General features: G+C 35.0%; 1 long non-coding RNA gene across 2 annotated transcripts; it reads left to right on the top strand.

Moving 5' to 3' along the window:
* The first annotated feature begins 60949 nt into the window (after positions 1-60949).
* Positions 60950-119054, top strand: LOC123579723. 2 transcript variants are annotated; one of them, XR_006702918.1, is made up of 3 exons: positions 60950-61037; positions 69386-69527; positions 119004-119054. It is a non-coding gene; the product is annotated as an uncharacterized LOC123579723 (long non-coding RNA). The 2 variants fall into 2 exon arrangements; XR_006702917.1 differs by lacking the exon at positions 119004-119054 and adding an exon at positions 72886-73160.
* The last annotated feature ends 25125 nt before the right edge of the window (positions 119055-144179 follow it).

The following is a 144179-nucleotide window of genomic DNA, read 5'->3' as shown; positions in this document are numbered from 1 at the left end:
GTCTTGTGTCTTCTGCTGGCATTCATAAGGCTGTGGTGGCTAATTTTTTTTTTTTTTTTGAGAGAGAGAGAGAGAGCAGGCAAGCACGGGAGGAGTAGAGAGAGAGACAGAGAGAATCCCATGCAGGTTCTGCACTGTCAGCCTGGACCCCAAGGTGCAGCTTGAACTCACAAACCATGAGTTCATGACTGGAGCTAAAATCTAGAGTCACATGCTTAACTGACTGAGCCACCCAGGTGTCCCTGTGGTGGCTAATTTATTAGCTTGTAAACAGGGTAAAATCCTTTCATAGTCCCTGACAGGGGAAGAAAGACTCAATGAGTAAATAGATTCAGGGATGGTGACATCCAAGGTCATAGATTTGGAATAACTGAAATTGTAAAAAGAAACAGGGTAGGCAAAACACACCTGTGCAAAGTCTTACAAGAGGATATCAATGAATGATCTAAAGAGGACCTAAGGTGATTATAATAAGATTATAGTATACTGCCCTACCAGGCACACCTAACTCAAATGCGATTCTGATTTTGCAAGTGGGAATGGAGCCATGGCGAGGGTGGGGGGACAAAAACAAAAAAAAAAACCCAAAAACCAGTAAATTTGTCATTAAAGAGTTGGTTCTAGAAAGTTAGTTCCCTTGGCAGCTGACAATAGACTACTGTCAGGGAAAGCATGTTCAGGGTAGATTGTGCAGAACTGGCACCACACATGTGGGGAGACGCATGAATGGCAAGAGAATGAAGGAAGACGTCTTTTAATAGAAGATTCAACAGTAGAATTTCAGCATTGAGAAGTGTATTGGACTGGATGAACTACAAGGTAGCACCAATTTGGAATGTAATGGTTTTTGAAGTATTGCCAGTTGCTGAAAACACATTTAATGCATTTTCCCTAAGGAAAAGCCATTCCATTTGCAACCTGATAGTCTGCAATGATGTGGGAGAAACATCCACACCCACACCCACACCCACACAATCTCCAAATGTAGTACAATAAACTTTTCAGTTGCAGTATCTTTTATTCCACAGGTGGTGAAGTGGGGCTGAAAGCGGGGAGGCTTGCTATCAGACTCACCAAAGGAGAAGTGGGTTATGCCATTCATTTCCTGAGAGCAGCATTGGAGGAAATGAGGGCTGGGTGATGAGCGAAGTACTGTCCGGATCAAGGACAGATGGAGGTTGAGAACCTCTGAGAAATGTGGACTCCACAAGGGGATACTCTTCGTAAAACTAATTTATGTCCTCAAGGAGTTGTGGAATGGGAGTGTTTCCCTAGATGAAGGTGGTAGTGATCACATGGGAAGGGGGTAGAGTTTTCCAAACCAGAAGATAAATTAATTGCTTTTGGTTTAAAGTATTCATAAGTATGTTGGTATGTTCAAGGAAAATTGTGTACAAATATTTAAGTGAATTAATCATACAAAATACAGAGTGAGCACTGAAACTCATAACTAAAAGGGATTGACAAATGTTAAATTCCGTATTCAGTTACAACCTCTATTCATTTAGAATCAACTTAAATGCTTCAGTGTACAAAGACATGCTAATATTTTGTGAGTTATACTTAATTACCCTAAAAATGAGAGCAAAAGAAACCAGATAAATAAAATCAGTAGTTAACTCTATTTAATAATTACTTTAAATCAGGTCTTTGAAAAAAATGCTTAAGAAACACCAAGTAGAAATAATAAACCATAGCTTCTTTTTAATCCCGCAGTCTTCTAGACTGCATTAGTTAATGGAATGGAGACATTTTAAGGATAACAAACAAATATGGGAGACCCATTCACATAATTAAACTGAAAAAGTGACAATAGTGACCATTTTGCTTTTCAATCAATGTATCTATATCTATCATATATATATATATATATATATATATTTCTAAAAAGTACCGTTCCATTCAATATTTTTGCCACCACCCTGTCAAATCATCTGAAAAGATTTTTTCCCATACTTTAGAAATAAGGAAACTAAGAAATACAGTTTATTTGAATTGATCAAGATCACAAAATTAATAATGTCAAAACTTGTACTAAAAATTTGCTATACTGATTCCTTTGCATTTTATTTTCATTAAAATATAAGTAAATACATGTGATCATTTAGCATCAGTCTCAGTTTGGAGGTATGAGAATTAAGCATACTAAATTGTTAGAGCCAATATTCAAAAACTGAATCTCTTCAACAGCTCTCAAGATTCAACAAAACATATCAAACTGATATTTCCATTCCCAATCATATTCTCCATGGGAATTTATAAAAATAATTGCTTGAATGATTGATTTTGGTTAATGTTGGCAACACCAGCCAATATTGAATAATAGGGTGGCTAATTGTTCTTTTGCTATAGAATAAACTAAGATAGTCTTGGGGAAAAATTTGCTATTTATTTCTACTTTTTTCTTTTATTTTTCACTTGACCTTTCCTGATTCTCATTACTACCTATTTTCAATCTCTACCTCTGCTGAACATTGCTCAAATGCCAATCGATAAAGTTAATTTGTTGAAGATGAAAACTTTATCATTCTCACTGAAATTTAAGATTTCCTATGGATTTCCTAAAAACCAAAAGGTGGTAAAATGGTAAGCTCATTATTTGAAACATTTTGTTTCTTTTTTCTACGTTTTTTTACTTTAAAGCATATAGCGACATCACATTTATTCACCATGTTATTTCAACCTGGGAAACCATTTTAAGAACTGGAAATAGGTATATAAATGACACGTTAAATTTTCATCAGCAAGTCCATGAGGTGTTTTCATATTTGACACACCATGGTGTGTAATGAAACATAATGGTAAGAAACTACTAAGACGAAGGGAACTGTATGTGGCCTGCTCACAATATGAAAAAAACAAAACAAAACAAAAACTTGCTTTACAATATATGAATCATAGCTACAAAAGAACTGATATGTTTGGGGGTTGTTTTAAATAGAATGATTCACATGGACTTTTATACCTTTGATATTCTTAATTTTTAAGTATGTTTTCTTACATATTCTAGATTAAAGTCCCATTTTCAACATTTCTTCATGAAACAAAAAATAGGTAGCTTCCTGATAAGAAGTTGAATTCCATTTAAATAATGATTTTGATCACTTGTTACTGAAAATGACAACAACAACAAATCTCTATTGTATCATAAACTCTATTACCTGGTTTTTAACATATGGTATCACTTAGTTTCCAAAGTCTATGGCCTCAGTACTATTGTTATCCTTATTTTCCAAATGAAGAAACTGAGGCTTTAAAGAAATTACATGATTTGCTGTTGATAAACATGAGTAAGTTACTGAGCTGGGGTTCAGCATGCCTCTGTCTGCCTCCAGAAACCAACACTCCTACCCCAAATAATTAACTGTGTGAGTTTCTTAAAATTTATTGCAAACAGTGGGAAGTCAATTTGCCACAAGATACAACATGTGTTTTGAAGGGTCAGCAGAGAAATATTTTGTATCTTATCGAGGTTGAGGCACTTCAGGTGTGGGTTGAAGGACACTGGTGATGTAGATTTGGAATGGTGGGTGAAAAAAGAAATGGATAAGCATCCTAGAATAGTGAGCATGGGGCATGGCTTCAATCAGGGGAATTCTGCAATGATCTAAGTCAGCACAAACTGAATCTTGTTTCATATTTGTAGACTGATACAGTCAATGGAGTTTACACAGCATGAATTATAAATTGTCAGTTTCATAATCCCGAATACTAAGTAGGAGTTTCTTTCAGCACTAAATGCAGATTTTACAATGTTCTTCCATCAGTATTTTGCCTGAGCACCAACAGTGTCTCTCCTCCATGGAGTCAAGAGAAGCAGGCTCTTGAGTATTGGGTGCTCAGTAGACATTGCCACTTGACTCTGTATTCAGAGCAGTGGTACAGATTCTTTGTATCATGGTATTAGGTCAAACCAAGAGCTCTGTTGACCACTCCTAATTTTGAGCTCAGCTTTTGAATATCAGACTATAATTGATTCTGGAAAATATTAGAATATATAGACAAAAATCATATTGTGTTAAACAGGAATCTCTGAGGCTCTTTGAAAAGAGATTGCCCATAGCAGCCTTATTCTAGCCAAGCCTAGAGCCTAAAAGCAGTTTTCTACCATTTTATCTTTTATATTTAAATACTGAAGCTTTGCTTCATGCACTGCTCTCATTGTTTTTCTAATTCTAATCAGTTTTCTCTTTTTATTTGTGTTATGTATGTGAGTTAGTTTTCTAAAATTTAACATCAGGCATTGAACAAATAATAAATAACTAAATTTTTCATTTTCTTTTTTCTCTGCTGTTGCTTTTATTAATTTAGTTATTTTATCTTCACCAAATAATGTTTTTGAAACAGGAAGTTAGATTGAGCAGATTACATAAGGTTGTTGTATGTATTAAGTAGGCCTCCTTATAAATAACATTTGCGTGTAAGCTGGAAATTTCCACTAGAAACTCTGAGTGCCAGAATAATAAAAATATTTATAATATTAATAATAATAACAATCATAATTTATCAGGTATTTATTAAATTCCAAGGCTAATGGTACATCAATTTTATAATTTCGTTTAATTCTATCAAAAATCCATTGAACTATGTATTGCCATTACTTTCATTTTTATAGTACTGACCAATTGGCTTTAACATTCCCTTCAGATTGATTAAGATTTAGGTGGACTTCTAACTGACCCTAGGCCTCTGATCTCCCTTTTCTTAGAGCATTTACTTTAGAAAGTTTATAATTACACACTCTCTCTCTGCCCCTTTGAGTTATAAATCTTTTTTAAAAATCTCTCCACAGTTTAAAACCCAAGAATGTCTCTTTCAAGGATCTGGGAGCCATCCATTTGAAATGTGACCGCCCAGGAAGATGATGTCATGATCTCCCAGTCTCTGAGGTACAGTAGGAAACTATGGGTACTGATTAGCAAACATAGGTGGCTTAACCACAGAGAAAAACATTTAGATTTAGATATAGCTCAATCCCACTGTTTTTGCTATGAAAGAATTAGAATAATACTGAGAAAAATCGACTAACTTGTACAAAGCAACACAAGTAAAAAGTGAAGGAGTCCAGGTTCATACATGGTCTTTCTGTGTAATAAAAATTCTGCCATTTCAGCTTTTTTTAAAAATAGAAGTCAATTATGTATTTTTAGAAGTCTGTGACTTTTCCATTAGTAATAACAGCAACAATAACAGTAACAACAATAATGATGATTCATTAATAGCAAGCGTAATGCTATTAAAAATAAAACTCTCAGGGTGCCTGGGTGGCTCAGTCTGTTGAGCCTCCGACTTCACCTCAGGTCACAATCTGATGGTTCATGGGTTAGAGCCCTGCATCAGGCTCTGTGCTGACAGTTCAGAGCCTAGAGCCTGCTTCAGATTCTGTCTCCCTCTCTGCCCCTCCCCTGCTCACACTGTCTCTCTCTTTCTGTCTCAAAAATAAATAAACATTTAAAAAATGAAACTAAAAAAATAAAACTCTAGGGGCACCTGGGTGGTTCAGTCGTTTAAGCGTCTAACTTCGGCTCTGGTCATGATCTCACTGCTCGTGGGTTCAAGCCTGGGTCAGGCTCTGTGCTGACAGCTCGGAACCTGAAGCCTGCTTCAGATTCTGTCTCTGTCTCTTTGCACCTCCCCTGCTCACTCTCTGTTTCTGTCTGTCTCTGTCTCAAAAAAAATTTTTTTTAATTAAAAAAAACTGTCAATATTTTCAGAATATTCTTCTGGGTGACCAACCACTTGATTTGAGATATCTATGGTTCTAGCGCTTTTCTTTTCTTTTTTTTTTTTTTAGGTTTATTATCAAGTTGAGGGAGTAAGCAGGAAAGAAAAGAGACAGAATTGGCATGTAATTAACATGTAATTGATGCATTCGCATCAAAGAAGATGAAAGGATAACTGGGTGTGCGGTATGAACTGCAGTTTTCTGGTAGCCTGCAGAAGAAAACCGTAGAAGAAGCAGCGCACCACACAGCGCAACCTTAGGGCTTGTCAAAGTAAAAAGAAAAAAAAAATCAATGCAATCGAAGTGATATTAACACGCTGGAATAAGAAAATTAATGTTGCTGATGTGAAATTATCGGTTCCATAATAGTTTGAGTATAATTTAAATGAGAATATTTATAAATAAGAGGTAAAATAATAAAGTACTTAAATTTGAATTTGTGTGCATTTAATCAAGGTGTGATTGAAATGAAGTTTAGGTCAAATGGGCCATTTTCAGTTTTAAGGGAAAATAGTGCATTTTACTCAAGCCTGAAAAATATTATATTAAGGAACACAGGAAGAGGCGATTCCCATCCTGGAAGAAGGTCAAACATAGGAAGATTAGCATGGTGGCGATCTCAGCTGTATGGACCTGTAAAGAAAATACTGCAATAATAAAGACTGCAAGGTTTATAAAATATTACTAAAGATTAATTTGATGTGAAGAAAGAAAAATGAAAGAAGAAAGGAATGAAGGAATGAACAAACAGATGAATCAAGGAAGGAAACAGCAGTGTGATATTTCACTAGTCCTGCCATATTGAATTATTCGTTTACCAAATTTCTATGTTTTCATTTGCATACTGTAACTGTTTTATGAAGAACTAACTCAAACTGATGTTAATGAATGAGATATGAAAATAACATGAGATTTTTTTTCTATCCACTGGAATGAATATGGGAACGAAAGGAAGGAAACATAATAGGAACAATCCTAATACAGCTGCACAAAAAAACAAACAAAAAAACAAAAAACCCACCCAAAAACCAAAAACCAAAAATACCCAACCACAACCTAATTTCTATTCTTTACACAATGGTATACCAGACTTAAATCCAGTCCCCTTAAACACAGTTTATGCTGGATGATTACTTGGCCTGAGTATTTACACATGAGTAATTGTCACATTATATAAATTTATTTCCTTATTCATTTGATTGTCTTCCAAATATAGATTATTAGATCAAATGTAGACATTTCTAGAAGTTTATGTATAGGCTATAAAGTACCATAAGCATATACATACACGTACATATACAAATATATACACACATATAGCTATATATATCACTATATATAATCTAAATGTACCCTCCCATTGAATTTATAGGGTGAATATCTGGTTTTATACCTTAATAATTGCACCTAAAGTCATTATTTAGAACATAAAATCATTATTCACAAATATTAGCAAAGACGAGGAGCAGTCTATCTCTAATGACTGCTCCCAAGACAAGCTCTGAGCTCAAAGGAGGTAAAGCACAGCAAAATCACAGACTATTTTCAACTGAACACCTTACCTTACTCTCACCACAAATTGCACTGGGTGGAGAATAACAGTATATAAAATATCATTCGTTCAGATCGATGGTAGGATATGTAATGATCTCACAATTCCTATTTTTAATATTGATCCTACTTGTTTCTTAAATCATTTAAATATTTTCAGTGTATTATGTTAAAAATTAAAATAAGCCATAAAAACACGGAGTACTGCCATTTTGTTTTCATGAGCAGATCACTGTCAGCAGTTGCTTGTGCTTCCTTTACAGTTACAGCCATTTACATATAAATATGTACATTTACACATTTTGACTATGTTGGTTTTTATTTTGTACATTGGCAGTATCATGACTGCAATCACTGGTCTGTGGCTTGTTCTTTGTGTAGAGTATTATACCTGTGAGATCTTCCTCAACACGTTCTTTTTTAAAGGCTTCAAATTTTAAAATATAGTTCTGAAACAGCCTTCTTTATTTTATTCTACTGTGGATATATTTCTAGTAATGCAGCCTTTAAAATATGACAACATTGATGGTTTTTAAACCAACTTTGAGCGTTTCTTTCTAAACTAAAACTATAATTTTCTTTTTAAGTACAGTTGATCCTTGAAAAACATGGAGTTTTTTCAATACTCATGAAGTCAAAACTCCCATGTATAGCATTTGATTCCCCAGAAGGTTAACTACTAAGAAATAGCTTACTGTTAACTGGAAGCCTTACAGACATCATAAACCGTTGATTAACACATATTTTATCTGTTATGTATTATATACTGTATTCTTACAAAAAAGTAATCTAGAGAAACAAAAATGTTATTAAGAAAACCGTAAGGGGAAATACAGTACTCTACTATAAAATAATTCATGTACAAGGGGATCTGAGCAGTTCAAACCCATGCTGTTCAAGGGTCCACTGTATGAAAGTAGCTGTGGCACAGTTTTAATGATATAGTCTTTTTGTTATTATTATAAGTTTTAATGATATTGTTATTATTATGTTATGATTGTGTTATGTTATATTATATTATGTTATGATTATGTTATGTTATGTTATGTTATGATTATGTTATTATTATGTTTAATGTTATTATAAGTTTTAATGATATAGTCTTTTTGTTATTATTATAAGTTTAATTGTTAAATATATTAATACTTACAACATTGATAGTGCAGTAATTTACTAACTACTGTGAAAAACACATTCCACAAAATTGTCACCTTTGTCAAAATTGTCACAAAATTGTCAAACTTCACTTGTACCTTATTATTTCTCAAAAATAATACAGAACTTTAGTTACCAATATTTTACTAAGACTTTTTCAATGATGTTCACTTTTTTTAGTTTTATAGATTGTTTCAACATAATTATTTCCTTTCAAAAGAGTATTTAAAAGTTTGTCATCTTTTATAATGCTTTGACACAGGTAAAATAGAATTTTCTTCCTTGAATAATTAAGGAATAGAACCATAATAATATTCTGATCTCAGTCTGGCACACTTTGTGACAACTTTCTCATTTGAGGCCCTTACTATCGGTCCTCTAGGTATTTGCTCTTTAAGCTGTTCTTATGAGTCAACTGTATAATAGGGAATTATAAGTCTGGCTTTACCCTTCTTTGCATTATCTAATACCCACAGATTTTTGTCATGTTTTTCACAGTTCTAAGAAAAACAATGTGTTGACCAAGAATTTCATGCTTACTTTTCTTTAAATTCATGTCTAAAGGTTAAAGACTGAGAGCTTCAACTGAAATGGGTGAGGATTCTTAATTGTAATATACACGAGGCCTTTTGGGACAAAATAAAATAAAGCAAACTTAATGTTTGAACTCTGATGGTGATGATTGAGAAATGGATAAAGAAATCCAGTGAAAAGGACTTGTCGTAAGCATTTAATCCATTTCGAAATAGAGCTAAGATTCTGAAAAATGGTGGAATGTAAACATAGAAGTTAAATGTCATAGATTTTGACAGTGAACGGAGCATTTGAAGAAGAAACATGAGGGGTACTGAGGAGGGCACCTGGTGGAAGGAGCACTGGGTGTTGTATGGAAACCAATTGGACAATAAATTTCGTATTAAAAAAATAAAAAGAAGAAGAAGAAATGTGAATTTGTTAAGTTTCTTATTTTTCTAGTGATTCTTATATCTATTTTATATTGGTTAACTGATTTTAAATATATTATTCGAAGTTACAAATGGAAGAAACTAAAATATATATATATATATATATATATTAGATATATAGATGTAAATATCTATTTACATCTATCTATCTATCTATCTATAAATGAACTAATTGAGTGTTAGAAAAATGAAGGAGAAGTGGTAAAATAATAATTGTTTTCCTTTCTCATAGTGGACACATCCCAGCTTCTCCTTACTCCCAGATTCAGGTAAGGAAATCAAAGCTAAAGAGGTTTTGTAGCCTTGTTAATATCCACACAAATAGCTAGTGCAATTTTACTATTAAAACTCAAGTGTTCCCTGGGGCGCCTGAGTGGCTCTGTGGTTAAGCTTCTGACTTCAGCTCCGGGTCATGATCTCATGGTTAGTGACTTCCAGCCGCCCCTGCCCCTCCCCCAAGTCAGGGGAGCCTGACAGCTCAGAGACTGGAGCTTGCTTTGGATTCTGTCTCCCTCTCTCTCTGCCCCTCCCCCACTCACCCTTTGCCTCTCTCTCAAAGATGAATAAACATTAAAAAATAATTAAAAAATAAAAATAAATAAAACTCAAGTGTTCCCTAATTTCCTGTTCATGCTCTAAAACTCTATAATACTCTGGTTTTACGGGGTTCCACATTAAATAATTTATCCAATAAATCAATGTTTTCCATTTTCTATAGCACATTTATGAGATTTCAAACACTTATTCATAATTATAACCAAGGTAAATTATGTCAAGCTTACTTGAATCATATGGCATTTAATATACTTGAAAAATTTAAATAATTAAAATTAAAATAATCAATGACATTGCAGCAATAATAATATAGCAGCATAGAAAACATCTGACTACATTTCTTCTTACTGAAATATTCAAAGTAAATGGGTTGAACAATACATTATCACTACTTGAGGTGAAAGGTTCTGAATTTATGTGGTGTATTTTCCATGTTTTCAAAAAACTTTCATACTCATAATCTCAGAAGAAGCTAGCATCTTACTCAGAGTCAGATAGCAATTATAGACAGAAAAAAACCTAGACCCTTCAGCTTCCTCACTCTGGTTTTAGACGCTTTACAATTTTTTTTTAATGCGGAAGCTGATGATTATCCCCGTGTTAATAGGTCTGATTTACACTGTGCTGAAAAAGAGTTATTAGTTGTTTTTGACAAAGGGGCCCTTCTCAGGAGTCTAAATTACCTTCCACTATGGAAGAGAAAGAAACAAAAAGCAATGATAATAATCCATTCATCTTTTGCAACAATCAGTCATACATTCTGCCATCACACAGAGTCAACCTTACCCTGATGTTAGGATCATTCTAACTTGATATGTATACTACTACCCTTAGTATCATTCTTCCCTGACTCTTGCTAATCTGATCGCAATCTGCCAACATTCATGGTGACTCTTTGCTGCTAGTATTCTACTTTAAACTGCAAAGCAAAAATTAAAATACTTTAAAAAATGTTTAAAGGAGGAATTAAACTCATTCCCCCCAAATATTAGCTAATATGCCAAAAGAATCCTAATGCAAAAAAATGCTTCAGAGTAAATCAGAAAACCACATAGAACTGGTATAAGACTTCTTAAATATATATATATATATATATATATATATATATATATATGTATGTATATATATATATGTTATTAAACTGTACTTAATATAAATAAGTGAAAAAGGTCAAAGAATATTGTTTGTTTCTTCTCATTCAGGTAATAGTTCTTCACACATGTTAGACTCAAGTCACTCAATTCAGAAATGAACTAGTACACTATAATCTCAGCTTCTTAACATTTATTCTTGCCCATTTCTTAGACTCTCCATGGCATTTCCAAAGAATGTCTCCCTAGCTCAGAAAACTAGAATTTTAAAACAGCATGTCATTCTGGTCTATCTTTTCAACAAAGTGGTGGGATTGATTCCCCCTTTCCCTCTGTCCCCTTTTTTAACACTCCTTTTCCCTTAAACACAGGTTAAAACAGTTAAGTAAAGTAAGAGCCACTAGCTCCCCGATTTCCAATGAAAACAACACTACAAACTAAAACAACAACATAAATATCTGAAAGGGATTCAGACAAGTGTGAGAGAACGGCTTCCTCAGACACTGAATGTGTGGCTGGTGTCTGAATGGCCAGCCCTTGCATGGATGAGCAGTTCACAGGAGGTGGACATCCAGAGAGAAGAAAATAAAAGTTGTTTTTTATCATCAGGAGAGGGGGCATTCTGAAAGGTTAATAATTACTAGTGGCCAGAGCACTAGGCATAGAATTTGTGCAATCGAGTGCAAAATAAAAATGCCACGACCCTTTTCTAAATGGAAGAAAAAAGCACTTTCTTTCTTGACCTTTCCTGATGTTTTGTATTTGGCATTTAATTCTTGCACACCCTCAGGCATGGGAAAATTCGTGGGCCAAGTGTAGACCCTCGTGGGCACCCCAAGTCCTACCTTGCAGATGAGTGGGTACTCAGAACCTGCACCTGACCCTACCTGTACTATGCCCAAGACCCCACCGGTGAAGGGAGATGCACTCAAAGCAAGGAAGCGGGCAGCTGAGAACATATTATGCCATTGGACTTCATTAAGTTAAAAGAAAATTATGAATAATTTCAAACTGACAGCCACAAAGCATCAAACTCCAAGCATGGCCCTTCCTCTGTGACACTGGTCTTATTTCATGAAGCTGATCCTGTTGAGGACATTTATTAGTAAATATGTAATTCCCAGTTTATACTTGTTTTCTATTTCTGTTCTCACAAAATGCCCCATTTATCCATACTTTGATCATGGCTTATCCTACACTTAATTTGTCACAATTAAGTTCTGGAAATAATCTGGAAATAATCTACTTATAGACTCTATAGTTGAGTATATATAGATCCAATATATGTGTATAATGCCATTTGAATATTCTTATACAAACATATGCATGAATATACATATATGTTATATATTTTAATGTGTATATTTATATCAATTGCCTATACCCCTATAAAATATAGATGCACACACACACAAATCCACATAATATGTAACTTTATCACTTGTGCTCTGTATGTTTATTTCTACTATGATACTTCCTTCAAATATTTTGTTATATTTTAAAATATTATCTCTTTCTAGATGCCATCTTTAAGGAAATAACGTTTTGCAGTGAAAATACTGCCTCGGAAACTTTTCTATATAAATCAATCACTTTTCTTCTATGTTTCCCTTACTATCTTATTTAAACGTCAATTCTCTCCCTGCTTCAATTATGTCTCCCCCCACTCCTTCCTCCCTACCCCTTCCTCCTTTATGGTGAAGTTAAGATTTTTCCTTGCACTATACGCCTCTCCCAACACCCAAAAGATGCTGAGTGAATCTTGAATAATTAAAGATTTCTTGAGCACTCTGAATGGGTTTTGGAGGCATGATAAAATAATTTCCCTCTATATCCAAATAGTAATAAAACAGTTTTAGCACTGAGGTGGAGCTCAAGAACAACTTGTAAAAGTGAATAAATCATTTCAGTATTCACTGTGCTTAACCAGGCATCCTATGTCCTCTCCTTCTTTTCATTTCTGGAGTTAGTTCATTAAATAGAGCTATAAAATCTATTGATCTAATTCTTGTGAGTTACTTATATTAGTCAATCAATTCAGAACGGACAGCCATTTATTAATTGATTCATTCATTTTTATTTTATTCTTTATTTAACTCCACTGTGTGTCACTGGAACATCTTATGGAAAGACATACTTTTTCTCATATTACTTTATTCTTCTCCTTTTATGAAGACACATGGAGACATCTGCTCCAAACCTTCTTTTAGCCAAAATATCTATTTCATTTCTGCCTTGATTTCCTTATCTCCTCCCAGCAACTTGCTTCTTGTTGCAAAGCTGCCAGACATAAATTTTCAGCTTCCTATTTGTTTATTTTAAATATGTAAAATTAATTAAAATATCATTCTTATTACATTAATCGCCTACTAATTTAATTTAACCCATGTGTAAAATGGCAATAACACTTAAATGTGTAACCTGGCAGTTAAACAAGTCTTGGAGAGACTGGTTATATATAGTTCTTCCAACTGGCATAGGCTACCACACTTTATTTATTTATTTTTTTCATGGGACTTGGACTGAGCCACAACTTATTTTAAGAGTATTATCTCTCTGCTTATGAAATTTCTTAAATCTATAAGCCAAATGTATAAATAAGATCTCTCATTATAGTAATAATTTCTCTCCCCTGCCATGCCCCATATTTCTTTCAATTCCTTACCAGAGAATTTTAAAATATTTGATATACTTGTCTCCCCTATTCGTAACAGGATAACATGTACTTACCCTATATTCATCAAACCTTGTTCTGAACTGTCACCAGATTTAGTAAAAATTATAAGCAAAATGAGTTTTAGGGTTCCTCGGTGGCTCAGTTGGTTAAGCATCCGACCCTTGGTTTCGGCTCAGGTCATGATCTCCCAGTTCATAGATTCTAGCCCTGTATCTGGCTCTGTGCTGACAGTGCAGAGCCTGCTTGGGATTCTGTCTCCCTCTCTCTGCCCCTCTCCTGATCACACTCTCTTTCTCAAAATAAATAAATAAACTTAAAAAAAAATTAAACAAAATGAGTTTCAGATTTGCCCCTTCATTGTATTCCCACTATACTTAGAGTAGGTCGGACCCTCTTTATTCATCAGTTAGAATATTTTCCTAGACTTCTAAACTGTGATTGACTTTCTCCTTTACCTTTCATAGGGCAATAGTCACTCAGGGCTGGGCAGTCAAGTACCCCTTATAAGTCACTGTCCTGGAGGAATTTAAAGACTGCTCTTACTACTGCTTTCAGAATCTCCAGAGTTTTTTACACAGATATTCTATCATACCTGTCCCTCTGCCCCCACAATATTTTCCATGATTTTTTGTTTTTTTTTTTTTTTTGTTTGTTTTTATTCCTTATCGATTGATCTTGACTGTTTGCCAGGGGATGCTTTCCAGCATTCAAGTAAGGAGGTAATGCTACCCATTAAGGAATATGCTAATGATTGCATTTTACTAACCTTAGCAAACACCAGGTACCACCAGATGTTTCATATCAAACACGTCTCTTCTTTGAAGTAATTCCGTTCAGTGTTAGTTTTCTCATTTTCCTAATGATCCACTGACATATAATGAAGATGGGATTTGTACTCTGTACTTTGGACTCAGAAGTCTACGCTTCTAAAGCTAATGGTTCCATTTGGATATGCCAGAAAAAAAACCAAAACAAAACAAAACAAAAAAAACATTTATCTTTCTCTCTTTTAAAGGCAGTTGCATTGCTTTTATGTTAGGTATATTTACTCTCAAATTTGTTCATCAGTGGCTTATTTGTTGGTTTTGGATGATGGTTGTGTAGTCCTTATGATGTGGGAAACAAAGGCAGAAGGAAATGGCAGATAATCTGCAGCCCATTGACAAATACTTGAGGCAGACACTGAAAAATCTTTCTCCCTACTATCTTAATGCTGATGCTTTGCTAGAGGGAAGCAACCTTAGCTTGACAATAGCTAGGCCTCCACAACCCTGGGAGTCTTCTTTAGCACGTGGAAATCTCATTGGAAACTTCCCCTGGACTTTACCTTTCCCAACTCCATAGTATATAACCAGTCTCTCCTCATGGTCCCTGGGCAGCTCTTCCTGTGCACAGGTCCTGCCCCCGTGCTTTAAAAAAAATGACTTTTTTGCACCGAAGACATCTTGAATAATTATTTCTTGGCCGCTGGCTCCAGACCCCTCAAGCCCTACTATCACCTCAAAAACCTCATCACTTATATATACGCTTTTCCTTCCAAACTTTTGGAAGATTTCCTGAATAATATCTCCCATGGGGCTTGTATTCTGCTTTTAACCCTCACTTTCAACCAGAGCATAATCTCCACTTAGACACCTTTAATTCTTAACCTAAAAATAAGTGGTATTTCTATGAACACGAATATGTTGTCCACAACCCTAAAGATTTTAAGGTTTTTTTGTTTGTTTGTTTGTTTTGTTTTTTACTAGAAACAAATTCTCCAACATTGTCACATTCTACCATGATGACTTTGCCTTTATTAGAGAGCAGATGATAAGCATACTGCATAATGAATTAGCTATTCCAGCATACAATGGTGGGTGAGGGTGGGGAAAAGGATAATCCATCCCATCAGAGGAGTTTTAAACAACAAAATAACAACACCAACAACAATAACAAGCCAGGTTTTAGTCAGTTTTATTATTGTTTTCAAATTCTTTACAAACAATGTACCCATTCCTTGCCTCTTACCCAAGGTGGAGTGTCACCTACTTCTTCCTCAGTTAAGTCACAGATTGACTATAATATTTGTCAGTAAATATTGTGAAGGAAGGACAGCCCAACATAGGGCATCTGACACTGGACAAATTAAATTGACAATAGTTTTTTCATCATATTCAGAGCCTGGGGGAGAAGGACACTGGATGCTACCCAGGGATGCATCAGGTTGCACTTAGAAACAGTGGACAACCAACTGGCACCTGGGTGGCTTAGTTGGTTAAGTGTCCGACTTCGGTTCAGGTCATGATCTCACAGTTTGTGAGTTTGAGCCCCGTGTCGGGCTCTGTGCCAATGGCTCGGGGCCTGGAGCCTGCTTCAGATTCTGTGTCTCCCTCTCTCTCTGCTTCTCCCCCTCTCGTACTCTGTCTCTCTCTCAAAAATAATAAATAAATATTTCAAAATTAAAAAAAAAAGAAAAGAAACAGTGAACAACCCTGTTTCCCATGAGAGGATGTAATTGGCGAAACATCCCCTGTTTCCCATGAGAGGATGTAATTGGCGAGTCTGGATAGTTCCACAGGCTGACAGGGAACTGGAGCCTGCTACTTAGGAATAATCAAGGACTGTGCCTGGTCCCTTTGATAAAGAGCTTACTTGGCTGCAGATCTTATCTGTGAGAGCAGAGTGGAGATAGGAACTTGGGGCTAGAACATTCGAAGCCGTATGTCAAGGCAGCACATAACATTGAACTTTAGTTTTAGGACTTATATCACAATGAGTTATCAAATGTTTTCTGAAGCTTAAATTCTGTGGAACTTGAGTTCCATTTAAGCAACAGGTTGTGCAACAAGTGAAAATTATATCTTCCATTAATATTAATGATATTGTAAGTTTATTAATTTATAGGAAGTAACCAATTCTTGTCAAAAAACGAATATCACCATCATGGTTTAATTGGTTACCTAAAAAATAAGTGTCATCTACTTATAAATTTTAAGATTTAAAAATATTAACAGGAAGGAAATGCCCAACTGACCAGTGTGACTAATGTTCAAGTAAAGAGTGTGGTAATCACTACTGCGTTAAACAAGATTCCATTTCTTCTATGCGTTTACAGACAACTAGACAAGGACAATAAAATAAAACACTACACAAAATATGATGGCTATATAAGAGCTTTAAAAAAATTACTATGGGATGCTAAATAGAAGTGACTAATTCTGCCTCGTATGAGAACCCAAATTCTTCAAACTGTTTACGTTTCTCTCCCCCCAATATTGGGTAATATCAGAACATTATATTAACTTTCTTTGCACCTGTGATTAAAGGCCAATGAAGACTAAGGTTCTTCTTTTGCATGTATCATTTCTATCATATTGCCTTATTTCTACTGTGATGTCAACGTTTCTTAAATGCAAGGAGTGCATGTTTCACTTTTGGACTTCCAGTTCCTAACACAGTGTCTGCCATTCCCTCCATAAACTTTAAAAGCTATTTTTTTTAATGATGAGTATTTATTAAAGAAAAAAAGTGAATGAATGAATTCATGGTCAACCCCAGATGTTGTGCTGTTCCATTATTTCTTAAAGATGTATTTTAGAAAATGTCATCTTCATTTCAATATTCAGCAAGCCATATTTTATCATAACACAATATAAAGTATATAACACTATAATAACACAATAACACAAAGATAAAGGACAGTTTAAGTCTAAAGATCGTGCTATAAATCTCACTGCTTTTCCAATTCAGTCCATAGACTCTCAAGGAGGAATGCCAGAGTGGGTTGGCTCAGTTATAATCTGAATACATTAGTTTTAATTGGGACATAAATTTATATAGAGACATAATGTCTTCTCTTTGTGAAAAACTACGTATCAGAGGGTATTTGGGGAGCTCTCATGAAATGAGTACCAAGGCAATTAAATATGTCTAAAGCATTTTCCTCTTGTCTTCCCATTCTTTTTTCTTGAAAACTTGATTCTTACAGTCTGGTCTCATTATCTTAATGAATTTCAACTACTGTCATTAAATAGTATGCATGAATAAATACAAGTTACGGTTTGATTTCCTGTACATTTGCGTTTGTTTTCAGCTTTCACTGAATTTATGTAATTTTCCAATTTTATTTTGTTTTCAATCTATATAATGCAAAAGTAATTCATGCACATCCAGACAAAAATCAAAATATTGTAAAATGTATAAAGTAAACATAACTCCTGAACTGATTCTCTTTTGCCATCCCCAGTGGCAAATACTGGTAATAGTTTCTCATTTTCCTCCTATAAAATCCCTACGTGTACTTTAACATATATCTTCTCTCCACTTATTTCACAATAATGAATCATTTTTAAATAGTGAAGAGTATCTTATTTTAATATTGTTAGGATTTATTAGTAAATTTCTCTTTTATTTCCTTGTCAAAACAAGCCTGCTTTTTAAAAAAGTGGGTTACTTTCTAAAAAAAAAGTTACAGAGTTGTTTTGTGATATTATACAGTGTGTGAAAGCACTGTTAAATGTAAACATCTTTAGAAAAAATAATCCAGGATTACCACCCTCATTGTTTTGGGGTTAAGATAATATTCTTTTGTTTGAGACATTTTACCTTGTACGTAATATTTACTGCAGTTTTCAGCTTGTGACCTGGTGTATGTGTAAAAGAATTCACATTGTTCAGCTAACATGATGTCAAGAAATTAAGTAAGCAATATAATCCAACATTAAAGAATATTACTCACAGGAAAATGTTTGCAAATTAGGGCTGAATGTATATACATACATATATATGTCATATATATATGTCATATATATGTATATATGTGTGTATGTGTATATGTGTATGTGTGTGTGTATATGTATATACATATATATATATATATGTATACATATATATATATATGTATACATATATATATATATATATACACACACACACAGCCAGATGCTGTGTGTTATGCATTTAATGGTGTCTTTTCAGAAAGATATGTCCAAGTCCTATTGTCAGTGTCTCAGATTGTGATCTTATTTGGAAATAAGGTCATTACAGACAAAATTATCTGAGTTAAGAGTAGGTCATACAGGAATGGAATGGGCTCCTAATCCAACATGACTAGTGTTCTTGAAAGAAGATAATCATGTGAAAACACAGAGACAGTGGGGAATACAAGGTGACCATGGAGGCAGAAACTGGGGTTATGAAGCTGCAAGACAAGGAACACGAAAGACTGCTAGTGACACCAGAGCTAAGAGAAAGCCATGGGCCAGATTCTCCCCTTGCAGCCTTGGAGAGACCAAGGCCCTGTAGACACTTTGATTGCAGACTTGTAGCTTCCAGAGAAGCCACCCAGATTATGGTACTCTGTTATAGCAGAAACTAATACGGATTTTGTTACTGGGAAATAGGGTGCTTTTACAACAAATACATCAAATAGTATAAATGGTTTGAAATTGAGTAATCAAAAGAGAGAGTGAGAATTTTGAAGTGCATGGTAGAAAGAGCCTAGATTGAATTGAAGGGACTGTTGATAGAAATAGGGACATTAAACGTGATATTAGTGAAGGAAGAGATGAAAATTGGGAGCATGTATTAGAAAAGGGAGGGATTCTGGTCATGATGTGGCAAAGAACTTGGCTGAATGGTGTTCTGTTAGATGGCTGGTAGAACTTGTAAGCAATGGGTAAGAGACTACAGGACAGGATCACCCAGAGTTGGCAAAATTCAGAAAATGATAGCAGGTGAAGAATATACCCAGAGGTGCAGAATCCATTCTCCTTGTTAACATTAATTCTATCTGGGGTGATCTCTCAGGAAACACAGCCACCTTCTTCCTCTCCAGATGAATTTGCCCAACAAAGAAAATTAGGGGAAACTAAATTAAACATCCCGGTGACAGCATAAAGTAAAACAATCTGTTTCTGTGGAGGCAGGAAAAAAAAAAGAAAGGGCTAGACATTTTTATTTTCTTTTTCCATCACATGAACCCAGTGAGAACACCAATAGCTATGGGACAGAAGTGGTATTGGAAAGAAATATTTGAATGATGAATAATAATAAAAAATAGAAGACCTGCCATAACACATACATAAATAAAAGTAAAAGATGGCTAAAGGAGGAAATAAAAAATATACCACTTCTTCACAGGAAAGAAAACTCACAGTAATATTATTGCCATGGAACAATATTAAAATTGTGGTCAAATATTTCTGCATGAATTATAAACAAAAATGCAGGTTAAAAATAATGCAGTGTATGAAATATTGAAGTTCCCCAAAGAGTAAAACAAAATAATGGAAGAGGACAAACTATTAAAAATATTGGTACTTTAGGGCTCAGCTAAATTTTGCTTCCTAGGGAATGGTATTTATGGTTCCCTTGCTCCTGGGTTTTTAAAGGTGCTTTCTCATCATTCTATGTGCATTTTCTTATTCCAATATGTAACTGTTTCATTTCCTATATATCTCTTTCATTAAGCTGCAAATGATTCAGGGTAGAGGACTGTTTTTATTACTATTTTTTTTAAATTTTATGTTATCACTACTGTTGTTACTCCCATTTTTGCATTCTTAGTTCCCAGGCACATATAAGAATTTGGTAAAACATCTGCTAAATAAATAATAGGTTGGACATATGAAGTAATTAAACTAAAATCTCAGAACAGTAATAAACTAGCTTAATATCCTAGAGTGATTGTGAACATCTGAAATAATGTATGTAAAAGGAAATAATAAAAGTGCCATAGAGTGGAAAATTAATATTCCTCTCCACTTCTGAGGTTCAGTTATCTCTACAAACGTAAGTATTTCCCTGCTATGCTGATAGCTTAGAAAAAACATTCTGGCCATGTTTGTGTAAAACTCCCAAAATCATATCTAAACAGCAATAACCAGCATACTATAGTGTTGTTTACTGAAGTTGATGGAACTTATAAAACTTCTAGGCCAAATCAGCAGCTTGGCAAACAATTAGCTCTGGCTTGTTTGGAAGATATGTGTTCTAAGTTCACAAAAATGCAAATCAGCTACACAACAGTATTCAATTTTGTGTTTAAAAAATATATATGTACATACACACACACACACACACACACACACACACATATATATATATACACACATACATACATGTGTGTGTGTGTGTGTATCTCAGGAATCAGGTTGTAGACCAGTAATATGTGCAGTTATGAAAGATTTCTTAGATTTCATTTTAAAATGTGGTTTTATGCTGCTCATTGAGTTTGAGTAACTAAAAATTAGAAAAACATCAAGCAACTAGTTTAAATTAACAAACAAATTATTAAAAATTAAACATGAAAAATGTAGAAGTGGTCTTTTATTTTATTTTTTTTTAATTGTTTTTTCAACGTTTATTTATTTTTTGGGGGGACAGAGAGAGACAGAGAATGAACTGGGGAGGGGCAGAGAGAGAGAGGGAGACACAGAATCGGAAACAGGCTCCAGGCTCTGAGCCATCAGCCCAGAGCCTGACGCGGGGCTCGAACTCAAGGACCGCGAGATCGTGACCTGGCTGAAGTCGGAGACTTAACCGACTGCGCCACCCAGGCGCCCTAGAAGTGGTCTTTTAAAATGAGGTAGCTGAAGTATTGGAGGAGATATTAAAATAAAATATTAAAGGCAATTTGAGGGCTGCCTGGGTGGTTCAGTAGATTAGGCAACTGACTCCTGATTTTGACTCAGGTCATGATCCCAGGGTGGGGAGATCAAGTCCTGCGTCAAGCTCTGCGCTGACAGCCTGCTTGGGATTCTCTTTCTCTCTCAAAATAAACACTTTTTTAAAATAAAGGTAATTTGGAATTCCTAATAATTAGAGCTTATCATACAATGTCATTACTACCACTTAACTTTCTTTTTTAAAATAAAATTTTAATGTTTATTTATTCTTGAGAGAGAATGAGAGAGCACAAGTGGGGTAGGGGCAGAGAGGGAGAATCCCAAGCAGGTTCCATGCTGTCAGCACAGAGTCCCATATAGGGCTCAAACCCACAAACTGTGAGATCGTGACCTCAGCTGAAACCAATAATCTGTCACACCCAGAGACCCCATAACTTTCTAATTTCCACCCCAGAACTGAGTTATGGTGGAAGAGATGTATTACATCTCCTTAAAATGTGTCTGCATCTGTCATATTCCTGAAATATCTAAGTCATACAATTTAACCATGCTTTTCTGTGGCTTTCTGCAAGCAATCATTTGTATATTTAAAAATAACAGCCAGCATGGTTGGGATTTTCATGTTCTCACCATTTTTATCACCCTGTCATACAATGGGAGATTTTCCAGGACTATGGACAAAATGACTCATCAGTGCACAAACATGTGGTAAGACGCAAAGTATTTTTCACCTTATTAAACGAGAAAGATAAATCAACTTTTCAATGGCATATGCCATCACTGAAAGGTGGGTGAATGCACACCACCAACTTCATGTTATATATGTTCACCATGAGTCAGCTGTCCCTGAATAACCATTTGAAGTGAATTACCTAGTTTCTAAAAGGTCAACAATCAGTTCCAAATAACCTAGAAATCCATTAATAGTTGACTTAGAATGCTATTTTTAATGAATGTTATAATATGGCCAAATTGTTCAAAACTGAGATAGAGACAGAGAGAGAACATGGACTGAGAGGGGAATGGGGGTTGTCAAAATTCTGGCAGTACTTTCCCAGGACTTATACCCCAATCAGAAAGTAGTATCCAACTTCAACATTTTCATTTCTTGATAAAATCAATTACACTTAATTTTGTTTTGAACATCTTCTTTATCTTAATTATGTGAGCTCCTCTGAGACACCCCGCAGTGTGAAAAAATCACTCTATAAATTTTAGTTTGTATTCAGATTACAATATCTCTTCATCTATCATTTGTTAATTTTATGTCCATGGATTAGATCCTAAACTTAATGCCATATCAAACCCAGAACTTGAAAACTCTTAGGTCTTACTAAATATTCTGAGCTCCTTCCTTTTTATTCCTTTCTTAAAAATACATATATAGAGGTAAGCAGGTAGATAGATAGATAGATAGAGAGAGAGAGAGGAGTGCCTGGGTGGTTCAGTCAATAAAGCATCAGGCTTTTGATTTTGGCTCAGGTCATGATCTCATCATTCATAAGATTGAGCCCCACATCATGCTCTGCGCTGACAGCATGAGGCCTGCTTGGGATTCTCTGTCTCCCCTCTCTCTGCTCCTCTTCTGTTCTCTCTCAAAAATAAATAAATAGACATGAAAAATAATTACTTAAAAAAGATATAGATAGATATTAATCAGTTTTCCCCAAAATTCTATTCTTATCATCTCAGTTCACATTTGGTCATTTCACTATATCTCCATATAAATCTACCCTTTGATATAATTAACCATTCTCACTATTTTATCTTTTCTGAATTCATGTGGTTCACTAGCCCCTGCTAGTTGCTAAATGAGCAAACAGCATATACTGAAAAGCACAGGTGTTTTCTCTGTCCTCAAAGAATTCATTGTGGACTAGAGGAAGCAATCACAGTCCAGGTATAGTGCTTTTCATCTTTCTTCATTTTGAAATGTCATTCTTGTTTTTCTTAGCCATAATCTCTCTGTCTACCTTTGATTTCCTACATCCACATTTAGTAAATTTTCTCACTCCCGAACCTTTACTCCACAGATAGTCTGTACCACTGAATAGCCAATGATATGCTGCTGTTTGCTGATTGTTTTACAATAACATAACTGAGCTATTTCACCTTCTTATATTCATTGCCCTAGTCAGTCATGTGACACCAAGTTCACATTTAGTTTCCTTCTCCAACTTGATTGTAATTTGTCCTTAAGAGCAGAGGCCATGCCTTATTATATCTCATTAATTCTAACTGATGACAGTACATGAAACATATGATAGCTTTTCAAAAATGACCTTCCATGGAATACAAAAAATTTAACCTAGTAGGAAAATAAAGGAGTAGGCAGACCATAGATGGGTACTCCAGGTCTCAGCTATTCAAATAATGGTTCATGGACTAGCAGTGTCTGCATCACCTGAGAGCTTTTAGAAAAGCAGAATCCCAGGCCCTACTTCAGACTTACTCTTCCTAATCTGCATTTGAACAAAATCCTCAGGTGGCCTTTCTATATACCAAAGTTTGAGAAATACTTTAAGGAGACATGCTGTAATCAGTGGACTCATTTAATTCATTGCCAACAAGTTATACAGGTGTTCCAGATAAGTAATGATTTCCTTAAGATGGGATATAGTTGGTTAGAGAGGGGGAGGATGAGGAAGAGGAGAAAAGGAGGAAGAGGAGGAGGAAGAGGAGGTGGTGGTGGTGGAGGAGGAGGAATAGGAGAAAAAGGAGGTTCAGCTGCCCTAAGAGTTCTTCTTTTTATTAGGCTGAGTTGGGCTCATCTCCAGTTAGCTGAGTCAGGTTAGGAAAATCAGAATCAGGAAGCTTCTCAGTCTACTTAGTCTTAGAATGACTATTGATTGTATCCTTGATCCCTTAATTATCGACATGAAACGTGGGGAATGTCATATGTTCTGCTGTTTGATTTACCTGACATAAGGTATAAATCCTATCATTTTGAAATAAGGAATGTACATTATAATCAGCCATGGAGCTTTTGAAAAATAATCACGACTTAGCCTCCACCCTAAGTATTTTACCTCTAAAGATCTGGCATGAGACTAAAGTTTATATATTTTTAAGTGTAAAGAGGTTTGTGTTGAGAACCAATGGCCTATTGAATCAACTACATTAATTAGATTTACTGGTTATTTCAGTAAAGTTACCAAGTCAGCAATGTTACTTGCTGTTTAATGGTCTGTAGTTCTCACTTTCCCTTAAAAACAGAATGTTTTGTTTTGTTTTGTTTGCTTTAAACTTAACTTTCTAAACTTCAAGGAATGTTGATCTAAAAGATAATATCCATTCTCAAATCCTAGACTGCTGGTCTGGAAAAGATTTCTTAATAATACAGAGTGAAGAAGGAGGCAGAGAAAAAGAAAAAGGAAGGGAGGGAGGGAGGGAACAGGAGGGAAGAAAAATGCAAGCAAGAGGAAGAACAGAAGTGATATAAATATCAAAAGGAGAAAAAGAGAAACCAGATGAAGAAAGAATTGGGCCAGAAGAAGAAAAGTGAAAGAGAAGAAAAAAGAAATATCCAGAAAAGAACAAAGAGAAAGATAAACAAGAGGAATGAGGAAGAAAGGAGGAAAAGGAAGGAAAGAAGAAAACTACAACTTCTGTTTAATGGTTTGTTGATTACTCTTTTATGCCGCAGTTAACACCCAAGAGGAAAATTTTCTATGCCAACCACCTAAGATCTGTATCTATTAGTCTGCCAGGTAGAAATGATGAATTCTCTCCCTCTTACTGTTTTTGCATTATTATTATTTTCAGAGTTCAGTAATGTTGGAAATGTGACATTTGCGAATTGACAGTCCAAAGTATAAAGTAAAAATATTTAGCTGGTGAAATCATATATGTCCCAGCTGAAATGTTCTGAAGGAAAGCATTTCACAAGAATAAGGTTTTTAGGTGCAATCTGCCTGGAGATTTTGCCGGAAGTTAGTTGTCAGCACTCTGGAGTTGTTCTGTTCTAGCTCTCAGCTTTATGGCATTTTGTGACTTTGTAGCTTCTTACAGCCTGATGATGGCCAAAAATAATAGAAATAGAGCAATATAATATTTATGGCAATGAATTTAGACTCATTAAATTACCAATAATCTTCAATATTTAAAAATTGATGTTAGCACAATTATATATACACACAATAGCGCGCGCACACACACACACACACACACACACACCCCTCTCAAAATATATAGTAAATGAACTGTCCTATATCTACTGCCAACTTTGGCAAATGAAAAACAATACCTACATACCATTCTAGAGCCATGATAAGATTTTCAGCCATTAAAGAATGACTGTCAACCTTCCTGATTTCAATTTGTTGATTTACAGCAACTGTCGGAAACTTTTAAAAAGTTATTTTATTCATTTATATATTTTTGATAATAACTAAATGATGTGGCGTATGAAATCAGCCTATGAGTAAGCTGAGAAGGTGGTTTCTGACATCTCAGGATAAAACCTATCATGAAGATTCTCCCTTAATAGGCAATATCAACAGTCAGTATGAACAGTGACAACAACATTCTGGCAATTTGTAAAGCCCATAAATTCTTCAACTCAGTCATTGAGTTTCTTTCTTTTTACACTGTAATAACTTCTTCTTTCTTACACAGTAACTATTAACTCGAGAAAAAATATTATATAAAGTTGAACTATAAGTCATAAATGCCTTCCCATTATTTCATTTTATTTTTAAATAAATGCATGGAATTAATGGAAAATTATATAATATATAATTTATGTATGTATTTGTATACACATATAAATGGCTTTGCAACTCTCTGGAAATATATTTATATATTAAATAGCCTTTCATATTAATAAATACGGATTACTAAATTATTTTGAGTTGAAAAGTATTAATTGTATACCTACTATATGTTAAGCATTGTACTAGGCACTAGGGTGTGATAAATATAAAAATCTCTGCACTTAGATTCACACAGTTGAGAAAGAGATCAGCACTGAAGGGGGAATTTCCTTTCAAGTGCATTCAATGCTATGAAAATGAAAGCACAGAGGCTGTGGTATCTAAAAGTGAGATGCTGAATCCATGTTGGAAGCTATGGGAAACACCCTTTGGGTGAAGATAATTCCTACCTTGGATCTGAAATGTGTCTAAGAGAAGATAAGCAGGAAGAACAATTCAGGATATCGCCTACAGAAGAAAGAGTATGTGAAGAAGTCTGGCACTTATAAGGATATATGATAAAAAAAAGTTAATAGTAAATTGCTCTACATATTTTTGAAACTTCAAATCTTCAAAGCCCACATTCCTGGAAGGTCAATGTTTTGGGTAGGCTTCTGTCAGACACAGACTCCAAGACGTGGGTTGATGTGCAAGGAATTTAAGGAAGAGCTCATCGAACCACATGAATGTTTGGTCCAGGAAGCAGGAAAGGAAAGAGAAGTATGCTAAGAAGGGTTCATGTCCTGACAAAGAACTTGGAAAGGTGGCTTCAGCCTTATTGGAACATAAGTTACAGCCCAGAGTATGTCCCCAGTGGAGGGAAGGAAGCTCTGTTTCCATCCTCAAGCACCAGTCAGTAATCGGCTGTGGTACACCCTGGGAACTGTAAAACCTCCGGCACTCTGAGCTCTTTTCACCAGGTGGACAGAGTGGTTCCAGTAGCCTGTAGTCTTCCAGAGAAAGTCTCAGATACAAGCTGCTAAGGCAAAGGCCCAGGGAAGGTATAAAGAGGCACACAAAAACAAAAAGATCTAAGAGAATCACAAAGTATACTGACATATTTCTTACAGGTGGACATGAACTAAACTTTTCTAAAATGGGATTACATCGTGGCTAACAGGAAAGCCAGACCATACTGCACATTAAAAAAAAAAAAAATCTTTATTGAGGTACAATTCATATACCATAAAATTCACTTGTTTCAAATGTAGAAATCAATGATTTATAGCAAATTTACTGCGTTATGAAACCTTCACCATAATACTGGATTAGAATATTACCCATTTTTCAGGAAAATCCTCATTCCATTTTGCAGGTAATCCCCATTCCCACTGTCAGCCCTAGGCAACCATTAATCTACTTTCTTTATAGATGGTGCCTTTTCCACACATTCTCATAAATAAAATTATAAAATATGTGGTCTTTGGGGCATGTATTTTTTCTATATGATACTTAATATAATGTGTTCAACTAATTTCACTGAGCACCCACTTTATGCCAGGTGCTACAAACTAGGCTACTGGTGACCAAAAGGAGGCATGAATCTTATGGTCTAGTAAGGAAAATGGACAGTAACAAAATAATCATACAAAACTGTAAAATTTCAAAAAAGTTTCGTGATTCTCTGGAAACATGAATGGAGGTGAGGTCAGGCTTCCCTGTGGACTAACACTTGCCTGAGACCAAAGAATAGGAGTTAATTAGGCAACGAGCAAAGCAGTCCAGATAGAAGGAATAGGACACAGCTACCAATGAGACAGAACACATTATTACAAGCAATTGAGAGAACGTTATTTGGTTGGAGTTTTGAGCGGAAAGGAAGGATGGTGAGAGATAAGGCTGGAGAGAAAGGTACAGGCCAGGTTAGATTGAGATTTATTAAACCATATTAAAGATTTTAGTCTATTTTAAGACCAATAGAAAGACATTGAAGTGTTTTTAGTTGGGTTGTGGGGGAAGGTAAGTGATAGTAAGATTTTGTTTTAGAAAGACCCACTCTAAGTGAAGGGAACATTTTTTTCAATGTTCTCAAAATACATTCTCTAAGCAGAGGAAGGAGCACATCTTATTTTACCTGCTTCAGCCTTCTACTTCATGACAAATGAAGGCTATTTTAAATGTTAGTGCATGTACCAACTACATGATAAAACAATCCATTTGTGGATGTTTCTGGACAATTTATAGTTCATTCTAGCATTTTCATTCTGATTCCTTAGTGGGATAGGGACACATCATGTGCATCTGGGCATTGTTCAACAACCATCTATTCTGATGAAATGGTGAGTTTTGATCTCATTTCTCAGTTATTCCATTATGTTGTATGAACTATGTGGAGAAATACCCCATAGACCTTTCCATATATTTATAATTTTCTGTTTTTAGCACTAAAATTGGGAACTCACAAAGACTTTATTCCTCTAAGTAACACAAAATCTACTTACATGGAAAGAATAAAATAGCTAAGGCAATTATCCAGATCATTTGAGCAAAAAGCTCACTTTGTTGGGCCTGAATGATTGTGGTATATTGTTTACAGGGATCCAATTTACTAGATAATGGCTTACCAACACCTTACAATATTCCTGAGTAGATAGATGACTGAATGATTTACCTAAGACATGCAGTAAGATGGGGTGAAAAATGTTACATTAAAAATGGAAAGCTCATGTTCAATAAATAAGAGATAATACCTCTGGTGAATATCAAAGGGATCATTATGCTGTCAGGTTTCCAATAATCTTTATAATTAATTTGAGAAAAATAGCACAAATGAAGAAAATGAAATGAAAATTTTCACAAATGAAAATAATACTGGAACTTAAACAGAGATGTTAGAACTTTAGGGCGTAAAAAATTATGTACATGCTTAGACACACACACACACACACACACACACACACACACACACAACAGGTTTTAAAAGCACTACATGAATGGCCGTTTGGAAGATGTGGAATTAATTCTTTCTATAAACATGCTAGACATGTTTAATTCATTGGGACTCTTCTAACATTGTGATCAGAATCAACAATAATTATGTGCATTTTGCTTAAATATCATTTACCCTGGATAATGAAATACTAAAATATATATATGAAATACTAAAATATGAAAATACTAAATAATGAAATACTAAAATATATATATACACATATATGTGTATATATATGTATATATATGTTCAGTTACATAGATTATAACTCTTTTTGTTCTTGGACCCCTATGATATAGTTACTTTATTGCTGCCTTTTTACAGAAGAGGAAACTGAGAATGAGGGAAAGGCATTTGCCTAAAGTTACATAATCATTAAAGATCTAGAAATTAAATCCCAGTTCTGTCTGATTCCATAGTTCCTGTAACTTATTTCTTCTGTCTATAAAGTATTTATAGTTTACAGTTCCGTAGTAATTTTACTTTAAGTGTATTTTTCTGCTTTAATCATCATATTAACTTATGCATTGGACAATGCTTCCATTTTATGACATAAAAACTGGTGTGAAGAAGATTCAGTAGTTTAGAGGAATCTTTTTATTTAATTTTTAAAAGTAATACAAACTTGGGGAAATTATTGTAATATAGACAGATTTAGGCATTAAACAAAACATTTCACTTGCAATGACTGGAAACCTACAAGTAAAGGAGACTGACACATTTTACCATGTTCCTAGCTACAAGTTAGTTTGGAGATAACTGAGGGGTCTGGACATTTGGCCTATTTGTATTAGTCATTCTTCATAAGGGAGGATTGAGACTGCTTTACCAACTACTGAGATTATACCCTAAACCTGGGTCTGCGTAATGACCAAATACTTGGCCAAATCATTTGAATGACAACTGGCTCTGTAAAATAGGAAATAAAATCAGATTAAGTGAATGGCTGAAATCAATAGCCTGGAAAGTTGTTTAGGGGGCTCTTTATTACATTGTACCAGAGGTTCAATTAATTTTCCATAATATTTTGTAGCTGATTAAATGTTAATTCTTCAAGAGAGTGAAGGTTAACAAAGGGCCTATATAATCAGTGTATTATGTAAATATGCATTGAATTCTAGAAAGTAATTCCCAATGTGGGTAAAAGGCACTTAGTGGGGGTGTGGCAGGAGAGGAAGTAAGGGAGGCTTATCTGCAGGAATATCAAAGTTTCTCTAGATACTTTTAAAGTACATATCACCTCTCCCCTCTTTCACACTGCTCTATCCTTGCCCATGATAGACACACATGCACACACATATCAAGTTACTGTTAGTATTTTTAGTGCAGCATATTCCATGCCATCCAGGTTTTGGGAGTGTGAGGAGGGATGAGAATCAATGATGCAGAGACAATGGCAGGGTGCTAGTGGGGTGGGCAGAGATTACCAGGTCATTTGCATTTCTGCCTCTATGTGAACTTGAACAAATTCGTTGCACATCTTGCCTTCATTTTTCTCAAGTAAAGAATGATGAGTTGGAACCCCAATGGATTGTAAGGGTCATTCCACTTCCACTGTCTTCCATTATTATATCCTTTATAATTGATCTGAAACTTGGAGGTCTGCAATTTTAGTACAATTCAACAGGCTCAGGTTAGACATTGACGTGTTCAAACTAGCCTTTTGTTTTATATTTGAGCATTTTTGGAAGAAATGTCATTTGTTCTGCTACTTTCTTAATTCTACCTTATCCTGTTCTCTATCCTAAACCCTTTAATTAGAAAACACTTTAAATAGCATACTTTATACTTTATTCTTCATTATCACATCAGTCATATTTCAGGTGCCATTGCCAGATGCTTTTATTTTTAAATGCATGCTTTTGAAGGTTTTAATCTCTTTACTTTGCCACCTAAAATTATTGCTTATTAATTAATCCCCCTATAGAAATTAACCGTATTTCTTGTTTATTTATAGTAAGTGATTTTTTTCTTTTTTTCTCTAAGCAACATTCATTCTTTTTTTTTTTTTTTTTTTTTTCAACGTTTATTTATTTTTGGGACAGAGAGAGACAGAGCATGAACGGGGGAGGGGCAGAGAGAGAGGGAGACACAGAATCGGAAACAGGCTCCAGGCTCTGAGCCATCAGCCCAGAGCCTGACGCGGGGCTCGAACTCATGGACTGCGAGATCGTGACCTGGCTGAAGTCGGACGCTTAACCGACTGCGCCACCCAGGCGCCCCTCATTCTTTTTTTAATATACGAAATTTATTGTCAAATTGGTTTCCATACAACACCCAGTGCTCATCCCAAAAGATGCCCTCTTCAATACCCATCACCTACCTTCCCCTCCCTCCCTCAGTTCAGATCAACCCTCAGTTTGTTCTCAGTTTTTAAGAGTCTCTTATGCTTTGGCTCTCTCCCACTCTAACCTCTTTTTTTTTCCCCTTCCCCTCCCGCATGGGTTTCTGTTAAGTTTCTCAGGATCACATAAGAGTGAAACCATATGGTATCTGTCTTTCTCTGTATGGCTTATTTCACTGAGCATCACACTCTCCAGTTCCATCCACGTTGCTACAAAGGGCCATATTTCATTCTTTCTCATTGCCACGTAGTACTCCATTGTGTATATAAACCACAATTTCTTTATCCATTCATAATTTGATGGACATTTAGGCTCTTTCCACAATTTGGCTATTGTTGAAAGTGCTGCTATAAACATTGGGGTACAAGTGCCCCTATGCATCAGCACTCCTGTATCCCTTGGGTAAATTCCTAGCAGTGGTACTGCTGGGTCATAGGGTAGGTCTATTTTTAATTTTGTGAGGAACCTCCACACTGTTTTCCAGAGTGGCTGCACCAGTTGCAACATTCATTCTTAAACACTACAGTGCTGGAGATGGTTAATATATATTCTGGGCAGAGATCCAGCTTTGAAGAAAATAATAGAGTATTTCCAGCTAGTTCAACCAATGTTAGGAAGAGTACATTTTATGGTGTAAGCAGTGGTCAGCCCATTAAGAGAATTGTTTTATTCTGGAAGTGTCAAAACTTTCACAACCTTGGGGATAGTTTTATTATTTGATTCAAATTATTGTTCCATTCACACATCCAAAGTAATGAGTGATAAATTTAAAATCATGATCAAATAAAATTCTTTCCTTAAGACTCATTGTCACCATGTAGAAATGCTGCAAAAGCTCCTGGATTAAGACTTCAAATGGATGTGTCAGCGAGGCTTATTGTCCAATAAACTACAATGTGCAAGCCGTGCACCATGCAAATGAACTTTTATTCTTGACGGCGGCTGCCGCTTTAAAAGAAAAGAACAATTTGCCGGGAAGTAAGCACATGCTGAGCAAAATAGCTTGCCTACGGACAGTGCACCAGGCTCACAAATGTAGCTAGGATTTGAGCATACAAAACGGGCTTAAACTGATTTTGGTCATTTCACATTCAGGGCATGTCCGACCTTCAGACTTTTCCTGAAACACACTGTGTTTCAGACCCTGCGGATTCCACTCACGTCTCCTTCCGCTATTCTCCCAGCCCCCAGAGCCTCTGGAGGACCCAAGGTCCCAGCCTTGTAATGGTAGCTCACTCTTGGAGCACTGTGGGTGCAGTGAGATAATAAAATCATGGAATCTTAGTGTTTGCGGAAGCCTCAGAGCCTCTATTCTACTTGTCCACCCAAAGGCGGAATCCAAACTCCAATATCTGTAACAAATGACCCTGGGCTCAACTGGATACTTTGCCGCAGAGGAATAACTTTGATTTTTGGAAGTCTCTTCCTGTTAGTCAGTTCCTCCTAATTTTTACACCAAATAGATCTGCCCAGTCAACCTGTTGGTTGTGTTTCTACTGTCTAGGCAAACCACAATCTTTTCAGGACTATATTTAAACAGTTGAAGAAAAGAGACATAACTTTATTTGCTTGCTTAAGTTCTATGTTTAAAAGCCAATTTTATTTTTACTGTTTCTCATAAAACCTCATATTCAGATCCCTTGGCAGGATAATCAATTTACATGTGATGTTGTGAGAAGCTAGCTCCCAGATAGATATGGAGTCTATAATAATCAAAAAAGAAAGAACAAAATCCTCACTGATCTCTCTAATGTTTTAACTACAGGTAGTCTGTTATGTGGTTATTACTTTTAACTATACACTGCCATCTTTTCAACTTACCTTTGCCCACTGCAAGAATAGACTGGTGATTAGGTGCTTTCATTGACTATGTCGTTTCAGGTGCCTTCATATGTATACCATGAGAACTATAACATAAATAAATGTATCCATAAAGCCAAACAGAACTAATTTGGGAAGCTTACCTTCAAGCTCATCCTAATTTAAAATCGATTTTAAAGTAACGCTTATGTAAGATTAATGAATATATGTGGTAGTCTTGAGCCAAGTGGAACTCCTATACCACTTCTCTTTTATGAAGGAAATTCTGATTTCCATAGATGCAAAATCTCTAAAGAATTAAATTGATGTATTTTATTCCTATCAGAAGTAATTGATGTATTTTATTCCCGTCAAAACACCTTATTCTTATTGCAATAACAAAATATATTTTAAGAACAGAATATAATGTGATTGTGATAATCATGATATTGGTATGTCTAATTAACACAAGATCAGGAATAACAACTAAAAAAAATCTGGAATCTGATAACATTCTTTAGACTGGGGGTAGTGATGGGGAGAGAGAGAGAGAGACTGGAGAGAGGGGAAGAGAGAGAGAGATCATCAGGAGAATGACCAACTGCATGAATATATTTCTTTTCTGTGCCAGAAAGAGTGCAAGAGTATGAGATCACTGCCTTATGCATAAGGTCAGGGTGAAGCTTGACAATGACAAACTTAAACACAGTGAAATAACTACATGCATTCACCCTACTATGACATCAGGGAAAACTAAATGGAACAAAATAATCCTACTCATACAAAACAAACAACAACTATGAAACCAAAACAAACAAAAATGAGATCCAGCGATGGACAACAGATTAAACATTTTTGTAGAAATAGTGGAATAGTAACAGCTTTTTCAAGTGGAAAACTCATTCCAGGTGCCTATAGAACTAGCTGCAGGTTCAGTGGGGTCTTGGGCACCAGGTAGCACAGAAGATAATGTGGAAACAGTAAGAGAAGAGTTGTTTAAAAGTCAATGTATAAGTGTGATAGATTCCGGTTTCCTCCATGATCCTATAAATAGCAGGTTGTTGTTACAGAGAAGAGAGTTTTCATCTCTTGTGAAAATTAAATTTCCTGACTCCAAAATGGAGTTGTGGCTTTGATACTTGGGTGGGGACAGGAGGATGGAGTTAAATACTTGTGCATAATAAATATCTTGAAACTCTGGGCACCTGGGTGGCTCAGTTGGTTAAGTGTCCAGCTTCAGCTCACATCATGATCTCAGGGTTCATGGGTTCAAGCCCCACATAGGGCTCTGTGCTGACAGCTTAGAGCCTGCTTCAGATTCTGTGCCTCCCTCTCTCACTGCCCCTCCTCCACTCATGCTCTGTCTCTCTCTCTCTCTATCTCTCAAAAACAAATAATCATTTTAAAAATATTTTAAAAAAGTAAATAAATAAGGGACGCCTGGGTGGCTCAGTCAGGTAAGCATCCAACTTCAGCTCAGGTCATGATCTCACATGGGTTCAAGCCCCGTGTAGGGCTCTGTGCTGACAGCTCAGAGCCTGGAGCCTGCTTCAGATTCTGTGTTTCCCTCTCTCTCTGCTCCTCCCCCACTCACACTCTGTCTCTGTCTCTGTCTCTGTCTCTCTCTCTCTCTCAAAAATAAAAGGTTAAAAATTTTTTTTAAAGTAAATAAAAAATATATTGAAACTTAAAACTACAGCAAAGTTTAGTAAAGGTATAGAAACCAAGCAAGTCAAGAGTAAGGATTAATTAACTAGAGGTCAACCCTAGAAAGAGGATGGTTGATAATGAGAATAGGGCAGATTTTAACACCTAATCTACTTGTGGATCCTTTTTGCCTGATTGTTAGATAAAAGGTTAACTTTTCCAGGTCTGGATCTCTTTCCTCCCCACTGGATTTATATGATCCAAAGGGCACAGATATTATCTTCCAAACATGGACCATGCTGGGGCAAGTAACTAAATGCTTTTGCATCATTATTCATTCTGCTAGTTGGATTGATGTTTAAAAAACTGTCAATTGGAGTTAATCTTCCTTAATAAAGTGATGTTTTCAAGAAAAAATATCCCAACACTTTTTAAGAACAAATGCTAAGCTTATGTTGGGAAACTGCTAGTATAATTTTTTATTCATTCCCAGTCATTTTGTAGGTTTCTTAATGTAATGATGGGAATTGTACACCTAGTTTATTTTCTTATTAATACATAAGAGCCATTTTTGTGTACTTTTCTAATGGCATTTCATTGAAATTCCAAAATTCTGGTTTTCTTTCATAATTCATGGTTCTTACAGAATATATGGAAGCAGAAAAGGTCCTTGGTAATTTAATAGTAAATATTAGTTCTAGTAGTTTAAGGCTTGTACACTAATGGGTAATTTTAGGAAAATTTCCTTCCTTTTATTGAGCATTGTTCACAAAATTTGTGGACAGGTTTAGTAAAATGTTTTGTTGTTGTTGTGCATTAAAGGTGATCATACTTGCCATTATAATTGTTGATTAGACTAAAAATTAACTTTTTCTAAAAATGAACATTCTTGTACTCACTGAATTCTGTGTGTATATGTATGCATGGGCATGTGTGCATGTGTACATTCATTTATATTTCCCTATTATACTTGTTACAATTTTACTTATAGTTTCCGAAAATATAACCCTAAATAAGTAAACAACAAAAAGAACTAATGCTAAGCAATTTCTGAGTTAATATATGGTATTTTATGAGAATTAGAAAGAGCAACTTTGTCCCTTGGGACATCACTTGGTTTGCAAAATAAGAAAGAATGCACAAGGGCCAAAATTCAGTTTCTCCCTGTGGCTCCTTGGCTGTGATTAAATTGTCAGTAACCTTGGTGGTGTTCCTTTTAAATCACACAAACTGTTCAAGTACAATTACCTTGAAATGAAGTTTTAAAAAATAATAAAACAACAACAAACGTTTTGTTTTTGTTTTTTAATAATCTCTTATTATTGTCTCTACTCCTCAAAAACTATGCTGGGTATGTGGGTTTCCATTATAAGCTAGCATGTTACTAAATTCTATGAGCAAACAGACACACATCCTTATTCCTGATGCCAGAACTGGCTACATAGTTTGTAGGACTCAGTGAAAAAATGAAACCAAGAGTCTCCTGGTTCAAAAAGACATTGCAAATCTTTAAGCAAGCAGACATCCCTCCCTCCCTGCTTGCCCCTCCCCCTTCCCCTCTCCCCCTGCTGTCCCCCGATCCCCCCTCCAGCACAGGGCTTTGTGGAACTACAGAGGCCACACGTCCATTAAGCCAGCATGTTTTTTTTTGTTTGTTTGTTTGTTTGTTTTTTTTTTTTAATGTTTGCTTGTTTTAGAGACAGAACACAAGGTAGGGAGGGGCAGAGACAGCAGGAGATAGAATCTGAAGCAGGCTGCAGGCTCTGAGCAGTCAGCACAGAGCCCAATGCAGGGCTCAAACCCAAGAACTATGAAATCATGACCTGAGCCAAAGTAGGACACTTAACCCACTGAGCCATCCAGGCACCCCACCAGCATGTTTTATGAAACTATTTCTCCTGTTCTCTGCAAATCCCATCCTTCCTTTCCCTTTCCCAGTATTTCAACAGGAAAATATTTTAGATTTTTCTCCTAAAGGCAAATTTCTTCTAGCTGGTAAACTGATAAGAACCTTGGGAGATGGGGTGATGCTATTTTTTAAGGTCATTCCAAAGACCTAAAATTTCAAATCTCAAAGATAATTTCTTACTGCCTCCAGTAGCTTGTAGGCAAAGCTTTCATTACAGCTTCACAAAAGTAAAAATAGAATACCTCATTTACTAAATAAAAATTAGAATGCTAAAATGTGTCAAATATATAATATAAACCAAACTTACATGCCCAAAGAAAACTTGAGAGTAAAAGAGAAAAGAGAGGAAGAGAGTTTTCTGATTAGTCTATGCTTTCTATTCTGGAATTTTTGTTTTATCCAGACTTCCATTAATAAGTTGAATTAGTGTAGGTGCTACATGTATTTTAGTTTTAATGTATTATTCAAAGTAATTACATGTCAAATGAATATGGAGTTCATATATTAGATTTTTTTTTGATATGGGGAGGCTTTATTATTTTAAAATTAAAAACAGATTGATCATTAGATTAAAATGTTATTAAGAAACAATTTTTTGAGAAATCTTAAATGTTTTGTAATTCCAAAAATCATTTGATAGTCAACAAGTTGCTTATTATTGGATTTACTTAAGCTTTTGTAAGTTTGTTGATAACCAATTTGCGTTTAGATGGGGGTAATTCTATTATGCCTCAATCTGTCATGCATTTTATTTAATATTTTAAAATATACTGCTGATTTATGGCTCTAGGATGAAACTGACCTAGATTTATGTCACAATATATTTATAAGAAGGGGAAAATAGTTGCATCAATGCAAAGGGTATTGTAATGGGACTAATAATAATAAAATGCCCAGTAAGTAGCATAATAAAATACCCAGTAAGTAGCATAATAAAAATAATATCACAGTTTATTTCTTCTCATATATTTTAAGTAAAGTAGTAAGGCATTTAGATTTCCGATAGCAGTGGTATACCACAAAGCTGTTGGAGAACAAAGTTTTTGTCAGATCGTTGTTCTATTAACTCCGTCCTGTTGTCTTCAACTTTATATGCCAAGATGGCAGCAGCTTCATTTCAGGTAACAGGGTCAAGATAATGATGAAATAAACAGCAGATGTGGCAGCTCTCTTTTAAAGAAGATTTCTGAGAGCTGCCACGGGATCCTTCCATGTCCATTTGATGGGTCAGAAGCTATTCACAAGGGTACATCAAACTCAAGGGAGGCTTGAAGATGGTGTCTTTATTTCGGTGGGCTAGGCACTAGCTAACACATCTCATTATTAGGGAAGAAAGTTTGGATGGACATTGGGAACAACTTATATTTTTCTGTCACAGAAAATCTCTAGGAGCTCAATTGTTTTCTAGATGGAGGGATTCTAAGTTGTAGGCTATGACAATCTAGAGGAGAATTGGGGAAAGATTTAAGCAAAAGGGTTTCTGGAGGAATCCAAAGGTTGAAAGAATTGCTACTGGACAGAATTGTGTGCTTTTAAGAAAATGGGCTCAAAATTTATACTGATAATGATAACCTAGGCTTAGTACAGGTATTAGTAAAAGCTTGGTAAAGAGCAATATATCTCCCTGAGGAGTTCAGTCAGTTTCAAAAAAATAGTTATCCAGTTACCTCCCAGTAACACATTTGGTATTGGTGGGGTGCTAAATTTCACTTTATTTTTAAGATGAACCAAGAAGATGGATTGGGTTTAGGACAGGATATCAGGGATAGTGGAGTAGGTTGAGCCAAGCAGAGAAACTAAAACTAAAACATGGTTACCAGCCTCGTCTGATATTGTAGGACACATGGAAGAATGTATCTCCTTGGAATTGAAGAATACCATTCAAGACCTGAATATACATGCCTCCTAGAGTTGCCAACATTTTATTACTAACCTTTGTGATTGAGTGAATAAGTGATTGAATGAATAAATTAAACACAAATAAACACATATACAAACATTTTGAGCTGAAAGACAGAAGGAAAACTAATGAAAGTTGAGTTTCATTTTTCTTCAGCAGCCATTGAAAATATAAATTAATACAAAACTTGCAATCTGTTGCTGATTGTATTATTTAAAAATAAGTTGATCTGTGAAAATAGATCTCATGGCATTATATCATAAGGTTCTGCTTTGTTCCCATGATGCAGCAATAAGTTATTACACTAAGTGTTCAAGGGAGGGTAAGTGGGGATATTGACAGAAATGTAATAAGGAATGTTTAGTCCTCACCTTACTTACCTCCCTACAATGCATAACTCTATGAAACTATGAAACTAACTCCTCCATCCTGCAACCCTTTTCATTTTTGTTTCCAATAATGCCATCAACTTTTTTTTGTTACCCACAGAAACAACCCATTCCTTACACATAAAACTAAACTTGTATTTTGTTCAAATCTGTATTTTTTCCTATTTGCCAAGTATCTCTATTAGAAACCTGGGGCTTATCCTTAGCTTATTTTTCTCCGTCACTTCTCATATTTAATTAGGCTTCAATTCATGTTGATTCTACTGCTTTGGTGTATGTTGGTTAGTTGTCTCTTTCCCTTTTCACTACCCCAATATACTATTCTATTGATTCTATTCTTCATTTGCTTTAGTACAAAAGTCATATAACTGATATCTTTGCTTTTTTCAACAAACTACCTCTCCCCACACTTAACTGATCCTTTTCATGGTTCTAAGAGAGAGTTTAGTAAAATGTGAACTTGCTTTTTTCTCTTCCTTTTAGATCCTTCAATACTCTTCATTTCGTCTAGGATTAATTCCCCCAAGACTTTGCCTAAACTACCAAGAGTATCAATGATTAGATCTTCTCACAGTATCAGCCTTATGTTTACTATTCATCACCATCAAAACCAAAGAACAAAAGCAAAAAATAAACTATTGGGATTACACCAAAATAAAAAGCTTTTGCAGAGCAGAGGAAACTATTAACAAAACAAAAGGCAACCTGCTGAATGGCAGAAGATATTTGCAAATGACATATCTGATAAAGGGTTAATATCCAAAACATATATAAAGAACTTATATATCCCAATACCCAAAGAAACAAACAAACAAACAACAACAAAAACCCCAAAATAATCTGAATAATATACGTTCAGGGGATCTGAATAGACATTTTCCCAAAGATTATATGTATATATGATGGAATATTACTCAGCCATAAAAAAGAATTGATCTTGCCATTTGTTACAACATGGATGGATCTAGAGGGTATAATGTTAGGTGAAATAAGTCCCACAAAGAAAGACAAATACCATATGATTTCACTTAAACATGGACTCTACAAAACAAAATGAACAAACAAAAGTAGAAGCAGACCCATAAATATAGAGAACAAACTAGTGATTGCCAGAGAAGAGGGAAGTATGGAGATGAGCAAAATGTATGAGTGATTTAGGGAGGTATAGGCTTCCCATTATGGAATTAATAAGTCATGGGAATGAAAGGTACAGCAGAGGGAATATAGCCAAGGGTATTTTAAATAGCAATTTATGGTGACTAATGGTAGCTACACTTGTGGCCAGCATAGCATAACCTAGAGATTCATCAAATCACTATTTTGTACACCTGAAATTGAGATAACATTGTTTTTCAATTATACTTTACTTTAAAAAAAAGAAAAATAGGTCTAATCATAGAGAATTTGGGTGGCTTAAATTAAAACAGTCAAAGGCAGCTATTAAAGTCTAGATATGGGAACATTTACTTGAAATTTCGGGGATGAGACTATGCAAGTATTAGTCATTAGTCGTGGAGGTAACAGAGACAAGACTGGGCCAAAATGTGGCAAGAATCATGGATCAGAACATTTCTTGGTGTTCTATCTTGCCTTTGCAAACCCATAGGACTTGTTCTACAGGAGAATCCATAAGAGTCCATGTGCCAGGAACAAGTGGACTAGGCAGCATGGGGTGAGAATTATTTAAAAAGGCAACACACAATCGTAGTTCTGGCATCTTATTGTAAAATGGTTCTATTATATCTTCTTAAAAAGGAGAGTCTATTACAAGTTTATCCATCTGAATTTCCAGCATAATAGGAGAAAATAAAAATTACTTAAATCTAGGGAAAAAAAAAAAAAAGGTAGGAGACCGGAAAGACTAAGATTATTTGTCAAACTACAGGTTCTAAAAAGATAAAAATTAAGAAAATTTGACGTCAGAAGGTATAAAAAGTATAAGTAAGTTTTGTTTATTGAAACATTATTTAAAAACAGTTCCTTTGGGGAGCCTGGGTGGCTCAGTTGGTTAAGCGTCTGACCAGCTCAGGTCAAGATCTCACAGCTTGTGGGTTCGAGCCCCACGTCGGGCTCTGCACTGAAAGCTCGAAGCCTGAAGCCTCCTTCTGATTCTGTATCTCCCTGTCTCTCTGCCCCTCCCCTGCTCATACTCTACCTCTCTCTCTGTCTCTCAAAAATAAATAAACATTAAAAAAACTTTTTTAAATAAAATAAAATAAAAGCAGAATCTTCAAATAGTAACTTTAAGCTCTGGCTCCCTTCTTATGTCTAATCTCTCATCTTCTGATTAGAGAGTCACATCCGTTCAGTCACTTCTTTTTTTTTTTTAATTTTTTTTAATGTTTATTTTTGAGACAGAGAGAGACAGAGTATGAATGGGGGAGGGTCAGAGAGAGAGGGAGACACAGAATCTGAAACAGGCTCCAGGCTCTGAGCTGTCAGCACAGAGCCCGATGCGGGGCTCGAACTCATGGACCGTGAGATCATGACCTGAGCCGAGGTCGGACGCTTAACCGACTGAGCCACCCAGGTGCCCCGAGTCACTTCTTTTTTTTTTTTTTTTAATTTTATTTTTAACGTTTATTTATTTTTGAGACAGAGAAAGACACAGCATGAACAGGGGAGGGATAGAGAGAGAGGGAGATACAGAATCTGAAACAGGCTCCAGGCTCTGAGCTGTCAGCACAGAGCCCGTCGCGGGGCTCGAACTCACGGACCGCGAGATCGTGACCTGAGCCGAAGTCGGCCGCTTAACCGGCTGAGCCACCCAGGCGCACCCCGAGTCACTTCTTAATAGAGTCAATATATCCCAACATATCTGAATAACTTTCCCTGATTACTTCAATCAGAAAGTCAGAGACAAGGTTCACACTCATATCGTCCTTACTTCAAATTCATTTCTCTGCTTTTTCAATCATATCATACTCTCTCTTATAACTTTCAGAAAGTTAGGAAATTGGGAATCAATGATTCCAGTACTCTGCTTTAATGTATATAAAATATTACATTTCAATTTTCTAGGTGGAAAAAAAGAGAAATGAGTGCTAGAGACTTGGTTAAAGCACATACCTAATAGTCAGTAGTTACAAAATTACTGGAAGCAACAACATGAGGGACTTTATGTTTTATCCTCCCTCTTCCTTTCCTCCTTTTAACTTCTATTATTTCTTTATACAAAGCCCTGTGCCAAAACTGATGTGTATAGCCATGGAGTGATGCCTCGTACATTCTCCATAAATCTAGTTCTTCCATTCCCAGACACTTAGAACTTTTGGACTTTTTGCATATTTTGTAGATCTTCCTTCCCACCAGCAAATTCTCTATTTGTAAACCTTTGTCTGCTCTCATTAGACTTCTCCCACCCCACCACACTACCACACATTACAGCTTACCCTGTTCTGAGCTCTGAGGGTGTGTAAGTGGCTGTACTTTATCTGAAAAAAACAATACAATCCCATGTGTTAGATGTTAATTTATTATTATTATGCTTTATATATGATGGATTTGCATATTAACAAGGTCCACTAAGATAATGACATTAAAATAAAAGGTATCATATCAAAGGAGAGAAAGTCAGAGTACATTCTATGTCATTTCTTCAGAAGAATCACTTTACAAAAGACAAATATTCTCCCACTCCAAAAATAAGTCAAAATGAATAAAAATTAACACAGTAAGTAAACTTCTAAGCAAAGGATGGTTTTTCCAGGGGTTCCCTTTTCTCCTTTTTCCCATCTATTTCCCCCTCATTTAATTCCATACTTGTCCTACTTCATTCTCCCCAGCTCCATTTTTTCTGAATCATTGCCTCTGACTCTTGTTATTTATTCATTTATTTATTTATTCAAGCATTGACAATTCTGAGACTTTCCTGGCTCAGCGATCTACAGATCATTCATCAGCATGTGAATGTCTTCCCAACAGTGACCTTGGCATTCCCAGAACAACATTATCTTTCCCCTGGTCCATCAGGTCAGGGTCCATGTTACAGAGCAATTCTAAATCTGGGGAGAAACTTATTTTAAAGGTTACGTAATCTCTAAAGAGATTTAATTTTTGTAAATGTGCTTGTATTATTAGGAAAATAAAAATAAACACTGAGCAAAAGTTTAAGAAAACAGAAGGTGGTAGTAAGCCATTCTTTATTCTTTGATGGCAAGATAAGGTCTACTGCTCAATTTAGACAAATATATATATATATATATATATATTTTTTTTTTTTTTTTTTCCCCCTGAAATACGTTGCTTATAGTGAAGCAATCAACAACAGCCTTATGATCTGGGCACTTGAGTTGTGATATACAATATACGCCCCTTTGCTAATATTATTTCCTGAGAAATAATATTTCTTAGAATTGTTTTAGCTAATCACCAAAACTACAGCCTCAGAGAAGCCTTCCCTGATCTCTGAAATATTGGGTAGAAATGTTACTGTCTGTGGGCACAGAACCCCTAGTTTTAAGCCTCATTCTAACAATATTAGCTTCATTGACTTGCCAATTTTATTTATCTGACACAAATTTTCATAAGATATCTAATGTAATGGTATTTCTCTTGCAGGGTCATTTAAAAAATTACAAACCCTAGATTTAAAATATTTAGCATATAGGAAATACTTAATAAGTGGTAATCTTCTTATTACTATTTAGTTTTCCCACTTAATAATAGTTTTATTCCATTTATCTAATAATTATTTAGCCCCTTATTAGAGCCCTTTCTTCCCATGTTTGTGTATTAATCCGGGATCACTACAAATGGAGGAAAGAAGGATTAATGTACTAATAAGGCTTGGGAGGTACAATCCCAGACTGACAAAGTGAGGGGAAACAGGGAGTGGAGCAATAGAAGACATGGCGCATTGCAATGAGTGCAAGGTAATTCCTTACTATCCTCGTACCATTTCAAATGGAGCACTGATGAGCTATAGCAGTTATATCACCCCACAGAACTTAGGATGGGTTGAGAAAAGTATCCTTTGAAGTAGTCCTCTACAGTAAGGGAGATTTATGTACCTGGATCCTTCCTGCCTCCTTTTTCATTGGTCTAGTCACTACACAGGAAGATAACACCTCCCCTTCCTGAGTTGAATCATTTGACTCTTCAGTGGACATTGTAGAAAGGGGTCTCACCACCCCCCCTCACTTGGTGTGTTGTCTTATGTAAATCTGAAAGAGAAGGGTCAACTTGGTGAAAGTGTGTACCAACAGAGAAAGAAAACAGGATGTGGTTGGAATCTGGGAAGGCACCCTAGGTGTATATACCAACACACTAGTTCTTCCATCACACTGGACAATACTTGAGGACAAACACTTTGCTCTGTTTTTTTTGTCTATATTTTCTATATTTGTACTATTTTATTTGTATATTTGTACTTGGCATAGTGGCTGGCATGGAATGTCTGCTTGTAATGTAAGTAAACAAAACAATCAAAGAACACACACATAAGAGACATCATAGTACCAAAATAAAGAGTCTGTTACTTCATTCCTTGGAAGATACGGTAAAACAATTACTCAGTGAATGACATATACAACATTAGTTGATTGAATTAGATGGCTGATTCAAATTATTACTTTTTAACCAATTAATTGCAATGAGTGAATCACTTATTTGCTGTAGAGATTACCAAAATCACAGAGAAGAAAGAATAAAAACAAGGCAATCTGAAATATTTATACACCTATTACTTTTTGGCTTCTGCAAAAAGAATTGTTTCTCTTCCCTTTGCATGTCTTTCTCCATTTGTGACTTCGTAAAATGTTCTTAGAGCTTTTTGCTCCTTTCTTTTACATTTACTGTCACACTGTTTTCATCATAGAAGCCTGAGAAAGAACCAAAACATGATATAAAACACACATCTTTGAGCTCTGGATATATCCCCTTCATTGTTTGCATGTCTATAAAATGTTTTGTTTTTCTGTTTTCTTGTGCATGTTCATGTGTGTGTGCCAGAAATCAATTTAAAAAAACAATGACAATAACTTAAAAAAAAAAACAGCCTAAATATCACAATGATTCTTTTTTAAGGAAAAATACTTGTGTTCTACAGGATAGCATAGAAAACATCTAAATTAAAGTTGGAGGGAGCCCTTAGGAACAATATTTAAAATATTATTCAGTACTCGCTGGCACAGAAAAGTGAAGACTATATTTGCATAACATGTAGATGGACAACTTAATTAAAATGAAATATCTACTTCAGGAAAAATGTATCAGTACTTTTTGAGTCCAGCATATGGATGACTAGCAGAATCCTTTGGAAAGATCTTTGTCAGGTTGGCAATTATGCAGCACATAAGCCACCACTTGCTGCCCCCAGCCTGAGCCCCATAGGGCAACACAACGACTGGTCATTGATCTATGTTCTATAGTGAACTTTGGAAGTAGCAATCCTAATGCCATTCTTTGATTCTGGTGGCTTAGTTCCCCTTTTGCTCCCTCTCAACAGGGCTTGTACTGAGATTAATGTCTTATTTTTATTGGTCATAAAGATTTGAGTAAGGATTTAAATAGCTCAATGCAACATTTTAAAACTCTGACTTTACTTAACATGTTGTTTACAAGAAATACCATCTTTGAATATGGAAAGAAATGCACCAACTCAAAGTCTTCTGCTACACAGTTAAATTCTCCAGAAGCAAAAGTGTGGTCTAGCATTTCCCAAATTGCAAACATATATTGTAACATGAAATTTTATTAGAACTTTCTTTTAGGAAATGGTATTTTTTAATGGTAAAGTGAGTTTTGGTAACCTGCATTCTTCTCCCATTCTTCTTTCCCACAACTACACAGTCATTCATAGCATTTGTGTATAAATTAAAGCCTCATACAAAATCTCCTGAAAAGATACCTGTTTTGTGTTTTTTATTTCAGTGCTATGGAAACGACTGAGTTCAAAGAAACCTTGAATCAGAGAATATCTATACATAGAAACTGGGAGAGTGGTGTTCTACAAAAGTCACTTAGGAGACACTACAGGTTAGATCAAGTCCCATGGAGAAGTAGTAACTAGTCTCCTATTCTTCAAGTCTTTTCTCAAACACACTGTCCAGAAGCAACCCCACATTTCTCATGTTTCTGTATCTGTAAAATACTCAACTTCTGTTAAACTGCCATCATAGTCTGCCTTGCCTATAGTCATTCATTGATACTTTAATAGCACTTATTATTTAGTATCAGTGACTTTACACAGAATTTAATCTGATTTTCATAACAGTCCTTCAAGGTGGGTATTAATATTTTACTTACAGATGATGGCACTACAGTTTAAGTAGTTAAAAAGAAATCCCTCAGTTCATTTGAGTGATCTAATTTCCCCCTCATTACACTATACTGCCTCCTTTCTGTATCTTCTTTAAATTTACTGTGAGCTTATACTGGGCAAATTGTTTCCAATGATTTAATTTCAACCCCTTTCCAACAAGCTGCAAGCACTGCCTTGACAATCTCCTAGATTTTTTTTCTCTACCTGTATATATGTTTATGTGTACAAATTTATTATAGACAAATCTAGAGATTACCAAAAAAACAATTGCTTAGTAATGACGAAGAACTGAGAAATATTATCTAAAGTATGGACTTTTTACTCCTACCATGGCAATTGTACATTTACCTAGGTTGTGGGTACATCAGTAGAAAAAGCTCAAATGACCTAAAAATACTACAGTAAAATATAGGAAGAGTCATTCAACAGTCTCTTAAACAAATGGTGTTGGGAAAACTGGACAGCAACATGCAAAAAACTGAAACTGGACCACTTTCTTACACCATATACAAACATAAGCTCAGAATGGATTAAAAACCTAAATGTGAGACCTGAAACCATAAAAATCTTAGAAGAGAGCGCAAGAAGTAATTTCTCTGACATCAGCTCTAGCAACATTTTTCTAGATATGTCTCTCAAAGCAAGGGAAACAAAAGCAAAAATAAGCCATTGGCACTACATCAAAATAAAAAGCTCTGCACAGCAAAAGAAACAAAGCTAAAGGAGAACCTACTAAATGGAAGAAGATATTTGTAAATGACGTATCTGATAAAGAGTTAGTATCCAAAATATGTAAATAACTTACACAACTCAACACCAAAAATAATAATCCAATTAAAAATGAGAAGACATGAACAGACATTTCCAAAGAAAACATACAGATAGCTAACAGATAAAGATGCTCAACATCACTAATCTTCAGAGAAATACAAATCAAAACCACAATGAGATATCACCTCACATCTGTCAGAATGGCTAAAATCAACAACAGAAAAAACAACAAATGTTGGTTAGAATGTGGAGAAAAGAAACACTCATACACTGTTGGTAGGAACGCAAGTGATGCAGCCACCGTGGAAAACAATTATCATATGGTCCAGTAATTCCACTACTGGGTATTTACCCAAAGAATACAAAAACACTAATACAAAAATATATATGCATCCTTATGTTTATCGCAGCATTACTTATCATAGCCAATTGTGGAAGCAATGTAAGTGCCCATTGATAGAAGAACGGATAAAGAAGAGGCATATATATATATATATATATATATATATATATACACACACACACACACACATACATATATATACATACAATGGAATATTACTCAGCCAAAAAAAAAGAAAGAAAAGAAAAGAAAAGAGAAAAGAAATCTTGCCATTTGCAACAACATGGCTGGGTCTAGAGGGTATTATGCTAAGTGAAATAAGCCAGTCAGAGAAAGACAAATACCATATGATTTCATTCATTAGTAAAATTTAAGAAATGAAAGGAACAAAGCAAAAAACAGACAAACAAGCAAAAAAAAAAAAAAAAACCAACAGACTCTTAATTATAGAGAACAAACTGGTGGTTACAAGAGAGGAGGCTGGTAGGAAATGGGTGAACTAGGTGAAGGGCATTAAAAGCACACATCACGATGAGCACTGAGTAATGCACAGAATTGTTGAATCATGATATCATACACCTGAAACTAATATAACAATGTAGGTTAATTATACTAGAATTAAAATAAAAAAATAAAGAAACTACCAAAAAAAAGTCATCCATATGCTTTGATCAGATATCTTGAATTTTGTTATAGATTCTAATTTCTTACTTTTTTACTCTTTTTCTTCCTAAGTTTTGGATCCTAACAGTAGTCATAATTTAACCATGACAATGTCTAAAATAAAGACAACCAACAATATTTGATACAATGTATACCATGTACCTGGCAACGAAATTTCCATACTTTAAACAAATATCATTCTCTAGAAACACCAAAGTCACTTATATAATGACACATATATAATTTTATCAATTCAATTTCCCAGATTTGGTGAACAGAGTGGAGTAGCTTACATAGCAGTGAGTATGTCCTCATCCTTCTCCAGCTTCCCATGACTTCTTAGACTACCTGATCTCTTCACACCCACCCAATCTGCTATTTGGAGCAAAATATTTTCTCTGAATCTGTATTAAAAATGTCCAGTAAGGTGTTAACCCAAGCTTTCTTCATAGAGCCTTTTGAATTGTAATTGAGGAATTGGAGGTTTATAACATAAATCACAAATTTTTAAGAGCAAAATTTAGATAGCATAATAAGAAGAGCACAGAATACTTCAAAGGGATGTTCATCCTAAGAATCCTTCAGAACATGGCCCATGAACTTGCATTTCATTCATTATTATTATTTGGAGAAAGTGGGGGTGACATGCACTAGAGCTCAGATGTGAGTCTTTCATCTAGGGCTGTACTTTGCTAGATAAATGAAATACTGGTCAAGTGAGAACTTGAGGCCTAACCCAAGATACATATGCTGGTCAGCAGAGTTAGAAGAGGAGATTTTGACAAGAGGAATTTTTTGGAGGAAAAAAAGTTATTACAGCTGGGGAAGGAGGGAAGTAACAAGGGAAATGAAATTGAGATGTCAAAGCTAACTTCCCTCACCTAATACGAGTGTTTAACATTTTTGGTTAAACTGTCACCCCATTTAGTTGCAAAGCATGCCCAGAGAGCATGTCTTAAAGTGGATTAACATGAAGTGAAATCCTAACTCTGAATATACTGTATCCAGAATGGTTGGTTGAGAGCAGAAATAGTAATATAAAGGTCTTTATTAGCAGAGTTGAATTAATGGAGTGCTGAAATGGGAAATAATAACATAGAATTATGAAAAGATAGTTCCTAGAACATCTATGTGACTGACTGATTTTTTTTAATGTTTCATTTGTATCTTAACTATTTAGAAAAAGTGGCAGCATTTCCCTGCCACACATCAGTTTCAAAAGCTGGTGCTACACATATAAAACAACTTCCCTTGAAGGGTTTCCTTAGATACACTGTCAACATTAGTGTAAGCTCTGAAAATAAGCCATTGAGTGGAAATCGCTTGCTGCCTAAATTATTCCTTGCTGCTGAAACTGGAATCATACCGATGCCTGAGAAAAAACACAGCCCTTAGAAATAGCTAGACCCAAGCACAAGGCTACTTCTACATACAGAGACACTACTGAACCAATTGTTCTAAATATCCAGATGATTTGGTCTTATGGTATCCTAATACAAATTAGCTTGATATGGAGAGAGAGAGAGAGAAAAAAAAGAGTGACTGAGGTACATATGTGCATTTTCCAAAACGTATTGTGCCTTCAAAGTCTATTGCCATATCAACCAAAATGAGCTTAGTATTATACAAAAAAAACCGCACAATTTTTAGGAGGAACTATGCTATCAATACTTCATATTTGTGATGCTAGCTTATTCACCCATCATTTTAAAATCTGTAACCCACATTAGACATATCATAAATCCTAACACTTAGACCAAAATGCAGCAAGGGAGAAAATTATGATTATTTTAGCTTTTTTAAAGCTTCTCCTCTGTCAGCAATGGATCACAGGTGTCAAAAAGTGATGATATCAGATGGGGCCAGAGAAGGAATGGGATATTCTAACAAGAAGGCATATTAAAATTGAACTCACTGAGTGGGTTAGCAGTATGTAACCATCAAATACCAGAAATCCAAGTAGAGTATCTCTGAACCAAAATAGCTGAATAAGCTAATAAAGTATCAATATTGAATAATGTCCCTTCATCTTGTGGGAAGAGCTGTCTCATAGATGTATGCAGAAATGGTTAAGCAAATGAAGGAAAACATTCACAGGGAAGAGAAGAAATCCATAGGGAGCAGTGGACATGGTTGACACCTCAGTCTTATGGAAAGCCTTCATAATTCTAATATGAACCATGGGGTGCTGGGTAAATAAACCGAGGTAGACTTATCCTATCACTTATTTGTTATTAAACACACACACACACACACACACACACACACACACACACACAAAACTTTGTTATTTATTCTATACTTTTGAACTGAACTGTCTCAAATTATGTCAGTATCATGCCAGTTGATTCCAGCAGGGTCTAGTTACATTTATTCCAGAATGTTCTAGCTACATTTAATTTCCAATTATTTCTCATATGTGTCATACTCTTTCAAAGTTTTCCAACTTTGACTGGGTTTTTCCTTTTGCCTAAAACTATCTTACTCATTCTCTTTGAAACAATTTTGTATTACGTGTACAAAGTCTTTCAAATAAAGAAACTTAAAATTTTCCTCTTTTGTAATGCCTGCATTGATTACTTTTTCCATCTCAAAAAAATTTGTTCATGTGTTTTTTAGACTACTTATCCAACTTTGCTTAAAAATCTATTTTGCATATGTGCATCTTCTAATAAATATGTTATAGCTTCTAGGATAAGGATTTTGTTTGTTTGTGTTTTTTTTAATCTTTGTGTCCTCAGAGCTAAGAATTGAGCCAAATACATTATATGTATTTAACAAATGTATATTGAATAGACATAAGAACACATTAATCTCACTTCCAGTCCAAATTTTGTATGACTGTTAGAGGCATTCTCTATCACATTCTCTATTGCAAACTCCAGAAATATGAAAGGTCAGGTTGCATAGTAGAAGGTAAAATGTATAGGTAGACAACCTGAATGAGTTCTGATTGAGAGGTTAATTATCACATGCTATACAGCCCTAAGAAAATCACCATCTTTCTAGTCATAGAGGGAGGTGGGCCTTTTAGAACCTCTCCAACTATAAAAGTTTATGTTATTTTGAGTATGTGACCCACTTGACTTGGGACACAATTTTAAACTCACAAACAATGAACCTGTCAGTGTATTAATGAATACATATTTTGTCTATCTTTTAGATAAATTCATAATGTATAAACTACTTAACTAAATGCCATGGAAAGTACTCTAGTTTGTATTTGTGGAAATAAAGAGATGTCATTAGGTAAGAGAATTGTTAGCTTTTATTTGTTAGCAACAAAATTTAAGTGATACCATCCTGACATGGAATAGAATGAGACTTTATACTACCGTTGTCAATGAGAATGTTAAGCTATATTTTAAAAAAAGGAGAAAACAAAACGCTGTTCTATGCATACCAAAGAACACGTACCTACACATACACATGGACATAGGATTCTTAGCTTATGTATCATGAAGGACAGAATGCTCATTAATAGGTAGACAGAAGGCTTGACTAATCATCAAGAAATTAATTACACACTGACTTAGCAAATAATTTCCTCCTGGGGCCACTTTTTCATAAACAGGCAGAATGAGAGTGGTAGCCAAAATTATCTTTCAATTCCCTCCCAACTTACACATTTAATTGTTGCATGTTTTCTGAAATTAAACAAACTAAAAACAAACACAAAGTAAAAATATGTGAATTCTTGGTTGTGTCATTAATGTGTAACTTCAATTAGATGGAAAGTGTGGAGACATTCCTTAGCAGATGAGGACTCTCAGAACATGCTTACTTTGCTAGTTCCAGTTCTTTCTAGCATTAATACAGGATGAAGCAAATGCCATTACCATACATTATTTGGCCTCGGAGAAATAAGTATTTGGGTTTTTCCCCAGAACTCTAAAAAGTCATGACCATATCCTTGACAAATGATCAATGTAGTCAAGGAAGACTGAATCTCCAAATTACAGAATTCAGTTATGAATAATCCAAACATTTCTCACTTGCAGTTCTAAACATACTCCATTATTTACAGCCATCTACCCTGCCATGCCAGTGAAAAAAGAAACATGTCTGTCACTATAGGAAATAACTATGTTGACAATGTCCAAATTCAGACTTTCACCAATATCAGAGGGCTAAGCATGTTGCATAATCAATAGAATAAAGGGATACTATGTGGGATTGCCTCCAGGAAAACAACTTTTAAAGAATTGAGTAGTTTTCCAAAGAGTTTCTGAATTGGCCACATGGTCTGAACAACCACAGAACACTATTTCATCTACCCTCATTTTTTGTATCCTTGTTCTATCTACGGATTCTGGCACAGTCTATTTTCAACCTGGATCCCAAACTGTAATAGCTCCAACTATCTGCTTTACTTTGTCATTATTTGAGTTTTGTTCTAACACATTTCTAAACTCTACTTTCAGCAAAAGTTTAAATCCCCCTTGAATTAAAGAAAGGATCCCACAGTACTTGCACACACATGCATTCGCTCTTTGCTCTTGCACTTGCTTTCTCACTGACCACTTACTCCTGTCCTATCTGGCCTGCCCAGGATGCACCTTGCCATCTCCCCACAGCCACCAGTTGACAGCCCACAGTGGAGCGAGCTTGGCCTGGATGTGCACCTGCAGCAGGGGTGCCCTGACAGAGCAGGGTACTTTGGTTACCTGGCTGCCTTTGCCATGTGGGAGGAGTCAACATGGAGGAGAAGTAGGGGAACCCAAAGTTCCCTCATCCCTCAAACATAGCAGTATTGAGGCCAGAAGACTTGGAATTCTAGGAATCTGGGATATAGAGTGACAAAAACCTCTCCAGGGGCCTGTGGGGACAACTTGCCAGGCGATAGGTCCTGAATGTGAACTGGGATAGATAAAATGGGCCTCATAGGCACCGAGGGAGGGATCCCCTTCTGTGGAGAGACAAAAGGAAGAGAAAGAGAGGTTGTGGCAGTGTAGAATTGTATTTGGACAAGAGAAAAACCACACACTGGGGAACAGAAAAAATGGAGAAAGAACCAATTTCTACTGTGGGACTTTCCCTGGGCTGGAGCCAGCCACCCTGTGCATGTGCCTGGGGAGGAGGGGAACCAGCCCAGGCTTGGCAGCCAGCTCAGGGGCACAGTCAGAGAGAATAGTTTCCTCCCTTGAGTGTTGTGGGAAGAAGACAAATAGCCACTCCAAAGGCAAAAGGCCCTGCAGGCACCCACCAGCCAGAGGCCCTTTGTTAGCTGTCTAGGTGCAGTGGCACTACCCAGAACTGGGGTGCACAGAGAGGGATCCTTTAAGACATCAGGGTTGCAATCCCAGCCAAATGCCTGGGAGGTGTGGGAGACTGTGGAATGGGGCAAACCGGCACGCATGTCACTGTGAATACAGCCTGAACAGAATTGGTTTGGGACACCTGGGGAAGAGAGACTGGGATGTCACCATTTTTCTCCCTATCACTAACAAGATGGGGTTTCAGGGAATGGACAAGGGGCCCACCTTGGAAGCGAAACCAGCCTACACCAAACCACGCCCCTCCATGCCTGGTAACTGCATATCTAACAGAGCAAGACTGACACTGACTGAACCAGACAGCCCCTCCTCCAGACCAGCTCAGCCACAGGTTCCAAGGCACCATCAGATATATGTTCAACGCTTTTGCATTTTCTGATTTTAAACTAAAGGCTGTAACAAGAGATGAAGAAGGGCATTATATCATAATTACGGGGTCTATCCATGAAGAAGAGCTAACAATTATAAATGTTTATGCCCCAACTGGGAGAAACCCAAATATATAACTCAATCATAAACATAAGCAATCTTATTGATAAGAATATGGTATTTTCAGGGGACTTTAGCACTCCACTTACAGCAATAGACAGATTATCAGAAAATCAATAAAGAAACAATGGCCTTGAATGATACACTGGACCAGATGGACTTCACAGATATATTCAGAACTTTTCATCCTAAAGCAGCAGAATACACATTCTTCTCTAGTGCACATGGAACATTCTCCAAGACAGATCACATACTGGATCACAAAACAGCTCTAAATAATATAAAAGAACTAAAATCATACCATATATATTTTTCAGATCACAATGCTATGAAACTTGAAATCAACCACAATAAAAAAATTGGAAAGCCTCCAAATGCATGGAGGTTAAAGAACATCCTAATAAAGAATGAATGGCTCAAGCAAGCAATTAAGAAGAAATTAAAAAATATATATGGAAGCAAATGAAAATGAAGACAGTACAAACACTTTGGGATGCAGCAAAAGCAGTCCTAAGAGGAAAATACATTGCAATCCAGGTCTATCTCAAGAAACAAGAAAAATCCCAAATATAAAACCTAACCACACAACTAAAGGAACTGAAGCAGAACAGCAAAGAAACTCCAAAGATAGCAGAATAAGATAAATAATAAAGAGTAGAGCAGAAATAAACAATATATAATCCCGCCCAAAAAAGAACAGTATAACAGATTAATGAATCCAAGAGCTGTTTTTTTTTAAATAAACAAAATAAATAAACCCCTACCCAGACTTCTTAAAAATAAAAATGTGAGAGGACCCAAACAGATAAAATCACAAATGAAAGGGGACAGATCACAACCAACACCATACAAATACAATTATTAGAGAATACTATGAAAAATCATATGCTAACAAACTGGATAATCTGGAAGTTATGAACAAATTCCTAGACATCCCACACTACAAAGACTCAAACGGGAAGAAATAAAAAATTTGAACACACCAATAACTAGCAAAGAAATGGAATCAGTTGTCAAAAATCTCCCAACAAATAAGGACTCCGGGCCACATGGCTTCCTAGGGGAATTTTACCAGACATTTAAAGCAGAGTTAATACCTATCCTTCTAAAGCTATTCCAAAAAAATAGAAACAGAAGGAAAGCTTCTGGACTCATACAATGAAGCCACAAAGGAGAATTACAGGCCAGTATCGTTGATGAACATGATTGCAAAAATTCTGAATGAGATACTAGCAAATCAAATTCAACAGCATATAAAAAGAATTACTCACCATGATCAAGTGGGATTCATTCCTGGGCTGCAGGCCTGGTTCAATACTTGCAAATTAATCAATATGATACATCATATTAATAAAAGAAAGCATAAGAAACATATAATCCTGTCAATAGATGCATAAAAAATATTTGACAAAATTCAGCATGCTTTCTTAATAAAAACCCTGAAGAAAGTTGGGATAGAAGGAAGATATCTTAACTTCATAAAAGCCATAAATGAAAAGCCCACAGCTAATATCATTCTCAATGGGGAAAAATTGAGAGCTTTCCCCCTGACATCAGGAACACGACAGAGATGTTTACTCTCACCGCTGTTGTTTAACATAGTATTAGAAGTCTTAGCCTCAGCAATCAGATAACAAAATGAAATAAAAGGCATCCAAATTGGCAAAGAAGAAGTCAAACTTTCACTTTTTGCAGAAGACATGATATTGTACATGGAGAGCCCAAAACACTCCACCGAAAAGCTGCTAGAACTGATACATGAATTCAGCAAAGTCGCAGGATAAAAAAATCAATGTTCAGAAATTGGTTGCACTCTTATACACCAATAATGAAGCAACAGAAAGAGAAATCAAGAAATCGATCCCAAGTACAATTGCACCGAAATCCCTAAAACACCAAGGAATAAAACTAACAAAGATGTAAAAGTATGCTGAAACTATAGAAAACTTATGAAAGAAATTGAAGAAGACACAAAGAAATGGAAAAAACATTCCATACTCATTGATTGGAAGAACAAATATTGTTAAAATGTCAATACTTCCCAAAGCAATCTATACATTCAATGGGATCCCAATGATAATTGTGCTGGCATTCTTTTCAAAGCTTATTACATCATGTTCCTAACTGAATAAACCTTTTTGTCTGTTTCCCTCTCCTAATACACAGACATACACTGACTCATCTTCCACATAGGGGTCAGCACAAGTTTTTCAAGTCAGGTTAACACATCTGCTTGGGAATGTCTTTTCCCTCTTTGTCTACTGCCTTTGCTTAGATCTTACATTAAATTTCCTTCCTTGGTGCACCTGGGTGGCTCCGTTGTTCATGTCCAACTCTTGATTTTGGTTCAGATAATGATCTCACAATTTGTGAGATCGAGTCTTGCATCAGACTCTGTGCTGACAGCATGGAGCCTGCTTGGACTTCTCTCTTGCCCCCTCTCTCTTTGTCCCTTCCCTGCTTGCACATTCACATTTACTCTTTCTCTCTCTCAAAATAAATAAATAAACTTAAAAAAATAAATAAATATATTTCTTTCCTCAGAGTCATTCCTTGACTCTCAAATCAATGCCAACTATTCTTTATAGTCCTTTCATGTTAGCATATAGTTTCTTCCAGAGTGCTCATCCCAATTTTTGTCATATCTTTCTTTCACAAAGTACTTACCATAATTGGTACCTATTCATTTCTTGACTTGCTTCTCTGCTGTATTGCGAGGTCCTTGACCAAGGGGCACCTACATGTTTGAGGTGATCAGTATCTATCTTTGTCAGGAGTAGGTATGCACTACTATAGGATTAACTAATGATTGATGATTGTTTTATTCTATATTGTCACCAAAGAATGTTTCAAATATCAGGAAACAGGTATATAAAACATACTATGATTATTCAGGGAAAAGATGACACACATTTAATGTTTTGAAAGTTAACCACTTGTAGTAGATTGATTGTAAACTACCGTTGGGGTTGATTTCAAGGAGCTAAGATCCTGAGGACTGCATTCCTGGGCATGTGGGACTCCTTTACAGGGGTCGTAGGTAGACATGTGTAGCCAAAAAGAAACAACATATATTCTCTCAACCATCACATTCAGAAACGTATTAGAGAGGAGAGTGGGCTGGGATGAGGGGTGCTGGAAGGAGGCAGTGACTGCACCTCCCTCAGAAAATGTTGGATTTGGAGCTTGTGTATGTACCTTGTTTTAGAGTGTTAAGATGTACTGAATTAATGTCAGGTAAATCTTTACTTGAAAGAAGGAGATGGGCACCAGAAAAGAAGACATTTGTCAACTGCCACCTGAAATGATCTTCAGCAACAAGAAAAGTTTAAGGGCACTGAACACATGACAGGGGGCTATCACCACTATTTAAGAGAGAAAAGGTGATTAAAACCCAGCTTTCCACCCTTTACAACAGAGAAATCTCAATTAAAAGAGAGTAATATTGTTTCCATCTACCAACTTTTATAGGCAAAAAGTTATGAGGGAAATAAAACACTTTCAACCACATTTTGCATGACAGAAGTTAAAAAGACAGAATCTTCCATAACCTGCTTTGCCTCTTGGGTAAATATGGAGACATAATTTACCTTGCAACACAACTGTGACATCCCATTATTGGCTAGGTAAGTAGAAATCTCCTCAAGATTAATAAGTTACTTGCTCCAGTGGCACCAACATCATCATTATATCCCTATCCCAAATACCCAAATGCATTGTGAATGACAGAATTTTTAACTCGTATTCATGTTAGATACAGTTTATGGCATTTTAGTCATTGAAAACATTAAAACGTATGTTCTTTTCCCGTTAAACACCAACAACCCATCAAAAAAACAGCGGTGGTATTTTAAAAGAGTGAATGGTAGGACACATGAGCACAGTTTTCCTCATTACCTGGTTTTCAGTCAGTTTCCCTGACTCTTGGTTTTCTGTTATTAATTTTTATTGTGGAAGAAAAGTTTTTCCTGCGTTTCTCAAAAGCAAAGAGGAATGGTCTATTTGTCGATATTTTTGTATATTCAAGGCAAATATTGGACCCTTGATACAAGTCCCCAGATCACAGCATCATTTCTCAGTGATCAATCCTTTTAGCCAGGACACTGAGTGGAAGTGTGAGATACCATTATTACAGGCAGCTAAACATTTGGGCTTTAAAGAAAGTTATAATTTATAACAAAAGAGGCATAAATTGGAATTGATTTCATTAGAGGAACTTAACACCCGCAAAATAATGATACTACTTTTTCTTTAGGGACACTATTGCATTACAGTTTTGCTTCACTAAATTAAAAATGCTATCAAGTTGGTAGTAAATTCTGAAGTTTGCTACTGAGCAAACTCTAAAGGCCATTTAGAGGCCAGGAGCTCATATATACCAATAGAAACAAATTAGACATAAAGTTTAAAAGTCATCTTTCATTACAGGAAACTTTGAAAGTACATCAACATTTTACCATTTTTGTTGTTGTTGTTAACACTCCATTTTAATGACTCAGCAGATGATTTCACTGATGTTTAGCGGCTGAAGGAGGTATACTTGATGCTGAGTATTTGAGAGTTCAAGAATATTTGGACTGTGGACCACTCTACAATGATTAGAGTGATTCAAATGAGTTATCCTATGCCTGTTTTCTAAATGAGTGCTTAAAGTGGCCTGTAAATAATTCCAGTGGAATGTTTTTAAGAACTGGTCAATGGCCAGACACTTTTTATTTCCTGGGAAGTTCAGAGTTAATGCTCCAGATGTTAAAAGCTTGTAAGTGGGGTGCAGATGAGGGCAGATATTAAACCGAAATGACTGACTGAATCATCTTTGGAAGAAATGCTCTGTCCTGCTTATATGTTTTAACTGCCTGCAATCAATCAAAATGTCACAAGCATTAAGGGTTACCAGAGCACGGATTGAACAATGCAGAAGGATCATAAGGGACTAAAAAAAAAATCAGGCTGTCCCAGAAGTTACCACCTGCAAGCCAAACACCACAAGGAAATGTGGATGCCTGAGGATAGTTGCTTCCACCTGTTGCAGAGGCAGTGTTTAGTGCCTGCCTACTTCTCAGACTACATTTTGAGAATGAAGTTCCAGAGACAAGTGTCACCCTGTCTTTAATTTAAGCCCTACCTCAACAGTCCTCATTACTTGCTCATCAGCCTTTCCTGAATGATAGTAATTATGACCCAAGATAAGCAAATCCCTTCAGGGAAAATCCCACTACCACTTTAAGGAATGTATTCATGCCCAGTTGCCCCCAAGAGAATACTGACTTTAGAGCACAGCAGTGCAAACTAAGGTTACTCTAATTCCACCTTGTCAGATAATTCCAGTAACTGATTCAGTTACATATTGGCATTAGTTAATTGCTTTTTCTCATTTAAGTTATGGTTCTCCTGGATTTTGGTGTGAAGGTATTTCCTCTTGGAAGTATGGATATTTTCCCCCTATTATGAAGGAATTCTGAGCCTTACTTAAATCTTTAACTGTAAGTTTAACACATAGGTTCTGTCTTACATTTGTGGGCTATGGTTCCAACGACAATTTAATTTTCGGAGCCATTGATGTGCCATGTTTTTGTGCTTGATTCATCAAGCTTGATTGTATTTGTGCTTGGAGGTGCTAGGGGCTCCCACTAGTCCCTGATCTTCCTGCCTGAGGGAGCAGATGTAGTTTCTCTAGGGTGGGCCATCTGCTACCCTGAGAAACAGGGAAAGAATCTCCAGCCTACAGAAACAAAGGGGCTACCTAGTCCTGGCTGCTCTTTGTTGCAGGATCCTGCTTATTGTCATATGTCTGTTGATGTTGAAGAGGGGAATTAGGAGCTCAGAGGAAAAAGATCTCCCAGCCCGCCACATGTTAATGGTGTAATACACCCCGCTTGTGGGGGAAGGAGGGCACATCTGGGGCTGGCTGCTGTTGTGTCATCCCCCTGCTGCTGATGCCTGGCTGCCTGCTGTCTCTATGTAGGGGAGGGGAGTGTCAGATCCAGGTAGAGAGGAAGGGTGAAAGGAGAGAATTATCTTCACCATTTGTCAGTGGGGCTTGATGTAGTAGTTGGGGTATCTCTGAACAGGTGGGCGCTAAAATTCCAGTCTAATGAGTTTAGAGAAAATGGTGGGGAGAAATCACTGTCTTTTTTTTCTTTCTTTTTTCAAATGTTTATTTATTTATTTTGAGAGGTGGGAGGGGCAGAGAGAGAGGGAGAGAGAGAATCCCAAGCAGGCTCCACACTGCCAGTGCAGAGCCTGACGTGGGGCTTGATTTCACTAACCATGAGATCATGCCCAGAGCCAAAATCAAGAGTTGGATGCTTAAGTGACTGAGCCACCCAGGCACCCTGGAAATCATTTTCAATATGACTCATTTTCAGTTCGAGTCTTAAGCCCTGTTCAGGTCAAATACTGCCTATACTAAAAAGACCATATTCTTTTTAGTACTCATATAGTCCCATTTCTCACTTGGTTAGAAATTGGTAAAAAGTTATTAAGTTATCTTAAGTTTCCAACAAAATTTGCTGTAAGATTAAACATATGGATGGCTATTTTGGATTGAAGCAGGATGTATAGAGGTTAAGGCTATTTGCTATATGGTAGCTGCAGCATAGTGAACAGGGCTTATATTGGAAAAAATAGAGGTTTTCATTCGCCTTTAGGACTTCCATTAACATTATTGAACATAGATGACTGAGGATTTTTTTTAAAGGTAGGTTTATGTGCCAGAAGAGCTGAATGAACAGTGTAGGTATTTTTCATCTTTTAATATTTGGTGTCATATAGTGATAATATTATTTGTATCATTAAAATTATAATACCAAAATCAATTCCCCTTCATCTATTTCAACATTATTGAGGACAAATTATACCAGTAACTGTGTGTAGGCTTTGATCTCTGCACATCTAACCTAAATTCTAACTGCTATCACTATTGTGTATTCATGTTCCTACACATTGATAACTCAGAATATGGTGAATTTTATATACCACAGAGTAAGATGTACAACAAGCACTTTTAAGAATTTCAGCATGTGAGCTGACCAAGGTAAAGGAAAATTTGAATGCCATTTTCACAATCCAATGAGCAATATATTAGTAAACAAAGCCTATACTCAGTAAAGAAGGTCTGTACTTCTGTACTTGAAATGCCTTGGTAATGGGATTCAGGTTGGCATGGGAAAAGTATAGAATGTTAAGCAACAAACAGAAGAAATTGATGCATGTTTCAAATGAACATAAGAAATATATGGTTCAGGAGATGGTGTTAGCATTGGAAAGAACAAAGAATGAATCTGGTGAGTATACATAAAAAGATAAGGATATACTCAAGTTTACTAGAGTCCAACTAAACACACCTGAAAGGAATCACAAGAGTAATGTCAAAAGACAACCTATGTTAAATTCATAATTAAATATTTCTAAGGCTTTAAGAAGAACAAGGTATCTTATGCATTATAAACAATTGCAGGACCCAGAAGAATGAATGAGGTTCAGACAGGTGTCAAAAATTAAAGGGACTAGTGCTGTTGCTGTTGTTGTTGTTGTTGTCAGTTTGTTTTATTTTTTAAAAACAAATGAGATGATTTCTACAGAGAAAGTCTAATCCAGGAAATTGTTGAGTTTACAGATAGAGAGGTAATCATAAAAAAGTAGGAAAGTTTCCTTGAATTAATCAAGTAGCTGCAAAAGATTTAGATATATAAAAAAAGAAAGACTTTTTAACTGAATTTTGAAGTGAAAATTATTGTAGATGAAAAACAATTATAAAATATATTATGAAAGAGCAAGTTTCAGAAATGCATAGAATATCAGATCTAAGAAAAAAACTTTATGAACCTATCAACAACTGAAGGGTGGCTAACTGATCACAATAGTTAGATGTTGAACTGATACCATGATAACTTCTGGGTAGAATTACTGTCTTCAGAAGACTGATTTTGGATTTAATTTTTTGAGTAAATAGATATTTTGAATGGACTCAGACTGACCCGTTTATTAATAAAACTGATGTGAGGAGGGGCGCCTGGGTGGCGCAGTCGGTTAGGCGTCCGACTTCAGCCAGGTCACAATCTCTCGGTCCGTGAGTTCGAGCCCCGCGTAGGGCTCTGGGCTGATGGCTCAGAGCCTGGAGCCTGTTTCCGATTCTGTGTCTCCCTCTCTCTCTGCCCCTCCCCCGTTCATGCTCTGTCTCTCTCTGTCCCAAAAATAAATAAACGTTGAAAAAAAAAATTAAAAAAAAAAAACTGATGTGAGGAGTAGTTCAAGAAAATAGAATGAGGATGGCTGATTTCAATGCTCCAAGTTTTAGTTGTAAATGCAAGTGACAGAGGGGTGCCTGGGTGGCTCAGTCAGTTAAACATCTGACCTCGGCTCAGGTCATGATCTCATGGTTCATGAGTTCAAGTCCCGCATCTTTGGGTTCTGTGCTGACAGCTTGGAGACTACTTTACATTTTGTCTCCCTCTCTCTCTGCCCCTCCCCCAATCACATTCTGCATCTCTCTCTCTCTCTCTCTTTCACAAATAAATATTGAACAAAAAATTAAAATATAATAAATGCAAATGACAGAATTTCCAAAAGAAATAAGTAACATAGATGATGCAGAATCAATTATTTGAACAATGACAGAGAATAAATGGAATAACAAATGGAATTATGAGAATTCTATGATCAAGATAGATCACATTCCACCCTACCCCACTTCTACTCAACCATTTAGGATGAATACATTCAAAACAAACAAACAAACAAACAAACAGCAACAACAACTTAGTGACCTTCCAACATTATCTGAGAATGTGGCCCCCCAAAAAAGGTAATTTTCAATAAAAAAAATTAAATGGCATAGAGATCATATCAAGACTTTCAAAATTCCTCTCCTAGGATTTTCACTACTTTCTATAGAACAGATAGAACAGAGGTAATATTTAATAAAATAGTAGCCAACATAATAAGACGTCAGATTATAGATCCAGTCTATATCCAAGATTTTTTTTTTCATTCAAGATTTTTTAAGGCAAAGCCAGTCTAAAATTATAGTAATAGTAAAAAATCAAATAAAATCAAATAAGACAAAAGTAGACAATATACTGTTTATTAGAGGCAGAGTCAGGAAGAGAATATAGCCCTTTGCCTCTTGGATCAATTCTCCATTCTACTTTATGACATCCTAAATTTAATTCAATATACATATATTAAGCACTTTAATTTAAAGTGCTCAATACCATGTTAATTACTATAGAAGTGATATGATGGGCACCTGGGTGGCTCAGTCGGTTAAGCCTCCGACTTCAGCTTAGGTCATGACCTTGCAGTGTGTGAGTTCCAGCCCCTTGTTGGGCTCTATGCTGACAGCTCAGAGCCTAGAGCTTCCTTCAGATTCTGTGTCTCCCTCTCCCTCTGCTCCTCCCCTGCTCATGCTCTGACTCTGTCTTTCAATAATAAATAAACGTTAAAAAAAATTTAAAGTGATATGAAAGAAGATTGGATTTAAATCAGCTAGAAAGAGAAAGAAGTAAAATATAGTTTAAGTAAAAAAATAATATGGGTATAAACAATCTTTTTAATGGGTAATCAGAGAGGATTTTATAGCTGTGGTTTACATTTGACAGTTTGAAGGAATAATCTCTAATCCACACCTCTCAACACATTCATTCCATCTAGCAGTCAATAAGTAAATTACTCTTTTTTCTGATTATTAATTTATTTTGAAAGAGAAGGAATGGAAAGAGAAAGAGAGAGAGAGAGAGAGAGAGAGAGAGTGAGCAAGTGGGGGAGGGGCAGAGAGAGAGAGGGAGAGAGAGAATCTCAAGTAGGCTCTGCACTGTCAGTGCAGAGCCCCACCTAGGACTCAATCTCACCAACCATGAGATCATGGCATGAACTGAAATCAAAACCTGATCAATTAATCAACTGAGCCACCCAGGTGCCCCCAAGAAGTAAATTTCAAAGTCATATGTCAACAAAAAGAAGAAGCAAAGGCTGATTTCACCACAAAACATCTCTGGCTGGAAAGGTAGACAATGGAAGGCAATATGAAATACTTTGTAATATATATGTTGATTATTAGTCAACAAAATTTGTCTTTTGTTAAAATATTTATTTATTTTAGAGAGAAGGACAGAGCATGAACGAGGAGGGGCAGAGAGAGAGGGAGACACAGGATCCAAAGTAGGCTTCAGGCCCTGAGCTGTCAGCACAGAGACTGATGTGAGGCTCGACCCCACAAACTGTGAGATCATGACCTGAGTCAAAGTCAGACGCTTAACTGACTGAACCACCCAGGTGCCCCCAACAAAATTTGTCTTAATAAAATCTATATAAACATTCTCAGATACAAAGTTATACTCAACGTTAAAATATTTAATTCTAAATTCAAACAGTCCAGGGGCTCTTGGTTGGCTCAGTCAATAGAGAATGGGACTCTTGATATTGGGTGTAGAGATTACTTAAAAAAATAAAAATAAAACAATTCAATGACCTTAAGCTTTTCTCCAATGCAAACACAATGAACTCATGTATACAGAAAAAACATATATATATGTGACTCCTGAGGATTTCCAATATTCAGGTTAATTAATCAACTTAATGTTGAGTTCAGGATTTTCCTGGGCTCATGAAAAAATCCCTTAGAGGTATTTATGCAAATATGGTGAACTTAGTCTTCCTAAGTTTCCATGGGAGCATACCTTTTCTTATTTGATTATACTATGAACTGATATGAGAAATATGTGAATTATCTATCCTAGAAGAAGGCATTTTAGTTAACAATATCAATAACTTTACAACTACAAACTTTCAAGTAAGTAGGAGCTTAATGTTTAGGGGAGGTAGCATCCTTGCCTTTATTAATCACACTGTATAATATCTACTAGTTTAATAGAGGCATGGGCCAATCTTTATGTATCAAACCCCAAATTTCAAAGAGCTTAGGGAAGGAAGTAAAACTGACTCAGGGCTCAACTCATAGTTGGAAGAATGGAGGCATTTATATTTGCAGCTGTGCTGTCTTGTTATCAATATCTGCCGGGAAAACACTCTGACATTTTCCCTGAAATGATTAGCCCATCATCTTCCTAGAAGTGGGCCGGAGGCCCCTAAATAGCACATTTACTCTGCTTGCCTAAGGATCTATAGTTCAAGCTGGAGCATTAAAAAGGTTGTTGTGTAGCACAGAGCCTCTAACCATATTCTAATTTTCCACTTCAAAGCTATGGAGTAAAAGGTGTCATTGTTAACTGCTTCTTAAGTTTGTGTTTAAAATGTAGAATGAGATATTTTGAAAAAAAAGAAAGAAAATGATTTAATTTTCAGTGCAAATGGTATAATTTGTAATCATATATTAAATTATGATAAATGATAAATTATGCATTTTTTACCTTTATATGTAAATTAACAGTATACGAAAATATATAACCATTATTTAGGAAGAGTAAGGTGGTGTTAATTTTTTAAAAAATGAACAGAAAAAGCACCTTGCAGTAATTTTTAAAGACAGATTTATCTAGATATAGCCTTACTTTTTTTTTTTTGCCATCAAAATTTCCTCCTGTTCTCTTTGTATGTGTGCGTATGATAAAAACACTTACGATCTATCTATCGATCTATCATCTATCTATCTTATCTAGTTATCTATTTAACCTATTTTTATTTATTTTTATTTTTTGTTGTTTATTTATTTATTTAAAGAGAGAGAGAGAGAGAGAGACCACTGCATGGAAGCAGGAGAGAGGCGGTGGTGGGGGGTGGGCAGGGAGAATCCCAAGAAGGTTCTGCACTGACAGCACAGAGCCCAACCTGGGGCTTGAACTCATGAACCGTGAGATCATGACTTGAGCCTAAATCAAGAATCAGATGCTTGACCGACTGGACCACTGAGGCGCCCCCAGTATCTTTATTTTTTTTAATCAAAACTCTTACTGTTTGACTGAAAATGTGTCCTCTTTTAAATTTATGTAACTATAAGCACTCAACCACTTTACTTTTCCTTTAACTCTAATTCAGACCCTTTTCGATTTTTTTCCCCTGGTAAATGCCTTATTATCAGCCAATATTACATTAGATTGCTTTAAAAGTCAGATTAATCATTTAATTTTAGATAGTACGTAGATCATGATGAGATTATGAATTGTATAAGGCTACTTTTGTAATTTGTATTTAAATCTATCTTGCATGAAATAGATAAAAAAATCATTTTTCAATAATCAATATCAACTGTGCTACCAGTGTAATTTACATTCCCTTTGTCATATAAATTTGTATCACTTAGGATATTTAGCTGCAAGTAATAAAGTACTTTATTAAATGGATTACAACAAAATGTACAATTAGTGCAGTTAATATGTCTGAGGCGTGTATTTCTGGGTTATTTTCAACTTTCCATTCTCAGTATATCAGTAATAATATCTCCTTCTGTTTATATAATGGTTACAGAAATACCCAGCATCAAACCTAAAAGGGCATTGTCCAAACCATACAGGGAACAAAGGTAGTTTCCCCCCCCCCCCCTCTGGTTTATCTTGAACCATCTTTTCCAGAAGCCTTCCACCACACAGGCCTCTCAAGATAACTGGCCATGATTGGGTCCGATAACCAAACTAGATACAAGGGAGGCTAATGAAGGAAATTTTTAATACACTTGATTTCTACTGTGGGGAACTGATTCTGTTAGCTATAAGGGAGTGAGAAGATGCTGTTGGATAGACAATCAACAGTGTTTGCCATAATACATATCTTCACATAACAGTGAGAAAAACAGAGGCTGAGAAAGATTAAGAGCAATTTTTTAAAATCAAGTTTGTCTATATTCAAAATTTTATCTTCCTACATCACCATTTTACCCTCCATTATGTTGATCATAACATCAAACCTGGGAAAGAACAAATGTGTGTGCTTAGCTTCTGCAAGCAAAATTAAAGAAAGACCTATCTACTTTAAAGCTTTCATACTAACAAAGAAAACTCAGACCTTTTCATTGTTACTATAATCATTAAAAGATGTACTAATGGATAAAAACTAGACATTTACAGAATCACGTTTTAAGTCATCCTATGGATACACAAAATTTTCTATCAGTGAAATAAACTGCTTTAGTTGCCACTTAGTTCAACATAATTGTTTTTTTCAAACTACCTCAATAAAAATCCAATGTTAATACAACAGTCTCCCCCCTGTAGTGCCCTTACCTCTTCTACTTCAATGACATCAACTTCTCTCTCCATAGCTACAATATGAATTTTATCATAACTTTCCATGCTTAAGTAAAAATCTGATATCCTTCCTTCTTATTTTTACAGTTCACTTATTTCCTATTCCTCTTAGTCTTCCTGTACCTTCACCCACAATTTTCTTCAAAACTATCACCGCTCCCTTGTATGCATTTCCTTTCCTATACAATCTGTATAATATCACCCAAACATCCAATAATTCTATTGCTAGCCCTCCCCAACCCATCAATTCATTTCTCCTTGTTTTTCTGCTTTGTATACCCAACAGAACACAATCTCTTGATCACAGAAGCCATCTACCCTATGTAATGCAAGAATCTGTTCTTGAACACTACTGGGAAAAAAAAATTTAAAAAGCAACATTTGACTATGTAGAATGATTCCACCTCAATCATTAAAAATGTCAAGCAATAATTTTACATCTCAAATATTTGTTTCATTCCCTGAAATAGTTACTGAGGGAGGGAGAGAGAGACACAGAGAGGAAGAGAGTGAGAGAGAGAGAGAGAGAGAGAGAGAATGATGTAGTAGTTAAAAAGCATGGAGTCTAGATCTAGACTCGCTGGTTTTAAATATTTGCTCTGTCATAATATAATTTTGAACAAATTATTTACCTCTGTATGCTTTGGTTCCCTCACCTGGAAATTGCGGAAGTAATAGAACCTACTTCAGGGGAATCAAAGTTAACTAATACAAAGTGTTTAGAGAAACTCTGACACACAGGAAATTCTTTGTTAGCATTGAAAAATATTAACCATTTACACTGTAAATTTAAAATCTACAAATTGGACATCTATCTTGTTGTGTCTAGCACTGCTACCTTCTTTTGGTAATAGTTCTCCTTTTTATGCAATGGTAGAAGGCAATGCCAATCACAGTACCTGCTCTTCTAGTCTACAGGCTTTACCCTTGTCCTTCCACGGAATATTTGTTACAACCAATACAGCTTCAACTTCTGACACAAAAGTCCACACAACAGTGTCTTACACAAAACCAGAACATATTTCTTGTCCATAACAGTCCAAGATATACAATTCAGGATTGATATGACACCTCTATTATATTACTGCCTTGTACTTGGTCCATCTGAAAGTTCTGAGATGTCCATCTCATATTCTAAAAGATTTGCTTCAGCCTCTGTTATCTCCATCATTTTTGGTGAATTGATGTTGCTAAACATGCAGAGATAATATGATCTTCTTGAAAATAATCCCCCAACTCCTTGTAGTCTCCCTATGTTAGCAATCCAATCTGTACCACCTTCCATCCAACTTCAGTGTTGAGGAGGGTTAATCCTCTTGTGAACAACAACAGAAGCTTGTTTCTATACTTGTGCTCTGAATGTCTGTATTTTCCCCCTCCTTATCGACCTTTACCCATCAATTATATTCTCTCCTTATATTTTCAAAGGGCAAATTTCTTGGTTCTTCCCTCTTAGGAAATAAAGGGGCTTCTATTTCTCACCTTTGTTCCTAGCAACCACTACTTTAAAGTCTCATGTTTCCATCTTAGCCATTCTTCTTGAATTAGAATATATTCTCCCCTCACAATTACTTCATTATTCACTGCAATCTGCCTGCTAACTCCATCATACATTGAAAATGTTTTTGTTTTCAAGAAAAGTTATCAAAGACTCTAAAAGTGTAAAAATCAATCATATTTGGATTTCTTATTGTTTTTATTGCTTCTCATTTCTAGTGTATTGGCCTCATTCTTGAAACTCTGTTGCTTGTTTCAGACATAGCCTTTTGTTTTCTAACATTTAACTTCTGCATTGTTCTCTCTCTTGAGCTTTATCCCTTCCTCTGCTTATATAGGACAGGTGAGGCTTACTAAATTCAGACTTGTGCCTTTTCCTCAAGCCTTACATCTTTCCATATTCTCTTATTATATGCCAAAAGCACTAGAAAGGAATCTTCTTTCAGAACCTGGATAGAATGCCTGGCAAGAAATTATCTAATAAATATTTTCCCAGTGAAAAATGAATAAATTAATCAGTCAATTAATTTTAAGGATTAGATGCTGACTTACTTATTCCCCAGTCTTTATTTTTATTATGAAGCCCACTGCACTTAAAGATAAATTTTGCTTTAAGGAATATGCAAAGTGGAAGTGCCTGTGATGATTTTACAAAACTCAGGGTACCTATTCCCTACTGGGTATTAGTCATACAGTTGTGGAATGGTGCTGACGGCAGGGGCAATTGATCCTACCACCAGGTCCAAGGGTTAACCTAATGGTTTTAAACATATCACAGTGATTTACTGGTGTCACTCAGGCCTGGTAAACCAATGGAGTGAACTCACTCACACTAATAATGTGCTAGGAAAATGGTTACTTGTGCACTAACTGCCCAAGGTCAATCTCCATAACCTTCTGAAAGAAACAGTAGCACTTTCCTGTAAATGTTTTATCAGCTTGAGAGACAACAGTTGTATCATAAACCTGATACTATAGAAGGCTGTGCAAAGAGATCAAAGGACAGTGAGAACTTGATGCTATAGAGGAGATACCGAATCAAGCTAACCCAAAATATATCCCTCCTTATGGAGCATTCAGGTATGTGTATTGCTAAGTTCCCTTGGCATTTTCTCTATTTTGGATTAGGTTTTCATTACAGGAAGTATCCTAATTTATAACAGAATGACAAATTGAATTGTTTCTTTGTGATATTATAATATCTTTGTGATTGATGCTATTTACTGAGTTATCCCGAGCTGTTCAGTTGATAACCTCAATAATATATTTAACTGAATGAAAAGTCTGAATGATTTAAATATGGGATATAAGTGGTTGAATGTCACTATTTTATACCATATCATAGTTGATCTATTCTCATAGGCAACGCATATGTATATCATAAAAATATACTCAACATTATTTAGTTTAGGTTTAAAACTTTTTTAAAAAGCATACATAGAAGTAAATTTTAGTGGAGCTAAAAGGTGATTTAAATATCTTATTAGAGTCCTATATATTCCTCTTCACCTTAACAGCCCTTCCCAGCTATCACACTTTTTTTTTAATTTGAGAAGAGAGACAGAGAGAGATTGAGAGAGAGTGTGTGTATGAGAGCCTGGGAGAGGGGCAGAGGGAGAGAGAGAATCTCAAGAAGGCTCTATGCTCAGCACAGAGTCCTTTATGGGGCTTGAACCCACAATCATGGGATATTGACCTGAGCCAAAATCAAGAGTCTCAACCAATCAAGCCACCCAGGTGCCCCCCTCCACCCCTAGCTAGGACACTTTTATCCTGCATTTCTACTTATCAAATGAGGGGGAACAATATATTTGACCCAAAATATGCCATTTTGGCATGTGGATTATTTTGAGCTGAAGACAATCAAGGACCAATAGACTCAGAAAGAGCTGTTTACCTTCCTTTTAAATTCCTGAAAGAATTTAGGTAGAGGCCTATACCGAGAGAGAGCTAATACCAAAGATAAATTTTTTATCAAGAAGATTCATCCGCATGGCATGGCAAACATTCATTTACTAAACATTTGTTCGTATCTTCCTGTGAATTGTCTTTCTCCCCTTTGCGGCTCCATACCCCACACTGCTTCAGTGAGCTCTGGATGGAGTATAATCCTCAACTGCCTGGTGGTCTCTGGCATTCATGTCTTTGGGGCTCCTATACATATGAAATTTGCTTTTATCCTATTAACCTATCTTACATCAATTTAAATATTAGATCAGTAAAAACAAAACAAAACAAAACAAACCTACAAGGGGAGAAGGGAAGAATTTCATACCCTACGTAAACTTAAAATCATTTATAAAGGCAAAACCCAAGTCAGAGTTCTGCCATGAGACTTTTCAAGTGATAATGCATCTCCTCCCTTTTTGATCTTCAACAGCACCTTTGTTGGAGAATCTACTTTTACCATGAGTTTGAGTTGTTTATTGAGGCCTTCTAGCATTAGCTTGTGAGTATCTGGAAAGCAGAGGCTATATTTCATGGCCTCTAATACTTCATGTAATGCCTACTCCAGAGAACATGCTCAATCAAAATAAGTGGGATTCAGCTAATTTGAGGTTCATAATTTAAGTTCCCCAAATGATTACTTGACTTACACCTACCCACATGAATATTTTATGTTCAATATTCTCTTTTTCAAAAAGCTGAAATGTCACAAATTATTGTGTTGTCAAGTCATGTTCACATGAAGCAGAGATCTTACGAGTAATTTACCAGCAATTTAAAAGATAGAGGTAATACTGAGGCACAGATCAATCAGAGAGAGGTCCAGTCTTCGTGTCCTTTCTTGTGGCATCAGGAATGACAGTTTAACATCTGAGCTCTTTAATGTGGCTACCATACTTACGCAAAAGAGAGCAGCTTTTAGTCACAAAATATATTCATTTTATATTCAGATTGTTACAGAGCCTAATGTTTTCTGGGGAGCATGCCCATTATTCATAGATTCCTAGCGTATTATAAATAGTCCCAGACAGCCCAGGTATACCTTGCAAATAGTGTTCCCTAGACACAAGCTCTCCTGTTTGATTAAAACATTAGCTTGTCTTCTAGGAAGTCTATCATTAACATGTTTACAACCAGACTTCATCAAGCTACCTTATCTCCACATTCCCCCTAACGCCTGATTAAGGAAGAGAATAGATTCCAGGCCTATTAATAACCATTTCCCACCCACAAACTCCAGATACTTTCTCCCCAGTAATGATATATTTTCAGGCTATTTCCCAAACATTATGCCAAGAAGCCAATATAGATTTAGTGAATATATGTAAAAAAAGATACAAAAAATTTTTATTTTAAGATCATATTTATATGATACTAGGCTTTGAGATTGAAGTTCAATAAAATAGAGATTATTAGTTTGTTTTAAATGTGACAGATTTCTGAGAAGCTTTAAAGATATGGAAGATTGATTTTTTTTACTAAATACTCAATATTTTGATTATTCAGAATAATGGAGGTTTAGATTCACATGTAACTGGTATTTTGTTTCATTGTTTGCTCATTTTATTTCCTCTCCATAAAATGTTTTTCAAGAATTCAAGAAAATAGGCTTTTTGGTGGGGTTAAATACAGATTCTGCCAAGTCTTTCACCAGTATTTGTTCAGTAATGTTATTGTTACTACATATATAATACGCAAACTGTACATCCAGTTAACACATAACATCGCTGCCCTTGTTTAATTCATAAGATACTGGTAATAAATATAATAAATGAGTTCAGCAAATTGGAAAAAATGAAAAGGATAGGGAAATAGAGTCAATAAATGTCAATAACTCCAGTTCCTTCTAAATTTAACGTCCCTTACGTTTAAAATTTTCTGAGTATGATTGAACACTCACATTTTGTCTATATTTAGGATCACATGCTCTTCTAAATGAGCCAGGCAGCTGTCCCTAGCCTTCATTTTCTTAAGTGGTGGAACAATGTGAGTTGAAGAAAATACAATTGTCTCTAATCGAAAATCATTATTAAAACATGATGTTCAACTACAAAAATCAAGAAGAGTGGTATGCAGCAAAGAGCTATGAAACTACTTCAATCATTTTTAAAAAATAAATTTATCACAAAAGAATACATTGAAACCAGTCTTTCAAGGCCTGAAATTCAATGAAGCCGAGAGGGACAGCTTACATGACTGATGGTTAAATACATATTTTAAATGAATCTGACAATATGTAATACTGACATGGAATCAAAAAGTCAAATTGTGCAGAAATAAAATGTAAAGATTTTAATTAAAAATCAACTTAGATTATGGGAGAAGGGGCCTAGGATGGCCCTGGTGAAAAACATCTGTGGGTGTTGTGACATTGGAATATAATGAATGAAATGACTTCCTAATAATTCAAAACCAAACAGAAGCTGCATTCATAAAAACTACATTATTTTTCTGATAGAAAATAATTTTCGAATTATTTTGTTCTAATTAGTTTGTTTTACAGGTGTCAAAAAATAACGCAAGTTCGTACCCAGCCTGGAGCCCAACCTAGAGTTCAAACTCACAACTTTGAAATCAAGACCTGAACTGAGATCAAAAGTTGGATGCTCAACCAACTGAGCCACCCAGGCACCCCTGAAGTTCTTTTTTCTAAATTAAATAATCCCTATCTAACAAGGACAAAAGAGTGTTTGTTCAGATAAAGTTGACCACCATAGAAAAATGATATAGAGATGTGTCTGAGATATTAAAATATGTTTATTCTTATTTAAGGAACTACTATTGTCTATAAGAAGACAATTTTTCATGGTATTTCCCCAAGAGGCACAGTAAGACCAGAAGTTGAAATCTACTCGTAATCAGATTCCATTCCAAGGAGGCGGGGGGAATCCAGTAATCAAAATAGAAATGCATTACTTCAAGAAGGATATTTTGACATTACTGTTGTTTTTCAGTTATTTCAAAACAGGCAGATAAAAATATAAATTCCTTTTGTGGTTGTTGTTGATTTTATTTTTGGATTATCAAATCATAGGCACAAGAGCATCACTTATTTGAGTGACAAGTATACAACACATGCAGTCAAGGTCAAATGTGCATGGCCTCTTGGTTATATACATCCCAGGGAAGGTAGGGTCGATTTCATTTCAAATGCCAGGTCTATTTCATTCAGCCTGAATTGTTGTCTCTGCAGGCTAAGAATATTTTCCTTTTTTTAAATTTTTTTTATTTTTTTTATTACACAATCAATGTGTGTTAAATTTCTATGATCTGTCCAAACAGACCAACAGTCTTAGGGCAGCTTCACTTATTACTAATGCAGCAAAATAGGTCACTGCATTAAAGAAATAAATTATAAAACTACATTGAGTGTTGGGAATATATGCTCTAATGCAAGGTTTTATGAGGGTAAAAACAAAGAACATATGGCTAGCTTTCTCTAGAAAGCAATTTGTTTATTGATAAAATCAGCACTATACTAATCTCATCCATACAAAAAAGTTCAATTAAACTCCCCCAGTATAAGTACAATATATGACAGATGACCTTTGAACAACATGGGAGTTAGGGGTGCTGACCTCCCTGACCCCATGCAGTCAAAAATTCGTGTATAACTTTGGAATCCCCCCAAATTTAACTAGTAATAGCCTACTGTTGACCAGAAGCCTTACTGATTACATAAGCAGTTCATCAACACATATATTGTATGCTCTATGGATTATTTACTACATCCTTACAATAAAGTAAGCTAAACAAAATAAAATGTTATTAAGGAAATCATAAGGAAGAGAAAATGTATTTACAGGACTGCACTGTATTTACTGAAAAAAATCCATATATAAGTGGACCTGTGCAATTCAAAGCTCTATTGTCCAAGGGTCAGTTCTACTCCTCAGGGTGTATGAAGTGTAAAGAAAATTAATATGAACATTTTTCAATAATTTTATTATAAAAAATTATAATATAATACATAATATAATATAATACAACTAAAATTGACAAAACAATACCCTGGAAATTTTTATTGTACTTCTAAGAATAAAAATAAATAACTTTAGTTTTAGGTTCTCTATAACTTATAAGAGCAAAAAAGAATCTCCTGGCTTATTAGCAGTTCTCTGCAATTTCAGGTACATAGTCATGGCATTTCCTGATTGCTTCTGTCCACGTTTTATTTTCTGGATTCCTATTAAATTTATAGACCATTGAAGCTCACATAGCTCAAAAGAAGAATTTTCAGTTCCCCGAAGTAAAGTATGGTATCTTATTTTTCTTCTACAGTGTTTTGAAACTAGTGGATGTTTAATGAATATGTATCAATTAATTGATTCTTCACATCTAAGTGCAGAGGTTTTTACATTCCAATGAGTTGTTCTTCCTTTCCCCTAGCAAGGATCTTATCATATTGTTATGCCCAGAGGTGAATGTAGATTAAAGTAAAGTGCCAGGGTGCATGTAAAAACAAAAACAGCCAGGTTAGAAGCAGAATATAAGTTGCAGTGCCCTTGAGTTGGATGCAATTCTAAAATGTTTTCATTGAAATTCCCCACACCTGTTAGGATCTCTAAGTCTCAGTATTGTTAGGCCATGGAAGGATTTCATCCTGTTAAAATGCAAATGTCCCATTTGTTTTGATGTCCTATATTTGGCACGTCTGTGTATGTGTGAGACATTATGAGGAGGGAGGCCAAAAGAAAATTGTCATAATGCACCTGTCCATTAGTGAGTCCTCATGCCCAGCAGAAACTTTCTGGCACCATCTGGTTATAATCTTATGCTCTGAAGCATAAGAATTGATGGACCTTTTAATTTTTATTTCAGCTAGTATAATTGCAGATGCTATTCTTATTCAAAATGGGCCACATTTTGCCCAGGGCCAAAAGCATACAGTTCCCATTGACTTTAATATGAGGACAGGCACAAGAAAATGACAAGAGAATTCACCCTAATGCTTCTAATTGCTTTATGAATCTTAATAAGCCTGTTTAACTTAATAATGTTCAATTGTGAAGACTTTCACAGGTTATTTATTCATTTTCCGTAAAAAGCATTTTCTTGAACCCTTTCACAAAAGGGCTATGTTTTCATTACAAAGCAGATTCTTTGCTTTCTGTGGCCAAGAAGCATGGCATTGAGTCATGTATTTTTTCCGAACAAAAGGAATCTGAGAAAGACTGAAAATATTAGTACCAAACATTCCAGCAGACACAGAAAGTGCATGTCCCAAAATAATGAAGGCTTAAGAGAATTTATGCAGTGCCTTTTTCATACAAAGACAAGTGCAATTTGTACAGAACATAAAGAATCATAGCTAATTACACTGATTTTAATTGGGTTTGTGCTAAATCCAATGCTTTATAGAACCATCAGTGCCGAAGAGGAAAGAAGATAGCCAAATTACAATATATACAGAGAAGCTGACTATAGTGAACTAAGTGAGATAAATAGAGCCAACAATTCCCAATAGGAAAGAATCAGCATAAAGTTAGAATGAAGCACACATTTGTAAGAGGAGATAAAGCAGAAATTAATTTTGACGTTAAATGTAACCTAATTCCCTCTTTCTACACTTTAAATTGCTATATATAGGTAAATGTGTATATATATATATATATATATATATATATATATTTATACGTATAAATATATATATATATTTATACATATAAATATATATATATATATATATATATATATTTGTGTGTGTGTGTGTAGAGATAGGTTAGAAAGATATAAATATATATAGATACAGATGATATAGATATAGATATGCCTCTTCTCTGACACAAAAATAAAATGCCTCCTTCTAGTATGCGGTTGTGTTCCCTTTATGCATACATGGATCACTGACCTTAAGATCCAAAACACTATAGGGTGATAACAAGAGTCAGTCATGATGTGAGTGGTTAAGGAGAGCTGACCTATCCCTATCCCTACTGAGTAGCAAAAATACAATGGACAATAGAAGTTGACATTAAAATACACACATGCACACATACACACACAGAGATTGAATGTGAATATATATGTCAGGGGAGCCTACTCCCCAAGCTTTAGCAGACAGATTTACCAAGGGTAATAAAGAATAATACAATTTCTCTCTTTTATGACAAGTCAGTTTTTAATATCCTCCAGAATATTTTTAAAAAATGTTTATTTATTTTTGAGAGAGAGAGAGAGAGGGAGAGAGAGAGAGAAGAGAGAAAGAGAGAGGACAAGCAGGGGAGGGGCAGAGAGAGAGAGAGGGAGACAGAGAATCCCAAGCAGGCTCCATGCTGTCTGTGCAGAGCCTGAAGTGGGGCTCTCACTCACACCATGAGATCATGGCCTGAGCACGAACCAAGGTGTGGAGGCTTAACCCACTGAGCCATGGTACCCCTTTTCAAGAAATGTTTATTCCTTTATTTTTAAGAGTGAGAGAAAGAGAGAACGAGAGACCTTCAGCATATTTTTGACACAAAATATTTAATCAATTTTCTGATTTATATTTTCTGTAGTGAGTGAAATACTGATGTTAAGCACAGAGTTGCTAGGAATTTGTGTTCAGATTTAATAAACCCTATTTTTGTGTTATTAAAAATCCACATCTCTGATGAGAAGTCTTTAAAGGCTTCATGTCAAAGAGTAGAGAAAGAGGGAGAGGTCTATGCTCAAAACTTTGAGATGATGATCTCCATTATGTAAAAACATCACAGAGAAAATGTCTACAGTTTTTGACACAGACAGGGGTGTATATCAGTCCAAGACTACATAGATCTGCATTTCTGAGTTGAATGTCATTTTCAAAGTCCAAAAGTAGTCATCCTCCTTCAAATACCCTATCTTAACGTGCCAAGAATATCTTGAAATTATTTTGGGGTCATATAAGTTTCCTGTAGATATTAGGAAGAGGGGTAAAATTACAGTTATTGGGGAAATATAGCCATTAAAATGAAGTTAATTTTTTTTTCAATGTTTTTATTTATTTTTGGGACAGAGAGAGACAGAGCATGAACGGGGGAGGGGCAGAGAGAGAGAGGGAGACACAGAATCGGAAACAGGCTCCAGGCTCTGAGCCATCAGCCCAGAGCCTGACGCGGGGCTCGAACTCACGGACCGCGAGATTGTGACCTGGCTGAAGTCGGATGCTTAACCGACTGCGCCACCCAGGCGCCCCAGATGAAGTTAGTTTTTAAAGGTAAAATTAAGGTAATGAAAAATAAAAACAGCAAGTTTCGTTACAAGGGTAATAATAAATTAAACATTTAAAATCTTTGAATCACGGCATTAAGCACATTATGTCTATTAATCATATAATAGACACTCATACACTCACATTCTATCTTGTCAAATACTCCAATTTTACATGAGATGAAAATATTTCTTAAGTAAGTTGTACATGTCATGTATGTGTTATCTAAGATTTATTCTGGAGATATAATGCTAATGCCAACAGCAAATCTCTGAAACTCCAAGCAGGGCAAGTTCAATTAGGAAGGCTATGTGAAGATATGTTAAATGTGATGTATATTTAGGTTCTGGGGTCCTAAAGTCAAGCAGATGCTTGTTGCTAAAAGAGCATTTATTAGTGTTTAATATAGAAGATTTCCAGAGAAGACTGGTTCATATGAGTTTAGCCAAGCAACAAGCAAATTCTACTGAAATTATCAAATTAATATAAAAATCAGGTAAGTCAATCCTGAAAGTAAGGGAATGGTGCATTTTGCAGGCTGGATTTTTTGGAAAAAAAAATCTTCTGTTTGGGACAAAAATAAAAGAATGACTCTGAAGACACACACGCACAGAGAATTTTCTAACAAAATATTTTATCATTAAAACAACTAGAAGAAACTAGAGGAGAAGCCACTAAAGTAAATGAGGATGGATAATGGAAGTATAGGCAGGCTATGGAACCCAAGAATGCTGACAGTGAAAATTATCATTACAAAGTAATAACATGTGCTAGCAGCTGTATTTCAAAGTATGATTTTGAGCATACTTATCCTAACTCAGAAAATAAAATTTAGGGGCACTTGTGTGGCTCAGTTGGGTAAGCGTCCAACTCTTGATTTTGGCTCAGGTCATGATGCCAGAGTCATGAGATTGAGCCCTATATTGGGCTCCACATTGACAGTGAGGAGCCTGTTTGGGATTCTCTCTCTTTCCCTCTCTCTCTGCCCCTCCCCACTCATGTTGTCTCTCTCTCTCTCTCTCTCTCTCTCTCTCTTTATGTCTCTCTCAAAATAAATAAACTTAAAAAAAAAAGAAAATTTAAAGTGCAAATATTATAAGGCTAAGTAAGGTGAGCTAATAAGGACATCTAAATAAGTATTATAAATCTGGTTTAAAAATAGTGGAAATGTCACAAACTATTCTAGAAAGAAAAGGCAGACTGTAATAAAATAATACAATTTGTATTTAAATAAAGAGTATTATGCTAAGCTAAATAAGCTAGTCAGAGAAAGAAACATACCATATGATTTCAGAATTTCAGAAACAAAACAAAGGAGCAAAGGTGGAAAAAGGGAGAGTCAAACCAAGAAACAGACTCTTAATTATGGAGAACAAACTGATGGTTACCAGGGAGGGGGGTGGGTGGGTGAGGGGGAGGGGTGAAGTGGGTGATGGGGATTAAGGGAGGCACTTGCTGTGATAAGCTCCAGGTGTTGTATGGAAGTGTTAAATAACTATGTTGTACAACTGAAACTAATATTACATTATATGTTAACTAACTGAAATTTAAACAAAAACTTAAAAAAATTCAGATGACATTACTAAAGTAGAGAGAACATTAAGACAGATAAATGTGTTACTCATATTGTCTCAAATAGGATAGGAAAAATATTCTATTTTATATTAGACTATATTAGATCATAAAATATAAATATATGTATGTATATATGTGTGTATATATAAATAAATGTATATATATATATATAAATTTTGAAATGCTGAACTCTGTTAACCAATAGGAAAATTATATAATAAAATATATCCTATGCTAGTAGAAGTGTAAAATCATTCAATTCCTATAAAAGGGAAGCTTGGGAAATATGGAAGAAAATTCTTTATGTGTTTATCCTTTGATACAACAACCACATTTTTTGGAATCTACCATAGTCAAGCAAGCCACATTTAATATACATAATATAATATTTATTCATTATATATAACATATAATATACCAATTTTGTAGAATTATATATAATATAAATGTTTATATTATATATAAATATTTATAAAATACATAAAATATTTACAAAAATATGTAAAAATATATACAATGTAAATATATAAAATATATAATATATATTACATATCTGTTAGAACTTGAAATTTGTATATATACATATACATATGTATATATATAATATGCATGTGTAGTAGAATTTAAAACTTGACTCTAAAATTTATATGCAATTGGAAATAAATGATTGCCAAAGCAACGTTGGAAAGGAAAACAGTTGGTTGATTAACTACCTGATTTCAGAACTTATTGTAAAGCTATATAATAATCAAGATAGTGTGGCATTGCTAAGAGAGACAGATCAATGCTTAAAGAGTTCAGAAAAAGGACCACACATGATTGATTCCAAGATGAGTGCCATAATAATTCAGTAGAAAAAGAGTAGTCTTTTTAATAAAGTGAATATCCATCTATTTGTAATAAAATGAGCCTCAGTCCATACCTTGTACCATATACAAAAATTAACTCTAAGTGGATCATGCACCAAAATGTAAAACTTAAAAATACAAAAATTAGGGAAAAAATCATGAGAAAAAAAAGCTTTGAGACTTTGGGTTGAGCGATGATTTCTTAGAGATAATGTCAAAAGCATTATCTTTGAAAATATACAAGTACTTATTTTCAGATCCATCTTATATAAAAATTTCCTCAGTACCTACAAGGAGAAGTTTCAGAAAATGTTTCTCATAGGCAAGGTTTTCTAATCTTGGTTTTATATTAAGAAGTGCACAGAAATGAGATTTTATTGTATACTACTATGTGTGTGTGTGTGTGTGTGTGTGTGTGTATGTGTGTGTGTGTGTGTTTGAGTGGCAGGGGGAGGACATATTTGATGCTGCTGCCATAGGATCTGTTAAGTCAGTCACTTATTGAAACACGTTTATGACTTCTGTTTGCCTCCAGCTACTTAATAAAAAGGCAAAGCTAATCTCCCAGGGTGCTGTGTTATTTGCCAACCTAACAATAAACTATGATTTATCTGATGAGGTTATAAAATTGGTGTGGAGAAAAGAAAACTACATCTGGGACTTAACTTTGATTATTAATCATTGAAGCTTCTTCCTGTAATTACTTGTACTTTTATTTAAAAGTATTGCTCTATCACCCCTCTTCAATAATTTTAGAATTAAAAATTGAGGTAACTTTGTTTCCTCAACTTCTAGTATAGTCATTGGGCATTGCATTCTATTTCAAAGTGATTTTCCCTCTACCCCCAAGGAATTAGCATGGCTCAAAAATTCCCTCTAATTTGTCTATCTTCTCTACTAGTAGAGCACCAGTCTTAGAACAGACTGGAGTATTGTCTCTTGTTGCTGGACTGGATTCTCCACTTTTCCCGAGTATAAAGATAGACTCCTCAGAAGGGCGATGTTTTGGCATTTCAACCCTCCTTAGAGAGAGGGCATGACATCTCACATGCAAACACTACAGCTTTTTCCAATAAAAGAAACAGCACTTTATAACACTCTAATCTGCCCCTCCCTATATCTGTTTAAACAACAAAAACAAGACAAACATGAGTATATACATAATAATATTACAGTAAGGTATAAATGAGAAAAGTTATATTGGTTGCCTATTACAGCCTACAATGTGCACATTAAATGTGCATTAGTCCCCTTCTTCAACCATCCAAATCTGAAAACATCCATGGAGTTTTGTTTTTGTTCTGTTTGTTTGTTTATTGCGTGTCTGGCACTCTGCTGGGGATGAGGAATAGAAGATTAATAAGGTGTGAGCTTATTTTTGAAGAGCTCATGGTTCACAATGTCAAAGTTTTTACTCATACTGCCACTCTCAGAATATTCTCATGGTCTAACTTGCAAATTGATCCTCCAATCTTTCTGTCCTGATCTCTGATATGGACTCACAATCCTCTGCACATCTTTCCAGATAGTCACAGATATGCAGTTTAATTTTTAAAGGAATTGCTTTAGAAATTTAAATTTAAAAATTAAATTTAAAAATTTTTATTTACCTATTTGCAATTCTACTTTGGTTCCAAATTAGGGCACTCCTTTTTCTCTGAAGTTTTTTGACCACCTTTCTCTTTCAGATCTATAGAATCAAGGACATCTACATAAAGCTTTTTAAAATAAATTGTTTATTTATTTTGAGAGAGAGAGAGAGAGAGAGAGAGAGCGCAGGAGAGAGGCAGAGAGAGAGGGAGAGAGAATCCCAAGCAGGCTCTGTACTGTCAGTGCAGAGCCTGATGTGGGGCTCCAACCCATATCCCATGATCATGACCTGAACCAAAACCAAGTCAGATGCTTAACCAACTGGCTTAAGCCACCGAGGTGCCCCTACAGAAGTCTTTTAAAATTTGTTAACAAAGTGAAGCAAACTTGTTGAAACATGGTATAGTGTTCTTGGTACAAGATTAGATTTGATTCCTTAGAAGTAATTGGATAAAAATAAAGGTAGCTTTAATTATTCTCTGAAGAATTTTCTACTTTGACAGTATCTATTTTTAATCATTCTTCAATATAGGTAGCATAAAGAATTATCTTAATATGTTTTACATTCATTATTGGTTTTACATTGGAAAATTTCCAAGAAAATTAAAGGGAAAAAGAAAAAGGTCTGGCAATTAATTGAAATAGATCAAAAGGTATGCATTTATTTTCCTATCATAATTACTTATCATTTTTTAGAGAATAAGCTTGAACCCGTAATGATGATTTTCTTTTTGTAGAGGGAAGATACAATTTGTAATAAATACAATATTTAGAAAGTGATGATAGATAATGATTTAATGAATGTCAGGTTCTTGTTTATAATTACTTTTTTAATTGCTATTTTTCTCAATTGGTTTCTTAGATAGTTCACTCAAACTAGGGTAAACCACCTTTTTTTACCACTGCTCTATGAGGTCTTAAGCTCATCACTAAGGGTCTTTCTTCTTCTCTCCTCTCTTCTCTCCTTCTCTTATCAGAAAAAGAAGCCAAATCCTTAGGAAAAGAGCAAATCAGCAATAAATATATCCTTTTACTTCAACCCAAAAATGTTTTGGAGGAGATAGAAAGCCAAGAAGAAAAATAAAAAGGAAAGAGAAAATAAAATGGGGGAGGGAGCTGTCCCTGAAAAAATTGTGGTGTCAAATGAACCTGTCACACAAATGTGACCCTGTATATGCATAGCTTGCATTGGCAGTGGATGTACAAGTTGTAAAATATGTTTTGAGGTAGACTCCAATGATTTCTACTGGAATTTTTTAACTAGGTCAGTGACCACCAAGTATCAATGCTTACCAGGCTTGTGGTAAATGGCATTAAGCTTTATGAATGAGAATCTGTGTGAACAGACTGATACAGACATTGCATGTTAGAATTAACAGAAATCTTAAAGCAACTGTGCCTACCATGCACAAAGCATTAATGACAAACTGGGATTTATCGTTAAGAAACAGAAAAAGTGGGAAAGTGGATTTGAAAAGAGGAAAACAAATGTAGAATTTGAGCATTCAATAACCAAAATTATAAACCTTAAAGGTCATATTTGGAAATGGATTGGGACAGCAGATTTCAAACAGAATAGAAAGAACTAGTGAACTAGATTATATCATGTTACTCAGAACGCAACATAGAGAGGGGGTAAATGATTGACAATATAGGAAAGAAAATGTAAGGCATGGGGATTTAAGACAGAGGATCCAGTGTATGTTTGAAATGAGGTCTAGAAGTGAAAACAGAGAAAGAATAGAGGGCTAAGACAAATTTGAGGAGAGAACTGAGGACTTACAAGTATTAATGAATGATATCAAGCTAAATTAAAACTTAAATGATTCCTTTTGAGAACACTTTCGTCCAACCTTCATCCCATTTTCAGAAATTTGTGATCTCCCAATATTCTACGCTTGTTAACACACAGTGCTTATTACACTTTCTCATAATAAACCTATTGACTTTTCTTTCTTCTGCTTAGATTTTGTATTCAGTGAAGGCAAGACACTGGCTTCCATTTTTTAATTTTAAATGCCTGGCTAAATTTTGGTCACTAAAAAAGCATTTACTTAATATTTGTTTTTTTTTTTTTTTTTTGCATTAATTTACTCCTTGGGTCCTATCACTCTCAAAACAGTGCAGTGGGAGTTCATCCAATTCAATGGTTTTATTAGCTTTTCTCAGCAACTACATCTTACTTTATCAGAGGCACAATCTCTGTAGTGTTTGCTGTCTTTCCAGGCTCTTTTCTTAATTCACAAATTCCTTCATTTTTAAAAATTGGATGCCTGATGTGTAATGCATTGTTCTAGATACTGGGGCAACATTTATGATCAAAGGACCAATTTAATTCCCATGTATAATTAGAGATCTAATGAAGTGTGGCAGATAATAAAAATGTAAGTAAGAAAATAAATAAAATGATTTCAGAGAATGATGAGCTCTAGGAAGGAAATAAGCAGGGTGAAGTGATATTTGAGGCATGAGTACCCTAAAAGGGAAATCTATGTATTAGGTTCAAAATATAGGTTATAAAAATAGACAGAGAGGGGCATCTGGGTGGCTCAGCTGGTTGAGCATCTGACTTGATTTCAGCTCAGGTCATGATCCCAGGTTTGTGGGATCAAGCCCCTTGTCAGAGAGCCTGCTTGGAATTCTCTTTCTTTGTCTCTCTTTCTCTCCCTTTGCCCTCTCCCTGCTCATACTCTCTCTAGAATCAAGATAAAAAAGAAAAGGGAAAAGAAACAGAAAGAACAGTTTTTCTTGTATTATCTCCATAGCAAATGACTATTAGAAAAGGTCATGAAAGGCTACATTTCTGATGTAGGCTATCCTTGTAGGAAATTTCTATAGGTGATTTATACTTATTTAACTGGATTATACATATGGAAAATCTCAAAATAATTTACCAATTCATTATATATATATATATATATATATATATATTCACTATATTAATTTCCCTATGTTAACGTAAGTCTTTAAATGTATTTGAGAAGTTTACAGTCTAGTTAAGGAAATTATATTTTTAAAAATGAGAAATTTGTTATCAATATAGAGCAGGGTGGATATAGACCTGGTGCTCAAGTGCATGTGAGTTGACTCATTATGTGCTTTATCCTGTAGTCTTTGTGGCCCTACTTCTCTTATACTTTTATTCAAGAATGAAGTTCTCTTTCTTGTAGTCTCAGTTTTGGCATACTTCAGAGAAATGAGGTTAAGCCACTCCATTCCTGATCCCTATGTTAAGAACAGAAGGCATTATCAGTCACCTTTCAGTTAGATTACTTAGAGCACTAGGCTTTAATTTTTGAAAGGTATAATAGGATCAAAATGACTACTTCTTTATAATATATGCTTCCAGAAGAGAAGATGGCCGAGTCTTAAATGTTTCAGGAATGCTAGTTCAGTTCTAGACCTCTAGTGCCCTTGTTTTTCTTTATTTTTACTTTCTAATGGTGGAGAGAAAGGAGTCATTCACTTCTAACACATTTCTCCTAGTAGTTGACAGTTCTGATAAATACTTTGATATAAAGCAAATTGTTCATATGAGGGAGATTTGTAAATTTGTATAAATTGTGACTTTAAATTTATCTTTGAATTTAAACAACTAATGTTCTCCTTGTATCCTATTATAAGATGAAATGAGGTTGATTCATTTGAATAGAATTGTCGTAAGCATGGGAAGAAAATTAGGTTGTCGTTGGCATAACATTGTAGGAAGTTACAATGTACTGTCAAAATATTCTTTTCACGTTGGGAGAAAAATTTAGATGACATCCTAGGTACACTGCTTGCCATAATTGTGTTTAATATTAAAATGGTAGAAAGAGGGTTGTCTGTAATTCTTAGATTTCTAATATACTCTAGCTCAATTCTATTTGAATAGAGGACACCTATTTGAAAAGCAAATGTAATATGCCTGAAACCAAGCCATTTGCATTTCTAGAGTATAAAAATTGCAGCACTATGCCAATACCTCTGACAGAAAACTTGAGCAAAGTAGAGCTAGTGATACCATTAATACAAAGACTTTAAAGCACTTTCTGTACATTTTTATTTCATAGAAAAAGGGAAGCGCCCTGAATAAAAGAAAAAATAAATAAATACATGAAGATAGAAAATGATATTGTTAAGAATGAGAAAGCAGGGAATGAAGTAAATGCATGTAGATTCACAGTTTTTTTTTTTTCTTTTTAATTCTAAATTGCAGCAAGAGTAAGAGTTGATGGAGGGTTGAGAGATTTAGGTTTGAAAATTTCAAAAAATGTAATTAATTACTTTCTAAAGTGGTATAAATTGGTACATCCACTCAGTCATTATAAAATTCTGAGGAGCTTAAAATTGGACACTTCTTGGAGAAATGACTAATTCTAGGGCTGGGGAGGGAAATGTGCAGGATGAGTCCGAACTTGTAGTGCTGGAAAGCAAAGAAATACTTAAAAACCGATTGATGCAGTATGGCAGAAGGATTCAGGAGAAAACAGAAAGAACTCCCAATGACAGTGTGAAAAATTAGAATACAAACAAACAAAAAAACCCAGAAAAAAACCATAATATTGGATTATAGCTCAAAATATAAAATAAATATCCACAAGTCATTAATGATGTAAATAAATACATGATGGAATCAATAAATAAATAGGGGAGAAGGGACAAATCTCCTGTGCAGAAGAATTCCAAATATTTTATGTATATGCCCTGCAAGAATGGCACACAGATAGTGGCTTCTTTCCAAGGGGCACAGTATGAAAAGGGGGGAGGAAAAGTGCAACTTTACAGTGGTAAAAACTTACAAACACTACTTCAGCCAGATGACCAAAGTCAACATCAACAGTGATAAGTTATATTAATAGCATGTACTCTTGAAATGATCTGATGAAAATGGTATTTTACCCCTACGGCCTTCCTTCCAAAAACCTATAACCCCTGTCTAACCACGAGGAAAACATAAGAAAAATGCCATTAGAGGAGCAGCCTACAAAACACCTGGCTAATATTCTTCAAAACTGTCAATGTTATCAAAACCAAGGAAGCCTGAGAAAATATTAACAGCCCAGAGAAGCCTAAGGAACAAGAATAACTAAATGCAATACATTATTTTGTAGTTGGATTCTGAAACAGAGAAAAAAAAAAGACGTGAAATCTAAGGAAATCTACTACAGTATAAACTCTAGTTAATCATAATGGGTTAATATAGGTCCACTAATTGTGACAAATGTAGTAAGGTAAGATGTTAATAATAGGGAGACCTAGGTGTGAGGTATAAAGGAGCTCTCTGTGCAATTTTTGTAACTTTTATGTAAATATGAAACTACTCTAATATTATAAAAAGTTTATTTAAATATATATACATATGTCTGATACGTGTGTGTGTGCGCGCACGTGCGTAAGCTTGGGGCACTGGAAATTACCACTGGTTTATTCCTAGACAAAATCATTACATTCCCCCCCCCCCCACAGAAAACAACCCAAAGTATTCAGAATACCCTCAAACTTCTTTACAATTTGTATTGTTATTTTTTTAAAAGAATTCAGCTTTTTATCAAATGGGTTACAGAAGAGGTTTAGTCAAAAAGGCCAAAAGCCCATGTTATCTTTAGGCTCCTCTGATTCTTCTTTCTTGCTTCTTATTCTACATCAGGGATGATGTCTCAAATCAGATAACAGATGTTTTCCTTAGACCATACGAAGAATTAAGTGTTATTAGAAAGATATTTAGATGAGAGCTGAGAATAAACAGGTACTTTCACTCTTATATACTTAGTACTGTTCTAAGTAGTAGAGAAGATATTTAAACAGTGCTCTTTAATCAAAGCTTACATAATATGCATGGAGTGGTGGGGTTCTCATAGGAAATATTACCATAAAAAATCTTAGTAAGATCACCCAACTTGTGCCTTTAAATCTGGGTAAATTTAAATCAAATGGAGCAAGGGGGGAAAAAGCAAAGAAAGCAAACAAAAACAAACACAAAAACAACAACAACAACAAACCCTTTCCTGATAGGCAGAATGGCAAGAGCAAAGGAGGCCACAAAGAGCACTGAACAAAAGTGGCAGGAGGAGTTGGTTTGCTCAAGGGCACAGGTAGGGGAGGTAGGTCTCAAATAATGGTGGGTACATTTTGGAAGCTAGTTTGGAGCTAGATTAAAGAGGACCTTGAGTGCCACAAATGAAACTATATACTAGTTGGAAAACCTGAATCACCTTGGAATTATACCCTAAATTCTTTGTAGCCAGTTTTCATTCTATTCTAATGTATGGCCGCAAACTAGACACACAAATATACTTTTGTGTTATTTCACATCTGTATTTAAATGAAAATAGATCCAACACTATAGCACAAGTATATGCATGAACAATGAGGAAACCAACTAACAAACGACATTGCTCAGACTAGATTTAAAAACTCATATTTAAAGCTTTGTTTATAGGGGCACCTGGGTGGCTCAGTGGGTTGGTGTCTGACTTCAGCTCAGGTCATGATCTCATGGACCATGAGTTTGAACCCTGTGTCAAGCTCTGTGCTGACAGCTCAGAGACTGGCGCCTGCTTCAGATTCTGTGTCTCCCTCTCTCTCTGCCCCTCCCCTGCTCTCTCTCTCTCTCTCTCAAACATAAATACACATCAAAAACAAATTAAAGGTTTGTTTATAAATCTTTTAGTGGTTCCTGGGTGGCCCAGTTGGTTGAACGACCAGCTCTTGATTTCGGCTGAGGTCATGATCTCATGGTTTGAGAGACTGAGCCCCACATGGGGCTCTGCTTCTCCCCTTGCTGGCTCCTGCATGTGCTCGCTCGCTCTCTCTCTCTCTCTCTCTCAAAATGAATAAGCTTAAAAAAATAAATCTTTGTTTATAAATCTTTTTAAATGATCTCCGTGTTTCCAACACTCAAACATCAAAAGACAAGGTACTTGATTCTTCTAAATCTGAATAATATATTATTTCTTAAGTATTTCTTGAGTAAATATTATAGAATTAGAAACAGATTATCAACCAATTAATTCCCATAAAATACACTGTATTAACTTAAAAGGATATTTAATCAGCATATTGGCCCTGATAACTTTTCATCCTAATTGACGTATTTGCTGCTATCAGTAGCTTCAGCTAGCTTTTCAATTGTGAGAAATGAGAAAGGCAGAGACACAAGGAGAGACTAAGGATAGGATTCAGGGGAGATTAAAATCTTGGCCTCTTGTCCCCCCTCTACTCAACACTTGTTTTTTTTTCCACCCTGTGGAAATTGTCTGAGTCACTCTCTACTTCCTGTGAAGAGCCTGTCAGAAACATCTGCCTTGATTGATTCATCATTGAAAGAAAAGTTGTTTAAGATAATCAGTTGAAAAACTTTTTGAACTCATGGAATTTTGTGAATGCTGTGTAGGTATATGTATTTATCAAATGGTATTCCTCCACTTCACACAGGGGGCTGATACGTGTCCTCTCCTATATAGAAGAGGCTTTGCTAGTTTCCATTTCCTCCTTGGAAATGTCCCCAAGGGCTTGCTCACACTTAGAAAGGCTAAATTTTGACAGTGTTACAGAATGTACGGCACAACAAAAGATATTTGGGAAAGGCAGAAATGGGAGGAGTGGGGAAGGAAACAGAAAATTTGAACATAAATCAGCAAGTTTGATGCAATGCATATACATTATATATAGAGAGGCTTAAGTAAATTACCTTAACTTAGAAGAGTAAAATATCATCTGCTATGGTTTTTGTTATTGCCATGACTAGAATTTCTCATGATTCTGGGGGTTTACTGTGGTCTCTAATGTGGTTATTGTCAGAGATTGGCTGAGTCTGGAATCATGACCTCATGCACATGTCTTTTTTATCTTTTTAAATGTAAATCCAAGTTAGTTAACATATACTGTAATGATTTCAGAAATAGAACTTAGTGATTCACCACTTACATAGAACACCCAGTGCTCATCCCCATAAGTGCCCTCCTTAATGCCCATCACCCTTTTAGCCCATCACCCCACCCCAAACCTCTCCAGCAATCCTCAGGTTGTTCTCTGTAGTTAAGAGTCTCCTATGGTTTGTCTCCTTCTCTGGTTTTATCTTATTTGTGCTTCTCGTCTCCTATGCTCATCTGTTTTACATCTTAAATTCCACATATAAGTGAAATCACATGACATTTTGTCTTTCTCCACCTGACTTATTTCACGTAGCATAATACACTCTAAATCCATCCATGTTGTTATAAATGGCAAGATTCCATTCTTTTTCATCATTGAGTAATATTCCATTAAATGTATATGACATCTTCTTTATCTGTTCGTTAGTCAATGGGCATTTGGGCTTTTTCCATATTTTGACTATTGTTGATAGTGTTGTTATAAACATTGGGGTGCATGTGCCCCTTTGAATCAGAATTTTTGTATCCTTTTAATAAATTCCTAATAGTGCAATTGCTGGGTTGTAGGTTAGTTCTATTTTTAACTTCTTTTGTGGAGCCTCCACACTGTTTTCCAGAGTAGCTGCACCAGTTTGGACTCCCACCAGCAGTGCAAAAAGGTTCCCCTTTCTTCTCATCCTCAACAAACTCTGTTGTTCCCTGAGCTGTTAATTTTAGCCGTTCTTACAGGTATAAGGGGGTATCTCATTGTGGTTTTGATTTGTATTTCCCTGATGATAAGCGATGTTGAGCATCTTTTCATCTGTCTGTGTGTCATCTGGATGTCTTCTTTGGAAAAGTGTCTATTCATGTCTTTGCCTATTTCTTCACTGGATTATTTGTTTTTTGGACAATTGAGTTTGATAAGTTCTTTATAGACTTTGGATACTAACACTTTACCTAATATATCATTTCCAAATATCCTCCCTAATTCTGTCAGTTGGCTTTTAGTTTTTCTGATTTTTTCCTTTGCTGCGCAGAAGCTTTTTATCTTGATGAGGTCCCAATAGTTCATATTTGCTTTTGTTTCTCTTGCCTCCAGAGACATATCAGGTTAGAAGTTGCTGCAACCGAGGTCAGAGAGGTTGTTGCCTGTTTTCTCCTCAAGGATTTTGATGGCTTCCTGTCTCACATTAGGGTCTTTCATTCATTTTGAGTTTATTTTTGTATTTGGTATAAGAAAATGATCCAGGTTCATTATTCTACATGTTACTGTCCAGTTTTCCCAACACCATTTGCTGAAGAGACTGTCTTTTTTCCATTGGATATTCTTTCTTTCTTTGTCAAAGATTAGCTGGCTATACATTTGTGAGTTCATTTCTGGGTTCTCTATTCTGTTCCATTGGTCTATGTGTCTGGTTTTGTGCTGGTACCATACTGTCTTGATGATTACAGCTTTGTAATACAGCTTAAAGTCCCAAATTGTGATGTCTCCTGCTTTGGTTTCTTTTTCAACATCACTTTGGCTATTCGGGGTCTGTTCTAGCTCCACACAAATTTTAAAATTGTTTGTTCTAGCCCTGTAAAGAATGCTGGTGTTATTTTGATAGGTATTGCATTGAATATGTAGATTGCTTTGGGTAGTATTGACATTTTAACAGGATTTGTCTTTCCAATCCAGGAGCATGGAATGTTTTTCCATTTCTTTGTGACTTCAATATCTTTCATAAATGTTCTATAGTTTTCAGTATATAAATATTTTACCTCTTTGGTTAGATTTATTCCTAGGTATTTTATGTTTTTGGTGCAATTGTAAATGGAATTTATTCCCTGATTTCTCTTTCTGCTGCTTCATTATTGGTGTATTGAAATTCAACTGAATTCTGTACCCTGCTACTTTGCTGAATTCATGTATCAGTTCTAGCAGTTTTTTGGTAGGGTCTTTTTGGTTTTCCACATAGAGTATTATGTCATTTTTAAAGAGTGAAAGTTTAACTTCTTCCTTGCTGATTTGGATGCCTTTTATTTCCTTTTGTTGTCTGACTTCTGAGGCTAAGAATTACAACACTATGTTTAATAACAGTGGTATATTCAACGTGCTGAATGGGAAAAATATGCAGCCAAAAATTCTTTATCCAGCAAGGTTGTCATTCAAAATAGAAGGAAAGATAAAGAGTTTCCCAGACAAACAAAAACTAAGGGAGTTTGTGACCACTAAACCAGCCCTGCAAGAAATTTTAAGCAGGGAGGGGGACTCTTTAAGTGGAGAAAAAACAAAAGAAAACAAAAAATGCCAAAAGCAACCAAGAGTAGAAAGGACCAGAGAACATCACCCGAAACTCCAATTCTACAGGCAACACAATGGCACTGAATTCATATCTTTCAATAATCACTCTAAATATATATGGATTAAATGCTCCAATCGAAAGACATAGGGTATCAGAATGGTTAAGAAAACAAGACCCATCTATGTGCTGACTACAACAGTCTGATTTTATACCTGAAGTCACATGTCTGATGGTTGATACTGGCTGAGGATGTCAAATAGAATATCTGAATATGGCTTCTTTTGGGCTTTCTCACAGTATTGAGACTGAATTACATGAACAAGGATCTCAAGAGAACAAGATGGAGGGAAGCTATAGAATATACCATTCCTATATCGTAGTGACAAAATTTTATCCCAGAGGAGCTGTTCTGGACCTTGATCTGTAACAGTTAACTCAGTTGCAAGACTAAGACCATCTCTATCAACTAGGCTGAAAGATATTTGTTTTCTTCTGAGTGTTTTTAAATAAGAATATTTAAGATAAATTAATGAATTAGCAGTAGAAGGAGGTTACTAAGAAACTCACTACAGGCAGGATAGGCAGGAGATAAATGTCTGATTTAAGCCAATGGCTAAAGAAATGACAGAGTTGAATAAAATTCAGTGTTTCAGGTTTTAATAGAGGATAAAAGAAGAGACAGGGAGAGAGGGAGATAGGGAAGGAGGGAGTCAGAGACAGAGTCAGAGACCAACTACAGTGAGAACATTTCATGAATGGAAATAATGAATGCAGGTTATGCGTGTTTAAAGTGAGAAAATAATGAGGGAAATGCACTTGAGTTTGAAGTATCTGGTTTACTGAAGTGAGATTAAAAATGTAGCTTTTAAGTTTAGAAAAGTTGTAGAAGTTGATGGTATTCTCCCTCTGCACTACTCATTTGTGAGCAATTTCCATATTTGGAGGTTTGTGTGTATGTTAGTGTGTGTACAGGGTGTGTGTGTGTGTGTGTGTGTGAAAGAGAGAGAGAGAGACAGAGAGAGAGAGAGAGAGAGACAGAGAGAGAGAGAACAACAATGTAGAGACCTTCCTTTGGGGTTAGTCTAATGTAAAATGAGACCCACACAGTATAACTCTGCATAACTCTATAAAGATATATGTTGGTATACCTACATGTATACACTTGTGGGAAATTATACTTCTTTTGAAAAATTTCCTTTATGCTACATTATATCATGTTTGCTACTGAGCTCTATGAGGTCACAGAGTCTATATTTGGTTTCTAAGATCAACATCTTTTATTTTGCCATCTGTTTAAAAACACTTTCTTCAGTTTTTTTTTTTTTTTTTTTGGCTGAATAAAATCAGAGACAGATTGCAGCCTATTGAATTCTTAGCAAATAAATTCATTCCAGAAGAGAAATCTAAACAAGGCAGTGACCCTATTATACCAACCAGCTATGGGGTTGGAAGCCAGAGTAGAAATGTTGGGTATTTTCTTAAGCTTCTCACTGGAAAATGAATCAGGTCATTGAAGTCACTCTTATCCATCTTTATTCACAAGTGCAATTCTATAACTGCTCGTTCAAATGCCAGTGGATTAGCCCCAGTAGGAGAGGCAGTCCAATCGACTAGCACTGTAACTGCACATCTCAGGAATTCATTTATGTAAGTGTTCTGTTTGCCTGATGCTCCACAGGTGTGGGGCTGAAAATAAAGGCCTTGTGGAGGAGGACAAAGAGATTTTTCATAAAGCACGGGTGGGCTGCTGGGGGAACCATCACTCCAGAAGATAACCTACAGAGGGAAATCAGATGATAGGTTCTTGAAAGACTCAGGAAAAGTCTGCAGAAGACAGCTCCTTTTCTGTCTGTCCATTACCTACCTTATCATTTCAAGATTTTAATGATTCATATATATCTTTCAAATAAAACTTTTGTTTGGGGAAAAAAACAACCTGACTAAAAAGCATTAGAGAAATTGAAAGAATGCTGCTCTTTTTTATTTTACCAAGATCCACTGGTTAAACTGTATACAAAGTATGTAGAGATGGGCTGAGGAATGCCTTTGGATGGGGTTTCTTATAAAATTAGATCTGGGTGCAAATTTCAAATGTTTCCCCCAAAACACGTACAAGGGAAACAAATCTTCACTAAACTCTTAAGGTGTTGGCAGATTCTAACAGGAAAGTAACCAGAAGCAAAGGTATTAAACTGAGTTCATCTTTTAAATGTTACTTTTAAATGTTACAGTTTCTTCTACTTTCTTACTTAACCATCCTCAGTAGGTATGAAACAAGATCCCCTCCATGATCAGCCAGCCACCCTTCCTTTGTTTGTTAGACCTTTTTTCTTGTGCCCTGCTCTAACTTACATAATTTATATATCGCTGACCACATTAACCTAGGACTACAAACTAAGTTGACACTTAGGGTTTAATTTCTATGGCCTTATACAGCTGGGTTTCTTTTCAGAAATTGGGTCTCTCTTTCTCTCTCTCTGGTCCTAAACCAATACATTCACATACAATTCTAAGAATGTCCTAAAAGCAAGCAAACAAACAAACAAACAAACAACCATGAAACTATTTTGCCATCACTATGATGTATCTGCTAAATATGGCCACTGTGAAATTAATATTCTACTATATATAGCTGACCAGTGAAGAAACCCAACTTTTGACTCAGGGAGAATATAGGTGACCAGAAGTGGCTACATGTATAGCCCATGGACACATGGTTGGATTAAATCTCTGTCCAGCTTCCTATCAGAGAGTCAATGAAAGTCAGCATCATTGAAGCATCCTGGTAGCCCTCTGATATATTATGCTGGCCAGTGGGTGTAATCAGCTCACCAAGCCACCCTCCTAGTAAGACCACATAGGCATTAACCCAATGCTCCTTGAGGCATCTGGTTTACTATACACATGGAAGAGAGATTTGTAGTGGTCTAAAATGGAGAAACAGAGACATAGCATTACATGGGTCCAGATACAGGCTCAGATTACCTGCCCAAATGGCAACACTGTTCTGTTAAAGTCCCAGCCATCTGAAATAGGGGTGTAAGGCATAAAATATTTTGAAAAAGGTGCTTCTGGTGACCAGGATCTACAGCTTGTTATGCAGAGGATATCTCTACAAATCAGACAGGTCCAGGTACCAGGGTGGTACTCAGAACATTTTATACAAATCATTCCACAGGATGGGTCCCCCTGGGGTGTAAGACCCAGGGCAGATGTCAGCTTGCTGAGGTTTATGGCCAGTGCCGTTGCCACCATAGTGGAAATGAAACCAAGTTTGTCTTATTTCCTATATATTCTTACTCATTTGACTCCATCCATTATCCATAAGTCAATAAATTCATATGTATGCAAATATATGTATACAAGTATATAAATATGTATATAAATATTTATATATAGGCATGAAAAGACATAGATATACACATTATACGTGTACAGATACATGTATTATATCCACATGCACACCTATAATTACATACGTAATTCGGCCACAAGTGTAGAAAGAATTTAAAATAGTTCAATGTTAATTCTTTGCTAATTCTAAAATGAAAGAAGTGTAACATTTAGGCACACTCACCAGTACACATTTGTTATAGGAAAAGAAAGAATATCTTTGTATTGCCAAGCAGTCAATGCATCACATTTCAATTAGCAAGAATTGTTCTCTGTGGTATTGAGATGCTGAATTCGGTACTTAGTGAACCATTTAATTCCTTCATTGGCAATTATCTCAGAGGTAGGTGGGTATGCAAAAAATGCAAAATATCCTAATTGTTGTTTTTAGTCCAATAATAATTAGCTACTGTGTTACAGAGATCACAATACCGCATAGTTTATTTTTTGCTCCTGGTTGAATCACTTACAAATGTAATTTCTTTCTAATACAAATCTATACTCATCTTGTTCATCTGTTTCTTGTGTGCCTACGCCATTCAATTTATGTCCTTTTAAAGACAGTCAAAAATGGTACTCTCTCTGTTTTTATTTAAAAATGAAATTGTATTGACAGAATTGGCATAAGATAAATTACTCATACTCCTTTCACATAAGCTTACAAAAATGATAAATTTACCCCTTAGATGTTCAAACTGAATGAAATGGAAAAAATGGGAAAGGTCACTACCTTCAGGTGTACCGTTTAAGTATTATCAAACACAGACACAGGGCCTGAAAACCCTCTATTTCTTCTTTCATAACTGAAATTCAGTCATAATTCTTAGACTCCATTTTGAGAATCAAAGACAAAGAAACAACATTGTTCTAGAACAGCCTTATTAAAAATACGCAAGTTATTTGCAAAAGCAAATGAAGCCACAGTTAATCCACATTTTCATTAGTTTTACGTACTTTTTCTTTCTTTCTTTACTATTTTTACTCTATTTCTTTATCTCCTGAACTGACCCATTGAATCTTATGAGAATATAAAAACTTCTCACTATTCATACATAAGTTTACTAGTCAAAGATTTAACCATGCACTGCATTGAGCTAAAAGCTCTATTTCCTCCGTAACTTATAACTTTGCCTTCTTTTCTTGTTAATTTAAGGAGTCTACTAATGGGTTTTAGAAATACATTGCCAACCATAAATTAATAGAGCACACTGGTGCTAATGGTGCTTTTTATTGTGTGAAAATAATTCAGAAACTATCAACATATCCGTTAACCAATATTATGGAAATACCATATATGTTAGCCTTAAGATTACCAGATATTCTAGGATATTAAAAAGTCACTCTGCTTTATTATGAGATATCTCATGTTCAGTTTCCTACAACTACATTTACTTGTAATGGAAAAATGGTTCCAATGGCTCCTTTATTAACTCTAAACACTCATTAGACCAGAATTAAAGGCCTCTTGCAATCTGCTCTCATTGGTTCCCTCTTGTCTGCTCTTGCTCCTCATTATGGATTGTTTTCCTCATCTATATATTGTGATTCTCCCTTCCGTGGTGTTTTCCTGCATTTTCTCTTGTGTATGGATCGCTAACCTCTCTTTTATACTTTGCTATTTTTTTCTCCGTTAAGGATCTTGTCACGTCTTAAGTTCCAATGGAAGCTTTTCTTCTATATTTACTGAATTTGAAGAGCTACTTTGCCTTTCTAATTTGCCCTAGTATCTGTATATATCCATTATTCATTTGCTAAGTTTTCTTCATAAATATGCCTATTAATTTTGCAATTAAATTATCTTCTTGAGAAGGGACTAGGCCTGCAACGTTACATCATATACTATGCCATATTGTATTGTATTTTACAGAGACATGTATTTTAATTTGTGCTTTAAAAAGGCTAAGACTGCAGTAGAACCTAAATGCATATTTTGTGGACTAATTGTCTATTAGCTGAATTAAGCATCTTAACATTCTGCATATACAAAATCCATTATTCAATTTCCACGCCATTTTCAGAATGGAAAACCTTGGTAAGAAAATCGTCAATGGTGTCAAGAAATATCAAGGGTCTGAAATTTTACCATACTTTTAAGCCCGTTAGACAAGTAGTTTCATGAATGCTGGCAGAAAACAAAAGAATTCAATACTGAACAACCACAGAAGGATAATCATCATGATTGTATTTATTATTTATTCTCCTTGCACCAAATCACACACATATAAGGAAGGGCAAATGATGTCTGCACATGTAAAAGGTTGTGTTACAGGAGAATTATCTTGAGTTTAGGGAACCTATGTCTTTTATGATGGGCACTAAGCTTACTTGCCTCAACTTTAGTGGCAGACAGCATCTCTGCCTTCCAAGGGTATAAGCCACCCTCCCCTGTGTTTTGGAAGGAAACATTTTTTTTTCTATCTTCTAAGGCAGTTTGCTCTATACACATTCTTAAAAATAGAGTTCTAAAAAAAGTGGTCATTGTCCCTGGTTGCAAGATGTGCAGAAACATGAGTCTCCTAAAATAGTTCTAGCCCAATAAAGGAAAGGAACTGGAATTCAATATAGGTTGCTGAAGGAAATCACAGTGAAAAAATCACTCAGGGGTATGACTTTCTTTCCCCTTATTGAAAAAGTGGAAGGGCCAGATTCCACCTTTGCATGAGTTGATACCTAACCATTTTTTCCCAATACCAGCATTACCACCATCACCTGTTTCCTTCTCTCAAACTCATTGGAGTCAGTGATAAATCAACTAATTATTTTTTTATAATTGTTTTCCACCACCACCCTTCCATTTATTGGTAGGAGCTATGCACCTGCATAAGATAAAAAACACCTCTTTCACTCACCCATTACTCTTTCATCTCTTATGTAGCAGCAGTTGGACTTAGATACACTGTCAGGTGCTAGGCTACTTGTTGACTTGTCATCCAACTAGCACTGTAACCACTAGTCGTATGTGGCAATGGACACCTGAAATGCATCTATTGAAATGTGCTGTTTGAAATACACACTGAATTTTGAAAACTTACCATGGGAAAAAAGTAACATATTCCATTCATAAACTTCATATTAATTTTGTATTGAAATTATATTATTTTGGCTATATTGAGTTAAATAAAATATATTATCAAAATTAACCACATTTCTTTTTACTTTTTTAAATTTTTTTAAATGTTTATTTTTTTTAGAGAGAGAGAGAGAGAGAGGGAGAGAGAGAGAGAGAGAGAGACACTGCAAGTGAGGGAGGGGCAGAGAGAGACACAGAATCCCAAGCAGGCTCCAGGCTCTGAGCTGTCAGCACAGAGCCAGAGGCGGGACCTGAACTCATGAGCCATGAGATCATGACCTGAGCCTAAGTGGGACGCTTAACCTACTAAGCCACCCAGGTGTCCCATCTTTTTACTTTTTAATGTGGCTACTACAAAATTTAAAAATAAGCATGTGGCTCCTGTATGCAACTCATTTTATATTTCATTTATAAGGAACTGATCTAAAGATACTGCATTGAGCATATCTAGTCTAATATTCTGCCTCTCTGAGTACCTGCCTGTTGGCATTCAGGATTAGTTGGGCCACAATTATTTATGCTCAACTAGCTTAGAAAATAATGGATGATCCATATGTTCATATCAAATTTCTCTCCTCTACCCTCCCATGTTTGAAACCAAGCCTGCCTAAAACTTATCAGTGCTTAGCTTAAATTTTCATACATCTTCTACATACTTCTGTCATGTATCTTCAGTAAAAGGAGGCTGTTATTTGAGATGGGTGGTCACTGGCTCACTGATTATAATACCATAATATTGATGTTACAGGCAGTAGAATACAGAGCTTTAGCATTTGTCTACTCTAGAGAGACCCTTGGTTATCACCAAATGGCTTAGTTGATTTGAATTCTAAGTGAAATAACCAGTACAAATTGTATTCTAAGACATGCACCTAGTCTATAAGGGAAGTAATTAGTTATACCCACTCATAGTTTATTTCATTTTTTCCTTCTGATTCCTCTAAACTGTGCCTTTTTATTTTTGGAAGGTATAATGAGAACTAAAAGTTTTTGCTTTTTGTTTGTGTTTCATTTCATTTTTATTTTTTATGTTTTTGGATTATTTGAAATGGGAGAGTGTACAGAGTAATTGAAGTACATGTCTTATTCACTATCAGGGCAAATAATCCTAATATTTCCTAAGTTCTACTCCTTTTGGCTAAATGAAAATGATTTAACTCACTTTCTTACATAAAAAAATGGAGCTTATTTAATATTTCAGTATTCAGAATTAATCAGTATCATTAATTTTGTAGTGATTAGAATCCAGTCTAATTATTTCAATCATTCCTAAAAATATGTTTACCTCCTAACTTTGCTGTTGCTACATCTCATATTTAAGATGTGAGGAAGATATGAAGACACTACTCCTAAAAATGAGAGGATTAAGCTTTTTGAAAGGAGCCTCATTTCTGTCAGGTATTATCATTGGGAACCAGATACTCTCCTGGGGTCTAAGAACTTGGTCCTTCTGTCCAGGTAATGATCCTGGCACTTCACTTCATATAACTGTTGTGAATCCCTATATTATATACAATATACCTACATTAGAGGAACTTATATACCATTATCTATTTTTTACTGTTTGAATGAGAAATTAATATTAATGAAAAAGAATGGTAAGTAGGTATGATCATCTGAAAAATAAACTTCATATTCCCTGCCTTACCTATCATGTAGTGATGTTGGTTCTATTACCTCTGGTAATATAGGAATACTATTATACTTGCGCTAAAATACTGTGTTTCTCAATTTTTTTCACCATAGAATGCTTATATAAACCATTAAGCAAACAAATAAAAATGTGGATGAGGAACATCTTACAGTAATAAACCTGAGAAGTAAAGAAATCTTGATAAACCAAAGCTTTTATTAAATACATATATTACCACATTCCAAACTTTGTGAAAAAAAAGAATGCTCTGTAATCAGACTAAAGATTGAGTATAAACTCTATTTAGCTTTAAATGTTATTCTAAACAGTAATTATCTGACTTTATAAAAAAGAAATTAGGCAGAATTAGGCTAACCTTTTTAGAAGGTGGATTTTCTCATAGGTAAAATACAAAAGCAAATATTAGTAGGGATCAAATTTTCTTTTTCATATAAATCAGTATATTCCTATTAGGAGTAAGCATATTTTACTCTAATCTCAAAAATGAATATTTTTTTGAATGCTTATTTATTTATTTTGAGAATGAGAGTGGGAGAGAGAGAGAGAGACAGCAAGTACGAGTGGGGGAGGGGCAGACAGAGAGGGAAAGAGAGAATCCCAAGCAGTCTTCCTGCTGTTGATGAGGAGTCTGATTTGGGGCTTGATCCCACCAACTTCAAGATCATGACCTGAGCCAAAATCAAAAGTCAGATGCTTAACCGACTGAGCACCCAGGCACCCCTTAATATTATTTTCTTGATAACAAAAATGTGTCTTTATGGCAGAAAATCTAGAAAAAAAAAAAAAACCAAAAAACTTTTCACTTGTTTAAATCACCAAGTGAGGGTTGGGCTTCTGGAGTGTGACCACACCAACTGGTTCATGGAAGACAGTCCCAGTTCATGCCTGTTGCTCTGGAGTAATCATCCATAGTACTGTCTTTTATTCTCAAGTGATTTGAAATTATCAGAATCAAGTGGAATGAAATTACATGGTTCTGTTGTCTGTGGAGGAGAAAATCTGTGTTATCTAAGTAAACTAGTCTACCAAGAAGACTGAAAATCAAACATACATGGATTAGTCACAGGTGTACACTGACTCTTTAAGAGGAATTTAAGAGAAGTTGGAGGAGGGTTATGTAAGTCAGAAAGAAAATGAAAAAAAAAATGGGACAGAGCAGGTAAGTAGGAGGTGGCAGAGATAAATTCTAGAGGCATAGCAAAGACACCTGCTATGGTTTTAATTGAATTCTAAATGCAAATTTACATGGGCAATCCAGGATCATTTAAAGAATAAATAGAAATAAGTAGCTTTTCTGGTCTTCACTGTTCTTCTCAATAAATTACTTGACTTGGAAAAACTAAACTAAACTAACTTGGCAGCACTTGAACAACATCTGGGGAATTTCATTTTGGCCACAACTTAAAGTAAACTAAAAAGAATTATGTAAACATCATAAAACCAATGCAATATGATGCTCAGATTTTCAGGAGAAATAACTTAATTGGTCTAAAAAAAGTTTTAAGCCCTGAAAACCTAGTTAAGCAAGGCATTTTTAGGGGCACACTGACAAAGCAATGTGGACTTTCCAGTTCACAAGTATAATGACAATGGCATTTAAAGCCATAACATTTGAACACTAACAACAAAAATGAATTAAACTCATTTCAGATTGCATGTTGTATCTCCTTTAAATTCACATGTTGAAACCCTAACCTCTAATGTGATGGCATTTGGAGATGGGAACTTTGGAAGTGATAAGGATTAGATAAGGTCAGAAGGCGGGGCTCTCATAATGGGATTAGTGCCCTTTCAAAAAAAGTAAGAGCCATGTTAGCACACAGCTATAAGGGGGCAGTCTACAAGCCAGGGGTAGTCTCACCAGAAATCACAGATGGTGTCCTGATCTCGAACTTCCAGTCTCTGGAACTATGATAATTAAGTGTTTGTTGTTTAAACCATGCAGTCTATGGTACATGGACTTAGTTATGGCTAACTAAAATATGGATATTCAAATAGTATCTTGTTATATATAATAGCCTGATGTCATGTACACTTGTACCATGTGGCCATAGACAGCCAAATTTTAGGATCATTATGTGGGCATTTCATAGCATGCAATTTCAATTTCTTAAGAGAAAGATTTTTATCAATGGAATCTGCTGATAGTGAATTTCTACAGTTTATGAAGCAATAATTTACTTATAAATGAAATACTTTAAATAAATACAGAAAAGTAATTTACCAAGAATGTTATAGAAGGGGATTCTATGTTGTATGGAAGACTGATTAGACCAAAAGAAGCCTGGGATAGTATTCAGATAAATTTATTTTGTGAGACTTCTGTTTGAATCTTGGTTTAAATAAAAACACTGTATTTCCATTTTAAGAGTGTTTATATTCATATCATCCTCACTCATCACCTCTAAGTCATGTATATGATTGAAGTGAAACATATATTCTGTAAAACTGTAAGCACAGTCACTGATATCAATATATAGTAATGGGTTACAAATATCCTTTAATTGGCATGTCTTCATATAGCACTTATTTGCAATAAATAACACTTTTAGCCAACAAAGTACAGTTATCACTATTTTACACTCCCTGCCAATAGATACTGAGTTCCACAATGTGAGTGGAACTTTCCAGTCTATATTTGTGTATTTTATCATATATTGCCAAATATTTGCTGGATAATAACAATCATCTTAAAAACATTTCAGCTTAGAATTTTTAGTCTTTTTAGTCACTTTTTGTCACAGTATTCTATTTGGTCTATGCATCCAGAATATGGGCTTCTAAATCATATACCTCCATAGCTCTGTGCATTCGTGCCCTATAATTGCACCACTAAGACCTAACTCTGTATTTCTCAGGAACCTTGAAATCAAGGTGAATTATCATCTTATCCTCTCACCTTGATTCTTCCCAATCATCCAATCTCTTCATAAGTATTGTTCCTCATTCTTTGTAGAACATAAGGATAGAGAAAGAGATTGTTGACGTAATCTGTACAAAGTGCCCTCTCAAGAAACATTGGGAGCAAACAGAAAATTTTCAGAATAAAGATTTTTTCCCATTTGAATTTTGCATGTATGAAATTCCTGAAAAAAATATCATCCCTTTACTTAGGATTATTATGGTCAACATGGCTTCTGAATGGCAAAATTGATGTTGAATTGCATTCAAGGAAATAAATGCATTTATCTCCATTAAAATTTTCTTTACTTGTGGACCTTATTATCCATTTCCAATTGAACAGAATTCCAAATGAGAATACTATGGATATTTGATTTTGGACTTTAATATCAATGACCAAAAACTTTCTTTTATTGTTCATTCTTTCATAATAGTTTATCAGACTGATCATCAAGATCCTCAACTTAAACTCTGGCTGTTCTATTTAGTTGTACCTGTAGTTATTTCTCACCAACTTGCCAAGACCTAACTAGGTCAACCATATCTTTCTTCCCCATACTTTATGTTACTCTGTTTCCTTGAATCAAGTTCTTAACTTGTCCTAGATACCTGGTATCCTCATTTACCTTCTGAATACCTAGAATTACCTACTGATTCCCCCACCATGGGCTCACTCATCATAATTAGTCTTAAATACTTCCAAAATACTCTTTCCAGGGGACAATAAAACTTTCACTATGGGATCAGTACAAAAATGCTTAACTAGATTTGAATGGAAAAACTTTTAAAACTGGAGTGTATTACTCTGTAGAACTATCTCTTTAAAGCTTTTGCTATCAATATCAGAATCTACACTTCTTTTTGATAAAAAGAACCTAGCGTCAGTAATTTGGGGCTCCTATTTTATTGAGATCCTTGCCTGTTTTCTTGGTGACATCCTCATCCCTCATGTGCATTAGGTCTTTTCAATGGCTTGCTAAGTGCAGCTAGATTTATGGCAAAATTCACCAAGTCTAAAGCAGCATTTTGATAATAAGAAAATGCCTTCAAGTTATTAAGTTTTGGGTACCAAATGCTTTTGGGTAAATGTAAATGCAAGATAGCAAGATAGCAGCATCTTTTTTTTCTTCAAAAGGTATTTTTTTAATTTTTTCTCTCTAATGATATTCCCATGTGGTCTTTTAGACAGCTCCAGGTATAGATGTCTCATTTGTATGTAAGAAAAAATATATAAGCACCATTTAAAAACTTAAGGTCTCCAATCAAGAGTTTCTATACAGGTGATACTTTCCAAATCAGGATAATAAATTTAGCAACCCCTATTAGATCTTTCAGACATGAGAAACCTGCTCCTTCCTCTGTCTTTGATAGGTAGAAAACCCAAACATTTGATGACAAAGGAAATACCTCTGGTCAGGAGTCCTACAAGGGTTAGAGTCAATGTATTTTATCCTTTAATGGTTGAACAGGTTCGACAGACAAGCATTTCATATTTTCACAGGAGACCACACTAGAATGATGCTCAATAACTCTTCAACTAGTTTTCCTAATTCTCATGAATGCCTTGAGCTGTCAGTTGAATGACCTGATTGTCAGAGTCTCTCACTCTGGCCTTCCATTGCCTGTCCGTAGATTTCCCATATCTTTGGACTTTTTCTTCCCAATTTAACTTTGCATTCCCTCTGGGATCTATTAACTACTCTAAAAACAAAAATTGTCCCTGTTGGAGTATAAATGCATGTTAATTTATTCACAATTATTTATGTCTCCCTGAGGTATTTAAATTTTCATAAAGAATTCCTTGGAGGGGGACAGATATTTGAAAATCACTTAAAACAACATCTGTTTTCAAAAATATTATATTCAAATTTGAGTAACATCTAGAATAAGGTATAACATAATTGGGCTAAATTATCTTATTTATGCTAGAAAACATTTAGAGTTTTGATGAAAAATGGCAAATGAAGAAACCACAGGGGTAGGAAAAGAACTGTTAGTTTTAGAAGATTTGGCTATGAAGACAAAAAGCCACAACAGCAAGAATGCAAACAAGTTTATTTGACAGCAAGGTGCTAACTTTCAGAGCAAGACATTTATGTTATGGAAAATAAGAAATAATATTGACAGTTTGAGCTAGACTATGAAAGACCTTGAATGGAAAGATCCAAAATACTTCCTCATTTTGCTAGGAAACAGTCATTGCAGATTGTTTGTGGAAAGATGTGATTGATGGCATTATAGAAAGTGTCAGTAAAACACACATAGAATGTTGAGGATGATGTCCGTGAAAATGAAAAACTGCAGAAATATTTTTATGGGAAAGTCAATAATATTTGTTATTTCTCTAGATTACAGGATTAGAATAATAATATATATTTAATTTAAACTCTTAAATTGAAAAATTTAAATTTGGAGAGGTACAGAATTTTGGGGGTGAGAAGGAAAGAGAAACAAAAATTCATTACGATAAGATGGTGGGCATAGTGATTTACACAATTCTTAGCACATTACTGCTGTGCAAATACCTGATAAATAAATCTATGGAGAAGTTTTCAGGAGAAGGAAATACAATCTAAAATATTACATGGGAAGGTAGGGCTGGAGAGACATAGATTAGGAAATCATCCACATGATGATAATTAGAAATACTAGCTAAACCAAAGAACGATAAACCCAGAGGAAGTCTTTGGCATAGCAGACCTTGTGGATATTTTAAATAAGTAGAAAGTTCTAGTGCCATCACTATATTCAGAGATATATAGATAATAAACAATCTCATAATTTCATATTAATCTTAGGAGTAAAGCTGATCTTTATATTGTCTTTCATAATGTGGGTGAAAAGAGTTTTTAGCATTTGTAGGGATCAAGGGTAGGGCACCTGAAGATGGTCCACTTTGTTAAGAACATTGTTATGAGTTAAAAGCAACCAAAACCCAGCAGATTCTGGGAAAGCTCTTTACCTACCCCATCAACTGCCTGCTTATATCAGGAAGAAAGCTATTAATAGAGATTCCTGTTTACCTAAGAAAGTTACTTATGTAATAGGACAAATTTTGTTTTCCAGATATCTCCTTTCACCTTCCTCCTGATGGTATTTTTCTCCTTTGTCATGTTGCCTCGCTGTCTTTCGAATTTCCATGTCCATGCAGATTTCCCATATGTATGCTATTAAGTTTGATTTTTACTGTTAATCTTATGTCAATTTGATTCTTAGTCCAGCTAGAAGGAACTTGAAGCATGAAGGAAATACTTCTTCTCCAACACATCCTGTAGCTCTTTTCTTTAATAAACTTTTTATTTTATAAAGGTTTAAGGTTTACTGAAAAATTGGAAGAATAATACAGACACTTCCCATGGTGGCATCTTATAATAGTATAGTACATTTACCACAATTAATGAACCAATAATGATGCAGTGTTGTTAACTAATGCCTGTATATTTAGATTCCTTAGTTTTTACCCAATGTTCATTTTCTTGCCTAAGACCTGACATTTAGTCATCATGTCTCTTTAGACTCCTCTTGGTTGCGACAGCTTCTCAGACTTTCCTTGTTTTTGATGACCTTGATAAGTTTGAGATGTTCTGGTCAAATATTTTGTAAAATGTCCATTTATTGAGCTTTTTCTGATATTTTTATCATGGGTAGACTTGGGTTATGTGTTTTGGGAAGAAAGACTGCAAAGGCAAATTTCTTTTTCATCTCATCATCTCAGTATTATTTCACTGTTGATATTAACCTTGACCATTTGGCTATGGTAGTGTCTATGAGGTTTCTCTATTGTAAAGGTGTTCGCATTTCCCCCTTGTATACCCCTTTCTAGTTTTCTAAAGCACACAGATGCTACTCATCCATTGTGATTTGTAAAATAATGCACCCACAAGTATCCTCGATTTCTTACCTACTGGCTCTCCCCTTAAACTAATACACAATAAATAAGGATACTTAAGTAAACAAAATTTTAACATTTACACTATGTCAGTTGTAATGTCAGGGATACTGGAAGGTGGGATAAAATGATTACATGCACACACACACACACACACATACACCTACTTTTCTAAAGACATATTTATCCCTGGATGAAATTTGAGATTTTGGAAATAGCACAGTGATTCTCAAATTTGCAGCACCTTGAATCCCCTGAAGATCATTTAAAACTACTGATGGCTGGGTCTCACTCCCAGAGATTCTCATTTCATTGGTTTGAGGTTTTTCCTGAGCATTGGGATGTTTAAAAACCTTCCCTGGTAATTCCAATACACAATAAAGTATGAGATCCACTAGCCTGCAGCAATTAACTGAGGTCAATTTGCCTTACCAGCTGTAACAACAGTTAGTTACAGCAAAGAAGTGAGTAATTGGGGGCGGGGAGGTATTTTGTTATTCTATTAGCACACTTTGGCTCAATCAAGTGTGGCTGTAGAAGATAACCTTAAAAATACACTTTAATTACATGTCGATTATATGTAATTATATCTCAATAAAAATCAATCAAACACTTTAAAATCTAACCTCATTTACTACAAACATTAAGAAACCATAAAACCATAAAACCATTTCTCTAAAAAAATTCAATATGGAAAAATTGATAAAAATAGCATGCCTGTAATTATGAACATTTTAAGAAGTAGATTTTTGTACCCAGAACAGAGAAGAAAAGTGAAAATAATAATCAGAAAAATAGGAGGTAGGTGGCTCAATGATACCCATAAATGGTGTGACTTACTATACATACCCAAAGAAATATATACAAAAACATAAATCATGTAACCTTTTTGATACTCTTACTGATACAAGATAATACTATATGGATAATTTGTAGAAGAAACTAGTAAAAACTTATTTTCATGTACACTTAAATTATATTTATGTAATACCAGAGGCCTACAGTAATTTATACCAACAAATTTAAACACTTAGAGAAAACTGTTAGCAGAATATAGAAGATTTTACCAGAAAACTCTCTTACTCTTCTGAATGGCATATCAGGATTAGTATCAGACAGCAGCACCCTGTAGGTTGACAGTAGTCATCAGACTGAGCTAATTCAGCTCCATGGAGTAGAAAACCATACTTAGAAAGCATGCCAGTACATGCTACTGGAGTAGCAAACGTTTATACATACATCACTTTTGAGGGACAGTGGGCTATCTTGGCAACTTTTGCTTCTCTACTGTTTTTAGATTGCAGAGTTAAGAATTACTCTTTTCCAAGATCATTCCACTATTTAGAATAGCTATTAATGTAAAACCATGAAAAAAGATAGAATGAAAAAATACAATATATATATATATATATATGCACAAATATATATATATATACTATATATATACTATTATATATATATATATATATATATATATATATATATAATTTTCTGATTAGAAATCTGAAATTTTAGAGCTAGGTTTTCTAAAGCTATACAATTTAAAATATATAGTGTTGCTTTCAGTCCAAGATGACTGACATCATGCTTATACACACATGAATCTCCTTTTAAATGCATTTCTCAGGTTAATGAGAAAAAATGATTTATGGACTATCTAAAGCTGAATTACAATGACAGAACTTCCCAATAAAAACAGAGAATTGGGCTCCGAAATAACTTTGAAGATGAGGCATTTCTTTCAAATGTTACTAGAACACAAGAGAGAGAAAATAAATTAATGAGTAAGCTTAAGAAGAAAAAAACATCACAGTAAATATCAGGAACAAATGAATTAATAAAGATAAAGAAAATGATGAACCAGACAGATAATCATAAAGTTTATGCTGGATTGGAATATATATATGTATGTATATATACATACATATACATATTCAAAAAGAGTAATGCAAATCACTAAAACCACCACCACCAACAACAATATATATATAAGATAAAGAATGAGAGAGAAGCATGGCCACAGATACATATAAAACTTACAAAATTATAAATTTGGAAATCTTGACTAATATTTTGGGGGGATCATATAGCATAAAATTACTCAGGAATAGTTACAGACCCTGAAGGTATAATTTAATAGACTTAACACTTTAAAGGCTATCAAGAATCCACCTCCAAATAAGGCAAGTGTACTATGGTGAATTCTACCACACTTCCAAGAAAATATTTCTTATGATATGTAAACTTTCTGAGATCATAGTAGAAGATAGATTGTTTTTCAAACCAGTCCTTGATGGTATGGTAACCCTAATACCCACAGTTGGAGAAGGTGAATATAAAATTAATCTATGAAGTATGAACTATGAAGTTCATAAACTATGAAGTATCATTATTTTAATGTCAATTATAAATTTAATGAAAGCCTTAGCATATGAAGCCTAACTATAATTAAGCATAGGTCATCATGACCAAGTAGAGTTTGTTCTAGGAATATAATAATTAATAGACCTATGGCTATATTCTCATAATTGATTGAATCAAATGGATAATACTATGATTTAATTACTCAATGATAGAGAATAATGTTATAAGCTATATATTAAGTTGTGATTAAAAAAACAAATTAAATGTAAAAACCTATTTAAAAACATCATTAATACAGTGAAACTACTCAAGTATTTCTATTACCTTTAAAAATAAAACCAGGACAATGGGCAAAGAGGTCATTATGCTAAGTGATTTAAGTCAAGACTGAGAAAGACAAATACCATATGATCGCCCACATATGTAGAATCTAAAAAACAAAACAAATTAATAAACAAACAAATATAAAGGAGAATCAGACCTATAATTAACTGAGAATAATATGATGCTTGGTAGAGATGAGGGGATGGGGGAAAGGGAAAAATGGGTGAAAGGAACTGGAAGATATAGACTTCCAGGTATGGACTGAATAAGTCACAGGAATAAAGGGCACAGTATAGGAAATATTGACAATGATATTGTAATAGTGTTGTAAGGTAACAGATGGTAGTAGCTACGCTTGTGGTGAGTATACAAAGCATAAGGTATAGTGATGTTGAATCATTGCATTGTACAGTTGAAACTAATACCACATTGTGAGTCAAGTGTACACAAATAAAAAATAAAAAAAATTAAAATAAAGATAAAACATTGAATTAGACCACACACATACACACATACAAGTAAGACCAGAATGTTCACTATCATTTGTACTAAGGAATAGTACTATAGGGTTCTAACTTATTCAATAAGAAAAAAAAATAGTGGAATAAAGATTTGCAAACAACATGGTTTGCTACCAAAAACATTCACAGAAGACATTCAAACACAAAAAAATATTGACAGTAAAATATAATGCTCCCTTACAAGATTAATATATGAAAAAACATAGTCTCCTAAACAGCCAGAACAACTACAAATGTGTACTAGACAAAAAGGATCACTAATAACACAAATAACAATCCTAAAGAACCTCTTAGTAATTCAATAAGAAATGGATGAAAATCATACAGAAACTAGAAAAATTTTCAAAGGTCTTGAAATGACACCTAATAAATATATATCTATACATAGATCTATCTATCTATATATGACTCAAATTCTCATACTCTTTTCTGTGAATAAACTATATGTTCATTAAGATCCCATTCAAACACTCAACATTAGGTTAAAAAACCTATTTAAATGTAATTTAAAAGAACAATTGTCCAAGAATAATAAATATTAATTTAATAAAGATAAATGTGTTGGGGGTAAGGATAAATTTTCCCTACCAGAAATCAAAATACCATCATACTGACTTTAAGTCAGGATAACTTAAAGAGAATTGGTTAGCCAATAAGAAAAAATCATGTCCTCCATTTTCCATTATCAACAAAGTTTATGACATATATTAAAAAGTAAAATATAAAACAAACAAATAAAAAGTCATTTCACAAAGACCAAGGGACAGACAGAGGCAAAGACAGAGACAAGAGATGAGGAGACAGAAAAAGACCCATTCTGAATTTTGTACTCCTCTGAAAAATCATCAGGACCCTATTAAATAAGAAAGTCACAGCCTCCTTTTACTTTGAATTAATTCTGTGACTCTGCTTTATTTTAATGTGTATGAGAGCAAATCTCTCCCTTCCCTATGAATACAAAGCAAGTACTAGAAAATGTTGAAGTGTGAATCTTGGATTACATTCAATTTTAAGAAAAGAATCTATAATATAGGTAGAATTGAGGTGTGATGGTCTCCACTTTTTTGATGATTGCCAATCTGTTTTATTTATAATACTAACATATCTTCCCTTGTAAACATTGGAATCATATCAAAATTCCAACAAGATTTTTTTTAACTTTACAATAATATAGGAAGTAAATAGTACATTGCTACAGAACAGAGTCCAAAAACAAGTATGCATAAATGGAAATACTATTCTGCACATGAATTCATTTATGATCATTTAAAAAAAAACTGCATTTAAAACTGCTGGGATGATTGGCTTTCTATATGAAAAAAATTTCCTTAAATAATACTGCACATAACATGTATTACAAATAAAACTATAATATATGTTAATATTTGTGATAGACATATCTGAGATATAAAAATTTGAAATTATGTACAAAGGTATAGAACATATAAAACAAAATGGGAAGATTGAAAGATTTCAGCAATAAAAAGCAAAACAAAGAAACTTTACATCTGACATCAACATAATTTTTAAACAAGAAATGATCTCGAAGAAAGTACTTGCAATATGTATTTTGAAAATAATAAATATTCATAACATATAATGAGTTTCATAAATTACAAAAAGACAAGAAAACTATATATATATATATATATATATATATATATATATATATATATAATATAACTCAGCAATTCACAGAAGAAATGTAAAAGAGCAGTAAACTTTTAAACACTATGCTTATTTTTTTATAATGTTGAGGAAAGAACATTATCAGTTTTTCTCACTGAATTTAACAACATCACCAGTTTTTCTCAATGAATGTAAAAACATACAAATTACCAATAATATCCTATATTAATTGGTCATGTGGAAAAGAGTATTTAAATACAAGGCTGATGCAAACATAGGCTCATAAAGAACTTATGGAAAACAATTTGGCCACATCTATCAAAATATTATATCCTTTGTCCCAATAATTCAAGTATAGTTACTAATTGTAATTTAATATACTTGAATACATGTGCAAAGATATTGTTTATAAGTGTGCTACATCATTGTTTTAATAATGAAATATTGGTAATAACTAATAATAATAGATGGTAATTGAATATATTTGGGGGTATCTATAGTGATATTTAAAATGGAACTGTTAAGTACACTTTGCAATATAAAAATATCGGGATAGGTATTTTTTCAAGTTTTAAAAATTATAATAGCAAAAATTCATTTATTTTAGGGTGAAAAACTTTATACATAAGTGATTTGCATTGTAAAATATTTAGTAGAGCTTTTCTATAGTTATGAAATAAATCAATTCTTTATCCTCCTCTTACAATTGTTTGCCTTATTATCCTGGGGAAAATAACTGAACAAAATGAAACCTGTAACAGCTGAAAAAAAGAAAATTGCAGCTATTATCAGTTTTCACTTCCTTCTTCTCTTTGGAAAGTTTTATAAGATGCCAGCCTATCTCAATGCTTCATCTTTTCCAGCCCCAAATTTATAAGCTGTCAATCGTATGCATGGCTGTGATTTAATCCCAGAAGAACTCGATGGTTTGTTCTCTTGGCTGCTTATTCTTTAGTGTATAAACTTGGTGTAGTTCTGTGTGTATTTTAGCATTTAATTTTTGTCATGCCGGGAATGTTTTTCTTCTTTGATTATGCTAGAAGAAAGCAGTAACATTAAATAAGGCTTTCCATTAGTCTTTTCCAATCAATAAAAATAGATGAATACACTAACAGGAGGAGTGGCAAAGACCTTTGGTGGGAACATAAACAAAGAACAATGATAATCACACAATAAAGCCATGGAGTAAGTTCTGCTAGACTTGATGAAAATGGTGCAAGATTATATGGCCAAATCAAAGTTTAGGCCACAAATTCACTATATTTATGTTATAAATGCATTAAAAATGTGTAAAAGTGTATATGCCAAAATTATAACATTGACTTTCTGGGTGGTGGCAATATAGTTAGAGATAGAAATAGAGATAGAGATAAAGCATCTATAATTTCTTGCAACAAATACGTTTTATTGTAGTTAAAAATACAACTCTAAATCATTTGTTATTAGGGGATTGCAAATTGAAACAATAGAATACCGCTATAATAGAATACCAATTATAATGGCTAAAATTATTATTATTTCTTTAAGTGACAGATGCTGGTGCAGATGCAGAGCAAAAGGACCTTTCAATCAATGCTGATGGGCACACAAATAGCACTGCTATTCTGAAGACAGCTTGACAATTTCTTACAAAGCAAAACATAGTTTTTACCTTAGAATCCAGCAATCCCATCATAGGTGTTTGTTCAGCTAATTCAAAAATTACGTTAACGTAAACTTTGCATGGGAATGTTTATAGCAGCTTTAACTATGACTGCCAAAAATTGGAAGGAACCAATGCCCTTCATTAGGTGACTGTATAAAAAACTGTAGTACTTCTTGTATACAGTGTAATTTACTCAACAAGCAAAAGAAATAAGCTATCAAGCTATGAAATATGCATCACTGAAACTTACATGTGTATTGCTGAACAAAAGACAGGGTGTTACAGCTACATAGTATATAATCCCAATTGTAAAGCATTCTGGAAAAGGAAAATCTCTAGAGAGTGAAAAGTCAGTGGTTACCATGGGTTCAGGTGGAGGGAGGGGGCTAAACAGGTTAAGTACAGAGGATGTTGAGTGTTGAAAACATTCTATATGATACTGCAATGTTAGATACAAGAAATTATACATTTGTCAAAAAACCATAGTACAGTACAAAGAGTGAAACAATGTGTAAAATAAAATAAAAACAAAATATTTTTGAGGGGGGCTCCCAGGAAGGAATGTGGACTGTCCACAAAAGAATTTAACTTTGTGTGAATCACATTATGTGTGAAGCCACCTTAGAGAAGAGAGTGGGGGGAAAAGGTACTGACTTAAGTAAGTTTGTACAGGAGTGTTTATAAGATTGAAAATAAAAGGAATTACACACAGGGGCACCTGGGTGGCTCAGTGGGTTGAGTGACCTACTCTTGATTTTGGCTCCCATCATGATCTCAGGGTCTGTGGGTTTGAGCCCTGCGTCAAGCTCTGCACTAACATCATGGGACCTGCTTGGGATTCTCTCTTTCCCTCTTTCTCTGCTCCTCCTCCTTCCCCTCAAAATAAATACATAAACTTAAAAAAAAAAAGGAATTACACATAAGCAGTGTACTGTAGTTAATAAAGTTTCCTATTGGATACTGAAACAATTCTGCTAATACTAGGACTGAACAACCTATACATGAATCACAGATGGTAAGAATGGGAGTTTTTACAGATAAGCAAGAAGAGGAAGCTAGAGTACTCTAGGTGGTAATAAATTAGAGTTGGAGATAATATAAACTCATGTTTATCTTAATATTGATGGTTACATATAGAAATATATGTTTGTGTGTACGTGTGGAGGTTAGTCTACACATGTATATTTTCTTGCTCTGTTAGGTGAAAAGACCATCGAGAAACAATATAACAATGGCAATGAACAACTCTGGTACCCAGATCTTGGTCTCTGTTACATTTTCAAATAAAAGGAACCAGGGCTTCTTGGGGAAATGGCAGATTACAGAACTGGGATACACACGAATACAGGATTAGCCAGAAGCATCTTTCAGTGCCAGAAAGCAAGAAAGTACTAGTACTAGTAGTAGAAGTAGTGATAATAACAATAATGCTACAGAAATATGTCAAAGTGACACAGGAGGTAACAAAGAGCTCTAAATGGGCAAAGCTAGAACAGTTTGAGCATCAAAATAAAACTCTTAGATTATAAACTTCAGGGTAAATTAATAATCTGAAGTCATACTGATATAAGAAATGATTGAACAAATGAAGGAAGGAAGGAAGGAAGGAAGGAAGGAAGGAAGGAGAAAGGAGGGAGGGAGGAAAGAAGGAAGGAAAGAAGGAAGGAAGGAGGGAGGGAGGAAGGAAGGAGGGAGGGAAAGAAGGAAGGAGGGAGGGAGGGAGGGAGGGAGAGAGGGAGGAAGGAAGGAAGGAAGGAAGGAAGGAAGGAAGGAAGGAGGGAGGAAGGAAGGAGGGAGGGAAAGAAGGAAGGAGGGAGGGAGGGAGGGAGGGAGAGAGGGAGGAAGGAAGGAAGGAAGGAAGGAAGGAAGGAAGGAAGGAAAGAAGGGAATGAAGGAAGGATGGAAGGAAGGAGAAAGGGAGGGAGTGAGGGAAAGAAGGAAGGAAGGAAGGAGGGAGGGAAGGAAGGGAGGGAGGAGGGAGGAAGGAAGGAAGGGAGAGAGACAAATATGTGGAATAATTCCAAATAATTTTTATAGGTATTCCACTCCCTAGGAGGTAATAGCATCAATTCTTACTCTGTAAGTGTGGGTTGCACATAGTAGCTTATTTCCAAAGAGTACTTGGAAAAAAGGGGAAAGAGTAACTTTAGGTAGAGAAACCTGGAAAACACTACCATAGCCACATGATCAAAGTAAACCTCTCCAGTGACAAATCATGTTTATAGTATGTACCCTAAACATGATGTGATAAAATTATACTTTATCTCTGTGGGCTTTCTTTCCAAAGTATATAACCTGAACCTAATCATAAGGAAGTAACACCAGACAAATTCCAGTAGAGAGATATCTTATAAAATACTTGAAAAATACTCCTCAAAAATGTCAAATTCATCAAAAACAAGGAAATTTAAAGAAACTGTCACAGCCAAAAGGAACCAAGGACATGACAGGATAGGATCCTGGAACAGACAAAGATATTAGGTAAAATCTAAGGAAATCTGAATACACGGAGTTTTATTTAATAATCACATATCAATATTGGTTCATTAATTGTGACAATACAAGCAAGATAAATATTATCCTATTAATATAAGATGTTAATGACAGGAGAGACTAGTGAAGGAGTATGTGGGAATTCTCTACTATCTTCTCAATTCTGTCAATATAAATCTCTTCTAAAAATACATCATTAAAAAATGAATAGGAAAGGGACAATTTTTCATTACACTTATTTGTCTATGGTTAGATTTTTTTTCTAAACTGAATATAGATTTATTTTATTATGTAAAACAAGAGTAATTTAAAAAACATTTATTTTTTAATAATCAATAAAAGAGCCAACACATGGCACCCTCATTGTATGGATGTTACTATCCACTTACATTATGAACAGGATTTTAATAGCATGAACCCAGATGCAATGAAGATGCCTCTGTGCTTTCATCTGGGGATTGGGAGGAGAGGGACAGACACTCAAGCAGCTCTTGGGGTACAGAAAAAAATGGTCTCAGGATTAAACTTCGAATTCTGGCAAGAAAAGTATATTTAATTTGGTAGAAAACACCTATGATGATGCGTAATGTAATAATGTCAAGTAAAATATGGTATTTAAACTGAGTGACATTGCTAAATAGAGAAAATCACAAAGTCCTCTCCAAATCCATGGATACAATGAAGTTTAGGGAGTTGTGAACAGAGCATTCCTAATTACCTCAGCTGGAATGTGCCTATTGGGAAAATGAGTGATTTCTTTTTTTTTTTTTTTTTAATTTTTTTTTCAACGTTTATTTTTGGGACAGAGAGAGACAGAGCATGAACGGGGGAGGGGCAGAGGGAGAGGGAGACACAGAATCGGAAACAGGCTCCAGGCTCTGAGCCATCAGCCCAGAGCCCGACGCGGGGCTCGAACTCACGGACCGCGAAATCATGACCTGGCTGAAGTCTGACGTTTAACCGACTGCGCCACCCAGGCGCCCCGAAAATGAGTGATTTCTAAGCAAAACATAGGGTTAGCTGTTTAGGAGTTTGGAGATTTAATGGAGAATTTTTATCTTTTGTAAAATGGGTCAGAGAAATGAAATAAATATAGTTATTAAATAACTGATTCCTCAGGTTCTATAAGAAAGTGAGTCAATTACACAAAAAGTGAAGTAAACTTTAAAATAGCATCTTAATAAAACTTTTCATATGTAGACTAATTATCACATTTGATTCTCACAGCCCACTAAAATGTTATTTGGTAAATGCTATCATCAACACCATATATAGAATGGAAATAAGGCTCATAGAGGCTAAATACATTGCCACAATTCACAAAACTTGCAGTGACAAGATTTGGATTTGACCTATATATATTTTTTTGTTTGTGTGTGTGTTTTATTTTATTTTTGGAAACTACAGTCTTCTCCCAAAGCCTGAAAAAAGTACACTGAAAAAGTACACTCTTAGAGGCACCTGGGTGGTTCAGTTGGTTAAGTGACCAACTCTAGATTTTGGCTCAGTTCATCATCTCAGGGTTGTGAGATTGAGACCCATGTCGGGTTCTGCACTGAAAGCATGGAGTTTACTCGGGATTCTCTCTCTCTCTCTGCCCCTTCTTCACCCTCAAAATAAATAAACATTAAAAAAAGTACACTCTAAGCAGAAGACATGGCTACAGTATTGAATTGATCGTAAATCATATTTTATGCCATATTTTGGGTGACTAATATTAGGTATAATATTAGGTTGCTTAGAGAAGACTGGTGGAAATTTGAATATCTAAATTAATTTTATTAACCTCAAAAAACTAAATACTCTGGAATACTTTATACTCAACACCCAGATCAATGTTCTAAATATGGTCAACCTTGATTTTTGAGTAAAACCCAAAGGTTATGCACTACCTTGAAAAGCAAGTTATAAGTTTCATAAAAATACAATGTCAACTGTATAAAAACCTGATACTTTATGTAGGTTGCCATATGTCATAGACAACAAACTACTGACTGAACATATGTGAATAGAATTTATTACTGGAATAAAAGGAATTCTTTAGCAAGAATAAACTGGCACATTCAGTGATGACAAACATCAAATTATAGGTTTGATCAGAATTTTCAAGCATATGTGAATCAAGTACCTAGTTTATATACTTAAATTTCATCTATAATAACCCTGCCAAACCATCCTAACAGTTTGTCCAGCACTTGTGTGTGTCTGTGTGTGTGTCTGTGTGTGTGTCTGTGTGTGTGTTTTGTGTGCACTTTTTAAAAACTCCAGTGACAATTCTTTCCATAGACATGATATTTCAAAGTTATAATTATCTTATTGAGCAGCTTTGTTAGAAGATGTCTATTCATAGTTATCTGCCAACTTTCTCTTCTAGCTTGTACAAGTTAAGATAAAATTTAACACTGAGATCACCACTGGAAAACCATTTTCCACTGAATATTTTAAGAATTTTTTTAATGTTTATTTATTTTTGAGAGAGAGAGAGAGAGAGAGAGAGAGAGCATGAGCGAGGAAGGGGCAGAGAGAGGGAGACACAGAATCCAAAGTAGGCTCCAGGCTCTGAGCTATCAGCACAGAGCCCAATGGGAGGCTCAAACTCACAAACCGTGACATCATGACCCGAGCCAAAGCCGGATGCATAACCGACTGAGCCACCCAGGTGCCCCACCATTTTCCACTGAATATTAAAAACAAATACTTGCTGAGAGTTTGCTATGAGCCAACAACCTCCATGTTGAAATCTTGGGGTCATTACTATGAATGAAATGTATAATCTGCTATCAGGATATTTGATCTCAATAAAGAAATCCCTACACAGTTTTGAGGAAACAAGTTATAATACAAAAATCCTATACCTTTCCAATTTATGTTCACTTATGAGGGCAATAGGAAAAAAACCCTCAAATATATCAAAAATAAGCAAGCCAAATAACAAATAAATGAGTAATAACTAAGGTATATGGGCTCCCATATGATTCTGAAAGGTTAGATTGCCCAACTTTCTGTTTTATTTTAATTTTTTCTTAAAGGGGTATTTTTAATAAAATATAATTTTATATAGACCTTAATGTTTTTTACACAGTAAGATCACACTAATAATCATAAATAAGATTAATATTACTAAAAGAATAATATAACAATATTGGTAGAAAAGATAATGAGATAGCTCATCAGTATTGGTTGGTACTAGCTAAGTGTCCAAGAGTTTGTTACGTATTAGTAATAATTAATTAGTAATTACTAACCCAAAAACAGAATTAAGAAAAGATCTTATTCACAATCACCAAAAATTTGTTTAATTGAAACCTCCTCAGTCCCTTCTGCCAGCCTAGTGGTCTTTAAGATTAAGCAAGCACTCTTAGCCTGTGTGATTAACTAACTCCTTCTTTGTATATCTATGATCATGCATTCTTTCCTAGAAAGAACACTTCTGCACATCATCAGGCTCTCTTGCAGAAGCTCCCCCAGGACACCAAGAAACCAGAACTTCCTGCACAACCTCAGGGCACTGAGATAACTGCAGCTGGCATCAACAGGTCTGCATGTAATCAAGAAATGCCACAGATTACTGAACTCTCTTAACAGGTTAAATCCTTTTTAAAAACCTCTGGGCCAGGCAGAGACCTCCAGGGTCAGCCTTTGGACAAGAGTCCATCTTCTTCCCAGGTGGCCAGACTCCTGAATGAAGTTCAAATTGCTTTCCAGTCAAAACTTGTCTTTTGAATTTTGGCTTTCCAAGAGACAGGCAGCTGAACTTGGAACTTGGGTTTTGGTGAGATAGTTCATAATAAATTGTTCACTACAATTTGCCTGTTGGGGAACTCTAATTAAAACAAAATATTCTTTCAACCCAGAAATCTCCACAAAGGTACTAGAAGAAACACTCTTATTATTGAAGAAGCATTAAACCCAAGTGTGATACAGTGAAACAGATTTACATAGAAATAGCTGATAACACATTACATACATGTTCTCAAGATAAACAACTAGTCCTCTAGTAAGAGGACCTGACAGCACCATTGCTGATATATAGTTTATCTTAACTTTACCTGGTAACCGAAGTGACCATCTATGTTAGCTAGTTGGATTTATCCAGAGGAAAAGCAAACTTCTCATATCTTTATAATAGGAGGTAGTTTTACAAATTGGGGCCAGGCACCCACTGAAGTTAGGATTCTTAGTAGGGGCTCTACCTTCTTCAATGTTTACATTTCAAAGACCAGGCTCCCAGACATTCCTGGGTCAAAAAGCTGACAAAAGCCTTATCTAGTCTTCAAAAGGATTTATATACATTTCAAAGCAATGAGAAAACACTTATAGTCGCACGTTTTCTAAGATAAATGCTCTAAAAAAGAGTGAAGGGAAATCTCCTTTTCAACAGGGAGAATTAAGCCTCTTATTTTTAATTTGTATTTGACCTCACATGACTCAGATTTTAGCTACTGAAACAAAGGAAATAAATTTAAAGAAAGTGTACATAAAATTTAAAAAGAGTATTTAGCACTAAGAACAATTAAATTAAGATGGATTAGGAAATGATATAAGGAAATACTGTAAACATGTATCAAAAATTTACTATGTAGCACATATAAAAGATTATACAAAGTTATAAAAATTCCAATTATAAATGTGTATCATGGGGCACTTAGGTGGCTGTCAGTTAATCTTCTGACTCCTGATTTCAGCTCAAGTCATGATCTCATGGTTCATGAGATTAAGACCCACACTGGGCTCTGCATTGACAGTGCTGAGCCTGCTTGGGATTCTCTGTGTCCTTCTCTCTCTGTTCCTCCCCCACTCTCTCTCTCTCTCAAAATAAATAAATAAATAAATAAATAAATAAATAAATAAATAAACAGACATTAAAAAGTATAAATACATAAATAAAATAAAATGTGTATCATTCAACACAATAGGAAATCCAAAAAATTTTCAAAAACTAAACTATTCAACCTTTCCTTTAATAGATGAACTTAGTTAATGTTAAAATAATTCATTTGTACCTTTTAGCCAAGAAAACCACTTGCTGAGGGGCAGGAAATCCCTTCCAATCCAAGGCATTTCAACTTTCTTGTTGTTACCACTCTGTCCACCTCCCATTTCTTTCACTGAAGAAGAGCATTAAAAATATTTTAAAATAAGTAAATAAAATTAATCAGCTAAATTCTAACTTGGGCATCATCCAACACTTTTTTTTTTCTTTAATTTTCAGAATTTTGTTTCCGGTCAATCCCAAGCCTAGAAATCAAGAGGCTAGATATGATGGCAGTTGACATAGTAGGGCTTTATTATTGCTATTATCTTTTTTAATTCACAAAACAGCCTCAGATAGTGAATTCATACCACATAGACTTAAAAGAGTCAAACAAGAATGTTATATTATGTGGCTCAAAAGAGAAGCTAAAAACCAGTCATACTCATGGAGCAGAAATATTGTAATAGAGACAAAACTGAGTTTTTTATTGTTTTTGTTTGTTTTTTTTTGTTTGTTTTTTTCCAAGTGGAGGTGGAGGAATAGACAAAGTGTCCTTCCACCCACAGACTTTATATACATGTCCACAACTTACAGTAGTTGTCACAGTTCAATGGAGGTGGTGTGGTTTAGATCACGGACACTGTATTCCACTGAAGAACAGGTTTGTTCCTGCAGTTTCCATGATGCCATTGTAACTGAATGTAAAATCCATTTGCATAAATAATATAACTAAACTTTTTTCTCTTATTTTAAACATGTTCAACAACCATTGAGAGCTTTATACTTTTTTTCAAGTACTGAAGGTGATAACTATGTCCAGTTCACAAGCCAAATCTAGTCTGTTGCCTTTTTTTGTAGTCTTCAAATGATTTTTTTTAACATTTTGAAAGGGTTGTAAAAATACACACACACACACACACACACACACACACACACACACACACGGCAACAGAGACCATGTGTGGCCCACACAGTCTAAGGTATCTGCTCTATGGCCATTTATAGGAAAAGCAATTCACTGCTTTTAGTGAGTTGTCTTTTTGGGGGAAGGTATTGAAAGGGGAGATTTCATACCTTGAAAACAGCTAACATTGCTCTCTAAAATTTTGCTGTTTTTTACATGAAAGGCAGTTTCCTTTCCTCTAAATAACTCACTTCCTAACTTTCTGATTACTTCTTATTACTAATTATATACTGGCATACTGTTTTTTTTTCTTTTATACACATGAACATACCTATGTGGTGCACTAATATGCCTTCCCTGTGACAGGACTCATTAAATAAGTGATATTGGTGATTCTGTGGATAAAGACAAAACATGTTAACTAAGAGTCCTCCCAGGTGGGAGTAAAGCAATTTGTTCTAAAATTCCAGATGAGAGATGTCCTGAGGAAATCACTTATAGAAACTGGTGTCACTTAATAGACACTAAGACCTGACCTTTACTGACCACCTGCCTGTACTCAGTAACCTTTGCCTTACATTTTTTCTTAAGCTCTTCTTTCAAGTTTACCTCTTAATGAAGGCAAATGAAATCTGAAGTCACTTTTCAGGTGATGGTGACTGCCCGGAAAAGACCTTCCACCAGCCCAGACCACCCAGACCATTTGAGCTAAACCCCTAATTCCAGCCTACACAGATGAACCCTAGTGTGACCCTTGGAATGACCACAGGAATGACTGACAACTACTTTTATCTTATTATAATACTAAAATCTCCACCCAAGGAGGAGCATCAGCCCCATTTGCATAACACACAATGTATGTAAAGTCATGTTTCTTTAAGGCACATATGCAATCTTATGTCTGCCTCTACATATGATGACAAGACTTCCCTTTCTAAAATATTCATCCTAACCCTAAACAAAAGGAACCCATTCACCCTTTCTCAGGGAGTCACCTTTGGAAGCTATTCCTCATGATCTCTTTATTTGCTGCCAATAAAGTTTTCTTTGTGTGACGACTCACCTGTTACGGTTTCTGACTCACCAAGGAGTGAACTCACGTTGGTTTGGTTACACTGGGAGTACCTGCAATGTAAAGAAGATTGGTGTCTCTTTCTTCTATTAGATTTACCCAATTAAGCAAGCAGTCTTATTGATCAGTCTTGCTCCTACCTGTACTGGGTATAGACAATGGCAAAGCAATGACAGCCAAGCAGCTTGTCTTCTTGCCAGTTGCCAGAGCTATGTTGAATGCTTGCTAGTGGGTCAATTGAACCCCATGAGAAATAGCTAAATGCCTTACTAGTATTGTATTTGAGAAGTCTTGCTGGTGAGAATTTTCTATTTCAGCAACCTGTGTACTTGAAAGAGCTCCTAAAGAAAATCCAAATATCTTGTGCTTGCACCCCATCAAAGAGTCTGCATTTAGAAATCAGTCACATATGGGGTACCTGGGTGGCTCAGTTGGTTAAGCAGCCAACTTCGGCTCAGGTCATGATCTTGTGGTTCATGAGTTCAAGCCCCACAATAGTCTGTCTACTGTCAGAATAGACCCTGCTTTGAATAACCTGTCCCCCTCTTTCTTTGCCCCTTCCTTGTGCGCTATCTCTCTGTCTCTTGATAATAATAATAATAATAATAATAATAATAAAACATTAAAAAAAAACACAAGAAACCAGTCACATAGAGGGCATCAGCGGTCCATTGGCATTTGCCAGAAAACCAACTTCAAGCAACAGAAGGAAGACTCATCTTTTACCCTCTCCTACCTTCCAACACAAGACATTCATAGAACTATTGCATTCAAAAAGGGAGTGGGAGGAAGATAACCATGCCCCCACTTAATGTGAAGGAGAAACATAAAAGCTACCCAACTGACATAATCTACTCTGGAAAGTGGTTACAGGGGGAAGGGGGGCAAACTCTGGTTTATATGTGAACACAGACTTTTAACTGTGCGGATTTAAATAACTGAAAATGACTTGAAAATTAAAATAGCTGAACAGAATGTCACTCAATAATCTGATGCTTGGCAGGGAGAAGAAATCCACATAGTATATTTGGGTCCAAAGAGTGAATAGACAGTTGGATACAGTTGGTATGCAAATGAACTAATACTATTTAATACAGAAGCTATCATTATAGTTAGCCTTACTCATCTTATTGAAATGCTCCTTTTTAAAAACTTTAATTACTTAAAAACATATTCTTTATACACATGCAATGCAATTATTAATTGATAATGAAATCTACCTTATATCAATTTTCCCTAAATTTAAATTATTCCTTTATTTATTTTGAAATACACTCACACTGATTATTCTTGTGTTTTGTTTTTCTTTCTTTCTTTCTTTCTTTCTTTCTTTCTTTCTTTCTTTCTTTCTTTTCAAATGTGTTTTTATCTGGATCCATTTTTTAAAAAGATCTTCCAGAAATTAGGTTTAATTTGGGGTATATCTTCTTTAGGGAGGATTAAGTTTGTTGAACATGATTTTGGAGAATAAAGGACAACAATGCCTCCAAACTGAAAAATAGTACTCCCCCATCTGACACAAATAGACACTGACATTTGAACATAATTATCAGATACTAATTTTCCATGACATAAAATGTGATTTTCTCTCAACTGTACTGACTTCTGTATTCATTTGATGAACAATGAATGGGTTGTACATTATCTTGGTTAAAACAGAATTCTCCTGACATTTGCCATAATTCAATTCTGTAGAGAAAAAAGGAGGAATAATGACACCAGATAACTTGAGGCTCATTTAACAACCAACTGGGTTCTAAGAAGTAGTTGCTCTTGTTTGGGGTTAGTACAAACTCAGAAGCCTTTCCCTTAGCATAGAGTCTGCCTTATTAAACATTAGTCAAGGTGATTAAGATGTTCTTCTGTCTCTGTGAATGTCCTCATTCTTCTTCACATAAATAACTTGACAAAGCTCAGGGCTACTTTATGGACAGAGCTCGATATACTTTGATATCTATGGACCTTAACATATTGGGAAGCATGGAATTTCAATTTAGACAGTTCCATATTAAAAGTGAACTCATCCTACTTACAAATACTGGGTGAAATTAGAGAAAAAAAGTATACTCGGCCACTCAGTAATCTCATCTGTTAACTGGGATAACATTTATCCATAAGATTTTTATAATTGTTGAATTAGGTATTTACTGAAGTAATATTTATTGAGGAACTACTTTTTTTAATTTTTAAAGTTGATTTATTTTATTTTCAATAATGTCTACACTCAAGGTAGGGCTCAAACTCACAACCCTCTTCCAACAGACCAGCTAGGCACCCTGAAGATCTAATTGAAATATGGCATGCTTGCTATGACAGAGTGCTCCAGTCCTCATGCAGTTTACAGACCAATAGGGAAAACAGACCATTTACAAGGAGGAAAACAGATACATATTTAAATTAAAAACTGAATAACACTGAGAATATAAAGAGATGCTCTCATAGTTAACAATGCAATAAGGAGTAGTTTATTTTAATTTTGGATACCTAGGGAGTGGAATGGAATTCAGAGATCTAAAACTATAAGTGGTCAACCATAGGGCCCAGATCAATTGCAAAGGTAATGAGGCAGGAAAGAACTTGGCCACTGAGACAATTCATAATTATTGGGATATAAAACATTCACCCCAGTGCTAAGCAGGTAGTAAAAATTCAGTAAGTTACCTTATTTGTTCTGGTTTTCCCTATAAATTTCTCATACAATTGATTTGCCTTTAGGTCTTTGTTATTCTTCAAACTTGGTTTTGAATCTTGGTCTCAGTATAGCAGTTGTGCAATTTTGCTCAAAAATCTGAAATAGTCAGTTAAGTGTCCGACTTTGGCTCAGGTCATGATCTTATGGTCCGTGAGTTTGAGTCCCGTGTCAGGCTCTGTGCTGACAGTTCAGAGCCTGGAGCCTACTTTGGAGTCTGTCTCCCTCTCTCTCTGTCCCTCCCCCACTCACACTCTCTCTCTGTCTCTCAAAAAATGAATAAACGTTAAAAATTTTTTTAAATATCTGAAATGGTTGAAATAACTGTTCTCTGAACTTCATGGACAGAATGAACCTTGTCTAGGGAGAGGTAGACATCCAAGTTAGAATAAGCCATGCCAAAGGGACTACAGAAATCCAGGTTATCCAATCCTGAGCCACAGAATTGTCAATTATGAGTTGTAGGAAGTGATAGGAGTTGCTTTGAATGTTTTATATTAACTCCTTCAAAGGCTAATATATAATAAAGACACATTTTTGATTCATGAGTGTGAAACTCAGAATCATAAATTCTGTATAAAGGAGGTGTGTGTGTGTGTGTGTGTGTGTGTGTGTGTGTGTGTATTTAAGGGGTATAGTGGCCACTAAAACACAAAAGGTCAGGCTGATCAACATGCTGATAGTATGCTTTGTTTCCTCAGATATATAACTTTTGCTGTAAAATCATCAGTGTAGGAGATTTCCTCTTTTTTTGTGTCATGGGGATATATTCCTTCCTTTTCTTATTAGCCTGTTAACTGAATTGACATAATACTTGTGAAGGTTTAGTGGAGTCATTCCCACAGTGGGTATTCACAGAGGTTGTCACAAGTTACTGATAACCAACAGAAAGTTTAGCTGTGGTATTTAAACCTTGGATATGTTCAAAGTTGAGTGTATCTATGAGATTAAAAATCAGGAAACGTTAGAAATCACACGCATGCATTTTTTGGACCAACTCCTCTGGCCCCTGAGTTTCTTCAGCTTTGGACCCTTAGTGATAAGGGCATCCTAGGAAGCAGGATTAGTAAAACTTGGTTGATATCCTTTAACTTAGACACAGACTGGTTTGTAACAGAAAGCAAATCAGAAAACCATAGACTGCTAAGCTGACTGAGAAATGGTTAATGTATTATTTTCCTTTTAGATAAGACAAGTTGAGAGGCCAAACTCAGTCCAGGGTTCTTTAACTGAGACTGTAGGAGCAACACAAGAAAAAACATGTCCTCTGGACTTTTTCAGTTCAATTCTGGGCCTTTATCAATTTCAAAAGTGGGAGCAAATCTTTTTTTCCTAACCAGTGGTGGGAGACCCATTGCTCAAATCTCTTCTTGTTCTCTTCTTCTTCTTCTTCTTTTTTTTTTTTTGATAATGCAGATAGATTTTTCAATAGTTTTTAGTTTAGAAGGATAGGAATAATCTTTCATGGTTTCTTTCAATAATGATAGCAGTTAACATTATTAACACACATATTAACCAATAACCTATCCAGTGGCTTCAATACTCAGGTCAAATCTGATTTTCTCTAAGAAGACTTCCCATTCTTCATCATCAGGGTTAGTGACTTTCTAGTCTTTGATCATACAGCACCATATTATATTCTTATCAAATTGTTCTGTTCTATGATTATTGGTTTACTTGCTTTCTTCTCTGCTTAACAATAAAACTTTATAGGACAGTAACTGTGTATCACATAAACATTTGCATACCCACGTAATCTCTTAGAATCTGGCACATGACAAGTGTTAGATTTAATTGTGTTGAATATCTACATTTCAGTTTCTGATTATCTTTAGACACATACTATACACCCCTATCTCCAGCAGGTAGAATTACAAACCCGTGCCAAATTCACAAACTGGCTGCCAAAGATTAGAAGCATAGGAGTGGAAAATGATAGGTTTAGGAAGACCCTGGTAGCAACAATATTAACAAATCCGGTGAAATTCTGAGATATAAACATGGCAAAAAAAAACCCCTATTTCTTGCCAATAATTATATCCACATAAACAGAGGAACTTATTTTCTTTTTTTTTTTTTTTTTTTAAGTTTATTTATTTTTGGGACAGAGAGAGACAGAACATGAACGGGGGAGGGGCAGAGAGAGAGGGAGACACAGAATCGGAAACAGGCTCCAGGCTCTGAGCCATCAGCCCAGAGCCCGACGCGGGGCTCGAACTCACGGACCGCGAGATCATGACCTGGCTGAAGTCGGACGCTTAACCGACTGCGCCACCCAGGCGCCCCGAGGAACTTATTTTCAAATTATAATAGTCTCAAAGGCTAATTTAACCTTCCGTCTCTTTTTATACTTCAGAATTAATTTGACACATCCACTAAAGAAGATAGTAATATTTTAGAGACTGGCAACTCCCAGAATCACTCTTGAGACCAATCGCTGTTAAATAAAACAGAAGGGAAGTATATGTGTGTGTGTGTGTGTGTCTAAGTATGTGCTTTGTGTATGCATCATTTACTATTAATTTATAAATACATAAATCTCAAATAAAGTGACTCTTCCTATTGCTATTAATATTTATTTGGTGATTGAAAAGGAAAAGTTCGGCATTAAACCTTCTCCCTGTTCCCCATTGTCTTCATTCTCTCTGTTTTTTTTTTTAAGTTTATTTATTTATTTTGAAAAAGAGAAAGACAGCAAGTGTGAGTGGGGGAGGGGCAGAGAGAGGAGAGACAATCCCAAGCAGGCTCCACACTGACAGAGCCTAACACAGGGCTTGAACTCACACACTGTGAGACCTGAGCTGAAATCAAGAGTCAAATGCTTAGCCAACTAAGCCACCCAATGTCCCTCTCTCTACTTTTTGTTTCACGTTTTCTTTTGTTTATTTTGCTTTATCTCCTACCTTTACTCCACTTCCTCATTGCATGCAGAATAAGGAGAATGGGCTTTGGGACCAGGGATATTTGAGTTTGAAAGTCTAGCTCTTTTATTTATTCTCTGAGAGTACTTGGCAAATCAAATACACCTAAAAGTCGAGGGAAACGTGGAAACAATGAAAGTGTCCTACAGCTGGTGCATGGCCAGGACTACTAAATAAAAAATAACAAAATTAAAACACTTTTCAAAGTCATGTGTTTCTACCTCATACATGCAGAGTATCCTTTTGCCGATTATCTGGTTCCACCCTTTATTGCTAGTTCTTTTGTGGCAGTCTGCAATCAAAATTAACATTGTTTTATTTCCTTTCATTTGCATCCTCTTCATTTCCACCATTTCTATTCTAGTTCAGTCTCTCAAGATTTCAAGCACACCAATTAAAAAACGATTTCCAGCACATTAATTAAAATCCTCTCACCTACTATCACTTTCTCCTTGCAGAATCATAATACACAGTATTGCCAATTTCACCATCCCCAAAACACTCCATCATCAGATGGTGTTTCTAACAACATGTATCTGGGCCCTTCATTCCTATATTATCAAATAAGAAATCTGTACCTGTCTTCCAAAGCATTCAAACTTGTACATCCCATCCATGCTATTGCCTCTTGCCTCTTGAGGAGTAGAGCCACATGTCCAATACAGCCTTCAAAATTATTATCTTGTAAGCTCAGCTCATTTATCCTTGTCTCAAACTGCCCTAGCTCTTATTTTCCCAAGCTTAGTTAAGAGTTCTAGCAAACTACCCAGGCATCCCAAAACAGAAACCTGAATATTTTCCTCAAATCCTACTTCTTCATTTCCAGAGCTAATTAATCCACCAAGTAATGTACATTTGCGTTTCTAAATATCTCTCGACTGTCTTATCTCCATTTTCTTGGATTATTTCAGGATCTTGCTACCCAGCTCATTTGAAGGCATCTCTTCAAAGTTAAAAATTCATGTAGAGTATTTTAGTCCATCCTAACTTATAAAAATGGAACTCACATCTCTTAGTACAAACCCATTGTACATGACCCAAATGTGACATGTAATGCCCTTGAATATCAAGGGTCTTTTCTGTGTCACACTCTGCCACACTACAGCTTCTCTCCCTGACCAACGAAACTTCTTTCAGTCCCTCAAATGGCCAAAGGACCTCACAATTCTGCTTCCCATTGGCCTGAAATATATGTTCTTACAGTGGCCATACAGAAAATGTCCATACAACTGCCAACACAGGGTACAGCTACTTTCCCCTTTGGGCCTGGTGGGCCTGGCTATTTCACTCAGGTGGCTTCAGTCCCCACCATATCATAGTTATAGCTTTCATCATCTTGAATGGCAGTTGTCTGTGCATGTTCTGAATCACTGAGACTGATCCATTCCTCTGAAATAGCTGGTGCAAAAAGTACTCTCTGTGCAAATTAGAAAATGGATGAGCATACATTTTGTTTTCCATTATAGCCTTGGTCCCCATACTGCCCTCAACATGTGATGCTCACTTGTTACCCTCACCTCGTCTGAGACTTAATATCTTTCCCTTTCTCAACATGTCTTTCTTTTCACTTTACAATACTTAAAAAAATATATATGTACCTCTTTTAATTCTCATGACATCATTGTGAGGTGAATGTTTCATCTGTTGTCTGGTAAAACTAAATGAGACTCAGAATTAACAACTGACCAAAAGTCTAACACCTAAACCTGGCAGAATCAGGAGAGGAAACCAGAACCGATGCCACAACTAATATTATTCATACTCCATTATGCTATAACCCCATCTAAAATTCCTTCTGAAAAAATGTCACAGTTGCTTGTTTTGTGACTGCCTAAATAATCCAGGCTCAAGCGATCTGCCTCTCCTGTAGTTATCTATGTCAGTTACATTCTGAGTCACAGAGAACTGGGTCATACGTCATATTATATAATCCTCTATTGACTTACGTTATCACACTCAGACTCTTAATCTAACATCCAAATTTTTCATTTGTGAAATGACAGTTTTAGTAGAAATCTCATATAAATAAAACAAATACTAAGTGGATAAAACAATTTCTCAATATCAGTTGATATTTAATTAATTAATTAATAATTAATTGATATTAAATTAATTTCTATTAGTTTCTTTAAGATAATCTTAACTAGTTTAAAGTTTTGTAATACCAAAATTGTCTCTTTGTCTTTGTGTATTACATAGCTCATACATAGTATAAACAATAGTAAGTTAATTGATAATGCAGGTTTATCCTTTCAGTGTTTATAGTTTTTTTTTTAATGCAGCATGAGAATTTAATTATCATTTTATATTATTACGTGATAGAATTTTTCCTATGTTGATTTATGAGGATAGAAAAATCTTTATCCTCATTTTAGAAGTACAAACAAATTCATTGAGACAAAAAAAATAAATGAGGCAGAGAAATTGGATAGAGAAAAGATTAAAGGAAAATATTTTTTTAAAAGACATGATTATCTTACATGAACACACCTCCCAAATTATTTGAAGTTCTATTAGAGCTAATTAGTGTTCAGATATTTGCTTACAAGGAAGACAAATATTGAAATAAATATTTTGCTTAAAAAATTATGTAAGTCATTACATACTGTTTCTATTAACAGGAATAAACCATCTGCACATAGGCTTCAAACAGAGATAGAGTGATATATCTCAACTTACATATATATATATATATATATATATATATATATATATATATATGCAAGAATATAGACATTGATATATTTGAATTCGAATGAATAATTAAAATAATCTGTGAGGTATATGTTTTTCCCTTTGGCTGCTTGGATCCAAATCTCTTGTCCTTTACTTCATATCGCACATACACGTTTCAATACTTTAGCAAATATTGTTAGCTGAAAATACTTCCATAATTTGACCATGTTTTTCCACATCCCTTTTAACTCCCACATCACAATTATCTGTCACTTGAATGATTCTAATAGCCTCTTTTCTGGTCTCCCTGCTTCTGCTCTGGTTCTCTGATGATACATTTCACATAGCTGCTATTTAGAGTGCCTCTCTCAAGCATAAGTCAGATCAGATCCCCCTATTCTTTAGAGTCATCAGACAGCCTCCACTTCTCTCAGAGTAAAAGCCAAATTCCTTAAAAAGTCCAATATGATCTGGCTCCACACCACTGTTCTGGTTTCTTTCTGCTATACTTGACTGTGGCCAAACGAAGGATACTGCTGTTCCTGGTACTAGCCAAACATATTCCAGACATAGGGCTTTTGAACTGGCTCTTCCCTCTTCATGGATCAGTCTTTTCCATGTGTCCAAAAACTTATTCCCTCACTACTTTCAAGTATCTCCTCAAATATCACATAATTATGGTAGAATGCCTTCCTTGACTTCTTTAGATAATGTAGAATTCCTTGCTTTGCTCAGGACTCCTGTTCTTTTACTGTTTTTGTTTTCTTTCTGTAAAGTCCCATGAAATCTATCCTAGCTATTTAGAAATTTAGGTTCTATGAGGGCAACGCATTGGACTATTTCATTCACTAAGTTGTTCTCACATGTGGAATGTGATTTGCCATCTATAAGACCATCAGTCAATATTAAATAAATGAATAAAAATAATTGGGAAAGTATGAAAGACAAATATCAAACTAAGGTAATATTGGCAACAAATACAATGGATTAAATTTGTATATTATTATTACATAAGGTGCTCTTACAAATCTATAAGAATAAATTAAGGAGAAAAATTTCAAAAGAAAAAACATGAATCATATATAAATATTTGGGAAAAAGTTCCTTACTGGAAATCAAAGGTATGAAATGTCACTGACTAACCAAGAACAAATTAAGAGTGTGATCAGTTTAAAGTCAGAAGAACATGTTAAGCAATAACTTTTCACATTCAACTTACTATTATAGGGAAGATTGGTATAATAGCTTTGGAGATAATACAACAATGTTGATAAAAGTTAAAATTTGTATATTCTTTGGACCATCGATTCTTCCCTCCAGCAATGTATCTTTAGAAAGTAATTGACAAAGTCCATGAAGATGGATACAGAAGACTTGTCTATCACATTCATGAAAATTCTTCAACATAGCATTTTACTATAATTAAAAAAAAAAACAAATTAAATGCCACCAATACCATGTCAGTTAATTAAAATAGTGCACATGTATGCAATATTGTGTTAACATAGTAAATTAACATGACTGTTCTTTTATATTTATTAATGAACTATTTTTGATACATGTTGAGGTAAATAAGCAATTTCAAATCAACTTAATAGTGTGATATCACTTCTGTTTATAAAACCATCATTTGATCTCTATCAAGAGAAAGAAAGAGAGGTTCTTAAAGAAAAAAATGTCACAGCTATGTTATGATGGTGCAATTACAATTGTGTGCATTTTTTTTTCCTTCTTTCCATTTATATGTTTTCTGAATTTTAGTTAATAAATATGTTTTAGTATATTTCAGAAAAACAATAAATAAATCAGGACAGGGGTGCCTGGGTGGCTCAGTTGGTTAAGCGACCGAGTTCAGCTCAGGTCCCAATCTGACAGTCTAGTCTGTGAGTTCGAGCCTTGCATCGGGCTCTGTGCTGACAGCTCAGAGCCTGGAGCCTGCTTCAGATTCTGTGTCTCCCTCTCTCTCTCTGCCCCTCCCCTGCTCATTCTCTGTTTCTCTCTGTCTCAAAAATAATAAAATAAAAACATTAAAAAAATTTTAATGAATAAATCAAGAGAATCAGGGAACCATATGTGGGGCTTGAATCAAATTCCAGGTTCAAGTCATTTATAATCTGAGGTGGATTATCTGTTTGTTAATTCAAAGATTTTTTTATACCATTGGTTTACTTACCTTAGTATTTTGTTTCAATGTTATCATATGAGTGATGCGTGGTAAACTATATTACTCATTAACAAATACCCATTTTCCTTTCCCCATGATGCCCGAGAAGAGTGTATTTCTTATTTACGTAGGGCCGAGTGACAGGCTTTGACAACGGAATGTGAATACAGATGAAGGTGTAAGTTCCCAGCAAAGGGTTGCACTGGGTTTTATGAGTTCTGTTCATAATCACAGTCAAATCATGCCTCAGGTGGAAGGTGAGCCTTTAGTCTAAATAATTATGAAACAATTTAGGACATTAGGCTAAAGCACCTGGTTGTCAAAAGATCAACAGGAAGCTTTCATGATTTTCAAGGATATCTGGAAAATCTCTCACCATTTGTCTCAAACTACAGAGTTTAGCAAAATTTTCAAGTCTCCACTAAGCCTTTGTGAATCTTGTATATCCCTCTTATGGCTGCCAATGTGTCTGACTGCAACTGATTCTGGAGAACAATGACCTTCCTCCTCTCCATCTTCCAAAGCTCTCCTGCTTTGCAAATTCAAACCTAACATCCTAGGGAGGAGGAGATTCTGGGAAATGTAGCTCCTGGTTTCCACTCTATAATGCAGACAGCAATGCCTAAAGGAATTGTAATGGTGTCTAGGTGGCAACGCACTTAACTGTCAGGGCTTCTTTTTCAAATATAGTTCAAAGTAGTATATAAATATTGAAATAACTAGTGAAACATCTTTAGAAGCTATGGGTTTTCCTTGACTCTTGTCAGTAAAAACATATGACTTTAGGTGACCGGCTACAATTCTATGAGGATTATTCATATGTAAAATGAGGCATTTAGACTAGTTCACCACAAATACTCTTTATAACAGTGTAGATTCCAGTACTGATGGGTTAAAAGATGGGCAGTTAAATCTGTGTATCTGATATTTAATCTGCTAACTGTATACTGTTTTGGTAAGAGATTGCTATTTAACTTGGATCATGTTCCTATGGGACTGAATTCTTTTTCTCAAATGTGTTGTGTGCTAATTGGCTTGGTGAGAAACAGCTTATTATTTCAGTCCAATAAATGCACATTTTTAGATTTCACTGTATTTGGCCATAATTTCATCCCTAATGCCTTTAGCATTTTGGAGGCACACTTTCACTTGTGCTAATTACTAGTGTTTGTCAATTTCATCAGACGGTTCCTTTGCTCCTCTGCCACACTGTATAACTATGCGTAGTCTATCTCCTGCCATAATCCAGTGTACATTGTATTTTCCATGTTTTATGTTTTCAATGTTATCTATATGTCAACACTAAAGTATAGAGGAACTGAATGCTTTTCTTTTGGAGATTTGCATAGAGATAGCAAAAACAGAAGGTTACAAGATTAAAAATGATAACCCAATCTATGAGAAAATAAATAATCTGGAAGTAGAACTAGATATGGTCCCATGGTTACAGAACATTTTGGGTTCATGGCCTCTACCAAATGTTTTCAAATGAAAGTTGATGGCTGCAAAACAGTGCAAGTAAATATGCTAGAGGTGAAAATGAAGAAGAAAATGTCCATAGTATTCAGTCAATACAGGAAACTCTTGGATGTACCTGACATTGGATTAGGTTTTAATTCGGTTACTTTGCTGACTTAAAGTGCACAATGAAGATTCTAAATCTTTTGAGGGGAGATTTGCTTTCGTCTCTCTGATTGATATGGTAAAACCTTCTCAAACTGTTTATGTAGCACATATCAAAATCCTAAAGATGAGTTGTTTAAATGAAGCTGGTTATAATAATTAAACAAGAAATTAAAAAAAACAAAACAAGAAATTATATACATGATATACTTCTTACTTTGACCAATAAATAATGAGTGATTTATTCCTAATTTTTTAAAATAAAAAATAGTAGAGGAAAAACTAAAGGAAGTTATCAGAGAAATGCCCAACTTACAGTTAGGGCAAATGTACATCTCTTTTGGCCCAATTATAGCCATTGTTGGTTGTCCTGGAATAATTATTAACAGTGTCCTTTTCACTCTTAAAATTGTCACCATTTGGATAACACACTGTGAATTTCGAAGATAGGGTGCAGTTGTTTACCCTCTTAGAGATTAATCAAAGTATAGAACTCCTGAAATGTCCTGCCCTTGGTGTATCTATAAGCTTTAGAGTTGGACAAAGACATGGGTGATGAGGAGGTGCTGGACATTATAGTTCCTTGCAGAACCAGGAATTTTGTCCTTAAGATAGAATCAGGCAATGAAGAGTTGCTCATCACCACAGACTAAATGGTTGTCTGACCTCAAAACTCCCACACTGAAACCCAGTCCCTAATATAATTGTGTTTGGAGACGGGAAATTTACAGATTGATTAAATCACAAGAGTAGAGCCCTCATTAATAGGATTAATGTTTGTGTGTCTTGGGCACTTTGCTAGGTGCTGCTGACAGAAAAGACAAGGCAATTTTACTGGCATACCAAGAGAGACTAAAAGATTAGGAAAGAGGACGTATAGTCAATATTGTGATAGAAATGTACATGAATATACATATATAAATGGTGGCGGTGGGGTAACAAGAAGGGTATCTCATCTAATGAAGGTGGAATAGACTGACCAGTCAAAAAATACTTTCACATCAGTCCACTTAAGCAAGTTTATTGACAAATAGCACCAATCCATGCAGTGTCAGTAAAAGAATATTTCCAAATAGAGAGGGACAAGTTGGTCAAATAAATATGGTGTTATGGTTATGACAAAATCATAAATTCCAACCAGGACTGCTACATAATTTGTGGGAACCAGTGAAAAATGTACAAGGGGGATTCCTTGTTCAAAAATTAGTAAGAGTGTCAAGATTACAAGAGTAAAGTATTAGATCAAACTTTGGGTCTGTATGAGTGCACAGGTCACATGCCCTAAACCAGTTCTATCACAGTAAGGGAGAAGGTATCCTAGTAGAATGTAAAGATAAAGAACCATAAAAATAAAATAAAATAAAATAAAATAAAATAAAATAAAATAAAATAAAATAAAGAGTCACTATCTTGATAGTGGTCACCTACTTTTTTATGACTACAGTTTGGTAGATGAAATTTCGTATTGCATCTGAATTCATAAATGTAATCTCAATTTTGTAGAGCATCCATAGGTCCCGATCCAGGTAGGCAAGAATGAGACTACTCTACCTATGAATTAGCGAATTTGCTTTAGAATAGTTGTCAGATCCCTTCCTTAAGCAATATTTAGTCTAGGTGAATTAGAGTTACAAATAGGCCTTACAGTACTGGCATTTTTCACCCCAAGGAAAGATATTTATTTTTCCCCAGTTGCTCTGTTGCACCAGGTTTGAGACAGAGGCTTCAGAGTTTGAGGGACCAATTACAGCTCTAGGAATGAGAATCTCCCACCTAGCCTGACACCCAGCCTGAGGTATTATAAGCTAAATCCTGACAATGACACCAATTTATCTTATTGGTGCTAGTTACAAGAGAATTTATCTGAGGATATAGCTTTCATAAATATTCAGGTAAGGGGAAAGAGCATGTTATCATTCTGGTGGATGAGTCTGCCCTTATGATACATAGTAGTATAGTAGTACATGCAGTTTTCTACAATAGGATTACAGAACGTCTACTAGCAAGCATTTTTGGAGAAAACAAATGAATACAACAAGGCATTCTAAACATAGAACTCCCACTAACATGTGCCTTGAAAGGTGGTGTAAAAAAGTGGGGGGGGGAAGAGAGCAATCATGCATTTCCTGTGTCCCACCTACATACCTACAAGATTTAATCTTGCTATATCTCATAATTCTCAAGATAAATGTAAGCCATTGTTATTTTCCCCACTTGAAGAATATCAAAACTGAGATTCCAATGGACTAAATAATTTCTTCAAAGATTAATGATTAATGGAGTCATGACTTGAATTCAAGCATGCATGAGTTCAAAAAGCCAGGCTTTTCTAACAAGGCTACAACATACAGGCAACATCTGAGAGGTAGAGTTCTTCCCTCAATATAAGTGTATTATAATATTAGAAATCTCTTTCAACTAGAAGGGGCAGGGACCGTGTCTTGCATGATGGTTTGCAGTGGCAGTGAAGATGGGCTTCGAGTTAATAACATGAGTCAGAAAAGATGAAAGTCTGGGAGTAACTGAAACAAGATTACAGGATTCCAGCCAGACAACTAGTTCTTCCTAGGGGTCATCTAAAGATAAATTTTTTTAAATGATAACGTGAGTCAATAAAAGTGAACAGGGGATGCAGTAGTTTCCTATCACAGGAGCAAACTCCCTACCAGACATAGAACACAGGAAATTACAGTACTATTTATCCAAACTGAGCTTTATTGACAGTCTCCTCATTTGGGGATGATTTTAGCAGATCAGAGATAGAAAACTGCCTCCATCATTAGTTACTCTCTTGAATCTTAAAATAAATTTGATATAACTGAATTATCACTTACATTACAACCCCTCCACATGACCTCCATGCTATTTCCTAGACTCCTAGTTTCCATTCCACACAACCAGTTACTCACTTCACTTTACTGTGGTCTGAAGTTGGTCTATATAACTTCTGATTTTCCTTTCTGCCTTGAAACTCTACAAGGCTGTACTATATTGGGTTGCTCCATGTTTCTGACAATTCGTTATCCTGTTATAACTCTGTTCCTTAAATACTAAAGAAAACCTAGAATGCATCTTGCCATCCTTGGCAAATTTGCATGTTAGAGTCACCTGATGCTACCCAAATAGGGGGTATTCCACTTGCAGTCTGGACATCGTCTACCACATATGGAGCCCCTATCTGATCAGATGACCCATGGTAATTATTAAAAAAAAAAACAACTAAAAAATAGTCAACTTTACGAAAACCCAAAAATATTAATCACAATGAAACTGATCATCCATAGGAAAACTATATTAAAATTTAGGTTTTTAAAGTGTTTTCTTTTTCCAAGCATTAACTTGTACCTTTGATTTTATTAGCATTTTCCAAATCTCTGAAACATAGTTCAATAAGACAGGACATACAAAAATAGTTTTGGACTACAGGATAATAGACTTGCATAAATAATGCCTTTTTAAAAACTTGTTTTAAGTTTATTTATTTATTTTCAGAGAGAGAGAGAGTGCAAGCATAAGTGGGGGTGGGGCACACAGAGACAGGGGGAGAGAGAAAATCCCATGCCGACTCTACACTATCAGTGTGGAGCTGATGTGGGGCTCAAAGTCACCAAACGCTAGATCATAACCTGAGCTGAAACCAAGAGTTGAACACTTAACCAAGTGAGCCACCCAGGTGCCTTGTGACTTTTTTTTTTTTTAACATTTCACTTTTGGTAAAATCTTAGAGTATTTCACCATTATAAATAGTATTTTTGCTTAGTAAAGAATGTCCATGGTATAACAATGAAAAGTCTTTTCTGAACTCAGTATACACAGTGCTCCTTGACATCCACATTTTATTCTGACTCTACATTCTTCCCTTCAAGTTACTCTTGAAGTGTTACTCTTCAAGTGTTCCATTTGATGCAGTATTCTCCCCATATTTTAGTTACTTAAATATGTAACACTAAGTTTCAGTACTCTGAACATGCCATCACCCAGAAATACTAAAATTTGCCTAAGTTTAATACTCCTATATATTAACATGTATTGGAAAATTGCCATGATAGTTGTTGAGGACCTGCAAAATGTAATGACATATTATGTTTACAAATTCTAGCATCCATGTCTATTAAAAGTAATAACAGGACCAACAGAGCAGTTGTTGAGGACTGTCCCCGTATTGTTTCACTAGTTAGTTTTCATGTACCTTTCCTCTGGGCCTACCTAGTTCATTTTTCCCTATGACATAGTCTAATCCATAATTTTTCTTCTTTTTCAGGGGTATTGAATTAAAGATACTTCCTTTTCAGATGTGGGGATCCTCATAATATCAACAGAAAATAGGGTAAGACATTGCTTTTCTCCGTTTTTGTTGTTCACTTTAATCAAAACTGGCTTCCTCTGACAGGCTAGTTATGACACAGATAAAATATCTCTTAAAAATAACCATGGAAAATAACTTTCTGTAAAATTTCCTCAGGCTGTACATTTAACCTACTTACTAACAAGAGTTTATTTTGGTGATGTCTTTAAACACTTGCCTGTATCTCAAGCAACCTCAGTTTTGACAATATCCATATGATCAAAAAAGCCTTAGCTTAAGTCAGTCATCATTTTTTATTTCTTGTTTGAGTCAATATGCATCTTTTTTTTTAAAATAAGATCAAGTTTCGAAGTATTCCTTTCTAATACCATATGTCTAAAAAAAGGTCAACATGAAAATAGATCACATAAACATATTCACAACATATTAAAACAGACACATATTTGTAAGACATTGTGCTGGTCTCTACAAGAAATGCAATCCTTGACTTCAAAGGATTTAAACTATAATATAGTTTAAAATTTTGAGTGACTGATTCTAGTGGTGAGGATGTTTGCATTACTTTATCGAGGATATTTGACACAGGACTTAAAGCTAGGGTGAGATTAAAAATGGAAATGTGTTTGGTGTTTTTGTTGTTGTCAGAGGAAATTACATAATTCAGCACAAATAAATGAGTTAAGCAAGTCCAGAGAGATGGAAAATATTAAGCTCTTAGAGAATGCATTTAACACAATCTTCCTAGAACACAATAAAAGTAAAATAAGCCTTGAATATAAGACTGAGTTAAAATAACAATCAAATGATTTTGTCCAATATATTATTTAGCATATTAGTTATTATTATTATCAACATTATTTAACATATCAATTCATGCACTGATTTGTTTGCTTCATAAAAATACTTAGAGGTCATCCACTTATGTGGCAAAATGCTTAATATAAAATGAGAATATGCATATATTTCTAATTAGTTATCTAATTTGTTTATTATAAACACTTAAATCTATTATTGTGTATAATTTATATACAATAAAATTAATCAATTTACAATTTGATGAATGTGCGGAAATCTATAGTATGTAACCACCACAACAATGGTGATAAAGGGTATTCCATCAACCGCCCCCCCCCAAATTTTTCTCCTGTCCCTTTGTGATAGAGCCTATCTCTCAACTTAAGCCCCTTGCAAACTCTGATTTGTTTTCTGTCACTATAGTTTTTCCCTTTCAAAAAATTGATATAAATGAGCTTACACAATATATATTGTTTTGTTTCAGGCTTGTTTCATTTGTCATAATTCTTTTGAAATTCTTTTTTCATGTTACTAGTATATCAGCAGTTTGTTACTTTTCTTTTTATTGCTGAGTAGCATTCCATTGTACAGATGTACCTAAATGCATTATCCTTTCACAAGATGATGGATATTTTGGTTGTTTCAAGTTTTCTTGATATTATGAATAAAGGTGCTATCACCAGATAGTGCACCCTTTTGTGTGACCCATATATTTTCATTTGCTGAATCATTTGCTAAGTATATTTAAAATTTATAACTGATAAATTGTGTTTTTTTTCCAGAATGGTTCAAGTACATCAGCAAATTACATGAAGTTGAGAAGTTTATAGACTAAAGATGAAAGCCACATATTCAAGCAGGATTACAAATCTCAAGCATAAAAGATAGAAAGTCACATTATAGTAAACTTCTGCAAAGCCACAAAACAAAGAGAAATTCATAAAAACATGCAGAGAAAGAATAATAAAAAAAGAACTTGACAGGCAGATAAACAACTGAAGCCAGAAATCAATGGAATGGTATATTCAAATGCTTTAAAGAAAATAACTAGCAGTCCAAAATTCTAAAGCCAGAGAAAATACCTTTCAAAATAAATGCAGACTGATGGCATTTTATAGACAAAACAGTTAGAAAATATATCCATCAGAGACCCACAATAACACATCTTGTTCTAGAAGAGAAAGGAAACTTTAAAAAGAATAAATATGTGAACATATTCAAATGAACGGTGAATATAAAATAATTATATTAACATGTTATTTTAAAATATACTCAAAATTGAAACCCTTATCTAGCATAACATATAAATCAGAGGTCAGGTTGTAAGTGAAGTTAAAAATCTCTAATGTCTTTGCATTTCCATCAAAAATTAACATTGATAATTTATTGTTTTAATATTTATGATTTCTTTTCTTTTTTTTAAGTTTATTTCTTTATTTTGAGACAGATAGAGCACATGTGAGCGGGGGAGAGGGACAGAAAGAGGGAGAGAGAGAATTCAGAGCAGGCTCTGCACCATCAGTATGGAGACCAAAATGGGATTCGAACCCACAAACCATGAGATCATGACCTGCGCTGAAATCGAGTCAGATGTTCAACTGACTGAGTCACCAGGAGCTCCTTTTTAACACTGATAATTGCTAATAGTTGTTGAAAATTTGAAGATTCAATTTGTACCCTTAGCCAATAAAACTAAATTAAAATAGTGTACAACTAACAAAATGATTCAAGAATGGGATGATGATCTAGAAATGCAAAACATAGTAAGAAAGAAGAGACTAATGGTACATGTAAGATAAATAAAGCAACAATGATACTGTAGACTTAAACCAATTTTTATTAGTAATAATCAAGTTAAATGTAAATGTATTTAATGATGTATAAAAAGATAAAGTTTGTCATAATGAGTGACAAAGAAAAAGTGTTAAAAATGATTTAAAAAAAAAAAAAAGCTATTGTGGCTCTGTGTGGTGATAGCCCTGACAATTATTGTTTGCTTTTTTGTGTGTTTTTTGTTTGTTTTTCTTTTTTTGTAATGCAAGTGCCTAACTTAAGCTTTGATTGCCAAGACCTACATTTCAAAGAGGCATCCACTCTAAAGATAGCCCACTTGAATAAACACAGTGCCAGCCACTAGGCTAGGTAAAGAGCCAGGTTGCCTCCCCACATTCAACCTCTTTTGTTTTAGAGATCTCCATGGATTTGGATTACTGATCATTGGGCCACTTTTTTTTTTTTTTCTCTTCCTACACTTTAAATTCCTATTCTTAGGTTTTAATTTCACCAGTAAAGTGTGAGTCCACAAAACCAAAGATCCCCACTCTCAACCCCAGTAAAAGAAGAATCCGAGACTGAAGTGTGCTGTCTCTCTACCTGAAACCTAGGTGTGCTGTGTAATTTCCAGTTCTGTACGTAAAAACCTTTCTTTCTTCCTTTTTTTTTCTTTCTTTCCGTCACAGTCCCCTGGTGGTTATTGCTGAAGGGTGTCTTATCACCGTAATAAGTTTCAGAAGGGCTGTTCTCACCACAACACTGGTTATTGATAGTCTGAGATGGGTACAAAACACTATGATGAAATAAAATAAATTAGATTTTTAGGGAAAACTCTACCTAGAAATAGACATTTCACAATAATAAAGGTTTAACTCACCAGGAAGATAAAAATTTCTAAATTTATATGCATTTGTTTATATAAATAATGCAGTGTCTAACATGTAAAGAATGAAAAGAAGTAATAAAAAGCTACAAATGAAAGCATAAAGTAGAAAATATAAATTTTCCCAGTAATTGACAGAACAATCAAATTTGACAAACACAATGTTCATCAATACACTTTCATTAAAGTATGCACAAATCATTCATGAAAACCCAGTCCAGATTACAAACATGCCTCAAATAACTTTCAGGGTTTGGAAGTTATACCATCTATGTTGTTGGACAAAGTGGAATTAAGGTAGTTAGACACTTATTTTTGAGAAAGAGAGAGAGAGGGACAGAGTACAAGCAGGGGAGGTTTCTTTTTTTATTATTTTTTTGATGTTTATAAGATAGTTAGATGTTTATAACACAGTTAAGCAGACTGTCTTATGAAACTGAATATTATTAAAAAATCTACTTCTAAATAAACTATGGATCAAAGAAGAAATCACAAGCTAAATCTATTTAGAGGGAAAATCATATTGCCTTAAAGGGAGAGGTTAGATTTAAACATTAGTTTCAAGATGCTACAAATAGAACAGCAGATTAAAATCAAAGAAACCAGAAGGATGGCAGAATGGCAATAATAGAAATCAGAACAACAATGGGAATAATCTATATACACACATATGTATAGATTTGCATATGTATTACAAATATATATGTATATATAATCATATAAATAAAGCAATAATTGATTCTTTGGGAAAAATAATAAAATGGATAAATATTAAACTGGTTTTTAAAAGGAGTAGAGGGAAGAAATAACCCAAAATAATACCTAACACCTGAAAGAAAATAGATATTTTTTGAGAAAAACCCAACTTACAAAAAGAAACATAAAAAGAAGAAATATAAAATCTGAGTAATCCCATAGCTATTAAATAGAATCCAATTTTTATTTTATTTATTTATGTATTTATTTATTTTGAGAGAGGAGAGAGAGAGAGAGAGAGAGAGAGAGAGAGAGAGGGCCTGAGAGGGGGAGAGGGGCAGTGGGAGAGAGAATCCCAATCAGGCTCCATACTGTCAGCGCAAACCTGACATTGGGCTTGAATTCACAAACTGTGATATAATGACCTGGGCAGAAACCAAGAGTCAGATGCTTAACCTACTGAGTCACCCAGGCATCCCTAGAATCCAAAGTTTAAATTTTTCTCAAAAGAAAATTTCAGACCTAGATGTCTCCCTTAGCTATTTACCAAATATTTGTCAGATGTAATGCTATTTTATACACTATGCAGCTGACATGAATTGGATATCCAACTCTAACAAGAATATTCAAGAAATAAAAGAATAAGCCAATTTCACTATTGATCAGTGAATCAATTGTCAGCAAAACAATTTGAGTCAATATATAAAAAAAGGAAAGTGCATACCAACTATGCTGGGTTTATTATAGCAACACAAGTTTAGTTTAAATTTCAAAATAAATTAATGTATTTCACTAGATTAATAAAATATTGGAGGAAAAATTATATTATCTCAGTTGATGCCATAAAAATATTTGCTAAACTTCAGCATAAATTTGTGACAAAAGTTTTTAATAACATAGGAGTAGAATGGAACTGATTCATGTGGTTAAGGTCATGTACAAACAAATGACACAGAGTGGGAGTGAGGCATGGGAGGTGGCACTAGGGAGGCTAGTAGGGTGCTGGAAACTGACTTCTGAATATTCGTGTCTTATGAGTGTTAATTTTGGATATTTCATTGAATTGTGTACAGATAAGTCAGGAACTTCTCAGTGAGTTATACATCAATAAAAGTTAA

The sequence above is a fragment of the Leopardus geoffroyi genome, chromosome A3 (genome assembly GCF_018350155.1).
Source record: "Leopardus geoffroyi isolate Oge1 chromosome A3, O.geoffroyi_Oge1_pat1.0, whole genome shotgun sequence".
NCBI classification, from domain to species: domain Eukaryota; kingdom Metazoa; phylum Chordata; class Mammalia; order Carnivora; family Felidae; genus Leopardus; species Leopardus geoffroyi.
Note: the sequence above shows the minus strand (reverse complement) of the source record. Positions and strands in the feature narration are given on the sequence as shown.